Raw genomic sequence first — 115164 nt, 5'->3', positions numbered from 1 at the left:
TCTTCTCCACGTTTCCATTCTGGTCGGTGTGTTTGTGCAGCTGTGAGAGGTTGATCTCCTTGATCTCGCTGCCGTCGGTCCACTCGCTGTCGCTCTCGCTCAGAGCGGTCACATCTGTCCTGTTCGCACTGATCACGGGAGCAGCGGAGCGCACAGCAGGAGTGTGAGGGCTCGAGCGCTGCTGTGTTTTAGCAGTCTGAGTTTTGACTGAGGTGCTGTTGACCAGGACAGATTTCTTCTGTGTTTGAGGGGCTTCGTCCTAGACGTCTCCTCTTCCTCGGACGAGTCTTCATCAGAGCTGAATGGAGGGGTTCTGCAAGCGAGACATCATATTTACATGTTCAGACAACACAGGAAAAGCCACTCGATCTAAGTATAAAAATACTGATAACGAGTGATAACATAAAATCAGTGATCATTTAAGCCAAAGTGATATCATGAACAGCAAACTAAATAAATTAAAGTTAACAGGAAAAGGTATTTGCGAAGCATTTCACTTCTGTAAAAGTTAAAATTCTTTAAATGATATGCATGAGTTTCAGATGAATTTACAGGTTTCAATATTCATACTATGTTTACGACTCAGTAAAGCCCTGACATTCGGTTCTATTTATTTAATGATTCATAATGTGATCGTAGCCTATTATTCAACGCACTATGTTTGAGACATCAACCACTGGTTGATGACCATAATGTTTGTATAAACTGTAGGTAACTGGTAAAATGTACATCTAGGTCATAAAAACCGTAATATTTTCTTCTCAGCCATGTCAACAATTATCCAGTGGTTGGGTCGGGTCGCGGGAATGGGGGTGTTTCATTATTATTATTAGTGTTTTTATTATTAATAATTGCTCAAAGTATTTATTAAATTTATCTCTGTGTGTGTGTGTGTGTGTGTGTGTGTGTGTGAGAGAGAGAGAGAGAGAGAGAGAGAGAGAGAGAGAGAGAGAGAGAGAGAGATATTATGACTGGTGTTGTTTATTGTAAGTGTTTGTTGCCTTTTTGGACTTGTTGCCTTCCACCTGCACTGTCTCTTCCTCTGTCTCCTCCTCTAATGGGCCTATACCCATTTCACCACCTTCTCTGGGCCAGCATCCTCTAACATGGCCTTTTTAGGGGACTCTCCTCTCAGGGCGAATGAGAGGATGCTTAATTGCTTTTTACCTGACATCTTTGAAAGACAGATGCAATGATACAGATAAAAGTTTTAAAAACACGACTGAGATCCGACTGCTGAACGACGAAGTAAGAGGGGACTGCTATGTTCTCCGCGAGAGGCCTGCACAACACCGACTCTTCGCTCCAGCGCTACCCGCCATCAGAGGAAGCGGAGGCGGTGTTTGCGGAGGCAGAAGAGGGGTAAGCGCGGAGGAGCTAGTGTTAAAGGGATAGTTCACTTTGAAATTAATTTTTGATATGTTTTAGCTTACCTCAAGGGCATCCAAGATGTAGGTGTCTTTGTTTCCGCAGAAGTTTCAATTTTGATATTTTTAGGTCAAACCGTTCTTGTCTGTCAGTCATATAATGCAGGTCGATGGTCACTGTCTCAAAACACAAGCACAGAGTCCAAATTAAAACAATTCCCCATCGTCCAAATGAAACAATTCCCCATCATAAGTACACATTGATGGCCTAAGACACGAAACGAGCGGTTTGTGTGAGAAAACGAACAGTATTTATACCGTTGCTATCTCTTGAAAACAGCACACGTCCAAATGATCTGACGGCGCGGGCGGGTATAGATATATACATAGATTTCGCCTTGGCTACGGTTTCGTTCCAATGAACTGCAGTAGCCAAGGCGACATCTATGTATATATCTATACCCGCCCGCGCCGTCAGATCATTTGGACGTGTGCTGAAAATTGACCCGCGGAAAGCTGCTGGTCCAGACATGATACCGGGCTGCTTGCTTAGGGAGTGTGCAGTCCAACTGTCTCATGTCCTCACAGACATATTCAACATCTCCCTGAGTCAAGCTGTTGTGCCTTCATGCTACAAAACCTCAGCCATCATTCCTGTTCCAAAAAAACACACCATCAATAGTCTGAATGACTATCGGCCCGTAGCACTCACTTCCATAAACAATGAAGTGCTTTGAGAGACTAGTAAAGGACCACATCTCATCTGCCCTCCCCCATTCACTGAACCCATTTCAGTTTGCCTACCGCCCAAACCGCTCTACTGGGGATGCCATATCCACCACACTACACTTTAGCTTGGAAAACTTGGAGAACAAGAACTCTCTTGTGCGGATGCTGTTTGATGATTTCAGCTCGGCATTTAACACCATAATCCCCCAGCATCTGGTCAACAAGCTGGGCTCAGACGCACTGGGCATAAGTTCTCCTCTGTGTAACTGGATACTGGATTTTCTCACAGACAGGCCTCAGTTTGTGCGAGTAGGCAATAACACATCCACCATCATCTCACTGAGCACTGGCTCCCCGCAGGGATGTGTTCTCAGCCCTCTTCTCTTCACACTGATGACTCATGGCTGTTGTGCAAAGTCCAGCACCAATCACATCATAAAGTACGCGGACGACACGACAGTGGTGGGTCTTATCCAGGATGGAAATGAGAGGGCATATAGGGAGGTGAGACTTTTTGCAGACTGGTGCAGGACAAACAACTTAGCCCTGAACGTCGATGCTACGTCCACCTGGCTCAAGGTGAAGCAACATATTAACGGGGACGCCACACATGGAACTCAATTTAACAAATAAAGATTTAATGGAAACATAAGTCAAATTAATAATACTACAACTCAAAGAAATAAAGAATAAAAGTAAAACAATCTGGAACTGAAGAGGAAGAGCCGTCCTGAGTCCAACTCCGTCATTCCTTTTGTACTCGCTGTCTCTTGATGCAAACGCAATCACCGGTAACCCACCACACCTGTTCCTGTCGCTCACTCCAGAACACAGAACAACGCCACCTGGTGGAAAAACACTGTAGACCATAACACCTCCCCTCTTAAAACAGAGGCCCCTAAAAGGGAACTCTGCAAACACCAAAAAATAACTCCAACTTTAACACAATTATTTTTTTAAATTTTTTTTTTTAAATCGTAAGCTCACACAAATGTCACTTACCCCTTTTCTTCTCATCACTTTACCCAAACTCCATCTTTCAGTGTTCTCAGACGCCTTGAGAACACTAAACAGATCAAACAAAGGCAACGGGCAAATAACACATTTGATTTTATTCATCCACCAGAGAACGGGATAAAGCATCCGCCATAACATTATCTCGCCCTCGAATATGGTGAATGTCCAAACTATATGGCTGTAACAATATAGCCCAACGAATAAGTCTTTGGTTAGGGGTTCGTAATGATTTCAAAAAGGTGAGTGGATTGTGATCTGAAAAAACAACCACCGGCATCGAACCACCACCCACATACACATCAAAGTATTGCAATGCCCACACCAAAGCCAATGTCTCTTTTTCGATTGTGGAATAATTAGATTGATACGAATTAAACTTCTTAGAAAAGTAACTAACTGGCCTATCAACCCCATTATCGTCCTTTTGCAACAAGATTGCTCCTGCCCCTACCTGACTTGCGTCAACCTGGAGCTGAAACGCTCGATCCCATCGAGGCGCAACTAACACAGGAGCAGTACTCAGCAGAAGTTTTGCGTTTACAAACGCACCCTGACAACTTGAAGACCATTCGAACTTATTTTTAGCCTTCAACAGCTCAGTAAGCGGGGAAACTAGTCGAGAAATTTACGCAAGTCAGGTAGGGGCAGGAGCAATCTTGTTGCAAAAGGACGATAATGGGGTTGATAGGAAAACCAAGGAGACGGTGATTGACTTCAGGAGAAATCAGCCTGTGCATGCCCCGATCCACATCAATAGGACTGCTGTGGAGATCGTAAAAAACACAAAGTTCCTGGGGGTTCACGTGGCTGACAACCTGTCCTGGGATCTGCACATCTCCTCCCTCATCAAAAAGGCACACCAGCGTCTGCACTTCCTGCGGCGGCTGAAGAGGGCCCACCTCAGTCCATCCATCCTGACCACTTTCTACAGGGGCACCATCGAAAGTGTTCTGACCAGCAACATTTCTCTCTGGTTTGAGAACTGTAAAGCTTCAGAGAGAGAGGCGGTGAGGATAGCTGAGCGGACTATTGGGACTACTCTGTTGACCATTCAGGAGCTGGCCCAGCAAAGATACCTGTCAAGAGCAAAGGGCATCATCAAGGACCCCACTCACCCTGGCCACAAACTGTTTTACCACATCCCCTCTGGTAGGAGGTTCCGCAGTCTGAGAACAAGGACTGCAAGGTTCAAAAACAGCTTCTTCCCCACTGCTGTCAGACTATTGAACACAAAAACCCACTAGAACATACCAAATAATGGAAATACTACATGTACATAATTATCTGTTCTGACTGTACCCTATTCTCAACTGCACTATTTTAAATATGGATATTTATACTCCCAACTATATATATCTAGATACTTCTATTTTACCGGTTTAGATGTTGTATATTTATATTTATCACTCTACATGCTTTGCATACCTATATAAGCATATTTATTTATATTATGTAGCTAATATTTCATGTTTCTACAGTGTTTTTGATTGTTTCTGTGCTGTATTTTTAAGCTGTGAACTTTGCACGTAATTTCGGACTACAGTGCACTGTGGAATGACAATAAGGAAATCTTGAATCTTGAATCTTGAGAGAGAGATGTTTATAATGTGACAATATGTCAGTCATGGTGTGATAGCAAAAATATGACTAGGCCTAGACTACTTGTTCTGAGCAGGTGCTGTCAGTGAACAGGCTGTAAAACTGTTGGCTTCAGTTTTTGACTGAATTCCTGCCGGTTCTATAGTGAGAGCGGCGCGGCCAGATACATTTTGGGCGCCGCGGCATATTAAATATATTATAAATATTTTTTCTGCGTGAGAAATACAATGTGTGGTGGGAGTGCATGACAAAAGACCGACACTTGAGACTTGAGAGCCCTGATAGTATGATAAAATTTTTTTTTTAAATCACTGATTTTGACACCCCTATGGATTAGTGAAGCCCCTAGCATTTGCCTATTCTGCCTATGACGCAGGCCGGCCCTGCCTATGGATTAGTGGTGCCCCTAGCACTTGCCTTTTCCGCGGGCCGGCCCTGCCTTGAAGGACACACACCACCATGTAATTTTATTCCACGTTGACTTGAAACTTCTCAGCAGTTCAGGGAACTTTCTTTCCATCGCTCTTTTAACTTTTCTTCCATTCATCCGTCGCATGAAGCCGGCAGCATGAGGCAGCGAACAGTGGTGATGTATGTGGAGATCGGCTGCTTTGTGTCCTGTCTGTGTGGCTGGATGTTGATCTGTTCCACTCTGGCCATTGAGTACTGGGTCTTCTCTGAGGTCAGCTCTGTAGTTCTGACCACCGGGAATTACTATTCCAACCTCTGGATGGACTGTGTCTCAGACACCACAGGAGTATCTGACTGTAAATACTACCCTTCCATGATGGACCTGTCAGGTGAGGAATCACTGCTTACACTTTATAATAAGGTCTCACTTGTTAACTTTAGTTAACGAATTAACATGGACTAGCAATGAGCAATATATATTTACATCATTTATTAACCTTTGTTAATGGTGCTTAATAAAAATGTTAATTTTCATGTTAGTTCTCAGTGCATTAACTAATGTTAACAAATACAACTTTTTATCTTAAAAAGTATTCGTAAGCGTTGAGATTAACATTAATAAGTATTAATGAATGTTGTAGATTGTTCATTGTTAGTTTATGTTATGTTAACAAATGAAACCTTATCGTAATGTTATTGAATCACAACTGAGAAATTGTGTCAAATTGTAATAAATGGCTCATGGCTCTCAGTAAAATCTATAAAAAAAAAATCATATATACATATAGGGTGAATTCAGGTTGATTGGGACACTTTTTGCCATTAAAATGACTGGGAAAAAGTGTTAAATAAAACCTTACTTTTATTATAATTTTAATATTTTTTCAGCAAAAACATTAAGCAGCAAAACTGTTATCAGCATTGATAGTAAGAATTTCTTGAGCAGCAAATCAGCATATTAAAATGATTTCTGAAGGATCATGTGACACTGAAGACTGGAGAAATGATGCTGAAAATTCAGCTTTACCATCACAGGAATAAAAACATACATTTCAAAATATATTATTATAAAATCAGTTATTTCAAATTGTATAATATTTCATAATATTACTGTATTTTTAATCTAATAAATGCAGCCAACTTGATATATAATATTATGATATTTCTCAATCAGGAGGAGATGCTGTCATGCGTTTGGTGAATATTAATATCCTCTCTCTGTTAGTTTTCCTCCATGTGTGCAGGGCTCTGTCTGTGGTCTCTGTGATCTTTGGGTTCTGGGGAGCTGTGCTCGCCCTCATTGGGATGAAATGTACCAAAATCGGAGGCTCTGAACTCGCCAACGCCAGAGTTACATTCGCAGCAGCATTGACGTACATGGCATCCGGTATGAATGTTCCTTCATAATAATTTTTGCATAAAGCATAAATTGAGTATCATTAACTGATGTCTGTTTTGCAGGGTTCAGTGGTATGATAGTCTACTCCTGGTGGGGAGATAAAGTGCGTTCAGAATTTGTGGATCCATATTACTTAGAAGCAAAGTACGTAATTATGACATTTATATTGTACTGAAGAATTGACTTGGCTAATTGTTGCATGGGTAAAACGGTATTGTGTCATAATAATCACTAGCATTGTCTGCATGGCATGCATGCTGTGCTGTTAGTCCAATAGATAGATAGATAAGATAGATAGATAGATAGATAGATAGGCAAAAGAAAACTTTAATTCTAACGGCCAATTCACACTGCACTGACAGACGTCGACTAACGTGGACAATCACCAGATTACAGTTCGAAACTTTTCTGACATTCCACGACCCGTGGACCCCTATTCTAAGACAATAATTTGCATTGACAAAGCAGCCAGTGAAATAAGCGAAAGTGACAGTTGGCTTTTTAAATGAAGTGACTGTGTAAAACACTTTTTTAAGGGCGTATGAGTCAATTTAACATGTTATTTCAGTGCAATTAGTTATTTTAACAAATAGTTATTTTAAAAATGTGTGGCACACGACGTAGACGTAAGACAGTTTTTAGTACTTCGTTGTCGTGTAAACGTACTCTCAATTGCAAAATAGATCGCTGTGGACTATAAGCTAGTGGTAGACTTAGGGCCAATCTCATTTCTCTGTCTTACCCCTTCCCCTTCCCCTTCCCCTTCCCCTTCCCCTTCCCCTACCCCTTTGTCTGCGTCTTCCCCTTGCCCCTCGATACCGAGTGAAGGGGGCTAGGGGGAAGAACGTTTCTCTAAGAAATGAGACACCACTCGATTACCGTTTGCGTCATCTTCCCTTTCCGCTAGCTGGCTGCTACGTCAACAGAGGCGATACGCGTTGACATAAACAAACGAAGATGCCGTCGTCTCGGGTTGTGATATCGATTGCCTGGTCTCTCTTTATCTTTGCACACTTGTGTGCCATCAGTCAAAGACATTGTTTCATTGTATTTAACGGCGGCGCCGGCGACACCATAGCTAAGCAAAACATTAGCAAACGGCAAATAGCTGCTAGCTAGCGGTTAACTAGCGATTCAAAAAAAAACATTACAATTAAAACCGCTTGAACATTTTATTAAAAGTATCATAAAACACGAGTGTCATTAAACTGCTGAAAATACTTACATTTGTGCGACTCACTTCTGGGAAATTCCTACCCCTCTCTTTCAAGTGTGGTCCTCCGCAAACTTCGTTTCAAGGGCTATGTAGCCCTACGCCTTGGCCCTAGCCCTTAATCAAAATGAGAATTGGGACACCACTTTCCCTCACATGAACGAGCAAAACCGAGGGGAAGGGGTAAGAGTAAGGGGTAAGACAGAGAAATGAGACGCAGCCTCACCTAAAGGATTATTAGGAACACCTGTTCAATTTCTCATTAATGCAATTATCTAATCAACCAATCACATGGCAGTTGCTTCAATGCATTTAGGGGTGTGGTCCTGGTCAAGACAATCTCCTGAACTCCAAACTGAATGTCAGAATGGGAAAGAAAGGTGATTTAAGCAATTTTGAGCGTGGCATGGTTGTTGGTGCCAGACGGGCCGGTCTGAGTATTCCACAATCTGCTCAGTTACTGGGATTTTCACGCACAACCATTTCTAGGGTTTACAAAGAATGGTGTGAAAAGGGAGAAACATCCAGTATGCGGCAGTCCTGTGGGCGAAAATGCCTTGTTGATGCTAGAGGTCAGAGGAGAATGGGCCGACTGATTCAAGCTGATAGAAGAGCAACTTTGACTGAAATAACCACTCGTTACAACCGAGGTATGCAGCAAAGCATTTGTGAAGCCACAACACGCACAACCTTGAGGCGGATGGGCTACAACAGCTCATCTCCACTACAAATAGGAAAAAGAGGCTACAATTTGCACGAGCTCACCAAAATTGGACAGTTGAAGACTGGAAAAATGTTGCCTGGTCTGATGAGTCTCGATTTCTGTTGAGACATTCAGATGGTAGAGTCAGAATTTGGCGTAAACAGAATGAGAACATGGATCCATCATGCCTTGTTACCACTGTGCAGGCTGGTGCTGGTGGTGTAATGGTGTGGGGGATGTTTTCTTGGCACACTTTAGGCCCCTTAGTGCCAATTGGGCATCGTTTAAATGCCACGGCCTACCTGAGCATTGTTTCTGACCATGTCCATCCCTTTATGACCACCATGTACCCATCCTCTGATGGCTACTTCCAGCAGGATAATGCACCATGTCACAAAGCTCGAATCATTAGGGCCCGAGCACCGATGGTGAGAGGACCCTATTGTTTTTGCTCCGTTTATTATTATTCTTCTTCTTCTCCAAAGTGAATCGCTTTTTAGAGGGTCTAAACATGTTCGAAAACTCATGAAACTTTGCACACGCTTCAGAAGTGGTGAAAATTTACATGTGATGTGGTTTTCAAAATTGGGTGGGGCAAAATGGCTTAATTATTGCCCCTACATTTTGCCCCGGCTCTACGTTTCACGTACAGGTATGGAATTTGGTACATACATGTAATGACCCAATACCTACAAAAAAGTATCTTGGAGCATAGCCCTAAACACAACAGGAAGTCAGCTATTTTGAACTTCCTCTCAGATTTTGGGCAGTTTTTGCCATTTCCTGATGTTGTACTTTAACGAACTCCTCCTACAGTTTTGATCTGATCCTCTTCAAATTTGGTGAGTGGAATCTTAAGGCCTTTACTAAAGGCGCCGGGTGGCGGTGGCAGGGGTGCGAGAGCCCTTTTCATCGCTGCTTGCAGCTTTAATTTCAAATTGGTTTCTTGAACATGACAATGAGTTCACTGTACTAAAATGGCCCCCACAGTCACCAGATCTCAACCCAATAGAGCATCTTTGGGATGTGGTGGAACGGGAGCTTCGTGCCCTGGATGTGCATCCCACAAATCTCCATCAACTGCAAGATGCTATCCTATCAATATGGGTCAACATTTCTAAAGAATGCTTTCAGCACCTTGTTGAATCAATGCCACGTAGAATTAAGGCAGTTCTGAAGGCAAAAGGGGGTAAAACACAGTATTAGTATGGTGTTCCTAATAATCCTTTAGGTGAGTGTATGTTCAGTGAAATAGAAATGTAATTCAACATTAATACCATTTCATTTCATACATTTCATTAAAATTACTTAAAATAAATTCTTCATCAATTGATTCTTAATCTGTGGAACTCAATAAAAAATGAAAAATGTTAAAAAGGAAAGCGTTATGATATGGTCCTTTAAAATATGTGACTTTTATTTCTCAGGTATGAGCTCGGTGCCGCTCTCTTCATTGGTTGGGGAGGTTCGTGTCTGGTTATATGTGGAAGTGCAGTCATGTGCTATTTCTCTGGGAAAGAGTCATTCCCCAAAAGGTCTGACCAGTCACACAGTATACATCTACTGTACGTGGAAACAAGCTAAAAAAAGCACAATGAATATGTGGTTAAATTGGTACCTTTTTTCTTCCTCAGATTCAATAAACAACTCATAAGACCCCCAACCAAAATGACGGCACGTACCAGACGTACGTACATGCTGCCCGTCTCGTCCAGACCCACAACAGTCTTCATCCCTCCTTCACACCAATCATACAGTGAGAGAAGAGGAAGAAGAGAGAGTAGAGGGAGGAGAGGAACACAAGGAAGCCAGTCATCAAGAACCGTCAGACCCATAAGGCCTCCTATAGACTCAGCTGTGTAACATTTGCAGTGTTTGTTGACACTTTTCCAATAAGAGAACTTCTCTAATGCAAGAAATTTTAATATAACAGGAGTGCAAAGCAAAGAAGAATCTTTGAAGTGTTATAAAAAGTGAATTTAATAAATCATTTAGCATATAAACAATCAAAAAGTATGAGGCAATTATTTTAAAGTGCAATATCCCTTAGATGTTCCTCAGTATTAACTGTACTTGTACCTTTATATTTCATATAAAGTACCTTTAACACTGTCAATATCAAACTCAAGGAATGAAAGGCTGTTTTTGCACTGCTGTCCCTGAATAAACACTAAGCCTGAGCTACAACAGATATTGGGTATTACAATTATGAGGTTTATTAGCTTGTGAATGTTTTGGTATTGCTCTGCTGCATTTTCTTATATCTCATCTGAATCATCCCAGTCACTGACGGTCACTAAGCTGCTCTTGAGAGTGCTGCTGGTTCCTGCGTCTGTGAGGCCTGCAAAACACAAAGAAAGAAATCAGAATCACCGTCCGAAGACTAGCAACAGGTTTTGAGCTGAAGAGCCTCTGCTTATAAGAGAGGGGTCACGACTCACGAAACACTGGCTCAAATGTCTAACACATACTATAGAAACATATACTACGGGTGTGCTCACACTTCAAACCGACTCTGGTGCGATTGCTCTGTTAGTGCGGTTCATTTGAATAAGTGTGAACGCTGCCATCCGAACTCTAGTGAGGTTTGACTGAAATATGAACACAACACAAATCGAAGACATCTAAACTAACCAAAAACAGGACGTGATGTCACAAGATGCGACCCTAAAGAGGACAGAATGTTTAAGCACACCTGTTTTTTCTCGTCATAAGAGCTACGTTGGCCATTACAGTTCAGTACAGCAGATCTTCGTTTGTGTGTGTAATGGAGGAATTCCTGGAACTTTTTGAACTCCTTTACATGTTTTATACTGGCCAGCTTTACTGACTGCAGAAATTAATGTGAGGTTTATTAATTTGTCTATTTTTTTTGGGGGGGGGGGGGGGGTAAGTACTGAGCATAACAGAAAATATTATGGATATTTTAAAAAGATTCATTGAAGTTGGTAAGTAAATAAATTGAACAGTGACTAACATAATTCTTCAAAAGTAAAAATACTACTTTCATATTATAGCTAATTTAGCTCTTGTTTATGGTAAAATTAAGTTGTAAAAAGACTAAATTAAAGGTTAGGCAGTTAGATATGGGTCATGGACTTAGCCGAGGCTGTCTATTGGTAGTATGTAACTCTCTAATGCAGCGGTCCCCAACCTTTATTGCGCCACGGACCGGTTTAATATCAGACAATATTTTCACGGACCGGCCTTTAAGGTGTGGCGGATAAATACAACAAAATAAAATGATACGACCGGCATAAAAACGGGGGTATTTTTTAAATATAATAATAAACGTGAATCCAATGTGTAGGCCTACTCGCAACTTTATTAGCAGCGTCCTCGTAACATCGCGCCTAAAGACAATTGAGAAAGCCTGAACACAAACTAAATGCCCCCCAAAAGAAAAAAATCTCCATGTTTTCTGTGCTGATGCGTTCATGTAACATGTAACATGTAAGAGCTGCCAATAAAGCACCTAAAAGCTGTCACAACGAACCGGCAAAATGAATGATTATGAATATGTAAAATATAGCAGGAGACATTTTAACCGTTTACTAATAAACAAGTGTTTTCTGTGTCAGTGTCGGCTGGAAAGATGAAGTTGACGATGCTTACTCGCGATCTTCGCAGTAGTGAAATGCACATTTCATATGAATTACATAAGCAGAGAACAGTCTGTTTTCTTTCGTTTTGAATTGTTCTGTTTAAAAGTAGACATTTCAAGCTTTCTATATATGTCTCAGGTCTGTGAGGCAAGTAGGCTACCTTATCACTGAGTTTCAGTTCATTTAAAACACGGGCCTTTTATAAGTTCACGCGCCGGCACCTCCGTGTCGTGATTATCTATTTTCTAATATATTTACTTCTTATTTATTAAATCCAGGCAATTGGTTGATGAAACATTGATTAAAAATAAGATACAATTAATACGAAACGAAATTAAATTTAAAGACAGGGTTTGTGCTTTCTGTTTGAGGTCTCTGTGAAAGTTTTAAAGCAGTCTTTTAGTGCCGCTTTCAGAGAGCTCACGGAGAACTGTCCCGTCTGTATCATTGTTTTTTTTTTGTGTGTGAAATAAATTTCGAAATAAATGCGACTTATAGTCCAGTGCGACTTAGGCTATATATGGTTTTTCTTCTTCATGGCGCATTTTTTGACTGATGCGACTTATACTCCGGAGCGACTTATAGTCTGGAAAATACGGTAAGTTATTTATTCTTTCTGTGCGGCCCGGTACCAAATGTCCCACGGACTGGTACCGGTCCACAGCCCGGGGGTTGGGGACCCCTGCTCTAATGTACTCGCTCATGATATAAATTTTGTACATTTTGAACATAAAAAAGTTACATAGTGTAGCTTTAAGAAAAATAAATAAATAAATAAATAAATATATAATTTTTCAACTCAAAAATTAAAAAAAAGGCAACAATAGGTAACATGTTTCAATGTGGATACATAACAGAAAATATGATGCATATTTTAAAATGGTCCATTGAAGTTGGTGAGTAAATAAATTGACTGAGTAACAGTGACGTCCTCAAAGATGGCAATATCCGAAATCCTTGTCCTTGTGGGGACATTTTTTGGTCCCCATTAAGAAAACAGCTTATAAATCATACTGTGAATGCTGAAAGTTTTTTTTTTAAGTTGGTCCATATAAAAAAATGTTCACTGTAGCTTTTCGGCAAGCAATCTGAGTCTCTATGATGTAAATCATTTATAACCATGATTTCTTACTAGCAAACTCTTGAAAATATGTTTAGTTAAAGGTATAGTGGAGGATTTTCCCGAATTTTAGAAAAGAACCGCCCTCTCCAGTTTTTGAAAAAATGCACATGCGGAACACTCTACCTGCTCCCGAGAGGGAACACCTATTAAACGTGTGCACGAGAGAGCATGCAGGAGCCTAGTTCTCCTCGTGCACGCACTGTTTACAAGTTGCTGTCGGTGCGTGACTTGTGCCAGGGCTAGCATCGCTAATCATAGCTTACATTAACTTTTACTAGCAGTGATTTTAAATGGATTTCTCCAAATAGCATGCCAAACTTTACCTGTCGAGTAGAAACTTCGCGACTGAGGCATCAGTGGGAAGCCCAACCTGTGCTTTTAGCGCACGCCATCGTGTGAAATATTCTCCCAAAAACACTCTGGTCTTGTTTCTTTCTTCAGAGGCCTTTCTCTTCTTGTCATACAATTCGTAGACACTTTTTCTCTTGCGACCCTCAGACATTTTGAATAAACCCGATGAGAACGGCGAGCTTCAATGAATGGCTGAAACCGTAGCTCACCACCATAGACAGTATATAAACGGCTCACCACACATATACACCTGAAAGTGCGCATGCGCAGAAAGCGAAAACTACCTAGGGACGAGCACGTATGACGGCCTTACGTAAACATATCACCAGAATGATTGACAACTAGGAGGACCAATAGTCTTGATGATCCACCCGGAAAAAGAAAATCCTCCACTATACCTTTAAAAAGGAATTCTATGTACCTGGCTTGTGCCCTTTGCCCGTCGATGAGCCCCACACACTAGTGCTGGTGTCCAGACTCTTGACCAAGCTCTTCCTGATGATGGGCACGGGACATTAGCTGGGTTTGGGTACAGCGGGCACATCCTCTATAGAGGAGATATCCCAGTCATCATCGTCATCATCTTCATCTGTGTACTGAAAGCAACAGAGCAGAAAAACAACACTTTACAAATTTGGTATAGAGATAAAACCAGCATTTATTTAAAATAAATATCTTTCTTAACATTATAAATGTATTTCCTGTCACTTTTGACCATTTTAACGCGTCCTTGCTGAAATACTTAATATAATATATCAATATAATATAAAAATATTTAAATAAATAACCTATTCTCCATTGTTGTAGATTTCAGTGCCATGTTTATGCAACATAATATAAACATCTGTGTCTGTTTAAAGGGGAAGATCTCACCTTTAGAACTTTCTTTGCATCTTGCTTTGTATTTTTGAGAGCTGTTGGCTTTTCCAGGAATGTATTAACGCCCCCTGCTGGTTTCTTTGGGCCTCGTGTCGCCAGCTGTTTTTCAAGGCTTTTGCCAATAGCTTTGATTACCTACAGAAAACACACACAATACAAATATAAAACAAATCCAATGCAATACAACAACTGACATTAGAAGCGAGTCTTACTGTGAGTAATCTTCTCCACGTTTCCATTCTGGTCGGTGTGTTTGTGCAGCTGTGAGAGGTTGATCTCCTTGATCTCGCTGCCGTCGGTCCACTCGCTGGACCCATCTGTCCTGTTCGCACTGATCACGGGAGCAGCGGAGCGCACAGCAGGAGTGTGAGGGCTCGAGCGCTGCTGTGTTTTAGCAGTCTGAGCTTTGACTGCGGTGCTGTTGACCAGGACAGATTTCTTCTGTGTTTGAGGGGCTTCGTCCTCAGACGTCTCCTCTTCCTCGGATGAATCTTCATCAGAGCTGAATGGAGGGGTTCTGCAAGTGAGACATAATATTTACATGTTCAGACAACACAGAAAAAGCCACTCGATCTAAGTATAAAAATACTGATAAAGAGCGATAACATAAAATCAGTGATCATTTAAGCCAAAGTGATATCATGAACTGCAAACTAAATAAATTAAAGTCAACAGGAAATGGCATTTGCGAAGCATTTCACTTCTGTAATGTGATGCATGTCTGACTGAAACTTGATTTTGAGTGTTATCGTCAACTACTAATAAAACTACAAATATTAGGCTATATATTTCTGTTAAATAAAATAAGCATGAACTAAAATAAAATAAAGTATAAAAAAACTTACATTTATGCCAAGGCAACATTTTCATGAAATTCTAAAAATAAAATTTAAATAAAATTTGTAAAAACAAAATAGACATAAAAAAATAAAATAAAAAACCTAATAAAAATGACAAAAACAACAAAATTAGGCTACTATAACTTTTACAAAAAATAAAATGATAACAAAAATGTATAAATAAAACAAATTCAAAATATGAATAAATACTATATTAGTATATTAATAATACTATAATGACACTGTTGATTGTATACATTGGGGCATGTTTGGTTAAAAAAATATCAGAGTATTAAAACAATAAAAACCTTACAATAATGTGCATTATAAGACAAGGATTTTTATGATTTCTTTTATTTTACTTATTTTTTGTGTGATTTTATTTTAAATTTGAAGTAAATATCTGAAGATAAAACCCTAACACTGCCATGACCTCCTCCGTACCTGTGATGCTGCAGTGGTGTGGAGGTCTTGGGCAGGGTGCTGGTTCCCTATCAAGGCGGAACTTCGACATTACGGATGTCGTATATGGGAACTCCTCCCTACTTCACTTCTGCTGAAATATTATGGCTAACGCCAGCTAACAGCTGGCCAATGACGTAAATATGCAAATACTGACAAGCCCGCTGGCAGCAGCAGCGGGGATCGAGCTCACCGCCACCAGAGAGCCGCTGGTGAGCCCCCCCCCAGCCGAGGAGGCAGGGAACGGGAAGCAGTCAGCTTCCCTGACGCCACCTTTCGCCCCCCTCCTGAAGTCGCTGACTTTCTGTCCTTCGGGGCGAATGAGGAGGGCGATTCTATGTCCCTGTCAGCGTCGGAGAAAGACTGGGGTTCCGAGCACACCCAGTTGGAACAGGAGAGCCCAGCGGACCTCCAGGAAGAGCTCCTTAGGATCCTAACCATGGCCGTTGCCGAGCTGGATCTCTCCTGGAACGCTCCGGACGAGCCGTCCAAGAGTAAGCTCGACACGTGGTTCCTCCAATCGAGCCGCCGCCAGGCCGCATCGAAAAGAGGAACCCCGTTTTTTCCTGACGTACATGATCAGGTAGTGAAGTCTTGGGCTGCACCCCAGTCGGCGCGCACCCTCGCTTCTACTCAGGCTATGTTTGCCCCTGTGGACGATGCAGAGACCCATGGATACCTGCACATGCCCCCCGTCGAGGAAACCGTCGCCGCCCATCTCTGTCCGACCTCGACACCTGCCCTGGGCTCGGACCGCAGTCTGCCGTCCAAACCCTGTAGGTTCACGGCCCACCAGGCGGACAAGGCCTACGGGGCAGCTGGGGAGGCGGTATCCACGCTTCACGCTATGGCAATCCTCCAAGTCCTGCAAGCGAAACTACTTAAGTCTTTGGATGGCGCCGCCTCGGTAGATGCTGGCGTCATCCGAGACCTGCGCTCAGCGACGGACCTCGCGCTCATGGCCACCAAGCGCTCAGCTCAGGCTATCGGCCGCTCGATGGGGTACCTGGTGGTCCTTCACAGGCACCTCTGGCTCACCCTATTAGATGTGAAAGACGCTGATAGGAAGACGCCACTCAATGCGGCGATCACCTCGACTGGCCTATTCGGAGATGCGGTAGATAAAGTTACCGAGCGCTACTCCGAGACGCAGAAAAAAGCGAAGGCGATGAGTCACGTCATCCCTTGTGGGGCACTCTTGCGGGGCACCGCCGCCTCAGCAGCGCTCCCGCTCTTCGTCGGCCACGCGCCGCCCTCAAGCGCCGGCCAGACAGCCATCAACCCACCGCGCAGAACCGGATGGCCGCGGCGGACGAACCGGCCAGTGGCAAGGCGCCGGGAAAAGGAGGATGGCCCGGAGGAATAGCCCGCGCAGAGAGCGGAAGCCCGCGACGAACCCGGCGGCTTCAAAGCAGTCGTCCTGACGGCCCGGGCACGAGGGAGAAAGAGCACCAGGGAGGTCCCGCTCCCAAGCGTCGTGCTCTAACGCACTTAGTCCCTCAGAGTTCTGCCCTGTGCGACGCGTGTTCAAAATGTGTGAAGGTTGTTGTTTGTGTTCCAAAATGTTCAATAAAGCAAATTATCTCTTCACAAAAAGAGCCTTTTCTCCCTCTTATACCCCACACTGTGTCACTCGCCCTGCCCTCAAGCAGCGCAGAATCACGGTTCATAACTATAAAGCCACCTCGTGGGCGCGAGGTGTCTCCCCTCTCTCACAACTCTCCGGCAGCGCCGGCGACCTCTGCTCTGGTCTGCTTGGGCGAGCCCGCATTGGGTCAGTGGTCGGAGCCGGAGAAGGGATAGCATATAAACCGCCTGGAGCTAAAGGCGGTCTCCCTAGCCCTCGAAGCCTTCAAGCCTCTGTTAGTGCAACGGCATGTGCTGATTCGGACAGACAACACATCCGTGGTTTCATACATAAATCGCCAGGGAGGCGTTCATTCCAGAGCCCTTTTCAAGCAGGCGGAGACTCTCCTGCTATGGGCGGACAGGCACTTTCTCTCCGTAAGAGCAGCGCACATCCCCGGTGTTTTGAATCACGGGGCGGATATGCTGTCGAGGAACGGGATTCCTCAAGGAGAGTGGAGGCTTCACCCAGGGACGGTTCAGCTGATCTGGAACCGTTTGCCACGGAAGAGAACACACACTGTCAGGCGTTCTTCTCGCTGTCTCGCTCCCCGCTGGGCAGAGACGTGCTGTCTTCGCGCTGGCCGGAAGCCAAACTCTATGCCTTTCCTCCGGTGAAAATTCTGCCCACAGTTTTGTGCAAAATCAGGGAGGAGAGAGCGTCAGTGATCCTCGTAGCTCCCAACTGGCCGAACCAGCCGTGGTAAGCGGACATGAGGGAGCTGCTGGTGGGACAGCCTTGGGAGATTCCCCTCAGGAAGGACCTGTTGTCTCAGGCGAGCGGCACGATCTGGCATCCCAACCCTGGGTTGTGGAACCTACATGTGTGGCCGCTGCAGGGTCGCTTAGCGGGCAGGACGCGCTGCATTCGCGAGCTCTGAACACCATTGCAGAGGCGCGAGCCCCGTCTACCAGACGTTTGTATGCCTTAAAATGGGGAGTTTTCTCTAAATGGTGCCAGGATATCGACATCGACCCAGGGAGCTGTTCCGTGTCGGATATTCTGCGCTTCCTTCAGTACAGGATGGACAACGGGAGTTTGCCGTCCACTCTGAAGGTTTACTTGGCCGCTATTGCCGCGTTTCATTCCCCGGTCGATGGACAGTCTATCGGTAGACACGCGTCGGTAATCGGTTTCCTCAGGGGAGCTAGGAGATTAGGGAGTTCTCTGTCATAATCATTACTGGTGTCTACATACCTCCCGATGCAGATTCATAAAGCAGCCCTAAAAACTCTGTCTCATTCCATAAACGAGCTGCAAACTATACATCCAGAGGGAGTACTCATAGTTGCTGGGGACTTCAATCAGGCAAACATGAAAAAAGTCCTCCCTTACTTTTACCAACATGTGGACTTTGCAACGAGGGAAACCAACACACTGGATCATGTTTACACAAATATTAAGGGAGCATTCAAAGCATCACCCCGCCCCCACCTTGGCTCATCTGACCACATCTCTGTCATGCTAACTCCAGCATACAGACCCCTGCTTGTCAGAACAAAGCCCTCCTTAAAACAGGTGAGAGTTTGGCCAGAGGGAGCCATGTCAGCTCTGCAGGACTGCTTTGAATGCACTGACTGGTCTGTCTTCAGAGATGCTGCTACCAAAGGCCATACCACAGACATAGAGGAGTATGCTGATGTTGTATCAGGATACATACTCATGTGCATGGATGATGTCTGTGTCACAAAAAACATTACAGTCCGGGCGAACCAGAAACCATGGATGACGACAGAGGTCCAAGCCCTGCTCAAAGCCCGGAACTCTGCCTTCAAAGCTGGGGATGTCACTGCTCTCAGGTCTGCAAGAGCCAATCTGAACAAAGCAATCAGATTGGCAAAGAGGGCACATGGACAAAAAATCCAGGGTCACTTTAATGACCACAGAGACACCAGGAAACTGTGGCAGGGAATCCAGGCTGTCACGAACTATAGGACTGCCCCCCAGTCCTGTGAGGACAGCATGGATTTCCTCAACAACCTCAACAATTACTTTGGTAGGTTTGAAGCACAGAATACCACACCAGCGAGGAAAACCATCCCACAGGAAGGAGACCAGGTGCTCAGACTGAATCCAGCAGATGTCCACCGGGTGCTGAAGAAAATTGATCCGCGGAAAGCTGCTGGTCCAGACATGATACCGGGCTGCTTGCTTAGGGAGTGTGCAGTCCAACTGTCTCATGTCCTCACAGACATATTCAACATCTCCCTGAGTCAAGCTGTTGTGCCTTCATGCTACAAAACCTCAGCCATCATTCCTGTTCCAAAAAAACACACCATGAATAGTCTGAATGACTATCGGCCCGTAGCACTCACTTCCATAAACAATGAAGTGCTTTGAGAGACTAGTAAAGGACCACATCTCATCTGCCCTCCCCCATTCACTGAACCCATTTCAGTTTGCCTACCGCCCAAACCGCTCTACTGGGGATGCCATATCCACCACACTACACTTTAGCTTGGAAAACTTGGAGAACAAGAACTCTCTTGTGCGGATGCTGTTTGTTGATTTCAGCTCGGCATTTAACACCATAATCCCCCAGCATCTGGTCAACAAGCTGGGCTCAGACGCACTGGGCATAAGTTCTCCTCTGTGTAACTGGATACTGGATTTTCTCACAGACAGGCCTCAGTTTGTGCGAGTAGGCAATAACACATCCACCATCATCTCACTGAGCACTGGCTCCCCGCAGGGATGTGTTCTCAGCCCTCTTCTCTTCACACTGATGACTCATGGCTGTTGTGCAAAGTCCAGCACCAATCAGAGTTTTGCAGACTGGTGCAGGACAAACAACTTAGCCCTGAACGTCGAGAAAACCAAGGAGATGGTGATTGACTTCAGGAGAAATCAGCCTGTGCATGCCCCGATCCACATCAATAGGACTGCTGTGGAGATCGTAAAAAACACAAAGTTCCTGGGGGTTCACGTGGCTTACAACCTGTCCTGGGATCTGCGCATCTCCTCCCTCATCAAAAAGGCACACCAGCGTCTGCACTTCCTGCGGCGGCTGAAGAGGGCCCACCTCAGTCCATCCATCCTGACCACTTTCTACGGGAAAATATGTTTTCTTAAATATGTTTTCTGCGTGAGAAATACAATGTGTGGTGGGAGTGCATGACAAAAGACCGACACTTGAGACTTGAGAGCCCTGATAGTATGATGAATGTTTTTTTTTTAAATCACTGATTTTGACACCCCTATGGATTAGTGGTGCCCCTAGCATTTGCCTATTCTGCCTATGCCGCAGGCCTGCCCTGCCTATGGATTAGTGGTGCCCCTAGCACTTGCCTATTCTGCGGGCCGGCCCTGCCTTGAAGGACACACACCACCATGTAATTTTATTCCACGGTGACTTAAAACTTCTCAGCAGTTCAGGGAACTTTCTTTCCATCGCTCTTTTAACTTTTCTTCCATTCATCCGTCGCATGAAGCCGGCAGCATGAGGCAGCGAACAGTGGTGATGTATGTGGAGATCGGCTGCTTTGTGTCCTGTCTGTGTGGCTGGATGTTGATCTGTTCCACTCTGGCCATTGAGTACTGGGTCTTCTCTCAGGTCAGCTCTGTAGTTCTGACCACCGGGAATTACTATTCCAACCTCTGGATGGACTGTGTCTCAGACACCACAGGAGTATCTGACTGTAAATACTACCCTTCCATGATGGACCTGTCTGGTGAGGAATCACTGCTTACACTTTATAATAAGGTCTCACTTGTTAACATTAGTTAACGAATTAACATGGACTAGTGATGAGCAATATATATTTACATCATTTATTAAACTTTGTTAATGCTGCTTAATAAAAAGGTTAATTTTCATGTTAGTTCACAGTGCATTAACTAATGTTAACAAATACAACTTTTTATCTTTAAAAAGTATTCGTAAGCGTTGAGATTAACATTAATAAGTATTAATGAATGTTGTAGATATATTGTTCATTGTTAGTTTATGTTATGTTAACAAATGAAACCTTATCGTAATGTTATTGAATCACAACTGAGAAATTGTGTCAAAATGTAATAAATGGCTCATGGCTCTCAGTAAAATCTATTAAAAAAAATCATATATATATAGGGTGAATGCAGGTTGATTGGGACACTTTTTGTCATTAAAATGACTGGGAAAAAGTGTTAAATAAAACCTTACTTTTATTATAATTTTAATATTTTTTCAGCAAAAACATTAAACAGCAAAACTGTTATCAGCATTGATAGTAAGAATTTCTTGAGCAGCAAATCAGCATATTAAAATGATTTCTGAAGGATCATGTGATACTGAAGACTGGAGAAATGATGCTGAAAATTCAGCTTTACCATCACAGGAATAAAAACATACATTTCAAAATATATTATTATAAAAGCAGTTATTTCAAATTGTATAATATTTCATAATATTACTGTATTTTTAATCTAATAAATGCAGCCAAGGTGATATATAATATTATGACATTTTTTCAATCAGGAGGAGATGCTGTCATGCGTTTGGTGAATATTAATATCCTCTCTCTGTTAGTTTTCCTCCACGTGTGCAGGGCTCTGTCTGTGGTCTCTGTGATCTTTGGGTTCTGGGGAGCTGTGCTCGCCCTCATTGGGATGAAATGTACCAAAATCGGAGGCTCTGAACTCGCCAACGCCAGAGTTACATTCGCAGCAGCATTGACGTACATGGCATCCGGTATGAATGTTCCTTCATAATAATTTTTGCTTAAAGCATAAATTGAGTATCATTAATCGATGTCTCTTTTGCAGGGTTCAGTGGTATGATAGTCTACTCCTGGTGGGGAGATAAAGTGCGTTCAGAATTTGTGGATCCATATTACTTAGAAGCAAAGTACGTAATTATGACATTTATATTGTACTGAAGAATTGACTTGGCTAATTGTTGCATGGGTAAAACGGTATTGTGTCATAATAATCACTAGCATTGTCTGCATGGCATGCATGCTGTGCTGTTAGTCCAATAGATAGATAGATAGATAGATAGATAGATAGATAGATAGATAGATAGGCAAAAGAAAACTTTAATTCTAACGGCCAATTCACACTGCACTGACAGACGTCGACCAACGTGGACAATCACCAGATTACAGTACGAAACTTTTCAGACATTCCACGACCCGACAAACACTGATTAAACATACAAGCTCCAACAGACGCCAACACACACTGACAGGAGTAACACACTGATCCGACAAAACCCTGGTGCAGTGTGATTGGCTGTAAGATTCTAAGACAATAATTTGCATTGACAAAGCAGCCAGTGAAATAAGCGAAAGTGACAGTTGGCTTTTTAAATTAAGTGACTGTAAAACACTTTTTTAAGGGCGTATGAGTCAATTTAACATGTTATTTCAGTGCAATTAGTTATTTTAACAAATAGTTATTTTAAAAATGTGTGGCACACGACGTAGACATAAGTTTTTAGTTCTTCGTTGTCGTGTAAACGTACTCTCAATTGCAAAATAGATCGCTGTGGACTATAAGCTAGTGGTAGACTTACACTCACCTAAAGGATTATTAGGAACACCTGTTCAATTTCTCATTAATGCAATTATCTAATCAACCAATCACATGGCAGTTGCTTCAATGCATTTAGGGGTGTGGTCCTGGTCAAGACAATCTCCTGAACTCCAAACTGAATGTCAGAATGGGAAAGAAAGGTGATTTAAGCAATTTTGAGCGTGGTATGGTTGTTGGTGCCAGACGGGCCGGTCTGAGTATTTCACAATCTGCTCAGTTACTGGGATTTTCACGCACAACCATTTCTAGGGTTTACAAAGAATGGTGTGAAAAGGGAGAAACATCCAGTATGCAGCAGTCCTGTGGGAGAAAATGCCTTGTTGATGCTAGAGGTCAGAGGAGAATGGGCCGACTGATTCAAGCTGATAGAAGAGCAACTTTGACTGAAATAACTACTCGTTACAACCGAGGTATGCAGCAAAGCATTTGTGAAGCCACAACACGCACAACCTTGAGGCGGATGGGCTACAACAGCAGAAGACCCCACCGGGTACCACTCATCTCCACCACAAATAGGAAAAAGAGGCTACAATTTGCACGAGCTCACCAAAATTGGACAGTTGAAGACTGGAAAAATGTTGCCTGTTCTGATGAGTCTCGATTTCTGTTGAGACATTCAGATGGTAGAGTCAGAATTTGGCGTAAACAGAATGAGAACATGGATCCATCATGCCTTGTTACCACTGTGCAGGCTGGTGGTGGTGGTGTAATGGTGTGGGGGATGTTTTCTTGGCACACTTTAGGCCCCTTAGTGCCAATCGGGCATCGTTTAACCCATTTAATCCCACCGGTCACAATAGTGACCGTAAAAAAATGTTTCATTTCTAAGGCTATAAAAATGTTACTGAATGATCTATCAATGCATTTCCAGCAGATATTGAAATAATAAAGGGTCTCAATGAAATATGTGCAGTGTCGCATGTTTACTATAAATTGTCACATGACCAGAGCTGTTTACTTCCTGTTTGCGCCAAGAGAAGAGGATGGCAGCAAGAAAGCTCCCAAAGAAAAGGTTATTAAAGTATGTTAACATAAAGATAGGACATAGATTTTTGGTACACATCATGTTTAAGGTGTCTAGTATTGATATATGCATTTGCAATTACTCAACTTTATTTAATGTGGTCATAGAACTCACAAACATGTCAACGGCAACAATAGTGACCGGTGGGATAACCCATTGTATCTACATGCTAATACACATAGGCTAACTGTTCTACCTTACTTTCTGCTGCTACCTAACTTTCTACCTAATTTTACACACAAACACTATCCCGTGACCTCGAGACACTATCCCGCTATCCCGTGGCCTCGAGACACTATCCCGTGGCCTCGAGACACTATCCCGTGGCCTCGAGACACTATCCCGTGGCCTCCAGACACTATCCCGAGGCCTCCAGACACTATCCCGTGGGTCAGACACTATCCCGTGGCCTCCAGACACTATCCCGTGGCCTCGAGACACTATCCCGTGGCCTGCAGACACTATCCCGTGGCCTCCAGACACTATCCCGTGGCTTCCAGACACTATCCCGAGGCCTCCAGACACTATCCCGTGGCCCCGAGACACTATCCCGTGGCCTCGAGACACTATCCCGTGGCCTCGAGACACTATCCCGTGGCCTCGAGACACTATCCCGTGGCCTCGAGACAGTATCCCGTGGCCTCGAGATACTATCGCGTGGCCTCGAGATAGTATCTCGTGGCCTCGAGATACCATCTCGTGACCTCAGGATACCATCCCGTGGCCTCCAGACACTATCCCGTGGCCTCAAGATACTATCCCGTGGCCTCGATACACTATCCCGTGGCCTCCAGACACTATCCCGTGGCCTCCAGACACTATCCCGTGGCCTCCAGACACTATCCCGTGGCCTCGAGACACTATCCCGTGGCCTCGAGACACTATCCCGTGGCCTCGAGACACTATCTCGTGGCCTCGATACACTATCTCGTGGCCTCCAGACACTATCCCGTGGCCTCCAGACACTATCCCGTGGCCTCCAGACACTATCCCGTGGCCTCCAGACACTATCCCGTGGCCTCCAGACACTATCCCGTGGCCTCCAGACACTATCCCGAGGCCTCCAGACACTATCCCGTGGCCTCCAGACACTATCCCGTGGCCTCCAGACACTATCCCGTGGCCTCCAGACACTATCTCGTGGCCTCGAGACACTATCCCGTGGCCTCCAGACACTATCCCGTGGCCTCGAGACACTATCCCGTGGCCTCGAGATACCATCTCGTGACCTCAGGATACCATCCCGTGGCCTCCGGACACTATCCCGTGGCCTCAAGATACTATCCCGTGGCCTCGATACACTATCCCGTGGCCTCCAGACACTATCCCGTGGCCTCCAGACACTATCCCGTGGCCTCCAGACACTATCCCGTGGCCTCCAGACACTATCCCGAGGCCTCCAGACACTATCCCGTGGCCTCGATACACTATCCCGTGGCCTCCAGACACTATCCCGTGGCCTCCAGACACTATCCCGTGGCCTCCAGACACTATCCCGTGGCCTCCAGACACTATCCCGAGGCCTCCAGACACTATCCCGAGGCCTCCAGACACTATCCCGCGGGCTCCAGACACTATCCCGTGGGCTCCAGACACTATCCCGAGGCCTCCAGACACTATCCCGTGGCCTCCAGACACTATCCCGAGGCCTCCAGACACTATCCCGTGGCCTCCAGACACTATACCGTGGCCACCAGACACTATCCCGTGGCCTGCAGACAATATCCCGTGGCCTCCAGACACTATCCCGTGGCCTCCAGACACTATCCCGTGGCCTCCAGACACTATCCCGTGGCCTCCAGACACTATCCCGTGGCCTCAAGATAGTTTCTCGTTGCCTCAAGATAGTATCTCGTGGCCTCAAGGATTTTATAAGGATTTTATACACTCTTATGCACACGCACACACACAGTCACACACACAAAAACACAAAAACACACACAAAAACACACACACACACACACATACACACACACACACACACACACAAACACACACACACAAACACACACACAAACAAACACACAAACAAACGCACAGGTCAAATAGACCTATATTCAGTCTGTCCAATGGTTGATACAACACAGTATCCCACCGGTCACAATTGTGACCGATCATAAAACACACTTTTTCACATACTTTTCCATGAAAATTTAAAAAAATTATAATTGATTGTTTCAAAGGGATACTAATGACACATGATTTGGATATTTTTGTGTCTGAGAAAAATTTGGGATTAAATGGGTTAAATGCCACGGCCTACCTGAGCATTGTTTCTGACCATGTCCATCCCTTTATGACCACCATGTATACCCATCCTCTGATGGCTACTTCCAGCAGGATAATGCACCATGTCACAAAGCTCGAATCATTTCAAATTGGTTTCTTGAACATGTCAATGAGTTCACTGTACTAAAATGGCCCCCACAGTCACCAGATCTCAACCCAATAGAGCATCTTTGGGATGTGGTGGAACGGGAGCTTCGTGCCCTGGATGTGCATCCCACAAATCTCCATCAACTGCAAGATGCTATCCTATCAATATGGGCCAACATTTCTAAAGAATGCTTTCAGCACCTTGTTGAATCAATGCCACGTAGAATTAAGGCAGTTCTGAAGGCGAAAGGGGGTCAAACACAGTATTAGTATGGTGTTCCTAATAATCCTTTAGGTGAGTGTATGTTCAATGAAATAGAAATGTAATTCAACATTAATACCATTTCATTTCATACATTTAATTAAAATTACTTAAAATAAATTCTTCATCAATTGATTCTTAATCTGTGGAACTCAATAAAAAATGAAAAATGTTAAAAAGGAAAGCGTTATGATATGGTCCTTTAAAATATGTGACTTTTATTTCTCAGGTTTGAGCTCGGTGCCGCTCTCTTCATTGGTTGGGGAGGTTCGTGTCTGGTTATATGTGGAAGTGCAGTCATGTGCTATTTCTCTGGGAAAGAGTCATTCCCCAAAAGGTCTGACCTGTCACACAGTATACATCTACTGCACGTGGAAACAAGCTAAATTGGGGGGTGCAATGAATATGTGGTTAAATTGGTACCTTTTTTCTTCCTCAGATTCAATAAACAACTCATAAGACCCCCAACCAAAATGACGGCACGTACCAGACGTACGTATATGCTGCCCGTCTCGTCCAGACCCACAACAGTCTTCATCCCTCCTTCACACCAATCATACAGTGAGAGAAGAGGAAGAAGAGAGAGTAGAGGGAGGAGAGGAACACAAGGAAGCCAGTCATCAAGAACCGTCAGACCCATAAGGCCTCCTATAGACTCAGCTGTGTAACATTTACAATGTTTGTTGACACTTTTCCAATAAGAGAACTTCTCTAATGCAAGAAATTTTAATATAACAGGAGTGCAAAGCAAAGAAGAATCTTTGAAGTGTTATAAAAAGTGAATTTAATAAATCATTTAGCATATAAACAATCAAAAAGTATGAGGCAATTATTTTAAAGTGCAATATCCCTTAGATGTTCCTCAGTATTAACTGTACTTGTACCTTTATATTTCATATAAAGTACCTTTAACACTGTCAATATCAAACTCAAGGAATGAAAGGCTGTTTTTGCACTGCTGTCCCTGAATAAACACTAAGCCTGAGCTACAACAGATACTGGGTATTACAATTATGAGGTTTATTAGCTTGTGAATGTTTTGGTATTGCTCTGCTGCATTTTCTTATATCTCATCTGAATCATCCCAGTCACTGACGGTCACTAAGCTGCTCTTGAGAGTGCTGCTGGTTCCTGCGTCTGTGAGGCCTGCAAAACACAAAGAAAGAAATCAGAATCACCGTCCGAAGACTAGCAACAGGTGTTGAGCTGAAGAGCCTCTGCTTATAAGAGAGGGGTCACGACTCACGAAACACTGGCTCAAATGTCTAACATATACTATAGAAACGTATACTACGGGTGTGCTCACACTTCAAACCGACTCTGGTGCGATTGCTCTGTTAGTGCGGTTCATTTGAATAAGTGTGAACGCTGCCATCCGAACTCTAGTGAGGTTTGACTGAAATATGAACACAACACAAATCGAAGACATCTAAACTAAACAAAAACAGGACGTGATGTCACAAGATGCGACCCTAAAGAGGACAGAATGTTCAAGCACACCTGTTTTTTCTCGTCATAAGAGCTACGTTGGCCATTACAGTTCAGTACAGCAGATCTTCGTTTGTGTGTGTAATGGAGGAATTCCTGGAACTTCTTTAACTCCTTTACATGTTTTATACTGGCCAGCTTTACTGACTGCAGAAATTAATGTGAGGTTTATTAATTTGTCTATTTTTTTTTTGGGGGGGGGTACTGAGCATAACAGAAAATATTATGGATATTTTAAAAAGATTCATTGAAGTTGGTAAGTAAATAAATTGAACAGTGACTAACATAATTCTTCAAAAGTAAAAATACTACTTTCATATTATAGCTAATTCAGCTTTTTGTTTACGGTAAAATTAAGTTGTAAAAAGACTAAATTAAAGGTTAGGCAGTTAGATATGGGCCATGGACTTAGCCGAGGCTGTCTATTGATAGTATGTAACTCTCTAATGCAGCGGTCCCCAACCTTTCTTGCGCCACGGACCGGTTTAATATCAGACAATATTTTCACGGACCGGCCTTTAAGGTGTGGCGGATAAATATCACAAAATAAAATGATACAACCGGCATTAAAACTGGGGTATTTTTTAAATATAATAATAAACGTGAATCCAATGTGTAGGCCTACTCGCAACTTTATTAGCAGCGTCCTCGTAACATCGCGCCTAAAGACAACTGAGAAAGCCTGAACACAAACAAAATGTTCACAAACAGTTCACGCGCCGGCACCTCCGTGCCGTGATTATCTATTTTCTAATATATTTATAGAAAATATATTTTCTTATTTATTAAATCCAGGCAATTGATTGATGAAACATTGATTAAAAATAAGATACAATTAATACAAAACGAAATAAAATTTAAAGACAGGGTTTGTGCTTTCTGTTTGAGGTCTCTGTGAAAGTTTTAAAGCAGTCTTTTAGTGCCGCTTTCAGAGAGCTCACGGAGAACTGTCCCGTCTGTAACACTGTTTTTTTTTTATGCAAAATAAATTTCTAAATAAATGCGACTTATAGTCCAGTGCGACTTAGGCTATATTTGTTTTTTCTTCTTCATGGCGCATTTTTTGACTGATGCGACTTATACTCCGGAGTGACGTATAGTCCGGAAAATACAGTAAGTTATTTATTCTTTCTGTGCGGCCCGGTACCAAATGTCCCACGGACCGGTACCGGTCCGCAGCCCGGGGGTTGGGGACCCCTGCTCTAATGTACTCGCTCATGATATAAATTTTGTACATTTTGAACATAAAAAAGTTACATAGTGTAGCTTTAAGAAAAAAAAAGAATTTTTTATATATATATAATTTTTCAACTCAAAAAAAAAAAAAGGCAACAATAGGTAACATGTTTCAATGTGGATACATAACAGAAAATATGATGCATATTTTAAAATGGTCCATTGAAGTTGGTGAGTAAATAAATTGACTGACTAACAGTGCCGTCCTCAAAGATGGCAATAACCGAAATCCTTGTCCTTGTGGGGACATTTTTTGGTCCCCAATAAGAAAACAGCTTATAAATCATACTGTGATGTTTTTTTGAAAATGTAAAAATGCAGAAAGTTTTTTTTTTTTAGTGTGTCCATAAATATAAAAAATTTTCAGTGTAGCTTTTCGGCAAGCAATCTGAGTCTCTATGATGTAAATCAGGGGTGTCAAACTCATTTTCACTGAGGGCCACTTCAGCATTATGGCTGCCCTCAAAGGGCCGGTTGTAACTGTAAGACGTTTAAAATGTTAATATATTGTCTCTTTATTTGATTATTACTTATTTAAGTTACAAATATTGTATATGCATTTGCAGGGGTGTTTCTAGGTTTCAAAAACATCAGGGGATGAGCCCGAAACATCAGGGGCTGGGTAATAATGATTTGATACAGAGAATAATGTATATTGTATATGCAGGGGAAAACTGGCTAAAAAATTCAGCCTTGGCACTGTAGCCACACCAGCACACATTACCACACAGTCATGCGTATTCAAATGTGAGGTAGTTAGGGGGGTTCGGGGGCATGCTCCCCCGATAAAATATGGATTTCTCGGACCTACATATGTGCATTTTAAGGTGTTTAAAGGCCAAAAAAATTGATAACAATAGCTTTAAAAGCATGTTAGTGGGCAGTAGCATAAATTATTTGTCAAGATAACAGATTCTTAAAAATGAGAATGAGGATAAATGTTGCAATGAATGATCCACACTACAAAATGGAAATGCAGAATGTTTCTGCTTATTGTTGACAATACACAATCACATATTCCAAACAGGAATGGCCTTAAATGAGAAATCTTTCAAGGATTATTTTGCATAGATGTTACATTTCAATCAAAAACCAGTGCAAACTTTTTGTGTCCAGAGGCAAATGAGCAATTTATATTAGCATTAAAGATTGGTTTCAGCAACTTGTTTCTTTCCTGAGTTAATCAATGTTTTTGTCACCAAAGGATCGTGATTCGTGTAATTTTACCAGTGTTGCCCAGCACGGCTATACTATACACACCATGTTACAGCACAGTAGTGCTATTGCAAAAAGAAACAAGTCCAGAGAAATGTCATGTCGGCACGTTTTTTTCAAAGCGGACTTTGCCTTTCCGGTGAGCGTGAGCAGAGCTCGCTACACAAACACACACACACACGCGCGCGCGGAGGTTGCTTGCGGAACATTGAGCAGAACTGTGAACACGGAGCGGAGAGCACAGCGCGCACACACATAGCGGAACGCGCTTCGAAGTTCTTCGAAAGCGGATTCGCACTCAAAGTCATAAAACACACTGAGCCAGAGTCAAACCATCGTCGAACACGGAGGGGCGCGGCGGCTTTTTAGTATCTTTCGGCCAAAAACCGAAAATCAGGGTTCCCACACCTTGGTTAACTTCAAATTCAAGGACCTTTCAAGGACTTTCCAGGTCCAATACTCTCAAATTCAAGGACTTAATGTGGGGACAGATTTCAAGAGAGAGCAAGGTTATATCGTGTTACCTTTTAAGATACATTGTTACAGTTTTGCGCGCGTGAACGTCATGGCAACGTACAACACAAATTACCTTACGCGGGAAACACTTAGCGTAATGCGTAAATGCGGGTAACTAAGGTAAATCAAGCAAGCTAATATGCATGGGCCACGAAGTGTTGACGAAATAACATTAGCGGACCGGAGGGAATAATATGGAATTGCACAAAATAAATTCAAGCACTTTCAAGGACCTGTATCTATGTGTGTTTATTTTCAAAAACTTTCCAGGGCCTTGAATTCTTTTTGTCAGATTCACAAACTTTCAAGGATTTCAAGGACCCGTGGGAACCCTGGAAAATGTTATTTTCGTTATTTTGTTGCATCCCTAATTTTAAGACACCCATATGCTCTCGCGGGCCATATAAAATAATGTGGCGGGCCGGATTAGGCCCGCGGGCCTTGAGTTTGACACATGTGATGTAAATCATTTATAACTATGATTTCTTATTAGCAAACTCTTGAAAATATGTTTAGTTAAAAAGGAATTCTATGTACCTGGCTTGTGCCCTTTGCCCGTCGATGAGCCCCACACACTAGTGCTGGTGTCCAGACTCTTGTCCAAGCTCTTCCTGATGATGGGCACGGGACATTGGCTGGGTTTGGGTACAGCGGGCACATCCTCTATAGAGGAGATATCCCAGTCATCATCGTCATCATCTTCATCTGTGTACTAAAAGCAACAGAGCAGAAAAACAACACTTTACAAATTTAGTATAGAGATAAAAACAGCATTTATTTAAAATAAATATCTTTCTTAACATTATAAATGTATTTCCTGTCACTTTTGATCATTTTAATGCGTCCTTGCTGAATAAAAGTATTAATTTCTTACTGAACCCAAACTTTTGAATTGTATATCTACAATATTTCCTACAGTAAAGTGATGAGCCACATTATTTGATTGAAGTGCACAAATACTTAATATAATATCAATATAATATAAAAATATTTAAATAAATAACCTCTTCTCCATTGTTGTAGATTTCAGTGCCATGTTTATGCAACATAATATAAACATCTGTATCTGTTTAAAGGGGAAGATCTCACCTTTAGAACTTTCTTTGCATCTTGCTTTGTATTTTTGACAGCTGTTGGCTTTTCCAGGAATGTATTAACGCCCCCTGCTGGTTTCTTTGGGCCTCGTGTCGCCAGCTGTTTTTCAAGGCTTTTGCCAATAGCTTTGACATTACCTACAGAAAACACACACAATACAAATATAAAACAAATCCAATGCAATACAACAACTGACATTAGAAGCGAGTCTTACTGTGAGTAATCTTCTCCACGTTTCCATTCTGGTCGGTGTGTTTGTGCAGCTGTGAGAGGTTGATCTCCTTGATCTCGCTGCCGTCGGTCCACTCGCTGTCGCTCTCGCTCAGAGCGGTCACATCTGTCCTGTTCGCACTGATCACGGGAGCAGCGGAGCGCACAGCAGGAGTGTGAGGGCTCGAGCGCTGCTGTGTTTTAGCAGTCTGGGCTTTGACTGCGGTGCTGTTGACCAGGACAGATTTCTTCTGTGTTTGAGGGGCTTCGTCCTCAGACGTCTCCTCTTCCTCGGACGAGTCTTCATCAGAGCTGAATGGAGGGGTTCTGCAAGTGAGACATAATATTTACATGTTCAGACAACACAGAAAAAGCCACTCGATCTAAGTATAAAAATACTGATAAAGAGCGATAACATAAAATCAGTGATCATTTAAGCCAAAGTGATATCATGAACAGCAAACTAAAATTAAAGTCAACAGGAAATGGCATTTGCTAAGCATTTCACTTCTGTATGTGATGCATGTCTGATTGAAACTTAATTTTGAGTGTTACTGTCAACTACAAATATTATACATTTCTGTTAAATAAAATAAGCATGTCAATTTAAATTTATGCCAAGGCAACATTTTCATGAAATTCTAAAACTAAAATTTAAATAAAATTTGTAAAAACTAAATAGACATAAAAAAAAAAAACGGATAAAAATGACAAAAACAACAAAATTACTATAACTTTTACTAAAAATAAAATGATAACAAAAATGTATAAATAAAACAAATTCAAAATATGAATAAATACTATATCAGTATATTAATAATACTATAATGACACTGTTGATTGTATACATTGGGGAATGTTTGGTTAAAAAAAATATCATCCTCATGGATATGTTAGCAGAAAACAATTGATAGAGTATTAAAAACAAACAATAAAACCTTACAATAATGTGCATTATAAGACAAGGATTTTTATGATTTCTTTTATTTTACTTATTTTTTGTGTGATTTTATTTTAAATTTGAAGTAAATATCTGAAGATAAACCCCTAACACCGCCATGACCTGCTCCGTACCTGTGATGCTGCAGTGGTGTGGAGGTCTTGGGCAGGGTGCTGGTTCTGCTGCGTGGGACTGGTTGTGGAGTGTGATGCTGTTTGGGAGCAGGACCTGACACCACACGAGTTACTGTTGATGGAAAACTGCTGGATCTGGGTCTGGACTGCATCACTGCAAAAGAACAAGAAAAAAGCTGGAAACAAGTGATCCAAGAAACAAAACATCAACTAAAATACAAAGCTTTAATACGTGCGAATTAAACCGTGTATTTGTTCTTCCTTGTCGTTCATTCATTATTTTTTACAAAGCATTATTTTGCTTTGCTTCAGCTATGATCAAGAAACATCCACTCTTGCATTTTGGGGCGGAGCAATGAAGGGAGAGGTTGTGTTTTGTTCAACAGTGTTTCTTAGAAATCGCTTGCTGCACCTTTCGGCAGCGTGTTCACCAGAGCATTTTTGGCCAGCTGAAAACACCAGGCACTGAAAGCGCACAGCTCTGGGCACTTGAGACTGTTTTTTTCAGTTGAGACGCTATGCTTGCTTGACGCTCAGCGCCTCGTCACGTTGCTTCCGTTTTAAATACGTGCCGCTCACATTGAAAACAACTGGAAAAAATGCTTTGGTGGACACACGGCTTTAATGCCTTGTTCTCAGCCTTGAAACTGCAAAGCCAAATCCTGACCTTGTTCGTGTTGTTTGGGCTTGGCTGGCTGCTCCGTGTTTCTCTCCTTCACTCTTTGCTCTAGTTTATGGTTGATCTCTTTCTGCGCCCTCCGATACGCTGGATCCTCTTCCTGTCTCTTCTGACGATCAGTGACTATCTGGACCATGGTGCTCTTGTACACTCCTTTAGAGAGACCATTGACTCCCTGAACAACACCGGAGACATTGAGGTTATACAGTGCTATGGCTTCTCAACTGTCATAAGTAAAAAAATGTTCATGCAGTTTGACACTCAGTACCTTGATGCCTAAGTTCTGCAGTCTATCATCAAGATTCTGCTGAGCTGCCAGACGCATGTCTCTCCTCAAACCCGGGTTCTTCAACAGCTCCTGCACTTCCTGCTGCCACGACCGGCTCTCCTCGTGGCTTTCAGAGACGCTAGAGGAATCTGAAAATATAAGATGAATGATTATGGTAACATGCTGGATGGCACATCTTCTGGGATACATTTTCTGTCATTCTACAATCGCTGTGGCAGATGCTGCCACTCACTGTAAAAAACACTTTTAACTTGGAATAGCAATGCTCTATAATGCAGTTGCATAGAGACTAAATTAAAATGATGAATATATACACAATACCGTTCAAAAGTTTGTGGTCGTAAGAATTTACTTTTTTGAAAGAAGTCTCTTATGCTCAACAACGCTGCATTTATTTGATCAAAAACACAGTAAAAATAGGAATATTTTGAATTTTTATTACACTTTGAAATATATTATTTCTATTTTAATATTTTAAAATGTCATTTATTCCTGTGATGGTAAAGCTGAATTTTCAGCATCATTACTCCAGTCTTCAGTGTCACATGATCCTTCGGAAATCATTCTGATATGCTGATTTGCTGCTCATGAAATATTTCTGATTATTATCAATTTTAAAAACAATAGTTCAGCTTTTCAGTATTCTTTGTTGAATAGAAAGTTTTTAAAGAAATCATTTATTTGAAATCTTTTGAAATGTCTTTACTGTCACTTTTGATAAATTGAATGCGTCCTTGCTGAATAAAAGTATTAATTTCTTTCAAAAAAATCATATTAACCACAAACTTTTTAACAGTATTGTATATAAATGTACAATTTCATTATTTAAAAAAACAAAACATTTATCACCTGACCACTTCAGATGTTAATATTAGCTGCAAATATGAATTTTCTTTATTTATAAAACTATATATTTTTTTTAAAATATTGTTTAAAATGATTTATTCTGGCCTTACAAAAAATAATGTAAAATGCACAACCGAAAAAAAAGAAGAAAAAAAAAACTGGAAATGCCACTGCACTTGCACAATGTCTCTTTTATATTTTTAAACCCGTAAATAACAGAGAACGGCAAACATTTAAAATACGTTAATTTCCTGTGGCTCCACATTGACATTCCCTTTCTCTTGCTCTGAGCTGTCCAATAATTACATGCATGCTGTAACATCTGTGTTTACTGAGGAGACAGATCTTTAGTTTGCTGGCGACACAAGCTCAGACTGAACACGCAGACCTAAGCAACAGATCATGCAGACAGGATGCGAGCATGCCACTCAATCACTACCGCTTTACCTTTCTCCTCCTCAGACAGCTCCACTATAGGATCCAGTTTATGGCCTGAGCTGGACTGCTCTAATAGGACAGCGCAAAGAGGTCAGAGAAGAGTGCAGGGGTTACGGAAGGACTGAGGCATATTCAAATCTAAACCCCTGGCCTAAAACATCTCATTTTGCACTGATATTACCCATACTGACCCCATTAAATCACATTTTGTGGCTGTTTGTGAATACATGTACATTAGCTTTGAAGCCATCCATATGCAAGTGTCCACCAAAAAGACACATGCTGGGGATACTGCGTCCTAATTTGCATACTGTCCATCCCAACTAGTATCAAAAATTAGAATGAGTGTGTCTCAAATTGTAGTATGTTGAAATGAGTATTCCAAAGATACCCGGATGGTCTACTTTTTCCAGTTAGAATCCGAAGTGCAGATCCGTGCACACTCTGACGGCTAACGTTGCCCACAATTTATTGCACGTTGGATTAGATTAGATTAGATTATTACTACAAACACAAATAAAGTGTTAAAAAACTACAAACATGGCGGATGCGCAAGACAAACAGTTAAGTAGATAGGATTAGATAAAGGGGTTTGAGTGATTAATAATCAGTATGTAAATATATTGATTGAATGGTATTCTGCAAAAGCATTGTGAAGTTTTATAAAGATTTGTTTGGTCATTAAAGGAGAGTCTGTCTGTCATGACTGGCAGATCAACATGCTCTCTCCGAAACGGTAGGAAATTTAATTAAATTGAATGTGGAGGATGTTAACTGTGACAGATGATTGACAGGGCAGATTAAACCGTGATGGGATGTATGAAACTAAGCATCAGAGAGGTCAGTTAAAGATGCAATTATGATGAAGTAGCATGTCCCAAAACTTACCTACACTCCTGCTACACATTCAAAAGTATGTACTTTTTCTTCACAAAAACAGTACATACTTTTAGGGCATAGTAAAAGTAGGTGAACTGGGACGCAACAACAGTTAACCGTTAGCAGATATACACTACTGTTAAACATTTTGGGATCAGTGAGATTTAAAAAAAAGAAGAAGAAATTAATACTTTTATGCACAAAGGTTGCATTAAATGAATCAAATGTGACAGTAAACACATTTATGAGTAAGAGTAAAGAATAGCTCTTTCGGCATTATCCTGAACATAAACGTATGCACACGTAAACGTCACATCCTTTTGATTTTCCCGGCAAAAACGTTCCGTGTCCTTCACATAAAAATCATCCTACATGCTTGTAACAGAGAATCTAGGAAGTCGGGTCTAGTTTTTTAAAGATTTTTTAGGTTTGTTTACATATTGGCATTGGCAATAAAAAAAAAGTAATTAATACATGAAAATTCTTACATATAGCCCATTTTATGTTTAAAAAACAGCATGATGCGATGTCACTGTGACCTGGGCAACCCAGCAAGACTAAATTAAGAAAAAAAATAATAATAATAAAGCTGCATGTAGATCCTCTGCTCCAAAAGCCTGACATTACAGTGTGCAACACCACTGATAGTTGCAGTTGAGATAATGCTCATCTGGACATTGTCTAGCAATATGTCATGCAGGAACTTACCACTGACCACTACTTTAGCTTTAGTCTCTGGAGCCGGGGCAGCAACCACTGAAACAAAAAACAAAAATTAGGAAGTTAATTTAGCACTGATATATTAAAAAGTTATTTTACGTTTGTCTAAAAACATAATATTTACATACCTTCACGCTGTACTGTTATTGTTGGCGGCTTTGACGAGATCTGTTTCATCTGTAAAAAAGAAACGCATGTTATTTGCTATTATGAAAAAACAGCAACACGTTATCTGAGCGCTGTCACTTTAAATTCAAATGTTTCACTGAAAAGACAACATGCATAATGACAAGCTGACAGCATAATCAGCACGATGATAATAGCTCAAGAGTCCGGATATGTTCCCACATGCGCACTCCTTAAGCTCGAGCCTAAAGATTACACTGTGGGCCGCCGCGCTAATACAGGATATCCTGAACAATCGAGCCTCTTCCTGTGCTGAGTTACAGTACTGACCTGCTTGTTGTGGGAGGCAATGATCTGCTGCTGTTCCTGCAGCCTGTGGCTCAGCTCCTGCACCTGTCTCCGCGATTCCTCCCTGCCTTCTGACACAGCAGAGCTCAGTTTGAACAGGTCCTCCTGAAGCTGATGGACCAGAGAGAGGCATTACGCATGTGCGGACATGTGAGCTATTCCCATATTTAAAGAGCTACATGATGCCTGTGATACCTACCAGACTTTTTTCACTGTCATGGTCTTCCTTTATTTTTTGCATTTTCCCTTTCCACTTCACCTCCTGAGTAAAGAAAATATACATTTTATAACTACAGCAATATCTATTTCAAATCATCTGAATGCTGCATCTCTTACTTGTTTGTGGAGTTTTTGTTGAAGTTTTACAACTTCCTGCCAGTGTTCATTGCTGGCTGATGGACTGGGCTGTGTCAGTACCGGCTGAAGGCTTTCCTGCATATTTTTCTGCTGCAATTTGATCAATTCCTAAGGGGAGAAAAGTAAACATATTAAATGTCATGATTTCAGCACAATCACATCACATATTATCAATACTTTTTTACCTTACTTGATCAGTTTAACTGATCCTTTATAACATTGTTAATTAAAATCCAGCCAAGGTTTATGACATTATATTATATTATAATTAATGCTGTCAATCGATTGAAAAACAATTAACTAATTAATCGCACATTTTTCTGTAATTAATCGAGATTAATCGCAGCCAACATTCAAGTTTTTTAAATATTTTAATACTGTAATAATTTCACATTTAATCTACAAATTAATGTAGAAACAACATAAAGACAGTAGCCTATATTTTAAATATTTATTTAATAGCATCTTTTTATGAAAGATAAAATACTGCTAACGTCTCTATGAAATATTTTTTCTCAAAGTTTTTCTAAATTTTAGCCGTTACAGCCATTCAGCATTACAGTATAATTGAAATCTATAAATTTTAACATTTATTAGGCTTTAAAAAAATATAACATCTTTTAATTTAAGTGAACTTAAATCTTCACATAAACCATTTTAATAAATGTCACATTTACCTATGCCCTTTAATTGATCAGGGCTCAATTTTTTCTAATGACCCAGTCAGACCACTTCAGATTTTTACTTGCCCTGTAAAAATGTACAAAGTTATTGTTTTCGTTGTTTTTGACCCATGTAACCTTGTAAACAACGCTTTAAGATTTTCCGGTAGGTCTAACAGGTAGGACATATGCAGAAATTGAATACAATAAATTATAAATTAAATATAGATTCCTTATTAAAGCTACAAAAGCTTATTCAGTCAAGAGCAGTGAGTGATTTTCTCTTTTTCTTTTGCTCTTTAATTATCCTTATTGACAGACAGCAGCAGGTTTAGTAGGATGCTGTCACTTTAAGACCTGCCACAGATGACACCGGATCTGACACCCATCCCATTTTCTCAGAACTCTTTACGTTCATTTAACTCATTTAAGACTGTGCTTGTGAGGATACTCAACAAAATGGGCATTTTTATGGAAGTAAAATAATGTCAAATGTTTTTGAAATAAAAAAAGCTTGTTGAATTGCACTACTTGAAAAAAAAAGGCATGCTTGCATTTTAATGCATTGTATTTTTAGGGCTTGCATTTTTATGGGCTGAAATTCAACATGGTTGAATATTTAAGCTGTGAATATTTCAATTAAAAACATTTCAAACACATTTTCATTATTCAAAATTCAATAATCCATATTCACCTTTCATATTTCACTTCCAAAATATTCAAACTGTTTAAAAATACAACCTATAATATTCAACAGGCAATTTTCGGTCCATTTTATTTCACTTTGCAAATTCGCTTCCACAAATTCAGTGGTTCAAATTCGACAGTAAATTCAACTTTGACATCCAGGAACTGCAGGAAAAGCAGTAGATTGCCGAGCATACTCTCCATCTGCTGTTAGTCGACCTCACCAGCAGGGGGTGCAAAAGCGCGGGTTGTTGACGAAGACCAGCAACAGTTAGAACAAGCCATTCATTCATAAAATGAAAATGATTATCTGTGTCAGTATATATGCGGAAAAGATGATAAACACACAAAAGCTGTGTTTATGTTTCATTCAATAACTTCATTGTTACTTTCCCTGTGTAGCCTACATGTTATCAGCTTTCTCTATGAACGGGATTATAATCAGTTTCCCTCAATACCTCATACTCAAGGATTCCCCTTCCGTTGGGACAAAACGCTTAACGTAGCTTAATGGACTAATACAGTGATATAAAATACCAAACTCGCACTTTATTGGGGCTGTAGGCTACTATATAGGCTACAGGCAAGCAGATGGACTCAGAATATGAACTTAACGCGCAAAGTTTCATGCTGAGCGTTTCGTGATATACTGGCATAAAATCAACACTTGATCAATTAATACTAACACTTGCTCTTCTATTCTATTCTCTCTCTCTCTCTATATATATAGTATGCCTACGTGTATTGCATTAGCTTAAACTGGGAAGAGTCATAGCACTTGCATATTGTTGTCCTCCTATTGTTAGTTTAACTGTAAATCGCTTTGGATAAAAGCGTCTGCTAAATGACTAAATGTAAAATTGGCTTGACATTGGACATTCGCACATTTGGGGACCGTCTCTAAAGTTGCATAAAACATTGGCATACACGTTTCTAACTTCAATAGCAAACTTAAATTTATTTGAATAAATATTAAAAATCCAAAGGGTGCGCAGTATGCCTGACACTACATGAACACTTTACAGTCGGTTTTATGACTGTAAGTCGTTCTATTCAAATGCTATCGAAGTTAGAAACGTGTAAACACCTTAGAGACGGTCCCTAAATGTGCGAATGTCCAACGTCAAGCCAACTTTATGCCAGTCTATCACTGGGAAACGCTCAGCATTAAGCTTTGCGCATTATTCTGAGTCCATCTGCATGCATGAGATATGTTCAGCAGGGGAATCCTTAAGTATTGAGGGAAACCCTAATAGCCTGCATACAGCACATCGCCACAATATAAAGTTAAGGCAACTAAACAACCAAGAGAAATATATGTCAACCTCAAAAATTTAACATTGGATCTGTACATCCGCATCGGGGAATAACATTAATTTCGTTCACGGTAGAGAAAGACGCATGTAGGCTACACAGGAAAAGTAACCGCGAAGACACTGAATTTAACATAAAACAGCCGTCATAATAATCACAAATACACTTGCATTGCTGTAAATGAGATTTATGAATGAATGGCTTGCTCTAACTGTTGCTGGTCTTCGTCAACAACACACGTTTTTGCACCCCCTGCTGGTGAGGTCGACTAACAGCAGATGGAGAGTATGCTCGGCAATCTACTGCTTTTCCTGCAGTTCCTGGATGTCAAAGTTGAATTTACTGTCGAATTTGAACCACTGAATTTGTGGAAGCGAATTTGCAAAGCGAAATAAAGTGGACCGAAAATTGCCTGTTGAATATTATAGGTTGTATTTTTAAACAGTTTGAATATTTTGGAAGTGAAATATGAAAGGTGAATATGGATTATTGAATTTTGAATAATGAAAATGTGTTTGAAATGTTTTTAATTGAAATATTCACAGCTTAAATATTCAACCATGTTGAATTTCAGCCCATAAAAATGCAAGCCCTAAAAATACAATGCATTAAAATGCAAGCATGGTTAATGCAATGCCTATTTTTTTCAAGTAGTGCAATTCAACAGGCTTTTTTATTTCAAAAACATTTGACATTATTTTACTTCCATACATTTTGGCATAATTTTGTGTGTTTTTGTCCGTTCAACCGCTGACTGAAGCGGCTTTCTGTGCGCACGAATCACGTACACATACACAGAAGTGCGCCAGTACACCACTGCGTTCTCCTTTGTGTCTTATCACGCTTGGATGGTTTAAAAGCGTTTGCATGAATAAGAGCGTGGTCATATAATGTAATGCTAGCCAAAGGATGACTGTGTTAATTGTGTTAAATATTTTTAACACGTTAAACTGAAAAAATTAACACATTGATTTTGACAGCATTAATTATATTATATATATGGTGACCAATAAAAGCTTTGTCTGAAATAAAAACATACGGTTTCTAGGTTTCTGTTCTTTTGATGCATTGACTCCATGTCCCGTTGACAAGCTTGCTTGATTTCATCTATTTTGCTGTTCATCCGCATTTTCTCATCCTCCCTCCATATTTCCAGTTGTCGCTTAAACTCCTCCTGCCTTTGAATGAGCTCTTTCTCCTGGACAAAATAGAGAATGAAATACTTATTTTAAATATTTAAATAACAAAATATACTAATAAAAACATGGTGGTGTCTTCTCTAACCTGTTTAGCAGTGTAGTCTTTCTGCTGTGTCTCCATTTGGGACGTGACCAGGGTCAACTGCTCTTGTAGTTTGTTGATCTCATCTTGTAACTTCACAGTCTGAATTTTTTTTTGATTATCTGTTATCACTTCTGGAAAACATCAGATGCTTGAATCACCCTTGTGAAAAAGAAGTGAATTGCATTAAATGTAAACTTGAAATGTACTTCAAATTAGAGGTCTGCAATGCCGTGGATGTGCGGCACAGGACAAGTTTTGAATTGCTGAGAGGGAAGATACTGATATGTGTGCGGGAAGCAGGAGAAAGAAATGACTCGTGGGCTCCTGCAAAATATAATTATCTATGTGGCGAGCAGGACGAGGCCGAGGGCCGTGAGAGAGCGGCGCGAGTATCTCGTATCTCTCACGGAGGAGCGGAAGCATAAAAGGAGGAGCGACGACAGTGAAGGATGAGAGAGGCCAGGTCTGGATTTATGTTGTGTTTTGTTATGTGACATGTAAAGTGTCTTTACTTTCATTTTGTATTTGTTTCATTTATTGTATTAAAGTTGTTGAACGTTTGCTGGTTCCCGCCTCCTTCTTCCGACAACAACGAACTCGTTCGGGGGAACGGGGGACTCCTGCCGACTGTCGAGCCGTCCACCGAGGGCTATCCAGCGCCACCGTCAGGCATCGAGGAGAAGCTCGCCCAGCTGGTGGAGGACCAGATGGCAGTGCATTGTGGGATCCGGCGAAGGTTCAACAACTTTAATACAATAAATGAAACAAATACAAAACGAAAGTAAAGTCAGCAGCCCCTCACGGACGACTGCTGTCACATATAACAAAACACAACATAAATCCAGGCCTGTCCTCTCTCGTTCTTCACTGTCGTCGCTCCTCCTTTTATGCTTCCGTTCCTCCGTGAGAGATACGAGACCGGTGCGTCGCGCAGGTGTCACTCAGTAATCACGCCACCGGCCTCACGCCGCTCCCTCACGGCCCTCGGCCTCGTCCTGCTCGTCACAATCTAATAATAACAGCACACACAAGTCTGTCACTGGAGGTCTTAAGCGCTGTGTGTGTGGAAATTAGAAATAATAGCCTAAAGACTCCGGAACAAGACAGAATCTAACTGGACTGGGACTGAAAAATCCGCATAGACCTATTCCTTTTGCTTGAGGAAATGGGGCAAAACGTGAAAAAGTTTCGGGTGGGAGCGGGATAAAATAATAAATATTTTTAGCTGATTGCATTTTATATAAATTTAAACTGTAATACATTGTCACTGAATTGCAATTAACATGCAGTATGGTGTCCGAAAACATTAGCTTCATTTTGACATTTTTTATTCTTTTACAGTATATTAATTCTGTAATAAGTACTCTTTTTGAAAGTATGCTAAACACTGATGGTCACTCACTGATGTCAAACTCCGTAGGGTGTCTGCGCTGCGTGTGACTTTGCAGGAAAGAGGCATTCATGAAGGCTTTCTCACAATGTTGGCACTGAAAAACAAAAACAATCAGGGGCTTTATTAATTTACATGACATCAAATCTGTGAAGACCAATACTGATTACGTTTTCTCAAATGGCTTGCTTCTCCTTTTGTGCTCCATTGAGAAAAGAAAGTCATAAAGGTTTGGAAAAATTTGAGGTTGAGTAAATGATGATTTTCGGATGATCTCATTTCTTTAATGACAATCAATCTAAGCAGGTTGAAAAAAGCTAATGTGCCTGGGAGGATCATTGCTGAAGGCCGGAGTGAACACGAGCCTCACCACAGCTGTCACTCACACTCCGCTCAGGAATGATACCAAGAGACAATGTGGGCATGTTGCCATGGAAACACCGGGTGGTGCAGGGCTGATGTTGCATCTTATCGCCGCTCTACCTCTCGCTCCAATTCACTGATATGTGGAAAATCCACAACACTGCACATCACACACCACATTTAGCATCCAAAACACCCGTCTGGTACTCTCATTCAAATTTAACCACACTGCCACTGATACCCATCAAAAACACAGGCTCTGGATTAGCATTTCTTTCTGCAGCAAGAATGCCCCCGTAAAACATCCACTGTGCGACACATAATTGCATTGCTGCACTGACATAACTTCCCAAATCAACTGTGAAATGCAATTATGTTTTAAGGATCCAGGCAAACAGGGATTCACTGGTGTCAATCTGCAGCCTCAGCAGGTTTTGTATTACAGAACCAGAGGAAGAACCTCACGGAAACAGTCCCATTTCACCCCAGAGTCGAAAGAAAAAACATATTTTGCAATGAGAAAAACTGTTTTTTCAAGATTTTTTTGTTGTTCAAGATTTTCTCCAGTTGCATACTGTTGTGCGATATTAAATGTAGGCTAATTGTCATATTTGTAAGTAGCCTAGGATATATATTATGGTAGAATTCATTGAAATGGTTTGTATTTATTCTGATTTTGATTCATTTAAAAACTCTCTGGAGCAGGGGTCTCCAACCTTTTTGTGAGTGAGGGCTCCCTGAAGGAATAAAATAATCTAGAGGGCTACTTGTTTGATATAGGCTACTCATACACACACACACACACACACACACACACACACACACACTTTCAAGTTTTGAAAAATACAACAACAAACAGTAATATTGTTAAATATTATGACAATTGAATTTATAATTATATATTAGTTGTGTAACGGTTCACAAAATTCACAGTTCGGTTCAATACGATACAGTGATGACACGGTTCGGTACGTTTTCGTTACAGCAAAAAGAAAGAAATGGCAGATAAATTTCCTTGATTTTTTTATCTATTTTTTTAAAGATTTTTTTTAAATTAAAACTAACATCATAAAGTATGATCTTTTTTTTCTTTGAACAATGATGGAGCTATACTTGACCCATCTTCTGGGTGTCGTCTTAGCAGCAAATAAAACTTTTAGTTTTATAAATGGGGGGTAATCTTTGAAGGATGAACAAAATAATGTTTTGGTCATCACATTAAAAATAACATTTAAATATATGATCATATTTGAGTTTTGAAGTAGCCTACTAAAAAATATAAGTGATGTACTTGAAAGCATTTTACTATTCCTGCCAAACTTCCATGGTGACAGTTAGTGTTTTAGCCTACTAGCCTACATTAAATCCATCGTGAATGTTTCTTATTTCATGGCACAATGTTTCTCCTGGTTTCCACGGCAGCGCTGTTTGATCTAATAGAGATCTACGGGTAATAACGGAGAAATCTGAATGCTTCTCACTAGATCTCGCAGCAATGTTATTATTTCTGTGGCGAATTCAAATGCTTCTTTACTGTATCTCTGTGTAGTAACAGTGTCGCTTGATCAAGATCGGCTCGCGCTGCACTGACATTGGTCCAAACTGATAAACGGTCAGTGAAGCAGAAGCACAGATGATTAGCGCATGATTGAGTTTGCATTTGATGTTGGGCAGCGTTGTTGTGTTCGCGCCAGCGCGACTGCTTTCTAAATTTTGGTCAGCAGGAAAAATGGTTCAACGTATCGTTCGGTTTGTAATGCGTATTGCAGATTCTAAATATTTTAAATTATTGAATGATTTTAGTTATTTTCTCATTTTATGTCATTAACATGAAAAAAGAAAAGAAAAAAGAAATTGAAAGATAACAATTCAGGCTATTTTTAGAACGTGCTCGGCGGGCGACTCAGGGTCTCCATGCGGGCTACCAGGTGCCCGCGGGCACCATGTTGGAGACCACTGCTCTGGAGAGTAGTGCTGCAAGATGTTGGATACATTGAGAATCATCATTTTTTTTGTTTAAAATAGCGATCACGATTCTCCCATGATTCAGAATAGACAACTAAACAAAATAACATGTAATTTGCTAAAGGTTCTGACTAAATGTTAATTGCTGCAGTCAATTTTAATTACTTTGAATGATTTTTTTTTTAAATCGGCTTGAATGAATGATTTAATGCTCAGCGTTTTTGAACAAATCTACTGAATGAATGATTCAATGACTCACTCATAAAGACTTCACTTGTTTCATTACTGGATGAATCCGCATTTTTGAACAAAACAATTGAAAAAATTATTCAATGACACAATCATAAAGACTTCACTTGTTTCATTACTGGATGAATCAGCATTTTTGAACAAAACAATTGAATAAATTATTCAATGACACAATCATAAAGACTTCACTTGTTTCATTACTGGATGAATCAGCATTTTTTAACAATGACAATTATTAATTATTTGACGTGTAAAGTTACTTCCTAAAGGTGTTTTACTCTATTTTGATCGCTACTGTAGACATCAGTGTTTATATCCGAACTATAAACTTACTTCCTCGTATGTCTGTGATCATCTGAATGTAACAACAGAAATAATGATGCGAATACATAATGTTTGTGAAGCTGTGTCATACCTATATTATGTCATGCTCTCTCTGGGTCAGCGGCAGCGAAAATACATATTTAAATGTGATCGTAAGGTTTAATAGACATAGCCGAATCGTTGTCATTTAGGAATAAAATCACGTGGGTGTTTGAATCGAGATCGTAATATTTTAATAATTCGTTGTGCAGCTGTACTGGAGATTACACAGTATTACAGTACAGTCTCATATTACAGTAATGAGAACTTATTTTTACATTACAGTAGTGACAATTTTGGGGGGAAACGTGCTTAACTGTAATGATGATTGTCCTTATTTATATGTAAAAAAAAAATATTTTTGTTAAATTACATTTTTCCCATTTTGACATCAGTTTTATTACATTTCCCTTATTAATTCTCATAGCATAATGAAAAAAGCATCTTATTCTCAGTACTGTAATACAAAATAATTAAACATTTAATATTATACAATTATACTGTATTACAGTTACCAAATGAGAAACTCAAAAAAATGTCATTATAATATCACAATGCAAAACAATATTAACAAAAAAAAAAATAGGTCTTGTTTAATTTATGCAACATACAACTTCTAATTATCTGATTTTGAGCTACATTTTGGAAACCACTTCACTGCTCTCTGATGAAATCCCTTCATGATCCCGAAATAAACAGTAAATCATGAGCGGCACTTTCATTTCGATTCTGCTGTCAGACGCCTGTGCTTCTCCTAGCAACCACATGAAACACCAGGTGTTGCCTTGGCAACAGCTGGCCACAATCAGGAAGGGACAGTTGCATGATTACAAATGAGCAAACATCTGATATAGCCATGAGACAAAGACTGTAACATGCATCAGAGAATTTTCTAAGATGAATTGCAGCATGCAGTTTTATTTCAATGAAGAGACGAGTGGGAGGGAATGATGGGGGATGGGCGCTTTGATTTGTTTCCTCCACTTAAGGCTCTTTTATAAGTAGAGTACAAGTCATAGTCACCGGCTGACACCATCTGCTCTATTCGCCAAATCCTGAATGCTGTGTCCAAAAAACACCGCGTCTGGTGATTAGCTAATCCTGTCCCGGCCTGCTTGTCCTGATTATGGACTTAAAAGTGTTGACAACACTTAATTCAGGATAGAAACTTATTTACATACATCTGCTGGATACGAAAAGCACAAATTACACTAGTGATGGTAAAGTACTATTAACGACCCCATCAACATTTTAGTCCATGTCTGTTCTCTTTAATGCTAAATCTAAGTTAATATACTCCTAAAGTTAACAAAATGTACTTTTCGGCAGATATACACATTAAAATGTTCGATGTGGCAAAAAAAAAACCTGTTGACTCATTGTAATGCACTTTTTTCCCCAAATAAAATCAAATTCTATGAAAAAATGGATGAGCCCATCAATATGTCCCACCCCAACTTCCTGTTTCAATGGGACTTACACAACCATTCAAAAAATGTGAGGTCTGTATGATTTTTTTTGAAGTTACAGTCAAGGCATTTATAATGTTAAAAAGGATTTCTATTTCAACATTTTTAACATTAATAATAAAATGTTTTACTTGAGCAGCAGCAAATCAGCAGAATGATTTCTGAAAGATCATGTGACACTGAAGACTGGAGTAATGATGCTGAAAATGCAGCTTTATAAATTACATTTTTATATTAAAATTAAAAACAGTTTTTATAATTATAATATTTTACAATATTACCGTTTGACTTCTTTCAAAAATATTAAAATAAATAAAATAAAAACGTATGACACAGGAAAGAAAACTGTACTTTTCAAACTAATTAATGGGATCTATGACAAACTAGAGATGGGTAACAACAACTAATTGAGGGTGACTAGTTTTTCCTAGACTTCGTGCTCATATCCATATTTTTAGTTTTGCTATTTTTAGCGGCAATGCTCTAATTAGCATGCTGATTGTTTGATTGATTGTTGCTTAGACAGCTCGCTGCTGCTATAGTATTTATTATTAATATTTTTTTTTAGTTCAAGTTTGAGTAATTTTGACAAAAAGTGTTTTAATTTTAGTGCTGTCAAAACGATTAATCGCATCTTGCATAAAAGTTTGTAATTATATATACACACATTTATATTTACATACTTTTATGCTAGATGCGACTAATCGATTTGACAGCACTATTTTAATTATCGTACTTTCCGTCTAGTAATTTTTGTACTTTTAGTGTCCCATTTAGTTTTTCAAGTCCAATTTTAATTGCCATTTCAGTTTTTTTAAGTGATATTTATATTTGATTTAAGCTTCATTTCAAATGAATGAATGATTTTTAATCATTTTAGTTTACAATAACAACACTGATGGGAGTATAGCGTGCAAATTGAGATTCAGCTCCTTCACGCCATCAAACAGTGAGAAAAGCACACGTTGAATTCCCTGGGGTCAGTGAACAGTGAGACTGGGGTGGAAGCAGAGTCTGGCCCTTGGGGGGAGGCGACAGCGACAATGAAAATGCTAATACACACATTCACACTCCACCATGGGGCTGTACAGACCTTGTGGTAATTGGCACCGATCCCCGCGCTGAACATGGCTTGCTGAGAGGCAATGATCTTCTTCCTCTGCTTCAGTTCCTCCTTTAAGGTCTTGGCATCCTGGCTTTTTTTCTGCAGCTGGACGAGGAGCTGCTCTCTTTCCCGTGCCTCCGTCAGGAGTCTCTCCTCGGCCGCCTGCAGACTGACGCTCAGGCAATCCTGGGAGTGCAGCAGGTACTCCACGGTGAGCTGGGCCAACCGGAAGAGCTTGATCAGGGCCGGGTCTACGGGGCTCTGACAGCGGTGGCAGCGCTCGCCCTCCACGTTGCAGAACGTCACCGCCGTGATGTTATCCTGTAATGCGTGGAAATCCATTTCGCAGGCCACTCGGTCCACATCCACTGCATTGATCCGACGCCAATCCACATTCTCACGCCGGACCCTGAACTTGAAGGGCGGGGGAATGCTGGTGCTGGTGGCGGCTCCGGATGAAGTAAGCGGTCCGGACATGGTGGATGCGGCCGTTCTGCTCTGGCTGCCGGATGAGGGCTGACTCTGTGGAGAGCTCAGTAGAGACGGGATCCCTGCTGAGGAATGAGTTCCCGGGGGATCTGACTGGTACGGGTAGTAAACGTTGTCATAAAATGGCTGAAGGGGAAACAAAGAGCAAGGTGAAATTTATAATTCCAGGTATATTACATTTAATTCATAAACAAGCCTGTTTTTCAAGGTCACACATAAAAAAAACATTCCTGATCGATTCCACCACTGAAAGCTAACCGTTACCAGCTAACAGCAACAACACAGGTCCACATGACTAAATGAGCGTTCATTAAACGCGAGAATGAAATGATGAAATCGTTGATATATTTATTAAATTCCACCTTATTTTGCGGCTTCGTGGTGTCTGTTGTCTCCTTACCATCTTGCGGTTTTTGTGAAGTCTTGATGAATGATCAGAGCGGCGCGCGGCACAGCAGTGTCAGAGCGTCCTGAGCGTTTCTATGGAAACAAGAGCGCGCGTCCCACTTTGCACAGCACACTGCACGAGAACAGAGGAAAGAGCACGTGCATGTTAAAGGTATTTTGGGGTGTTCCTGTTTATTTGTCACTCAAGACAGATCGTTATTATTATGTATTAGTTCATAAATTCGAACATTTGAGTTTGGACAGTTTTCTTCTACGAAATGATATACTACCAAAATGAACAGATTACAGTGTTTGTTTTATTTTTAATATTCACTAGCCCAAAACAATCACACATCAGGCATTTTTTTTTGGCGTTTGACGTTTTAAAATAGCAAAATATTTATATTTATCTTGCGTTTGCACTAAATTTATATTAACCTTAAAGAAAATTAAACCTGTTTATGCATTGTGAATTATTGTATTATTTATTTACATAAGCATATAATAAAAGTCACTAAAACAAATACCACGTGCCATGTCGATACTTAAATAATGTATCTCTATTTTTCGCATTAAAACAATGTATTTTTATTCTTTGCGTTAATGGGAATTAATTCGGGGTTGTTAAATGTCATGAAAATAATGTCACGATGCAAAAAAATGTCCTTTATGGAAAATGTTAAGTGTTAAAATGATTACTCTTTTCGTTTGTTATTAAAGAGAAATGTGACGTACACATGCTCTTCTTGGTTTACCCATAAACATGTTACACAGACTGAACTCGAACGAGAGTCTCTCTCAGGATTTCACCAGCCTTCTTCTCAGATTACTGCCCCTTAAAAACATCTCAAGTTGGGACAGGCTCAGTTAAGAACAAAAGGGGGGCGGCGTGCACAAGAACGACACAGAGAGAATGGTCAAACCAGAAGAAAAAGTTTTAAGTTTTAACCCAACAAAACGAAAAGATAACATGAAGTTCGTCTTCAGCCATTTTTACAGCAAACTAAAGTATTTCGGCGACTCACTCACTCCCTCCCTCACTCACCCATCGGCCGCGGAGTAACGGGAAGGACAGATGCAATGGCTCTTACCTCTCGACTAAGAAGTTTCTGCAAAGATTCCAGTTAGAAGTGCGTCAAATCCTGCCCATCCGAAAGCTGTGAATCAAACCAAACAAACGCCACACAGTTGTGGGAAACTTTAACACACGGGCAGAAGAAGCAAGCCCGACAAAACGATTCCCCCAAAACTGTGAGGATTCAGACAGAGCGGCGTGACGTCACAGCACATTCCTGGCGCGAGCCTCATCTCATCTCTGGGGCTCGAGGAGGGGGAAGGGCGAACATGAAGGAGTCCCGCAGGGAGCATCCACAGGCCCGAGAACAGAATCAGTTATGAGCTTTATTGACAATTGGGCTTTTCTTTTATTCTTTTATACCAGACATTCAGAAATATGCTCAGGCATAATTCATCAACACCTTATCATTTAGCAAGACTATATATATAATTTTCCACCTCTTCCCTTAGTAGGCTATGTATTTTTGACTACATCATGTTCCTATATATATATAATAATAAAAAATAAAAATAAAAAAAAGAAATAAAAATTAGCAGGATTCCTACCCGGATTGATATAAAACAGAATTTAACTCATGACAGGATGGAACCTAACATGATATAAATCATTTTTGAAATTTTTAAATGTATTAATGAAACTTGTACTTTTGAAACTTTTACAATAGAGGCTACTTGTTTTCTGTAGTTTTATCAAACACAATGCTCAGAGTCATAGCACAAAAAATATTTGAGTTTAATATTTTATACATTATATTAAGATGTATACATGAAAATATACAGCATAACAGGAATGAACCGTGTGTGCTTACAATAATTTTCCACCTCTTTCCCTTAGGCTATGTATTTTGACTACATCATGTTCCTTATATATATATATATATATATATATATATATATATATATATATATATATATATATATATACACATAATAACAAGAAAAAAAAAAAAAAAAAAAAAAAAAATTAGCAGGATTCCTAACCGGATTGAAATAAAACAGAATTTAACTCATGACAGGATGGAACCTAACATGATATAAATAATTTTAGAAATTTTGAAATGTATTAATTTATGAAGCTTGAACTTTTGAAACTTTTACAATATACTTGTTTTCTGTAGTTTTATCAAACACAATGCTCATAGCACATAAAAGATTTGAGTTTAATATTTTATCCATTATATTAAGATGTACACATGAAAATATACAGCATAACAGGAATGAACCGTATGTGTTTTTGAATTTTCCACCTCTTTCCCTTAGGCTATGTATTTTGACTACATCATGTTCCTTAATAAATAATAATAATAATAAAAAATATCAATCATGCTGCTTATATACCTTGTAGCACCCTCAAGGATCAACGAACGCACGATGTAGAGTCATAAAACAGGGTTTATTCTGGTCTTGACAACCCGTGAGAACTGCTCACAAAAGAAAACAACAAAAAAAAACAAGATTTCAGAGCTTGTTCTTATCCAATGTTACAACTTTGTTGATAAGACATTAATCACAGAAAAAACATTTCAAGAACACAAACCTCGTGAGCTGACATCCCAGAGGGGGCTAAATAATCCTTTATCTTCTTCTCTATCTTCTTTCTCTCTTATTTCTTAATTTTATCTCAAATTTTCACGTTTCTTTCATTCTTAGTGGAGCTAACCGGCAGCTACAGCCTGCAGATAGCATGTGTCTCAGCAAAACGGGCTCGGGCAGAAACCCAAACATAAAACAATTGTACCTGCTATAATCTACCAGTAGATGGCGCAAAAAGAGCATGCCTGGACACAGCTCAATGGGACATTAAATGCTAATACTGTTACACTCCCACCAATCACTTGTGATTTTTAAAGAACAAATTATCAACTATGACTAATGAATAGCTTATGAATTAAAGAATATGAACTATATTTTAGGCAGAGCGAGGTTGAGAATCATCTTCCGCCTCCATCAGAACGACTGTCTTCTGAATGGGCCTTTCCAGATGAACGGGTTTGGAGGTACGTTTTCCTTCTTCGTCCAGGTTTTGATCACTCATTAACAATTTCACCTTCCTCACTATTCCATCCTTTCCAGGGTAGACTTCAGTGATCTTCGCCAATTTCCACTGGCTGCGTGGAGTTATCTCGTCCTTCAGGAGAACAACATCATCGACCTTAGCATTTCTATGCTCCTTGGTCCACTTCTGTCTACCTTGAAGGTTTAACAAATACTCTTTTTTCCACCTTGTCCAGAAAGTGTTGGCGAGGAGTTGAACACGACGCCACCTCTTACGGAGATAAAGATCTTCCTTTACAAACCTTCCTGGAGGTGGGGAGATGATTGTTGACTTCATGGTCAGTATGTGGTTTGGCGTTAAAGGTTCTGGGTTTGATGGATCACACAGTTGGTCAGTAGTCAATGGCCTGCTATTGATGACTGCCATTACCTCATACAAGAATGTCCTTAGAGAAGAGCTGTCGAGTTGTTTGCTTGATTGATCCAGGATTGACGTGAGTACACTTCTTATGGTGCGGATTTGTCTTTCCCAGACACCACCCATGTGACTTGACGCTGGGGTGTTCATGAGAAACTCGCAGTCCAGTTTTTCCAGCTTTGCTTGATCCATTTCCTTGAATGCTTCAGCAAACTCATTTCTGGTGCCGACAAAGTTCGTGCCTTGATCACATCTTATCTGCCGAACTGTACCTCTGATGGCTATGAATGCACGTAAAGAGTTGATGAGGGAATCCGTTGATAGATCATCAAGCATCTCAAGATGTACTGCTCTGGAGCACATGCAGGTGATTAACAATCCATAACGCTTTAACTCCTTGCGGCCATCCTTGATGTAAAAAGGACCGAAGCAATCCATCCCACAGTAGGTGAATGGTGGTGTAGTTTCCATCCTATCCTCCGGGAGGTCTGCCATCTTCTGCTGCTCTGTGCACCTTCTGAATTTTCTGCATTTTACACATTTATAGATGTAAGATGAAACAATCTTACTGCATCCAAGTATCCAGTATCCGTTAGCTCGCAGCTCGTTCATCGTGATTCCTCTTCCTTGATGGTATGTCTTCTCGTGATAATGTTTGACGAGTAATGTAGACACATGACTGTTTCTTGGCAGGATCACAGGATGTCTGACATTAGGATGCAAAGCAGCATGTGTTAAGCGTCCGCCTACCCGAAGAATGCCTTGGTTGTCGAGAAACGGACATAACTTGCTGACCCTGTTTTTGGTCTGCATCACCTCATGATGTTGTAAGGTTTTTATCTCCTGAGTAAACGCTGCTGCTTGGACCATCTTTATTATGGTTACCTCTGCTTCTTTTCTCTCTTGTAGGTTAACAATGTTACATGACTTCTTGTGATCCTTTGATTCTTTAACATAGCGCTTGAGTCTGGCCACAGCTTTAATCATTCTCAACCAGTCGGAAAACTTCTGAAGCCGATCTAACAGTGACCTTTGTTCTTCTGCTTGTATCGTGTGGACTTGAACTTTCCTGACCTCTGGGTCACTGTTCGATAACTCTCCCACCTTGAGTACACTACTGGTTATGACCTTCTGCCAGAGAAGATCTGGGCCCTTGAACCAGTTTGAAGCTACAAGTTGTTCTGCTGTAAGGCCTCTTGAGGCGTGGTCTGCCGGATTGTCTTTGGAAGTTACATACCACCATTGTGTTGACTCTGTACTTTGTTTGATGCGTTCGACACGGTTTGCGACAAACACGTGAAACCTTCTGGCCTCATTACTGATATAGCCAAGCACCACTTTAGAGTCAGTCCAGTACCTTTCTTCTGATATATCTATTCCCAATTCCTTTTTTAGCATGTCACCGGTGCGAACAGCAACAACGGCCGCTGACAACTCTAGACGTGGTATAGTTGTGACTTTGGATGGTGGAACTCTCGATCTTCCCATCACCAAGGTGCAGTAAACTTCACCAGATGTGTTTACTGCTCTCAGGTAGGTGCACATGCCATATCCAGATGCACTTGCATCGGAAAAATGATGCAGTTCGTAGTGTTGTGCCTTGAAGTTTGAAGGAATGTAGCATCTGGAAATCTTTACATCTGCCAGGTTTCCCAGGTCCCGCAGCCAAGACTCCCACTTAGGTCGAAGACTGTCAGGTAAGCTATCATCCCAGCTGAGCTTATCTCTGCACATTTGTTGCAAGATTTGCTTTCCTAGCAAAATGAAAGGCGACACAAACCCAAATGGATCGAACACAGAGGCGACTGTGGATAATACTCCTCTTCGGGTGAGTGGATTTTCCTTAACAACCACTCGGAACTGGAATTGGTCTGATTCCACACACCATTGTACGCCAAGTGCTCTCTCCATATGCACTTCACCAAGTGCCATATCTAGATCTTTGGCAACTACCGCACATTCTTCCTTTGGAAGCGAAGCTAGAACTTGGGTGCTGTTTGAGATGAACTTATGCAGCCGAAGGTTGCCCATCCTGCAGAGCTTGCGTGCTTCATTGACAAGCTGAATTGCTTGATCTTCAGTGTCGACACTTCCTAGTCCATCATCGACATAGAAGTTAGTTTTGATGAACTTGATGGTTTCTTCATCAAAACTTCCTTCTCCTTCAGCTGCGAGGTGTTTGAGGCCATAGTTTGCGCAACCTGGAGAGGACGCTGCGCCGAATAAGTGTACTTTCATTCGATAGACAGTGAATGGAGTTTCTAGGTCTCCGTTCTCCCACCACAAGAACCGTAGGTAATCTTGATCGCAAGCATTCACATGAAACTGGTGGAACATGCGTTCAATATCACACATGAAAGCCACTGGGCCTCTTCGGAAGCGACACAAGACTCCAAGCAGGGTGTTTGTTAGCTCTGGACCAGTCAGGAGATGGTCATTTAGTGAGGTGCCTCTGAACTTGGCGGAGGCGTCAAAGACAACACGAATCTTTCCGGGTTTTTGGGGATGATACACCCCATGGTGTGGGATGTACCAAGCTGGTCTCTTGTCGATGTCTTGCTCTGGTACTCTTTCAGCATCCCCAAGGGCTATTATCTCATCCATGAACTTCTTGTAGTCCATGTAGTACTGCTTGTTCCTCTTGAGCTTTTTTCCTAAACATTTGAGGCGATGAATAGCACATGCCTTGTTATCTGGCAGGTTAGGCCTTTCACTCTTGAATGGGAGTGGCATCTCAAAATGGCCATCCTCCTTGTGTCTAATGCCTTTCTTTATCGTTGCTAGAAATCTGAGATCTTCTTGAGAGATGTTTACATCTTCTGGGAACTTCTCAACAAAGTCAGATTCCAACATTTTCAGGACCTCTGTAGGGGAGATCATTTCCTTTATTTGAGTTCTGAAAACATAGTGAACCTTGTTGGTGATGTTTGAGGAGGTTTGAATATCCGGCACCACTTCCTTCACAATGACTTGATGACTTACTCCGAAAGGATCTCCATAATCGAGACATGGATTGCCATAACCCACAATACTCCATCCCAGATCAGTCCTTTGTGCAAACGGCTGATTTTCGTTTCCTGACACAACTTGACGAGGAACAAGTGCTTGGGGGCAGTTGTAGCCAATCAGTAGGCCAATATCACAGCTTTGTAGTGGAGCGATCTCCTCCGCAATGCATTCAAGATGAGGCCATGCCTTGGCTGTTCCAGGGGTTGGAATGTGATCTCGGTTTGCGGGTATGAAGTCCCTTGCATATGTTACTGGTAGGGAAATTGTCTTATTTGAATAAAATCCTCTTACTTGTAGACCTGAGAGCTTGCGACACGACACAACTGTGTTTCTTGATGACATGGTGGTAAGCCTTAGCTGAACTGATTTACTTTTAATATGCAGAGCTTGTGCTGTTTCTTCGAGAATAAAAGTCGTGTCGCTCTGCGTATCAAGGAGCGCGTACACAAGAACTTCATGCTCTGGCTTGCCTTCAGCTGACACCCATACTGGAACAATGGAGGATGTGTGAGTGTCATCAACATTCTGTGCGACTCTGTTAGATGTTGCTTCGCTTGTTGTTGGTGTGACGGTATCGTCTTGTAAAGTGTCTGGGTTTCTTTGTCTTGTCCTGTCACTGCTGGTTTGATTTTTTCTTGTTCTTTCTTCTCTGGTACGGTTATCATGAAGACATGTTGGATGTTTTTTATCACATGTATCACAGGTGGCTCTGCTTTCACAATCCTTGGAGTGGTGACCAGACTTTAGACAGCCAAAGCATAACTTCTTGTCTTGAACAAAATTTAGTCTCTCATGAATACTCTCACTCATAAACTTCCAGCAGTTAAGTAGGCTGTGACCCAACTTCTCACAGTACGCACAACTAATACCGACAGATCTTTCATTTAAGTTAGTTGCCAGTACCTTTGCTCCATAGCCTTTGTTCTTTGGTGTTTTTGTACTTTCAATTTCAATTGGTTTCAGAGCGAAAAGAGATGTTATAGGGTTACAGGCAATTTTGGCTTCCCGTGAGATGAAGTCCACAAATTGGCTGAAGCTCGGGAAGGTGTGGTTTTCCTCTTGCACTTCCATAACCTTTCTATTCCATCTTGAAGTGAGCCAATCTGGGAGTTTTGCAAGCATTTTTTGGTTTTCATTGCAGTCATTGAACACTTCAAGCCCCTTCATTTGTAACATGGCTGTCTTGCAGCAGCAGAGGAAGTCAGCAAATGCCTGAAGTTCCATACTGTCTTTAGAGCTTATCTTTGGCCATGCATCGAGTTTGTCTCGATAGGCTTTGGCTACGAGGAAGGGATTGCCATACCTCTCTTCGAGAACTGACCATGCTGCATAGTATGCTGATTCTGAGCCAAGCGGAAAGTAGCCTTCTATTGCCTTCTTTGCAGGCCCACTTACATACTTTCTCAGGTAATAAGTCTTCTCTTCAACTGGTATATTTTTCCTTTCGATCAGAGTTTGAAAGGAAATCTTCCAATCATTATATCTAATAGGATCGCCACTGAATATTGTTGGCTCTGGTACTGGAAGACGGCTTACACTAAGAGACTCTGCAAATGCTTTGACCAGATCTGTCGTGTTCACTTCTCGTTGAGGTGTCATAATTTGCGATGAAGAACACTGTTTGCAATGTGAGTCATTGTTTTCAGACTTGACTTCATTGTTTTTGGCAGGACTGCGGTGAAGTAGGCTGTATATCTCTTCATCTGAACATTCACTTTGTTCATACACCTGCTGTCGAGCCTTTGCTGCATTTAGCTTTTTTATTGTCTCAAGTCGCTCTACTTCTCTGCGCTTAGCTTCTAGAGCTCTCTGTCTTTGTGCTATTTCCGCTTCTTGTCTTTCGATTTCCTTCATATGAGTTTCTTGTTCAAGCAGAACTTGCAGAGCAGCTTCATTTGCTGCAACATCAGCAGCTGCATCTTGTCTTTTGGCTGAAAGCCTGCTGGAGCTTCTAGAGGAGACCCTTGAGCGAGAAGAGAGCTTAGTGTGGTGTGACTTTACACTCATCTTGTCTGAGGCTACTAACTTAGATATAGGCTCAGTCTCTTTCCAGTTTTCATCTCCTTGAACTTCAGATTTACTTGGGTTAGAGCACTTTGCTACTGCTCCGATAATTGTCTTTGTTATGGCTTCACATGTATCCATTCTCCGTCTTGTCTCATTATCTGGAGATTCAATGCGTCTCAACTCAACATAGGCAGCATTCACACCCTCAGAAGCATTTGAAACTTTGGAGACATGTTCCTGTAGCAGATCCTCTGAGTACTTATCATCTATGGCTCCTTTAGCGTCCTTAACAGCAGCTTTCCACTTCTCATAGTGTCTTCTGAAACGACATGCAGCCTTCTCTACGAGCTCCTTGTGGAGTTCTTGGCCCTTTTCCGTCAGTGTACGGACTCTTTGGCTTCTCCGTGCTCTTTGTGAGGTAGTAGAGACATCATCAGCTGTGCCTTCTGCTGCTTGTAATTCCTTGTCTGTATGAGGTTGTTCCACATCAACATCTTCATTTACTTCTGGATTAACCTCATGCTCTGCCATTGTTGGAGTTTTTATTTATTCTATTTAATTTTTATTTGTAACTTAGTCTTAAGTGCAGAATTTAATGAAGCAGCTTAAATTCGATTTGGTAATGAGTGAATAAATGTTGATCTTATTTTAGCTTACTGTTGTAACCTTAAGCACAGTTATAACTCTTTAGATATAACTTAAAGTCAAGATTTAAATAACTGTAACTACGAAACACTATTAAATATCTTTACCAAGCCAGAATATTTATCTTCTGGTGCTTACTGAAATCCACTGAATGTGCAGGTTACTTATCACAACATCAAATTTAACACTGTATGAATATCAGTCACTTAAGCAGTAGAAATCTAAACAATAGAAAATATTCCAGTCTTTTGCTTTGTTCATTAATAGAGAGAGATTAGTCTTAATTCCTTTAACAGTCCATTTTCTCTCTCTCTCTCTTGTAGAAGAATTCAAGTTAGTCCTTTAACCAGGGCAACACTTATTTTTCGGGGCACCTGGACCTTCCAGCGGTGGCTCCTTCCTTGCTGTGCATCGCCGTGGCTGATGGTGGCACCTGTTGCTCGTTGTCGGCACTGTCCATTATCTACCCGCGCTCAGCAGACGGGAGTTCTCACTGTAGCACCCTCAAGGATCAACGAACGCACGATGTAGAGTCATAAAACAGGGTTTATTCTGGTCTTGACAACCCGTGAGAACTGCTCACAAAAGAAAACAACAAAAAAAAACAAGATTTCAGAGCTTGTTCTTATCCAATGTTACAACTTTGTTGATAAGACATTAATCACAGAAAAAACATTTCAAGAACACAAACCTCGTGAGCTGACATCCCAGAGGGGGCTAAATAATCCTTTATCTTCTTCTCTATCTTCTTTCTCTCTTATTTCTTAATTTTATCTCAAATTTTCACGTTTCTTTCATTCTTAGTGGAGCTAACCGGCAGCTACAGCCTGCAGATAGCATGTGTCTCAGCAAAACGGGCTCGGGCAGAAACCCAAACATAAAACAATTGTACCTGCTATAATCTACCAGTAGATGGCGCAAAAAGAGCATGCCTGGACACAGCTCAATGGGACATTAAATGCTAATACTGTTACATACCTAGTCAAAACAGTTTAACCCTAAATCTACGTTCACATAGAGACCATTTTTATGAAACGTTGCCAATTCAACGAGCATCATCATCATAAAGTTAGTGTTTCTTAGTGAGTGACGCCATCCAGTGGTATTTATTTTACAGTGCTTGTTTGAAGAACATTTCCAAATAGGTTAGTTAGAAATGATCAATTCTATTATTTGTCATTTGATTAAGCTTCTTTAGATGTTCCTTTACAATCTCCTGGTGCTCCCTATTATCTGGTGAAGCCTGTTTATAAGCAAATTGTAGTATTAACAGTGGAATGCAGAGATATTGTGATTTACACTGGTGCGGATAGAATACTGAATGCTAGCCTAATACAAACAGTGCATGCTGTTATTTTAACTGGGGAGCAAATAGCATCTACATGTTCAATATAGCTCCAAAAGCTTTTATTCAGACCTGAATCATGAAATAATGAGACTATTGCTTGATATTAAATGCTTGGAAACATGCATTCTCAAAAAGACCATTTTAGATAGGCTACCATTAGGTAATAATAATGTACTGCAAAGCAATGTTAATTTTCTTAGTTGAAACATTTTCATTTTCACTGATACATTTTCATTCATATTCACAATCACTGTACCAATACCCATCCAATGATTGACTCATTTTTTTGTTAATAGATAATAATAGAAAATGTCTCACAAAAAGAAAAAAAGAAATAGCCTCAAGGACAAGATTTTTCTAATGTGTAATATTTATTTATTAAATCCTTTGTTTTTGCCATACCTTCCACAAATGGTGGATTTGAAAGAAACTACACTGTAAAAAAATAAGTAAAAATAAGTTATGACAACACGTTTTTACATTGCTTTAACTTTTTTTTATAAGTTATACAAGATTAAACTCATTTTTTAAAAGTCAGTTTTATGTCATTTAAGTTGAAATTACTTTCATTTCTTTCACCCTAATGACTTTCACACTTTTTTTCCCCTTTTTTTTTATTAGAATTAGAAACACTCAACAATTTCCAGATGTTTCTCCTTTTTTCTTTGGTAACACTTTACAGAAACATTCTGTACATTAGCATTTTAGTTGTTGTAATAACATGAAATAACAATGAATAATACAGCATTTAATCATTTATAATGTTGATTTCATATTACATTTTACATTTTAAGGAATATAAATTAACATCAGTTAATGTATTAGGAAAGAAGATTAATTAACAATGGGCAAAAGAATGTTAATAAATTAACATAGATGCATGTTGTAAAATTTGATACAACCTGATTTTATTACTGTTGTCGTTTCTTTAAACACTGGGTTACACAGCTGAGTCTATAGGAGGCCTTATGGGTCTGACGGTTCTTGATGACTGGCTTCCTTGTGTTCCTCTCCTCCCTCTACTCTCTCTACTTCCTCTTCTCTCACTGTATGATTGGTGTGAAGGAGGGATGAAGACTGTTGTGGGTCTGGACGAGACGGGCAGCATATACGTACGTCTGGAACGTGCCGTCATTTTGGTTGGGGGTCTTATGAGTTGTTTATTGAATCTGAGGAAGAAAAAAAGGTACCAATTTAACCACATATTCATTGTGCTTTTTTTAGCTTGTTTCCACGTGCAGTAGATGTATACTGTGTGACGGGACAGACCTTTTGGGGAATGACTCTTTCCCAGAGAAATAGCACATGACTGCACTTCCACATATAACCAGACACGAACCTCCCCAACCAATGAAGAGAGCGGCACCGAGCTCATACCTGAGAAATAAAAGTCACATATTTTAAAGGACCATATCATAACGCTTTCCTTTTTAACATTTTTCATTTTTTTATTGAGTCCCACAGATGATTAAAAATCAATCGATGAAGTATTTCAAAGTTATTTTTAATGAAATGCAGAATGCAATGAAATTGTGCAATATTGTTGAACTCAATTTGTATTTGTTCATTATTATTGTAAAGTAATGTGCTTTGAGGCATGAGGTAGTTTAACCCCTTCTCTCGATGCTGCTCGCATCAAGTTCAAGGCATTGACGCTTGTTGCAGATCTATCACAGGCTCAGCTCCCTCCTACTTTCACTTGTGGTTCCATCACAGAGAGCCACAAAATCACTTTCCAGAACATTCTCATTCACAGTTCCATGCTGGTGGAATGCTCTCCCCACCCTCATCCGGCATGCAGAATCCCTGACAACATTCAAAAGACAGCTGAAAACCCATGTCTTCCGTGAGCACTTAAAGTCCAACTGAAATCAAAATTGACCCTATTTACTTTGTTAGCGCATATTACTAGTCTTGTGGTGAAAAATTAATCCGTGCAAGTTAATACACAGAAAAAAATAGTTTGCCGTCGTAATCTTTAATCAAAGTCTGAAAAGTTACTTCCGGTCTGGAATGGCGTTCCTTCTCTGATGATGTAGGTTTGACCATAGACATAATTATTATGTCTATGGGTTTGACGGCTTGGGTTGGGAAACGCTTAAAGGGATAATTTGCCCAAAAATGATATTTAACCCATGATTTACTCACCCTCAAGCCGTTCGAGATGCATATGTCAATCTTTTTTCAGACGAACACATTTTCAGTTATTTTAGAAAATGTCTTAGATCTTTCAGTGGTTATAGTGTAAAGCTATGGGGTCCACCTCCTTCAAGTCCCAAAATGTGCATGCATCCTTCACAAAAGTAATCCATCCGGCTCCAGGGGGATAAACGAAGGCCTTCTGAGAGTAATCCGTGCGGTTTTGTCGTAAAAATATACATATTTAAAACTTTATAAACGAAAATAACTGGCTTCCGGTAGCGGTCAACGCGCGTTCACGGAGATGGATGCTGGCGTATGACGTAGGATGTAGCGTAGGAAGCGTTGTGACGTAGAACGAACGTAGAAGTTATTTTCGTTTATAAAGTTTTAAATATGTATATTTTTACGACAAAACCGCACGGATTACCCTCAGAAGGCCTTCGTTTATCCCCCTGGAGCCGGATGGATTACTTTTTTTTGAAGGATGCATGCACATTTTGGGACTTGAACGAGGTGGACCCCATAGCTTCACACTATACCACTGAAAAATCCAAGATATTTTCTAAAATAACTGAAAATGTGTTTGTCTGAAAAATGATTGATATATGCATCTCGAACGGCTTGAGGGTGAGTAAATCATGGGTTAAATATCATTTTTGGGGCGAACTATCCCTTTAACCACTCCCCTCAAACCGTTGGTCTGCTATGAGCAAGAGATGGAGAGGAGGAGCGCTAGAGTACAACCCTGCCCTCTGTTCAATATTCCTTTTCACTGGGAAATACGTCACAACACTGGAGAAAAGTAGCTTGCAACTTCCGGTTCACGCAGACTTTAACCTCATAAAAAATTCAAAAAACGTTCCTTTTCCTTTAATCCTCCCTTATCAGGCTTATGCTACTCTGACCAATGCCTGAACTTCGTATTTTGAGCACTTCTTGTGTTGCTTTTGCCTCTTCACGGTGACTCGCTTAATTTAGTCCTAAATTGTTTTTAATTTCTTAATTCTTAATTTAGTCGCTTTGGACAAAAGCTTCTGCTAAATGACTAAATGTAAATGTCTCGTGCCGCTTTTGTCTGCTCCCTGCTCCAAGTACACCTGATGAACCAATCAGAGTAAGTATCAGAGTAAGCAGCCCCGCCCCCAAATCCTTCTTTCCCACTGTGTGTGTTCATGTGTTTGGGAGGAGCCGTGGCTTTGGAGACGCTCTGAAGTGAGGGTGGGATCTAATGCCTTCGAAGCTAGCTCGCTATTGCTAGCCACTCCCAAAATTGCCTACCCTACCTTTAATCGAAATGTCAACAGTCACTGTTGCTTATTTCACTGGTTGCTTCGTCACTGCAAATTACTGTCTGTATGAACACCACTTAGATGCATGTATGTATGTATGTACAATACAGGTCAAAAGTTTGGAAACATTACAATTTTTTTATATTTTTGAAAGAAGTCTCTAATGCTTATCAAGGCTGCTTTATTTGATCAAAAACAGTAATATTATGAAATATTATTACAACTTAAAATAATAGTTTTCTATTTGAATATACTTTAAAAAATCATTTATTCCTGTGATGCAAAGCTGAATTTTCAGCATCATTACTCCAGTCTTCAGTGTCACATGTGACATCCAGTCTATCACATGATCCTTTAGAAATCATTCAAATTTTCTGATTTATTATGAGTGTTGGAAACAGTTCTGCTGCCTAATATATTTGATGAATAAAAGGTTAAAAAGAACTGCATTTATTCAAAATAAAAAAATATTTTCTAAAAATATAAATCTTCTTTCCTATCACTTTTTATCAATTTAACACATTCTTGCTGAATAAAAGTATTGATTTATATAAAAAAAAAAAGACTGACCAGTAGTGTATATTGTTGTTACAAAAGATTTCTATTTTTAAAACATTTGCTTCTTCTTTTTTTTTTTTTTTTTTTTTATTCATCAAAGTATCCTAAAAAAGTATCACAGGTTATGAAAAAATATTAAGCAGCAGAACTGTTTCCAACTTTGATAATGAATCATCATATTAGAATGATTTCTAAAGGATCATGTGATAGACTGGAGTAATGATCCTGAAAATTCAGCTTTGCATCACAGAAATAAATGATAATTTAAAGTATAATAAATTGAAAACCAATTATTTTAAATTGTAATAATATATCACAATAGTACCTTTTTTTCTGTATTTTTGATCAAATAAATGCAGGCTTGATGAGCAGAAGAAACTTCTTTCAAAAACATTAAAAATAGTAATGTTTCCAAACTTTTGACCTGTACCTGTTGTGGCTTCATTTCAATAAATTGTATTTTTGGACTCAAAAGACCAAAGATATTTGATTCCTCATTATATGACCCCTATAACACCTTTGGTATATCATGACTAATATTTTACATCAACCACTATAGTGGCAAAGTAATATGACCCATATAAATGTCATAATTACGTACTTTGCTTCTAAGTAATATGGATCCACAAATTCTGAACGCACTTTATCTCCCCACCAGGAGTAGACTATCATACCACTGAACCCTGCAAAACAGACATCGGTTAATGATACTCAATTTATGCTTTATGCAAAAATGATGATGAAGGACCATTCATACCGGATGCCATGTACGTCAATGCTGCTGCGAATGTAACTCTGGCGTTGGCGAGTTCAGAGCCTCCGATTTTGGTACATTTCATCCCAATGAGGGCGAGCACAGCTCCCCAGAACCCAAAGATCACAGAGACCACAGACAGAGCCCTGCACACATGGAGGAAAACTAACAACCACACAAAGAGAGCATATTTATATTCCTGCAATATTAATTATCCCTTTTATATCAAATCATGAAATAATGTCTCTGTTTCAGCAGATGTTTTCCTCACCAGACAGGTCCATCATGGAAGGGTAGTATTTACAGTCAGATACTCCTGTGGCGTCTGAGACACAGTCCATCCAGAGGTTGGAATAGTAATCCCCGGCGCTGAGAACGACAGAAGCACTTTCTGAGACGACCCAGTACTCAATGGCCAGAGTGGAACAGATCAACATCCAGCCACACAGACAGGACACAAAGCAGCCGATCTCCACATACATCACCACTGTTCGCTGCCTCATGCTGCCGGCTTCATGAGCAGAGAGAGAAACTGAGAGAGAGATATGTGCACTGCTGAGAGGTCAATGGAGAAATAAGATTGACGGCAGTGTGTCTCCTCCTTTTGCGTTTTACAACTGGTAAAACTACCTAGTTTTACCTCATCATCAGTTTTTCATGCCCAGAGGACATTCCCAGGCTATCAAAGATTCTTGGTATATCTAGGAAAATGGTTTCGAAGAGCTTCCAGTGCACTATGACATCATGTCTAATGATCTAGAACAAATTAAAGTGAGCTTTATACAAACCAAGCCAATATTAAATAACATCAGATTATTTCTTAGTTGGAATTAATAAGAAATGAAATGAATGATGGTTGAAAATAAAATGAAAAAAAGTATGAGTTGAAAAATGTTGTGCTAAAACTGACCATATGAAAATATATATAAGCATAATGGATGTTACACAAACGCTGGGTTCAGAAGCGATGCCAATGTGGTTTTAATATCATATGTACTGTATATTAATATTTTTTATTACCTTTTATTTTTATATTTTTGGTTTCATCTTAATTTTAGTTTTGTGGTATTTTTATGTACTTTGTGTAAAATGATTTATTTAATTTTTTTAGGATTTTTAAGCTTTGAATTTTATTTAAAGTTTTTGTACTTTTAGTATTGACTTAAACTTTACTGTTTAAGTTAATGTTTAATTTCATTTTAGCCTTATTTTTGTTATTTAATCCATGCATTTGAATAGTTTAAGTTTTAGTCAACAATAACAACACTAACTGATGCCTTTCCATCTCTGTTTACTGCTATATAAAACAAAAAGTGTCTTCTCTAAATATTTTTTGTCTGTTAATATATTTCTTGAGCCTCTTGACTTGACCCACTTTCCGTTGACGCATTCTGTTCCTGATCGTACCTGTGTGTGTTTTCATGATCTTGTGTGTACATGTTGTCTTGTTTTTATAATATAATATCTGACAGGGCATCAGCTACTGAATATGACGTGTCCTGGGAATACTGGGAGTTAAGATGTTTATCTAACACATCAATGTGTGCAGTGTTTATGTATAAACAATATTTGGCTATTTCAGTGCTACCAGCATAAAAGGATAAAAGCAATATAAATAAGGAGTCAAATTAAAAATAAAAGATGAGTCAATTTAACACTAGTCTAGATTTTGTTCGGATAAGAATCGCCTGAGGAGTGTAAACACTTCGGTGGCGGTTTCAGCAGAGCTCAGCATTTTTTTTAATGAAGGGGGGTCCAGGTTTGGCTGGTTAGCATGGCCTAGTTAGTTGTAGTAGTAGTAGTAGTACAACAACTTGTAACTACAGCATCTGGCTGAAAAAAAAACCCATCTTACAACAAGCCATGTGCTGTGCTATGTATTCTGAAGAAATAGTTTTAAATAAGAATAAAAACGTATAAATCACAAAAATATCATTATTCTATATTATGTTTTGTATGTTTATCAGTGACATCATGACTTAACATGAAATAGAAATGATTAAGTTGATAATAAAGATGAAGTAGGCCTATTTTAAAATAAACCCTTTCCATCTGGCCTACCGCATAATATTCCGCCAGGTGGCGCATTTCTGCTTCTCTTTTTAAATGTTATTCTCACCAGCCAAAGGTTTAGTGCTGCAGAAATCATGCACGTTGGTGTTTTTTTTTTTTTTTTTTTTTTTACACGTGTGCACACCTGTATTATTTAAGTCTTTTGTAATTGTTAAAAATTATAATGTAATGTACACATTCATTTAAACAAAGTGATTATTTTCCAGTGGAGGACAGTAACGAAGTATTTTTATTTTGGTAAACTTTTACTTTACTACCGTCCAGTCCCAAATGGCACACTTCATGCACTTCCAGTCTTTTGGCTGACACGTCCATGAGACCGTAGAGCAGTGGTCGGCAACACTGGCCCGCCAGCAATAATATATTTATAAAATATTATTTTGATAGCGGCTAGTTCTGAAATAGATAGAAAGAAACGGTTACTCACAATCACTTCGTCTTTGTTGATTTTGACTTCAAAATAAAAGTACCAGAACGTTTTTGCAGCAATGTTTTATTTTGAGATGAATTGAGAGCTTTTAATTTGAAAAGTTCTGAAAGACATTCAAAAGAGTCTGTGGATCGCTAGACACTTCAAAATTGCCGTCATGAAATGTCTATATTCTTTGCAAACAGCGACAACTTCGTTGCAGATAAGACACACCGGCTTTGCATACACAAAACTAGGCAGGATGAACGTAGTTGTCTTTCCATTCTTCTTTGTATGCCCTATTTTCGCTGTCAACGTTTCTCTTTAGACTCTTTGATAGCGCCATTTTCTCTCACCAGCTAGCTAAATATCACGCTGCACACCAGCACGCAAACAATTAAAAAAAGGCAGTTTAGGAGGATGCCAAGGAATAATTATAAGTGTAAAAGTAATCACACAAGAATTGAATTGCAGATGTCAAAAATTGATTTCTTACTTATTTATTTCTAATTCCGAATACGCATATCAGCTTTGTATTTCTTACTAGTAGAAATATAATTTTTATTATCAACAATTAAATTGCTACTAGTAAAAATGTAAATTTTTTATATCAGAAAATGACTGTATTCAGGCTTATAAAAAAAGCGACTGCATTCAGGCTTCAAAATTCATAAAAGTTGTGTTCATCTGTGATCATTTTCTTGATGAGCAAGTAAAACGTGCAAGTATCATAAACTTTTGTTGATCACAGAGCTTGTTTTTAGCACTAATCCAAAACCCTATGGGAAAATCCTATTGTTTATTCCTCGAGGAAACAAGTGTGATGCTGCTAACTGGTTGGCTTACAAAGTGACGTCCTACTACCTGCACCACATTTTAGGTTTCAGAAGGGTGCTCGCGAGCGATATGCGCATATGTTCGTAGAACGAACGTGACAGCGCATCCAGAGAGCAGAGCAAAACAAAACTCCACGTTCGTTCTACGTCACAACGCTTCCTACGCTACGTCCTACGTCATACGCCAGCATCCATCTCCGTGAATGCGCGTCGACCGCTACCGGAAGCCAGTTATTTTCGTTTATAAAGTTTTAAATATGTATATTTTTACGACAAAACCGCACGGATTACCCTCAGAAGGCCTTCGTTTATCCCCCTGGAGCCGGATGGATTACTTTTGTGAAGGATGCATGCACAATTTGGAACTTGAAGGAGGTGGACCCCATAGCTTTACACTATAACCACTGAAAGATCTAAGACATTTTCTAAAATAACTGAAAATGTGTTCGTCTGAAAAAAGATTGACATATGCATCTCGAACGGCTTGAGGGTGAGTAAATCATGGGTTAAATATCATTTTTGGACGAACTATCCCTTTAAGGCGTGAAAAGTAAGTTACGGTAGCCAACTCATTTTAGTAGGCTATTGAAATCTTAGGTCAGTTATTTGTGAACTATACACTGTTTTGTGTTTGTAGCCACATATTTAGGTGGGCTACACAAACGTAGTTTTCCCTCATTTATAAAACACTATGTGGTAGCCTATAGGCCTATTGTTTCACTGGTTTGCACACTTGAATATCAATAACTTAAATTGATATTTTAGTATATTAAAGTTCAATGTTTTAATAGTTTTTAATATGTTTTGGTAATAAAATAAATAGTTTGCATATTATAAGCTACATATAGGCCTACTAATGCTGGCTAAATAATAGCATAAACATGGTTAATTGATTAGTACTTTTAACTTATTAAATTGGATTAAAAATCAAGTACTTTTGAGATACTGTGATATATCTAACAAATTATTTTCTTTAACAAGCCAGGAATTGTCACTTTAAAAAAAAAAAAAAATCATGATACTTTAGTTTATTCTTGTTGCAGTTCCCCATTCAATTCTTTGTAGTATTTCACAGAGAAATGACACAATTAAAGAGAGCAGCTTCTCCTCAGAGGAAGGTGTCAGTGTCTCTGCGCTCTTGTTCATACCAGCATTCGTTTTACTTGAGAAAACATTACACTGTAAAAAGAAAAATTGCTGCCTTAAATCAACTTGGATGTTTAAGTAATTTCAACTTAAATTACATTAAACTGATTTCAATTAGTTGAATCTGATATAACTTGTTTAACTTATTTTGATGTTAAAGCAATACAAAAACATAATGTTGTCATAACTTATTGATTTTTTTTTTTTTTTTTTTTTAACTACAGTGTACTGCCTGTTAAAAAGATACATCAAAAGAGGACAGCCTTATTTGGTACTATCCTGACAAGCAAGTAATGACAGCATTTTAAATGGCTCTAATATCAATTCTGATATGAATCTCTATTCATCTGTAACGCAAGGAAGCTTTCGCTGTGGGATACTTGGATATCACATTAAAGACTGCCCCCCAAAAATGAGGTAAATGTTCTTTGACACAGTCACAGATTACAATTATTGTGAGTTTAATGGCACACATTATAATTGTCTACAATAATCAGCTCATTAAACTCTTCATTCAGAAAACATAAGAGCATTAAAAGAAGCGTGGACCTACAGATTTGTTGGTCAGGGTCACGCATGGGGCAGCAGGAGGAGGTCTACTCTTTTCCTTAATTTGTTCTCAATCTCATATTGTGGAAACCCTGGTTTTTAAATTTCACTCTGGCAGAGTTTCAGGAGCACTGTTGCTGGACCCGCTCCAGCCAGCTAAAGTGTTCCCATTAAAACCAAACAGACATCAGCGGCCAACCATCATTTCTCAAACGGCTCTTCCCGTTTTCCCTTCCTGGAATACTCAATTATCTGGCCCTTATTTAATAAAATACAGCTTTAAAATGATCAATCTCAACATGAAGCTGCCCATATTCCTCCCCAGCACTCCAACCCCTTTTACACTGACATTTACGCACCATTTACTCACAGCACACGCTGCCGCTTTGCCACATTTACGATTCATTTAGGGCCATTTCCTCCTTGAAGGCTTGAAAAACCTTTTTGAAGAATATTTGTATAGAAAAGAAACATTGTCCTTTATGTTTCAGTGTGGTGAGGTCAGTGAATAAACCAGAATAAGCAACAGATAAAGTCTGATCTTACAGTGTTCATTCTTTCATGGTTCGTCTCAGAGCTCAAGACACACTTCGTTCTCATTCCCTCCTGAAGCTGCTGAGACCCTTAACTGAAATCTGAGGTGCTTTAGTTAAGATGACAAGAAGACATGCGGAAATATAAACACACACACACACAGTTACATTCATATACAATATATTATACCTTTTTTGTGCAAAAAAAGCAGTTTGCAGTGAAGGAGCTTCATTTGGAGGAAAGAAACGCTTCAGTAACCACGTGACAGTTCATCTTTGTTCTGACAGCTACACACACACACTATATGCAACGTGTGTCTTATTAAGACTGACTTTGGTCTCGTCAAACAAGAAAAGAAGAAATATGAACAGAAGCGGTAAACACTGTCTAACTTCTGGTTTAACAGAAACCTTTTCATTTTCCTCAGTAAAGATTACTTAAACTGTTATTAAAGGCATCACTGTATAAATGGAAACTTTCATCCTTCATATCTTAGAACGAGTTATGATGCGGATGGAGTTTTTAATATCCATGTGACAACGGCAGTCGATATTTCATTAAGATGAATGTAAGCAACAGTCTAAAAATGTCCCATGACAAATCAGCGTATATGAAATAAAACAAGATGTGCAGACGGACACTGAATAACCCTCTCTGCCTCACAGCACTGATGAAAGAAATATTATCCAGATCAGTTAAGATCATATCAGTGCTGACACTCGCTCGCACGTCCTCACACACACGACACGAATGATGACTTTGAGATTTCTGTGACTTTGAGGCTGTTTTTGAGCAGCATTTCTCCGTGTATGAGTGTAGCGAGTGACCTGAGGTCGAGAAGAGAAGGTGTAGCGTTGTGTAGCGTCCACTGCTGTCAGAAATGAGAAATGTCTTTGTCCATCCCAAATGACTCAGTCCTGATAAACTATGAGTCTTACCCTCAAGTAGAGACACGGCCCAATAACATTTTATAAGACATCGGTCTCGTCTATGTAAACTGAGGGGAAATGAACAGTTTTATTACAATGATCTTCACTTAAGCTTGTGTTTCCAACTCTCTGAAGAATTAGTCTTATTTTTATCTTTTTCTGCTGGAAGCATCATGACGCATCACTTTGACATGAACAGCAAAAAGTGAAAAAACTGCATGTGGATTCTTGAGACTCTAAAGCCATCAACACAATGTCTAAAATGGCTAATTAATACCACAGCAAACATAATAAGTGCATTAGTGGTTCTGAGTGGTGTCTTTAAATGGAGTTTGATTTGCATAATAAATGAAGTCAGTTATTCCCTCGTTTCATCCAAGACAATTATCTGTTCATCTGCCTTACCTGATCAGCTGGATTTTCCTCATGTGAAACAAGATAAGAGGAACTCGGGTTCAAATTCCCTCCAGTATCAACTTGAGTGAGAGCCATGAACTCTCTGGCTGCTCTGATATGATCGGCAGTATTAGTTCATTAAACAAGAAATTACTATTGAATTACTTCCATTTTAGACACAGTAGCCTATTACAAGTTACTTTGTCTAGTTTTGTTTAGCCAATGAAAGTAGTTCCAAATGAAGCCACAACAGATTTAACCATGCACGTCTTTGAGAAACACAGTAGTGGTGCTTTGTTCCTGAATGAATCATTGTTTTTTAGCGTTGTCGGTTGGGCAAATGAAAACACAAATAGCCTTACATAACCAAATTACATTTATTTTAAACGTTGCAACAGATATTTATCATTCAGTGTAGTGCTTTCAAATGTGACAAATTTATATTAATTATTTTATATTACAATTTGAATTAAATTAATGTTTTTATATTTATATAAACACACATGTATTGTATATGTTACAGTTGTGGTCAAAATAATTGGCACCCCTGGTAAATATGACCAAAGATGGTTGTAAAAATAAATCTGCATTGTTTATCCTTTTAATCTTTCATTCAGAAAATGTGCAAAAAAATCGAACATTTCATTGAAGTAAAAGAATTGAAAGTCAGGGAAAAAATCACAATATGAAATAAATGCTTTTTTCCAAAACACGTTGGCCATAATTATTGGCACACATTTATTAAATACTTTTTGCAACCTTCTTATGCCAAGATGACAGTTTTCTCTGGGATAAAATGTGGGATGAGTTTGGAAAACGCCTGACAAGATCATTCCTCTATACAGAATCCCTCCAGATCCTTCAGATTCCCAGCTCCATGTTGGTGGTGCTTCTCTTCAGTTCAGCCCACTCATTTTCTATAGGGTTCAGGTCTGGGGACTGGGATGGTCATGGCAGAAGCTTCATTTTGTGCTTAGTGAAACATTTTTGTGTTGATTTTTATTTTGGATCGTTGGAAGATCTAACCACGGCCCATTATAAGATTTCTAGCAGAGGCCATCAGGTTTTGTTTTTTTATCTGTTGGTATTTGCTATGATATAAGATACCATGTATCTGAACAAGATGTCCAGGACCTCCAGCAAAAAAAATAGGCCCACAGCATTAAAGATCCAGCAGTAAATTGAACACTGGGCATGGGGTACTTTTTATCCCTGTTTGCACCGAACCAGTCTGGTGTGTTTGCTGCCTAAAAGCTCTTTTTGTTTTTGTTTTTATTCTATCTGATCATAGAATCCAGTCCATTTTGAAGTTCCAGTCATGTCTGACAACTGAATGTGCTGGAGTTTGTTTTTGGATGTGTAAGGAGGATTTTTCTTGAAACCCTCCCAAACAACATTGTTAGGATTGTTTGAATTTATAATTGTTTTGACTATCTGACCCCAAGACTCAACTAATCTCTGTAATTGGTGAGTCTTTGGGCACTCAAACTTCCCTCCTCGCCGTGCATTAAGAAAATATAGACACACGTACTCTTCCAGGCAGAGTCATAGCATCTTTAGTTAATTGGAACTTCTTAATTATTGCCCTGATGCCCTGAATTTTCAATGCTTTAGCTATTTTCTTACAACCACTTTCTATTTTGTGATGCTCAACAATCTTTTGCTGCACAGAACTGTATTCGTTTGTTTTGCTCATTGTGATGGATGATTAAGGGAATTTGGCCTTTCTGTCTCCTCATATTTATACTCCTGTGAAACAAGAGGTCATAGCTAGACAATTTCATATTCCTAGTCATCCTGGTGTGCTAAAAAATGTAAATATCAATGGGTATTTGATATTTTGGGATATTTGGGATCAATGGGATATCGAATATTTTGCTCATAAAGAATTCTAGGGGTGTCAATAATTGTGGCCAACATGCTTTTGGAGAAATTGTTTTATTTTATAATGCGATTCCCCCCCCCCCCCCCCCCACTTTCAATTGCTGATGTTTTCACTTTTACCTTATACAAAATATGATGTGGATAACCAAAGACTGTTGTGTCTTGTTTTATTTGATTTGATTTATTTGAGCTACATAAATATTGATTCGTTAAATCCCCTCCTGTTTATTATATTCATAAATGAATTAAAACATTTAGCAGAAATTATACTGCACCCTTTTCCCCTTTTTTAAATTAATTATGTTGTTATGTTTTATTATTTATAAAAATTTTCTTGATCTGTCTTGGATTTATAATGGTTCTATTGTGTTGAGCCTTCCATGTCAGTTTCTTGTTGAAAATTGACTATTTATGCCATTTTGCTGACATAAAAGAAAAACTTGTCAGTCGGAACGCAGCTGGTCACTTGCAGACTTGAATGAGTAAATTGTTTTGAATGAATCGGGTGAGTGAATAATGGCCCTGTCCGAAATGACACACTTGTGCACTTATGTTCTTGCAAAGGAGGCACTCACAAGCACTTAAATTGACAAATGGGACATCCTACGGTCTTGTGGACTTAACGGACACATGCACACGGCAGCCATTGTGAGGCCACAAGACCGTGGGTGTCCCATTTGTCATTTTAGGTGTTTGTGAGTGCCTCCTTTGTGGCCGATATATGTGCCCTTAATGTGCACTTTTGCGGAGCTTCAGACCTCTACCCAACAGTCAAAGCGGCATAACATCATGAAACTGTGGACTCTGAGGAAGATCGTGAGGATTCCATTTGGGACAGGGCTAATGAATGAGTGAATGTCCCCTTTAAAGAGTCATAAAGACAATTTGGCGCCACTTACTGGCGCACTAATGTAACAGACTGCACCCCTGGAATGTGCAAACAGTTCAGTGCTGTTGGACTGTATCCCAGCACTATAGGGACTGTAAAAAAGCCCATGTTCAGTTTGTGTTAATTTATTGTAAGGGCTGTGCAGCTATTATGTTGGTCATTGATTTGAATGTGAGGAGGTGTGGTTTAATCTGAGATCGCGTGAGAGCGGATCATTTTTTCCATTCGGATCCTGAGGGAAAGCTGAGGTCCTGCAATCTTACCTGTAAAGCACTAAAATAAGATAATTAAAATATCTTTCTGCATTATTAAACTTCGCGCTGAAGTTTCCATAATGACAATTCTTGAATGTGCGTCACTGAAGATTGTGAGTTACATTTGAATAATATATTTCATTATATTATTATTGTGTCACTTATTCATTGTTTAGCTTGATGTACGGCTGCCACATTATATTTTATGTTATATGAGAGTGCGGTTACCTGATTGTGTGAGATATTATGTTAATAGTGATAAGCCATTATAGTTGTAATGTCTCAGCATTTCTGCCATGTTAATTGCACATCTATACAGTTTTCTGTTACTGATTATGTTATTTGTTTATAGTAGAACCACGTTTGAGAGTCATACATCGAGTAATACACATCCTAGATTTATATACACCTGCATTTATTATCGCGGAGAATTCATCATGCATCAGGGGGCCTGAGACTGCAGCTCAACAGCCAACTTCACATCGCTATTCGGACATCTGAACATCTTAAAGGGTTAGTTCACCCAAAAATGAAAATTCTGTCAGTAATTACTCACCCTCATGTTGTTCCAACCCCGTAAGACCTTCGTTCATCTTCGGAACACAAATTAAGATATTTTTGATTAAATCTGAGCGCTGGCTCACTCCTCCATAGGCTTCTAAGGGACTGAAACTTGCTGGCCCAGAAAATGTATTAAAGACATCGTTAATATAGTCCAAGTGACTCCAGTGGCTCAATCTTAAGTTTATAAAGCGACGAGGATACTTTTTGTGCGCAAAAACAAACAAAAATAACGACTTTATTCCACTATTCATTTCCTTCTATCTGGGCCTCGAGTTGGTTCATGTAGTGTTTTTGCGCAGCGCGTCTGTGTTGTACGTCACCACGCATCACACACATGACCAGCGTCGGCCAATAGTGAGCCTACGTGGTGACGTGCAACACAGACGCGCTGCGCTTAAAGGGATAGTTCACTTTGAAATTAATTTTTGATATGTTTTAGCTTACCTCAAGGGCATCCAAGATGTAGGTGTCTTCGTTTCCGCAGTAGTTTCAATTTTGATATTTTTAGGTCAAACCGTTCTTGTCTGTCAGTCATATAATGCAGGTCTATGGTCACTGTCTCAAAACACAAGCACAGAGTCCAAATTAAAACAATTCCCCATCGTCCAAATGAAACAATTCCCCATCATAAGTACACATTGATGGCCTAAGACACGAAACGAGCGGTTTGTGTGAGAAAACGAACAGTATTTATATCGTTGTTATCTCTTGAAAACAGCACACGTCCAAATGATCTGACGGCGCGGGCGGGTATAGATGTATACACTAGATGTCGCCTTCGCTACTGCAGTTCATTGGAACGAAACCGTAGCCAAGGCGACATCTATGTATATATCTATACCAGCCCGCGCCGTCAGATCATTTGGACGTGTGCTGTTTTCAAGAGATAACAACGATATAAATACTGTTCGTTTTCTCACACAAACCGCTCGTTTCGTGTCTTAGGCCATCAATGTGTACTTATGATGGGGAATTGTTTAATTTGGACGTGGGGAATTGTTTTAATTTGGACTCTGTGCTTGTGTTTTGAGACAGTGACCATCGACCTGCATTATATGACTGACAGACAAGAACGGTTTGACCTAAAAATATCAAAATTGAAACTACTGCGGAAACAAAGACACCTACATCTTGGATGCCCTTGAGGTAAGCTAAAACATATCAAAAATTAATTTCAAAGTGAACTATCCCTTTAAACACTACGTGAACCAACTCGAGGCCCAGAGAGAAGGAAATGAATAGTGGAATAAAGTCGTTATTTTTGTTGTTTTTTTGTGCACAAAAAGTATTCTCGTCGCTTTATAAACTTAAGATTGAGCCACTGGAGTCACTTGGACTATATTAACGATCTCTTTAATAACTTTTCTGGGCCAGCAAGTTTCAGTCCCTTAGAAGCCTATGGAGGAGTGAGCCAGCGCTCAGATTTAATCAAAATTATCTTAATTTGTCTTCCGAAGATGAACGAAGGTCTTACAGGGTTGGAACAACATGAGGGTGAGTAATTACTGACAGAATTTTCATTTTTGGGTGAACTAACCCTTTAAAGATCTGTAAAGACTAACACGGACTGCTGCAATCATTGTTTTCACTGCCTAATCACAAGACCAGCTAACATCTGTATCCTTGAAATTCAAATCTGTTGAAATAACTCATTGTTTATTTTGTTTATTATTTTGCGCAGGCCTACGCTCTTCATATGTACATTTTCTTTGCATTTGTGTAATCCTTTGATGGTGAATATGTACACAGTGTATTTATTCAACATTTCTAAGAGTAAAATAGTACAATTTAGTAACTGAGCATTTGCAGGCTTTGACGTACGCTTGTCTGCTGAAGTTACCGAGGCAAGGCTGACATAACAAGCTTTTTCTTTCTCAAAGAGACAGTCCAGAACGCTCTGCCTCCTGAATGTTGTGTGCCTGTGCTCATTGAAAAGGTTTTCCTTTGAAGAACTCCCTTAGGAAAGGAAACCCCCAATGTGTTTTTCACCGATAATGATTTATAGGGATTCATTCTCAACCTTCTGGCTGCTCACCTTGCCTGCTGAGATCTATAATCCTCTAAAACTCCTGTAAACTCTAAATTCCTCAAATAAACGTTCATAAAACAAAATAATGACTCATAGCAGAGTTTTGACAATCTACTTCTTATTCAATGGAGCACAGGCATGATGATACAGCCTTGACATGCTGTTAGACTTGAGTTTTTTTAATGATGCTTTAGTGGCGCTGCAAGCCGCAGAGGAGTTTCTGTGACATAAATGGGCTGACAGAATTTTTTTTATATATATATAACAAATACTTACTGGAGGACAGGATTATTCAGCTGGAGCAAAATCACTCTGAAAGGCATCAAATAAATTTTTAGAAGGGATAAAATTTGCATTTGTGGACCTAAAGTGAATTTTTGAAGAAATTTATACTGACTCTCTTGTGTAATATGCCAGTGGACTGAAATATATATTTCAAGTGACAAAGAAATTAATTCCAAACACGGCTCACGGAGTATCCTTTAACAAATGTAATATTTTTAAAAGGCATTTTGTGATGACTTATTCTACATTTACTAATGTATTAAAGTTGTATCTGTTAACATTAGTTAATGCATTGAACTGACATGAACAAACTGTATTTTAATAACTAACATTAACAAATGTTAATAAACACTGTAAAAAATGTATTGCTCATATAGTTAGATCATGTTAGCTAATGTTTACCAATGAGACCTTGTAAAGTGTCCTCTCTTTTTTTTTGTTATTTTGCACTGATAAACTTACTGGAATGTGTAATCTGCAGGCACTATGAGATTCTCATGATGTTGTGTGATAATTTATGTCTTCAGAAACTCCTCATGCTCACAAGCTTCCAACAAGCCTAAAGAAAAAAATCTTTTGCAGGCAATCCCATAACAACCCGTTTTCCTTAGATCCAAAGGGGAGGGTACAAATGCCATCAGAGTTATTAAGATAGACTCGAAAGGATAGAGAGTGCACTTACGACACACACACTCTGCACTCCAGCAATCTTACTGCATCAAATATAGCATAAACATGTGTAAGGCATGTCATTTGTTAAAGACTGGCTTATGGTGTGTGGCTTCCCCTATCAGTCCAGAGCTATGAAGTGTGCAGCCAAGCTTATAGCTAGATGTGGTTGCAAAACTGCAGATACCTTACAAACTGAAGTGCAATACTGAAGCCCATGATGATGGATAGACTAGGTACAGAACTATATCTCTTTTTATTGCACATTCTTGTTGCCCTCTCTCTCTCTCTATATATATATATATACACACACACACACACATACAATCCATTTGTAATCCTTTCTTGTTTAAAAAGTTTTGAGTATATGTGTTCAGGTTAACTGCCTGCTAAACCACATAATGCCTACTGTACCGCAAATTAAGGCCTCTGAATGGTCAAAACTTTGTAAAAAAAAAAAAAAAAACTGTTGTACAATATACATGCCTTCTGTTGTCTGATTTATGCATGTTAGCAAGTAAAAGGCCTTTTAGTATAATTCTAAAAAATGTAAACATAAGGAAACCTTTTGTTAGTAATATTTTACAATGAAAACTTACTACACTGAAAAAAAACAAAAAAAAAGATTACTTGAAAATTCATGTTAAAATGTGGCTTAGGGACATTTATTTGTACATCTCTCATCATCATTGGATCGCATTGCATAATGTGTTTTGACCCCAAAAATAAAAACTACAGACCACTACAACTGCACCAAATTGCATATTTTTCACATTTAGTTTTTTATCCTAATCGGTATATGAGCTCCATATTCTGCTACATCATACTTTGTGAGTCATACAAGCCTGATGTGTCAAATATTATACATAATATATAAGTATATATTATATAAGTCATTTTTCTGACTATTATTTTATTTGTCATTCTAATAAAAATTAAGGTGTGCGTTTTTTTGTAGACATGGTTTTGTACTGCTGCAGTAGTAATTCGTTTAAAATCAGTTTAAATTGTATTTGTTGTATATAGTTTTACGTTGTCTCATTTGCAAATGCCCACTGCAGGATGGCATCCTAGTAACGCCACTGTTGATTATGATCAGGCCAGGCTGCCCAGCAGGGAGGGCACAGAACTCTTGCCCGTCTGAGATCCGGCTCAATGCCACCGCAGTTCAGCATGCTGGGTGAGAGAGCTTTAATGCCATGCCAAGTCCTCCAGAGGGGATGGAGTTGGCACGCAACCAGGCCAGCGGTGGCGGAAAGCTAAGTTCTGCGAGACTGGAGGGTGGCACAGAATCCTGAGAGAGAACAGAGCAAAGCCAGGGACAGAACCATGCGACAGGGGCCTGGTGCCAAGATCCGACTCAGAATTAGCCTGTATGGTTTAATTCAACCAAATGATCTCAGCCGAATATTTTTAGAATTATGTTATAACTGGATTTTTGGGATAATTTTTTGGTATCTGGTTATTTTGTCCAAACAATTCCCCTGAAAACAATTTTAAAATGCCCCTATTAAGCTATTTTAAAGATCTCTTATTTTGTTTTGAAGGTCTCCTACAAATGGCTTACATGCATCCAAGGTCAAAAAACACTTTAATCTTCTCATAATATACGTGTGTTACATGCCTGGACTCTGCCCAGCTCGCATGTATGCGCTGTGAATCGAATTTAATACTTCATATAGCATGCAACAAACAGTAGTATGTCCGAATACATATTGGAAAAAGAGTAAGCGAAAAGTCCCCAGATGACCTACTACTTCCGGTGAGATTCTGAAGTTGGCATTTGATGGACACTTTGTTACGAGAACTGACAAAGGACTGCACAAAACAGAGAGGAAATATGCATAAATATGATAAACAGGTGAACGTATTCAGTACCCAATCTTCCTCATTACCTTGCTCCTCCGTCCTCCAGCCTGTGACCCGGAAACCGATCGAGCTCAGCCATCTTGAAGGACATCTCAATTCTCTAATTGCACTGTGAGGAGGCGAGGAATGAGGAGTGAGGAAGCTTCCAGAGGAGCTGTGAGTGAGGATGCACGTTTTTATTGTCATAAAGCCTGACGCACGTATAAATTCTCCTTCCCCTTCACTTATGTCACAATAAATGTAATTTATGCTTTACCTTTGCAGTTTAAATAAACTATATATCACACATATTTCAACAGGGCATCTTGCTTTATTATTATTATTTATGAAGTTCTTAAATAATCAAACTTTAACAACATAAGGGCAGATCCTTTGAGCGCAGCTGATGCAGTGATCAAGAATAGTCCAATATACAAATAAGCTTTCCTTCGATTCCTCTGTACTCATTTTCTTTCCGTACAGTTTTCTTTCCGTAATTTTCTTTCCGTAAGTTTCACGTACAGACAACAATCCCTGTTCACACGGATCTTAGAATAAAAAAAGACCAAAAAAAAACTATTATACATGCCAGGACAGTAGTTGGCACTTTGTTGTTATGGTTGTCAAGTACTCACGCATGCCTATAGACTGAAGGATGCATTCGATTGATTAAAAGTGACAGTATGGACTTCTACATTACGTATGGTAACCCTCGTTCCCCAAGGAGGGAATGGAGACGTAAGTCCCCTCGCCACAGTTGCTGAGCTTCCACTGTACGGCCGAGTCACAGGTCCGGCTCCTCAGCGGAAAAACAAGGATGCTGGTGCAATTATCGCATGCCAATGTGCATTGGCTCGTTTAGTTTCACTCGAAGTAGATAGGCTCGCAAGCGATCCCCATTCGTCAGTCTAGACTTACATCTCCGTTCCCTCCTCGGGGAACGAGAGTTACCATACACAACCGAGATGTTTTACCGTATCAATTTGAGCATGAGTCCTCATCCTTTGGAAGTGCATACAAAGTGGATTTGCTTTCGCAGTGCAGAAAACAGCATCTTCTTGACATGTCGACAACACGAACCAAACTCTTCCAACTATAGTGTCTTTTATGGCGGGTCAAAGTAGAAGTTGTTCATTGGCAGCCAATGAAGACCATAGGCTGCATTATGCAAATGTATTACAAACCTACGTATGTTCGAGCAGGAAGTCAGACTGGAATTTGAACTGCAGTTTAGAATCGGCTCTTTCTTTTGGGAGACAATAACTCCATTTATTGTGCAGTTTGATCTTTGAAACTTTGCAGACCTTTTACATACACAAACAGATATATTACATGAAACTACATGACAGGTAATATCCAAAAAAAGTATGATAGGGGCACTTTAAAAGACCCTAAAAGTCTAGTCAACAGTTTAGAGCTCTGTTAAATTTGAAAAATAAATAAATATATAAAAACACAGGTTACAGCTTATTGGATCAGCAGCTCAAATCTTAAGTCAGCACTGCTCTTTGTCAAGCTCACACACAGCTATCAATCATTATATTAGACCTGTCTCTGTCACCCAAAGCAAAATGCTTCTCCAAGAGACCTTGGTTCAACCAACCATGTTGTTCAAATTGTGCGCAGCATGTATTTATTGTATTTTTTATTTTATTTTTTTATCTTGTTTACCCACTTCAGCATAAAAATGCACCATTGTGCAGAGCCATTCATTGTAGTGATGCTAGACCAAAGCATGTGGGGAACATGTGGTTATGAAAAATATTTCAAATAAACAATAAAATATAATTCCAATGATTTTTGCACATAACAAAGCAAGCAAGAGCTTGTGATAGAATTCTTCCAAAATGTTTTTGTTTGCGAAGGTTATTAAAGCTGTTTGTTCACTGAAACAACTGTTGAAATATTTTTGAAGTGGGTTTAAAAAGTCCAAGTAAGACATTTTAAGACAATTGAGATTTGGAGTTTATAGGAGTTGTTTATTATTAGTATATATATACTATAGTATGCTGTTACAGAAAATTTATATTTCAAATAAATGCTGTTCTTTTGATTTGCACAAAAATATTAAGCAGCACAACTGTTTTCAACATTGATAATAATAAGAAATGTTTCTTGAGCATCAGCATATTAGATTGATTTCTGAAGGATCATGTGACACGGAAGACTGGCGTAATGATGCCGAAAATTCAGCTTGCCATCAAAGGAATAAATTACATTTAAAATATATTAAAATAAATAATTTATTTTAAATTGAAAAAAATATTTCACAAGATTACTGTTTTTATTATATTTTTGATCAAATAGTGAGCCTTGGTGAACGTAAGATAATAAAAATCGTATTGACTCCAAACTTTTGGACGGTATAGTCTATCAGAATCAAGTATTCTAGAGAGCTGTGTGATAAAATACAGTAACTTTTAGTGGCGTTCGATAAGGCATAACTATACTGTTGCTCATACTAAGCTGTGCTAAGGACATGAATGTTGTGAAATTGTGATTGTTGTGGAGGAATATTTTGAGAAGGAATTGGAAGATATTCATGCAGTCCACCTAAGACAGCACTTCAGATCCATTGAATGTTTTGCAGAATCTCAAGCCCCGCTCTCTCAGGGCTGTATATCTGCAATGGTGAGAGACGCTGACTCAGTGATCTTTGGTGAACCATTTCTCAACCCGCTTGGCTGACGGCACCATAAAAATCACAGCAGAAGCAGAGAGCATCATGGCGCATTAGCAGAACGGGCAAACGGCCTGCGATGAGACACACATAGAGTAAAACCGGCGGCAGCGCTCCATCACTCCTCCTCAGCAACAGTGCATGATCCTTCTCAAGCTGTCAGAGAATGGGAGAGAAGCCCAGAAATTCAAAAAATTACCCACATACCTGTTGCGTTTTTGGATTCTCTCAAAATCTCTGGCACCTCTTAAAGAAACAGTACACTCAAAAATGTAAATTGTGTTATTTAGGGTGTTTACACGGCAACAATGTCCTAAAAACGGAACCGTTTTTCCTTCGCGTTTCTGAAAGTTTCACGTACAGACGACAACAATCCCTGTTCACACAGATCTTAGAATAAAAAAAGACAAAAAAAAAACCTGTATTATACATGCCAGGACAGTAGTTGGCACTTTGTTGTTATGGTTGTCAAGTAGGCTACTCACGCATGCCTATAGACTGAAGTATGGACTTCTACATTGTTACAGAAATGTTCTATTTGAAATAAATGCTGTTCTTTTGAACTTTCTATTCATCAAATAATCCTAAAAAATGATGGTTTCCACAAAAAATATTAAGCATCATAACTGTTTTCAACATTGATAATAAGAAATTATTCTTGAGCACCAAAACAGCATATCAGAATGATTTCTGAAGGATAATGTGACACTGAAGAAAATTCAGCTTTGCCATCACATAAATAGCATTTCAAAATATAGGCTATTCAAATTCAAAATTTAATTTTAAATAATATTTCACAATATTGCTGTTTTTATTGTCTTTTTGATTAAATAAATGCATAAATGCAGTACAAGTAAGAGTAAATTACAATATAATATTGTTGGATGATTTTTGGCCCTTCAAAAGTTTGTGCACCTCTGGTTAAAACCATAAAGAGGTCTGACTAAACCTGTGACGAATGATTTAATTTGAACTTTCTGAGAATACACAAACCCCTCTTGACTTATGTAACTTCATACGAGTAATGAGTAGGAGTGCACTCCAAAAAAAAAAAAAAAAAACCCCAGCAAGGTTATGAACCTTAAAAGCACCAAAGGCACTGGAGTGTTAAGTGCTCCACTTTTGCAATAAGTCAGTAAACCCCCTTTGAGCAACCTCTCTTTTTCAATCACTTTCTCTGAGGCCCCCTGGGAAGTCTAATAGTCGGCATTATCAAATCACATAATCAAACAAACAAGGGAAACATCACGATTATGTATACTGGACCCTCTCTAATGCCCTTTTCCCTCTGTAGTTTCTCTTTCTTTCTGTCTCTGTGCAGGCAGAACAAGAACACTGATTACTTCTCTCAGCTGGAGGGATGCAGGACTAAAGCTCATTGCTGCTGCATTAATCAAAGTTCTGTATGGATTTCTCTCAAAACCGCAGGCCTACACGTTTGCAGGGTGATGCTTTGGGCGAGTGCGTATACTGTGAGCATATTGGCAGTGTTGATGGTTCTTGCTCTATTATGATCTCGCATATCCTTTCTCACTGTATTATTCGCCAGTAAGAAATTGTAGCCTATGCAAATCTGTGGCTTTTTTAGGTAAAAAAGATAATTGCGACTTTTTATCTCACAATTCTTCATTTTTTGTTCTCGCAGTTGAGTTTAGAATACGCAGGTCAGACTTTTTTTTCTCAGAATTGTGTGATAGAAACGTACAATTGTGAGTTATTAAGTCAGAATTGCGTGATCGCAATTCAGAGAAAAAAGGTTTTTCTTTTTTACCTCAGAACTGGACTTTATGACTTACAATTGAAAGTTTATATGTTGCAATTCTGACTTTTTTTTCTACACAATTGTGACTTTATATCTCGTAATTATGACTTTATAAATTGCGAGTTAATATCACACAATTCTGAGAAAAGAAGTCAGAATTGCAAGATGTAAACCTGCAAATGCGAGAAAAAATATTAAAATTGTGAGATAAAAAGTCACAATTACCTTTTTTATTTTTCCATTTCATTAATATTTTGAATGAGTTTTTATTGTTATATTTTCCATTTGCATTTTAGTAAAAGTTTTGGTAATTTTGTAGTGTGTTCTTTTAAAAAAATGTTTATAGTTTATAGACAAGTTATCACATCTGGTGTAATAGATCGTTTACAAGACAGTTTTCAACTAAAAATGAAAAAATTTTGATGCGTTTGGCCGTTCATTTACACGACAACTGCGTTTTAGGGGCCTGAAAATGCAAGTTTTTGAAAACAATACCATTATCGGGATCACAAAAATGGGAATTTGTGAACATGCTGACATCATGCACATGCGTATTACGTGTTCAGTCTAGGTGTATACATTTCTTTACAAAGTGACATTGAATACACAGAATACACCGGTTTTAGTCATTTTTTTGTGGATCTGTGTGAACAGGGATCATTTTAAAAATGTTGTTGTGTGTACGTGAAAGATACAAAGGAAAACCTTTTCCATTTTTAGTACATCGTTGTCGTATAAAGCCCAAAAGTCCATGAAAACGAAACAGACACCAAACTAAACTTTACACAGTTTTAGTTATTTCAATGCAGAAATGAAATGTTGAATTGTTGAAATGTTCAACTATAGCTGAAATAAAATAAGATTATGTTTTTTAGATATATTTTATTTTATTTATTTCCTTAAAAAACGGTGACTCTTGGCAGCTAACCATTAATAGCCACCAAACTGTGTCATGTGTCTTCAAAAAACAGAATAATTTTCCCTATCTTGTTGTCAAGGCTCCTGTGGTGCTTGATGACTAATGTATGTAAATGCACTCAACAGAAAAATTAATTACAGACTCTGTGTTCATGAGATGTCTACCTTTCCAAAGATAGTCGCTTCCTTGAATCTACAGACAGAGTCATACCCTACTTGTCAAAGCTGGATGCATCTCTAATTATCCAGGGAGAAATTATCTGCGCTCGTCTCTTACACAAGATGATTATTATTAAAGTGTATTGGAATATAATTTTTTGCATACCCTCCACTTTTTCACAAATTAAATGTCGCAAACAGAATCTGTGATCCAGTTCATTCTGATCATTCACTCAGCCTTATCAAAGGTTGCATTTTAGCTTTTGTTATGAAGGGGAGTGGGGATGATTTTGAGGTGGAGTTATTATAAAGTTATTATTGATGTTATTATGTTAAGTCTGTCGGGAGAAAAACAACCCATGTTCTTCCATTTAAATGGTTTGAGGAACAAGAATGTTTTTCCACCCACACAGACTCTACACAACGAGAAACCTGAAGATATACACAGACAGCCAATTATAGCAAGTTCAACCAAAGCCTAATGATTGTCTTATTATCTCTGACAGTTAGATCTTTCAAATGATTATCTACACTACTCAGTTCAATTATAGATCGTCTTGATAAGTACAATATATTGATTTAATGGCATGAGAAATAATCTTCCTCTATTATTTTGAGCTGTCCGTGGTGCTGAAATGCTCCCAGGTTGGCATTTGTTTTTTGTTGATGTTGTTGTTAATCATTTTCGAAAAGAAATATGTTGTGAATGTAAAGATGATTGCATCATTAGGCAAATCAAGGCCAAAAATCATAAACTGACAATCTTTTTAGTTTTCAAAGTGCATCTTGTCCTTTTAATGTTAATTAGCCTTCCAATATTTAAAGCTTAGAAATGTCCATTAACAACCAACTATCATTCCCTCCAGGATAATGATGTACTCTATTCAAAATACAATCATATAATATATTATTATGATGACAGTGGATTTAAAGTGCCCCATTATCCTATTTTAAAGGTTCCTAATTTTGTTTTGAAGGACTGTATTTCTCAGAGTGAAAATGGTTTAATCAAGAATCCTGTTGCTCTGAACCCCTCCTTTCCAAAGCCTAATCTGCTCTGATTGGTCGGATGGCCCAATCTGTTGTGATTGGTCTTTCCCTTACAGTGTGTTGGAAAAGAAATGCCCATTCCCATATCTGAATTTTAGCTTTGGAGGCTTCCTCAGCACTTGATACACAGTGATACGAACAGTAACAATGGTGATGGTTATACCGTATCAATTGAAACCCGAGTCCTCATCCTTTGGGAAGTTCATGCAAAGTGGATTTGCTTTCGCAGCGCAGAAAACAGCGTCTTCTCGACATGTCGACAACACGAACCAAACTCTCAAAGCCTAAGCTGAAACTACAGTGTTTGAGGGTCAAAGTAGATGTCGTTCGCAACTTCACAGGCAGCTAATGAAGTGACATTATGCAAATTTGTTACATTGTTAAGTAGGTATGTAACAGGAAGTTAGACTGGAATTACTGACGACTCGTTTCGGCAGTTCAGAATCGATTATTTCTTTTAAGAGACAATAACTTTATTTGTTGTGCACTTGATCATTGAAACTTTGCAGACCATTTACATTCACAAACATTGCTATAATACACTGCATGAAAGGTAATATTCGAAAAAGCATAATAGAGGGACTTTAAATGAAGCAGGTGAGGTATCATCTTGCATTATTGATATCAAGTATTATGAGCTTCTAAGTTGTTATTTGCACATATCTTGGTTACTATACTTTGACATCCAGTGCTTATGGATTGCAGTTGGTCACTTTTATGCCTGAATGTTGTTTGTAATACTGTTTTTTTTTACTTTGTTTATTAACTTTTCGCCTTTATTTGGTAGATCAGTGGAGAAGCAAACAGGGAGAACAGAAGAGGGACATGACCCAGACCGAGCGCGACCACAGGCTCCACAAGCTCCAACAGTGCTTCATATGTCAGGAGCAAGGCATTACCTTCTGCACCACAGCTCATACTATGAGCTTATTTAGAGTAAGGGAGACCAGGGAGTATTGTAACAGGTTTAGTAGTATTTCCCTGCACTTTTCAATTAGGATCCAAATGTCACAAAACCTGACATTATACTTTAATGGAAAGCTTAGAGTGTCTCGTAGTCAAAAATGAAGAAATGCCAAGCACTGAAAGCCCTATTCTGGCAAAACCCTGGGTTTTTTTTTTTTCAGGCAATACTGGTAAAGTAGGACACAAAGCTGGAAACTTTTTTTTTAAGGCTTGTACTTATATTAGTAAATATAGTTTGAGTGTTTATTGCGAATATATGCTTGCATAAATGTTGAAATATTCACTTGTCAAATCAACTTAAAGAGGTGGTATAATGCCCTTTCACAAGATGTAAAATAAGTCTTTGATGTCCCCAGAGTGTGCATGTGAGGTTTTAGCTCAAAATACCCCACAGATATTTTTATATAGCATGTTAAAATTGTCACTTTTTGAGGGTGAGCCAAAACGCACCGTTTTTGTGTCTGTCCCTTTAAATGCAAATGAGCTGCTGCTCCCAGCACAGAGGGCGGAGCTACAACAGCTTGTGTCCTGAAAATTTCTAAAACTTTTAGCCTTTTATGTTCAAACTAGAGACAGACATAGATGGAGAGACTCAAGAAGTGACAACATGACAACATTTTTGAATGGTTTCTGAAATGTATGAAGCTGATGAGGAGTTAACTATCTTCTAGTCATTGATTAGCATATTCTGTCATGATAATCCAAAAATCGCGTTCCCTCAAACAGCAACATTACACACTAACTAACATAAGAAAAGTGAAATCATATCAACCACCCCTTTAAATGAAAAAATAAGTAGGCTACCCTTAAAATATTCATTATTATGAAACATTTCTTATAGCCCCCTTCACTTCTCCCTTCTCTGATTAAAAAACATCTTGCTCATTGTCTTAATCATCCTTTATTTTATAACATTAAATTATATTTTACTTTATGGCATTACATTAAGGTTTTACCTCAGATCTTTGTCATTTACCTTACCAGTGCCTTCCCCGCCAGTGGTTGTGAATTGAGCACTGCCACATCCGATGTGACATTATCAACATAGGAAAGCAACTTATTTGCTTCCAAAAGCTCTATTTAGTAGGCCTAATTACTTTTACCATTTAAGGAAATGGATATAATGGATATAATGGGAATGAAGCCTAACTCTCCCACTTTACTAGGGCTGTCAATTTTGATTCATCGTGATTAATCACATCTAACATAAAAGTTTGTTTATATAATATATCTGTATGTGTAGCCTATGTATACATTCACATATATTATATAAACTTTTTTTGTGTTAGATTTTTCGCGATGAATCGAATTGACACCTCTACACTTTACCCATATTTCTACATTTGCCAAATTTTAGTTGCTTTTGAATGAAAGATCAGTCAGATATACCCAATATGAGGCTCTCATCCAATGAACCCGCACTGACTCTCTCTCTCTCTCTCTCTATGAGCAAGTTGCAACAGGAACTCAACTTCTTAAAGCTCATCTCAGAGGAACCCGCATCACAAAGCAGTGCAATAATTCAGCGCTGACCTCAGAGCGACGGAACGGATATCTGGATGTGTTTTGCGATGAGTCCGGATCTAATCTGCCCGGCCAAGCCTTACGTTATAATCTATGGGACGAGGACGGACACAATTGACGTCAAACATTAAGAAAATCGGCACTGCAAATGGGTTTTCAAAGTCCTGCACTATTTGTTATATCAGGTATAGTTTATGAAGCTGTAATTTCCCAGTTTAGTACAATGAGGAAACGCAAGGCTTGTTTTTCCTTTCTGTCTACAATTTTTACGGTCCAACTGACCTTTATGTAACTATGATCTAACTAAAGGCGCTGTGTTCTTGTTCTGTGCCGGATCAGACTTTGCCTGCGAGCATCACCCGTATAAAGCACCTGAAGGACTCATTCAGCGGCTACAGCATCACCAATGGCGTGATCCTCCAGTTCATTGTCACTGCAATGGATGATAAATCCAACAAACTCCTTTTAGTTCCTGTTTTGACCGTTTTATTTGTCATGATCGGCTATCAGTACATCTGTCCAGCGGGGAGCACGTCCTGTCGGTTTGGGAATGGAGAGAGTTTTCCCTTCTCCAAATATCCCAGAGAGCCTCCGGATCCGGACGAGGACGGTTCGTTTAGATTCCAGTCCAAATTCAACTTCACGCGCGAAGACCTCGAACGCCACGTGGATTTCGACATCAAGGGAAACGACGTGATCGTGTTCCTCCACATCCAAAAGACCGGAGGAACGACGTTCGGGAGACACCTGGTGCGGAACATCCACCTGGAACGCCCGTGCGACTGCCGCTCCGGCCAGAAGAAATGCACTTGCCACCGTCCCGGGAAAGCGGAGTCGTGGCTCTTCTCGCGCTTCTCCACGGGCTGGAGTTGCGGTTTGCACGCGGACTGGACCGAGCTCACGACCTGTGTTCCTGCTGTAATGAATAAAAAGCAAAAGAAAGATGCGCCATTGAACAGGCGGTAAGTAGCGAACAATAAAAGCGAACAAATGAAATAAAAGTTCATTTGGTGACACTTTAAAATAACTTTAAGCACCAGTAAAACATCAGAAGTTCAGGAGCGGTGTGTAACACTTGTTTTAACATCTTTAACTCTTATGCATTCAAACTTTTATAAAACACATATATCGGCCACCATATCGGTATTGACTGATATATGTTCATTTTTAATGTTATTGTTATGGGCCTGATAAGACAATCTGGCCGATATATTAAAGCTGATAATGGATTATTTCATTCATTTGAGACACTTTAGATGTGCACTGTTCGCCATGATGTTTTTGAATTTGAAATATGATTGGAATCACTTCAAAAAGGAAAATAAAGTCAAGTGTGACATGCAGAGCAAGTCAGTCATATGCTACAATTTGGATTTAGATTTGTCAGCCAATATATCGGTTATGTTATCGACTTTCAAATATAAAGAATTATCGGTTATCAGCCAAAATGTTCTTATCGGTGCAACATTTGTCTGCTACAAATTGAAATATTATAATAAGGACAAACAACGCTAGTGTTACAACTTTCCCCACTACTGGAGTGAGTTATAACACCAATGTAAAACAAAGATTTGTAACATTTTGTACATGGATTTATTGGGGTAATCAAATTTAGTTGTTTAAAATTTAGCCTACCGGAAATCCTTTTCTATGCTCACTTCAATCAAGGGTTAATGTCATATAGTGATTTACCCCTTTAACTCATTTCTAACTGGTTAAACTGATGGTGTTACAATTCGCCTTCATGTTACAAAACTCAAATTTGAATATAGGCCCGTAGTTGAATAACATTTGCAGCTGCATATGTAAAAATGTAAGTTGTTATAAAGTAGTGTTATATATGCATAGTGTGGAAGCTAAGTGTTGGTGACAGAGAATATATCTTATTTTTTTGTCAATGCTTTGCAATATTTTTGCTAGTGTCATGAGTTTGGATTCTTCATAGTCTAAAAATGATCCACATCTGTGAATATCAGCTCCCTGCAGTGCATGGGCCATTCTGAGTCGTACAGTTTTGAATATGTGTGCGACTGAGTGTGAGACAGCTGTAAATGTGTTGCACAACTGCTTATGTCAAACTAAACTAAAAGGGAATGAAATGTCTAATGTATGTTTTGTACATTAATAAGATTTAAAGGGACAGTTCACCCCAAAATGAAAATTCTGTTACCATGTACTTAGAGAACAATGAAATTCAGTGTGGTGGTCCAATGTAATTTGGAAAATTTCTTCTTTTGTTTTCCACAGGCAAGAATGCCAAATTATGAATTTGGGTGAACTTGTATCACAGTGAGACAGATTGGTCTTGATGGGCAGGGCCGCTAAACATTTAGGTTGCCTGACCTATTACATGCTAATAAATCCAGTGGGCTGTGGGATACACACCTATTTTTATGTGTTTTGCAGCCACATGAATATTCCTTCTCATTACCCCACTCGTCTCAGTTGGCCTTGCAGAGCTTCCTCAAGCATGTTTATGATCGTCTTCTAAAGGGTCTCTTTACCACAGAACATAAATCGATACTCTCAGCTGAGCAAGTCAAAGGTGTTGATCGACTGCACAGGGCTTGTACACTCTTTCATTATAATGTTATTATGGGCAAGAACAGCCAAAGTACTGCATTATCAGGGTGATCTGTGGCACCCTGTTAAGATCTTGTTTTGAGTTGATTAAATCATTTTTCATTAGTTGCTTCGGCTAAAAAAAAGTGCTTAGAAATGTTGTAATGCAAAGGGCAGAAGGCAGTGGAACACTATGTATTGCACCGCAGCTTCTCACTTTTCTGCATGCAACAATGGATGTGGTTTCAATTACACGATCGTGTTACGTTGAGAGGTCTACGGCAGACAATAGTGAAAAAAAATCCCATCTGCTTCCACGATTCAGAATATTAATCCCCTCCCCACACATGCACACACACACACACAGAATCTCTCATCTTCTAAATCCTCCGTTCGTTCGCGATGCCTCGTCAAGCAGGCACTCCAGCATTCAAGCGGATAAAGGCAAAACGAGATGTGATAGACCAAGAGAGATAGCTCTGAGATCCAACTTAAGGCATCTTTTTATTGGGTACTTTGTGAAGACAAGTGCTTCTGAAATACACTTCCCCTATAATTATGTATTATTGTGTTGGCATTTGAGATACTGTGTTGTAAGTAAAGATGCAGGACTGCTGAAAGCATGTTCATGCGTGCATTCACTGGAGAAGTCAGGACCTGTGAGGTGCAGGTTTCTGTGTGTGTGAGATTGGCCCTTGTGTGTGTATATGAAAAAGACAGCATAAGGCATCAGGCATGTTTGGAAATGGAGCACTACAGGCATTACATTAGCAATGCATGAAGGAGTGCAGCATGTCCTATATACTTTATAGAGACTGCTTGGTATTCTCACAATAGAATCATGTTGTGTTGGTGTCTCCCATTAATATAGCTGCTTCTGTGATATTTAGAAGTCTTGCTGCATTGTCAATTTGTGTTATTTCCTTCTTTAATATCCCTAAGGAACCAGTGGGAAAACCACAATGGGCTGACACTTTGACAAGAATGCAACAAAGAAAGGAACCTTAAAGCATTAGTTAAATAAGGGTATGTTTACATGAAAACGATGTACTAAAAAGTTTTTCCTTTGCGCTTTTTGCGAATAGACGACAACATTGTTAAAACAATCCCCGTTCACATGGATCTGCGAAAACGACTAAAAACGCTGTATAATGCATGCCAGGCCAGTAGATGGCAATGTCACTTTGTAAAGAAACACTACAAATGACCAAAATTTACCAAATTTTGTATCCCGTTTTCAAAAGTGAGCATTTTCAGGCTCCCAAAACACTGTTGTTGTGTAACTAAACGACCAAAATGCATAACAAGTTTTCCGTTTGTAGTTGAAAATGGTGTCGTGTTAACGATTCTGCCACCATTTATACATCCTCATGTCATTCCTTCTTCATGTCAGAAACCCGCTATGGAACACAAAGATGTTTTGAAAAATGTTCATACCGATTTAAGTCAGTGGAGTCATTTTTATTAAATGGGCAGAACATCAGCTGTTTAATTATTAGTCAATTATAACAGAATTTCAATATTGACAACTCTCGGAATAGTCTTGGCATGTTAACTCTTTCCCCGCTAGCATTTTATTTTTAAGTTGCCAGCCAGCATAACAGTGAAAATAATCAAAGAATAAGAAAGCTTCTGCTTTTAAACAAACAAACAAAGAAATATTCTAGCTCATTCATTTTTTTTTTATTAAGAATTGAATGTGGGTAAGTTTCATCAAAAAAACATTTCAAACAAAAAGCTGAGAAACTGAAAACCGTGTTTTGTCAAAGACTTAATCTGGGTCAGATTTAGAATAAAGATCAAAAAATGAATTCTTGTAGAACAAGTCCATCAACACCCCCAAAGCTTGCACAGTCGTGTTCGATATATCATTCGGTAACGTTAGGCGGTTTTGATTTTATGCCGTTAAATGTGTGCTGATCAGGTTTGCTTACTTGTGCATAAACAACTTGTGTCTGCTCCTTCTGGTTTATGCAGATCTTCTTCTTCGCTTGTTTGTGGATCCAGAGATGCTGTACTATTTCAGAAGACCCGTAACAGCGCCCTCTTGGGGTGAGGGGGCGTCGCCAGACTATCCTGCCAAGTGCATAGGCTTTCTAGCATTAATATTAGGCAACATTTTAGTTAAGGACAGTCTGTTTCACATAGTCACATAATATTTTGATTGGCACATTTGATGCACAAACTTCCCGCGCCACGAAGAATGCAGCTCTACTGAGTAGGCTAAAGGTATGATGATTTTATTTTATTTTTTTCATGTTTAGAGGGTGTGGTAGATTTTTCTCTAAACCTAACTATCTGGGTCTCGTCTACAAATCGACGTCCCCATTCAATAATAGTCACCTACCTAACTTGTTCCCCTAAACTAGCTTACTTCCTAAACTAGCTTCCTGCGCAGGAATAAATCGACAAACAGACTTAAGCAGATGTCCTTTAAATGCTTTAATCACGGCCAGGAGATCTTCCCGAGCAGTTCTCAGGGAATCTCTCCAAAGAAGCAAGGCTGGAGGATATCAGACAAATTCCATTGAGAATCCCACCCGAAAACACGGATACAACAGTTTTTATAGAATCGAGAAAACAAATAAGACTAGGATGTCACCTTCAATATGATTGATTCAATTGGTTCAAAATCCCCAACCATTTTCCCTCTGTCACTGGCACAAGCAAACTCTGTTTTTGTGATTACTTATTACAAGGTTTGAGAACTAGTCATCTGTCTAGTTTCACTTCCCTAATTGTTATTTACACACACACACACACACACACACACACACACACACACACTCAAAGTCACAAGTTTTCCCCAAAGAGTTTGGAAACATTTAATAGCATATGAATGTTGTTCCTGCAAGAAAAACAAATGTTAGGTGATTAATTAAAGTTAAAGTAATTAAAATCCATCACAAGGGCTAGTTAGCTGATTATTTCACTGAGTTGTTATTGTTTGTCACTGGTTACAGTTAAGCCTGTTCTAACTTACCATGAAAGGATGCATCTCTTAAACGGGTCGCAATAAGTGTGTGTTACGTGTTATGAAACGTGTTTATTTCATGGATATTGATGAGTCGAATTTTGAATATGTAATATTATTCAGTGCTCTGCCATCTGTATTTGCTCAATAGCTTTCAGTTTAATAGTTGTAGTATGTCAATGGAAGGGAAAAAGTTAATGGATATGACAATGCTAATGTGTTTGGTCTCGGTGGACTATATCCGCTACACATGCTGCTACTGATAATAGATACGCAGTCAGACACACTGCTGTGAGCATGTAAGATACGCTGCTGCTGTATGAATAGACATACATAAATCCCTTAGCAAATCTAGGCAAGTGGAGCTGGGGGAGGTGGAGGGTTTCAGAGGAAGAGTGAAAACCGAACCAGACTATTTAAATGTTGAGCAAGCAATCTCATTGGCTGCTGAATCAGCAGAGGCACAGTTTCATGACTGAACTAAATGTATACCACCATCTCTTTCTCTACTCCCTTCCTTCCATTTGAGCTAAATCCATTCAACTATCAAACTTGTGTTTAAGCCCCTGTTGTCGTCAGACACTAATCAGAGTCAGCCATCGCTTCCAGCAAGGTATTCTTGAGATGTTTGTAATCTTCGGATTCCTTCAGAAAGATTAGTGCAAGCGAGAGCGGCAATCTCATCATCTGAGTGAGAGATTACCATCCAGATTTATGCAAAGTCTCTGTCTTGCTAGCAGTTGTGTGTCCTCCCGCTGCTGTGGGGATCGCTGCCATCAGCTCCCGTGGTTCTATTCTTATTTCTTAATGTGTTTTTTTTAATGTTGTGCACTTTCATCTCTTGAGGATTCAGAGAAAGAGAGGTTTATAATGAAAATTAGGCCGAGATGATACCCATCACTGGCACCAGCACTCCAGAACTGTTTTCAATATGCAAGCATGTCGATTTGTAATACTTAACAAATTTTTCCAGTTTTATTCAGCAACATTTATTTCAATCAGTTCTCAGTAACGTTTCCTTTAAGTATCAAACTTTGTCTCTGATGTTTCTTTCAACATAATGAGATATAAACTACCGTTCAAATAATTCAGGGTGTCAAAGTCTCTTATGCTCACCAAGGCTGCAATTATTGAATCAAAAATACAGTAAAAACAGTAATATTGTGAAATATTATTACAATTTAAAATATCAGTTTTCTATTTGAAAATATTTTGTAATTTATTCCTGTGATGCAAAGCTTAATTTTAAGCATCATTACTCCAATCTTCAGTGTCACATGATCCTTCAGAAATCATTCTGATATGCTGATTTGCTGCTCAAGAAATATATATTTGATGATACATCTTGATAAAAAAAAAAAAAAAAATACTTTGAAAGTATCAATCAATAGAAAGAAATATAAATCTTTTGTAACATTGCAAATGTCTTTACAGTCACTTTTTTCAATCAATTTAATGTGTCTTTGCTGGACATAAGTATTCATTTCTTTATAAAAAAAAATTATTCACCCCAACATTTTTAACAGAAAACAAATAGCATTCGTTGATGTATTTTACGAATGTAGAGCTACAGTATGCCATGTTGTCCAGGTAACTTGGTCTTGAGAAGATATGGCTGGTCTAGGTAATGAGACTTAGTACATTTACATTCATTTTTTGACTGCGCATATTTTCTTGGCACATCTGAGCATATTTTGAGCTATTGTTGAAATCTCTCTAGCAGGAATAATTCGCATATTGCAGAGATCTTACTTTGATTCAGCTATCCTCATAATCATTCACAAAATGACATGGGAAAAAAGAGTCTGTTAATTATGCAAAATGAAATATATTTATGATATATATTTTATTTCAATGACTGGACACAAATGTCATCAGGCCAGTCTGAACAATTGTCCTTCTATCACTTGTGACAATAAAATAATATTGGACCGGTGGCACAGCGTACCTTTAAACACTTCGAGACGGCTCATATATTGTAAAGTTTGAAACACAATGTGATGTGGCCACCAATCAACTTAAGAGCCAATGCAGAGAGATATGCAGAGAGTGCAGTACATACATAGAGCTTGATGCCAGAGGTGTGTTGAATCTGGTCCAAGAGCCTTTGGGGTTTGGTGCTGCAGCTCTTAAATGCTATCTAGTTTCAGAGTCCTTGGATATGCAAAGTCAGGAGCAAATATATGCATGAACACACTGCTCTCACACACTCACACACACAACGCCTCTCTCACTCCCTTTGTTAAATTCTCCTTTTACTCCATTTCCAGTCTTGCATCCCCTGGGGTTTCCATCGTTTTCCAAGAATAGACTGCACTCAGGTCTGGGATCAGCAATGAGGCACAGTGTACGGGCTGCAGTGAAACTGATATGTGTGTGCTACCTAGTCTCAGAGCCTAGGTCTCTCTCACTTTCTCTCTCTCTCTCACTTACACACACATCTGGCTAGTTTTGCTTAAAGTTGTGGCCTCTTTTCCAGAATTTCCACAAAAAAAAACAAACACATGCCACTCTTTCCAAGAAGGAAAAAATAATAGCTTTATTAATCAGTATTTTGTCTTGTTTTACAGTCAACAAAATATCTAAACATCCTTAAAACAAGATACAATAACCTAAGAAGCACAGTAATGCTAGTTTTCACAAAAAGTTATCTTAAATTCAGTTTATGTACCTTCTCATTGATGAAGTGTTTTCTGGTTTTCAGTTTTTAAATTCAGATTTATGATTTAAAGCTGCAGTCCGTAACTTTTTTGGGTTAAAAATGATCCAAAATACATTTTTGAGCAAGTACATAACCAGCCAGTGTTCAAAACTATCTGCTTGCCTTAGCTCGATTCAGAATGGTAAGCTTGTAATAATGTTTTTAGTTCCAGTGGTACTGGTGGATTTCCATGGTAAATTCAAGCATGTCTTTGCATCATTACGTCACATTGATGTACCTACGCTAGTAGGCTATGGGCCCTATTTTAACGATCTGAAACGCAAGTGTCAAAGCGCAAAGCGCAAGTAACTTTGTGGGCGGGTCTCGGCGCTGTTGCTATTTTCCCGGCGGGATAAATGACTCTTGCGCCGGGCGCAAATCTAAAAGGGGTTGGTCTGAAGTAGCTTCATTATTCATAGGTGTGGTTTGGGCGTAACGTGAAATAAACCAATCAGAGCATCATCTCACATTCCCTTTAAGAGCAGACGCACTTTTTCCTTGGCGTATTGCTATTATAACGGCGGATTTGCCAGGCGCACACCAAGAGCGGTTCACAGCCGAGGAGACCAACGCTCTCGTCACGGCCGTAAAAGAGAGAGAAGTGACATTGGGGATGGGAGAAACACACCCAAATTAGCTTCGGTTAAACAAGCATATAATAATGTGGGTAAATGTGTAAGCTAGATGTATGCTTTTATAATAAATTATTATATTTATTATAAATTGTCTATCTATCTATCTATCTATCTATCTATCTATCTATCTATCTATCTATGAAAACTGCTGCTTCTGTGTAGATTAGAGAATCACAGTGTATGAGCGTTGTGCACTCTATACATTATGGTCAAGCATGCGCCCTTAAAATAGCATAATGAACAATGCGCAACGCGCCACTGACTTTAGACTAGGTTTTTTCTGGCCAGTGGCGCAATTGTTTTATGGAACAGTAAAATAGCACCAGGGAACGTTTGCGCTGGAACACGCCTCCTTTTTTGCGCTGAACCGCCCAGGGAGCGCAAGTTCATTCCCTAGTTTAGCGACGTGCTTCTGTGGAGGGAAAAGCGCGCTTTGCGCGGGTGCAAAATAGGAATGAAACATGCGTCGGTGTACAAAGTCAATTGCGCTGGGTGCAAGATAGGGCCCTATGAGTGTGAGGATGTTGGTGGTGGAGATTTATAGCCTTTTCTCACAGCATTTGATATAATTAAACTTATCAATTTGATGGCGGATCCAGAAAGGTTCAAACGACAATCACCAGTGACAACTGGAGATTCACCCTTTGCAAAATGCGAAAACAAGGATAATATCGGAAGGGCATTAAATGTAGTCACGCAATGCTGATGTTGTTAACTTTAACAATTTGAGAACAGAGTATAATTTGCACGGTTTGACGTGATATGATAAGCGAAGCGATCGTTAGATTTAATCAGCGTGATTTACTGCAATGCTTTTTTTCCCTTAGTTGGTCAGAACAAAAGTGAATGTTACTTACTTGTTCAGATGACATTTTCCGGTGAAAATTCTTATGTTGGTCATACTCCCAAAAAGTAGAATCTGTGATTCCGAATGCCAGTATCCACACCGGCGCGGCGACTGACAGCCGCACATTCTCCTAAAAACATTGGATTCATCCGCGCTGTGCCATGCCGAGGCACAACCCACGTAAAGTTGATAATTCCACGAGTAACTGCAATTGCAGATTTTGAACAGAGAGGGCGACAAAGAGGAAAAACTGCGGACTGCAGCTTTAAGTACTAAGATTTAAATTGATCTAGGCCAAAATTATTTTCATTTTAGTGAATCCCTATGATATAGCATCATTTAAAGCATTCACTCTCTGCTCATTGTGTGCATATGAACATTATTATTTGCTGTCTATAACAGTAGTTTCTCGTGTTAGTGCCAGATGGAGCAGGAATCTCTGAGTGAGTGTTTGGCTCAGGCTTGTTTTTCTAATAGTATCACAGATCAAATTGGGCAGCAGAGAGAGTGTCAGCATCTTTGTGCAGTTTTTATAGTTGAGTGTCAGTCGGGAATCCAGTGCCAACCAGTTGGCATCAGCCATGAGAAATCACTTCCTTTGCAGGCCTATTTATCAGAGAGATAGAAAGACACGGTTTTATACGTGTGTAGGTGGATAGGAGACAGACAGGGAGAGCGAGGGAGGGAGGGAGACAAGAGAAACTGATTGTGTGAGAATATATGTTTTGTAGCTTGCCGCAGTTGTATGTTGTACATGTTCCTGTCCAAAGAACATCCTTCATCGGTTGCTTACTAAAGGGATCATATCATAAGAAATCAAAATCCTGCACTGGGCTGTTTCAACCCATGTTTGGGACAAATATGGACAAACCCAACTATAGGGTTTAAAAATGTAAAGTCCCCCTGTAGTCAATCATTTTATCCCTCAAAACTCATCGTTGATCACCAAAATGACATATATAAGTGTTTTTTCCTTGAAAATGTTTTCTTCTAAAAAAATTCTTCATGCCTTAAAATAGCTTGAATGTAACTCTACATCCTTGCCTTATTTAGTATACGCGGTTCTATGAATATGCAAATTATCCCCGCCTCCACTCACTCACAGCAGCTCAGAGATCCACTTGTTGACGATCACACATTGATGTGATTGGTTACAAGGTAGTTTGTGACGTCAGAAACCCCAGTGGGTTTTTTTTCCACTGCAGGTTTAAAGAGAAAATACTCAGTGGTGTTGACTTATGAATTTGCATATGGTTTGTCTTAAACTATATTAAAAACACCACATAGGCATATAAACAACATAAAAAATTAGATTTTCATCACAGGGGGACTTTAAAGGGGTCATCGGATGCTAAATTCACTTTTATATGGTGTTTGCATATAAATGTTAGCCTGGCAAGCCAGACCCACATCAAGATGTTGGGTTTGGGAACTCACCATTGGCAGGGCTCAATCCGAGGGGCGGGATAAACGGTTGCCTTTCAAATTCCCTCTGCACGCAATAGGATAGCGCTCCAACCAGAGCGTTTTCCCACCAGCGGAGCTAGTTGAGATTAAACTTTTGCCGTATCCAGTCGGCAAAACTACGAACACATCTTCCTTTTTTAAGAATGACTTAAGTGCCGTTGTTTGTTGCCGTTAATGTGTCTTGTGTGACACCCCCCATGGAAGAGAGGGGTGGGGTGAGCAGTTGCTCATTATCATTTAAAGCAACACTAAGGAACATTTTTTACCTTAAAATAATGTTTCCAAAATCGTATCAGTGGTTCATCAAGTCGTAACAGGGTGAAAGGCACTTCTGGATTCGCTTTGCAGCCCTATATCTGATGTAACCACACTATGCAAGTTTGCCAAACCGGGTCGCGTATCTGTAGTTCGAATGAGACATAAAAAAACTACAAATTTGACTTGCTTTACGTCAAGCGTTACAATAGTCATTATTTAGTTTTTCTTCGTTTCTGATGTTGCAATACATCATACTTTCATGAAATCATGCAACACACTCAACCTTGTCCGTGGACATCGTTCATTCCAAAGCTGGTGCTGGATAAACAGCGAGCGTGTGTGCGACAGTATTCACCTTATTTTTGAACGCGGAAGTAAATATGGGTCCAGTATCCGGTTTTTGTGCGGCACTTCCGTTTCCTCGCTTCCCTGGGCTAACTAACGATATCAATCGCAAAGGATTATGCAGAATTGACAGAAAAATGTTACACATAACGTAGCAGATGAATACAACAAATAACTAAAGCCCCGCCTCACCCAGTTCGGGTACCGGACCTGGTTGAAAACACTCATGTATCTAGCTGGCAGAGTGCTAAAACTTCGCACTTCGCCGGCGCCTTCAGCACCGCCCTAAACACGGTGGAGCCAGCGCTGGACTAATATATATAAGGAGGTATTTTGTGATGTTAAATGTATTAATAATGCCATCAGAATGCAACCAAAGCACAGGATAGCAATAAGTAGATGGATATAAATAATTGTAAATCAGACAAAATAAACGCCATGATCATGCCATTATGACTAGATTATTCTACTGTATACAGGGGTTACTATAATGATTTTGTTTCTCCTCAGAGTTTTTATTGAAACTTTTAGCCCAGCCACTTTTCTGGTTTCGGGTGGTCTTCTGTAGGTCTTGTGTTCACGAAATGAAAAGAACAAACATGTACGGTCGTTTCGGTGGTTTCTTCAAATGTAAAGCTTTTAACCACAGGCGAAGGGATTCCTCAGGCCGGCGACACACTGGCTGCGTGGCGTGTCCATTTTTATTTTGGCTCACATGTTAACAGGTTAGAGCTTGCACACTGCCTGCGTGACGCGCGTCTCAGGCTTGTGCCGCGCGGAAAACTCGTGCATGCTAGAAATAGAATCGACGCCTATTTTTCACGCGACACGCAAGCGTTTTGGAAGCGTTTCCAGGCAAAATAGAATAGGAAAATATATTTGTATGTCATTGTGAGATGAATACATATTAATAAATGACATTTTGATGTTTGAAAGTTTAGGTTTTGACAAATGCAGATATAAATGCAATTATAAAAAAATATTCTGTAGCCTATTTTGCCATCAATACTGCCGACGTTGTCTTTGCTGCTATATATTTATGTTTAACATATAGGCCTTCCACAACTCTCTCCCCATATGTCGAATATATCACCAATGCAATGAGGCTTATCATAATGTCACCTAGCAGCAGAAGCGCCGCGTCAGACAAGTTTCTGGTGTGCAAAGACATAGAAAACACCACGCAGCCAGTGTGTCGCCAGTTGTAGGGCGTCTGATGATTAAATCACTCATGCTCCAAGTAAATCTTTCTTTTGTAGCAGTTATATGACAACCTCTAACTGCACAAACAATCCCGGTCTTCCTCGAAGCCATAACGATGAGTTAGTTGTTATGAATATTTGTTTGATAAATGCTACGGTGAAAAGTGAGTTAGCTCGCCAGTGACCGGAAGTGCCTTACCGGAAGTCTCGCACAAAATACCGTCAACTGGCTGCGTCCGTATTTCCGTTAAAAATAAGGTGGATAGGCTGCGGGCGGCGAAATTATTTACGACAGCGGTAATGCACAATTCCGCTTCCAACCTGCAGGGCGACCGAAGAGGAAAAGTTCCTTAGTGTTGCTTTAAAGAGACATGCACCGAAACGGGTCGCTGTGAACAGAGCTGTTTTTGAGGAGGTAAAAAGGGTGTTGTTTCACACAACCATTGAGGAATTTTAATTTGAAGACCCTAAAGAATCATACCAACTTGTGGAAAATGGGCATCCGATGACCCCTTTAAACCAACGGTTGGGTTTGTCCATATTTGACCCAAACATGGGTTGAAACAACCCTGCATTTTTTAGAGTGTGTGTGTATTCAGAAAAACGGGCATGATGTACTATGACAACACACTCTAATTTTCAGAACTCAAAACTTCCTCTACAGTCCAGAAGTAACCTGCAGAAAACAACTTTTTCTGAACTTCTGCAACTTGGTGGTGTTACAGATAATAACACTGTGGGATAATAAGAAGCAGGATAGATACTATTATTCCTCAACTTCTCCAGAATTAATATGGGAAAGTTCACCAAACTTTGGGCCAAATTGACTAAACAGGGACAATTATCGTGAGAGCGCAATTCCAAAAAAGCGCAGTTGGAAGTGGAAAGTTCTGTGCGTGATCTACTGACGACAGTGGGGAGAACAGTGGGGAGAACAAGTATTTGTTACACTGCCGATTTTGCAGGTTTTCCTGCTTACAAAGCATGTAGAGGTCTGTAATTTTTATCATAGGTACACTTCAACTGTGAGAGACGGAAAAATAAAAAATCCAGAAAATCACATTGTATGATTTTTAAATAATTAATTTGCATTTTGCATAAGTATTTGATCACCTACCAACCAGTAAGAATTCCGCTCTCACAGACCTGTTAGTTTTTCTTTAAGAAGCCCTCCTGTTCTCCACTCATTACCTGTATTAACTGCACTTGTTTGAACTGACACCTGTCCACACACTCAATCAAACAGACTCCAACCTCTCCACAATGGCCAAGACCAGAGAGCTGTGTAAGGACATCAGGGATAAAATTGTAGACCTTGCCCAGCGACAGCCCCGAAACCTGAAGGATCTGGAGAAGGTCTGTATGGAAGTGGGCCAAAATCCCTGCTGCAGTGTGTGGAAACCTGGTCAAGATCTACAGGAAACGTATGATCTCTGTAATTGCAAACAAAGGTTTCTGTACCAAATATTAAGTTCTTCTTTTCTGATGTATCAAATACTTATGTCATGCAATAAAATGCAAATGAATTACTTAAAAATCATACAATGTGATTTTCTGGATTTTTGTTTTAGATTCCGTCACTCACAGTTGAAGAGTACCTATGATAAAAATTACAGACTTCTACATGCTTTGTAAGATAACAAAATCGGCAGTGTATCAAATAGCCTACTTGTTCTCCCCACTGTATATACTTTTTCATATACTTTTGTCCAAGGATTGATCAAAAGTTTTGTTGTCCAAATGAACTAGACAGTTGAATGATTGATACTTTTAATCACTGTCCCTTCCTTTTTTATATATTTGTACCTGAATAAGTTCATATTTAAGTACTCTTGTGTTGGCCCTTGTGTTTTGATTGTGACAGCTCCCTAGTGAGCGAATGCTGAAGTCCTGCAGCGATAACCGTTTCAAAACACAAGTAAATAAATAAGCAAGACATTATTAAACCAAACAAAGTCATGAAAGCATGAAGTGTCAAACGTCGGAGTGGAAATTTAAATTCGAGCACAGACTGTTTACTTTGGGGCCCTGGTGGCATTGAACATGAGCATTTCATCGGTCACAGTGTGACAAGCACTTCAGTACAGCTCTCAGAGTCTCATGACGATACCTGAGCCAGAATAATTCATCCAGACAGTTACTTACTTCTCTAAACATCAGTGCAAACTTCAACCATGATCTGCACAATGTATAGGACGGATCAAAGGCTAGCATTTTCCTTAAAAGTCATCATGAAATCAAAATTGACAATTATTATTTTTAATGGAAAATTGCAGTATTTATTATAAATGATTTACCCATGCACATCATTCTTTTTTTTTAAATCATGTGCCCTCCTCGTAATCTTTAATGGAAATGAACTTCCCTTCCCTCTTGCAACAACATCTCATCTCATCTCTTCTCTGATGACGTGTTTACTGGCGTGAGGGCGGGCAACCTGTCACTCAAATGAGATCCACCAATGGCAAACAACTACCATCCAATCAATAGAGTGCATTAGTGCCCGCCCACTTTTTCGGCGGCGCTGGTTCCGGAAGTATTTTTTTCCATAAATTTTTCCCATAGGGATTTTAAAATAGTCTTTGTTAAAGAGTTATGAGCCCTGAACAAAGCCGATCAGCTACAAGGTGAATCACAACACTACAAACTTTGATTTGAAGCAAAAAAGTTTTTGAGAATCGGACAAGAAGACAAAGGTACAAGACTGTGTACTAAACGGTTTTAGTGAGGGAAAGATGTACAATCTCATGAAGCATTGCGAACAGCATAATCAAATTAAAAGCCATGTACAAATATAATTTTTTTTATTTACAAATATTGATTATATGTATTGTAAAAACAATACATTTTAAATTTATTGCAAAATATGCATATTTATACAAACATTTCAGTGTTTTGTGAGTGTACTGTTCATGGGAGTGGGCGGAGCTAAACAGCTATTTTGGAGCGTGCTGCTTTTTTTGGACTCTCTGATTGGTGTAATTTTCTGTACAGCATCATGGGTAGTGTAGTTTTTCACCAGGAATTCCCCTGTTAAACTCGATTATTTAAAAATAAGCTGAAATAATGCCGGCTGACGGCTTCAACAGAAGCGAATGCCATGGATTAACAACCTCGTATCTCACACTAGGTCTGTCTATAAAGGTTTAGAAGTTATCGTTCGAAATCAATTTCCTTATGGAGAAAATGAATGGAGTTTTTACTTCCGGAACCCGACTGTTGCACTCAGTCCCGAATGTTCCCCATGGACAAAATTTACATTTACATTTTGTTCTAGTTCTAGAAGCCGTTTCACTTGAATATATTTCACAATAGGGAAGAAAAGACTATCGCAACTTACGTTTCATGCCGACTTTCAAATCAGACATTTATTGTTTTAGGTTATTTTTTATCATTTTGCTTGGGCTTTGCCCCATTCTTGAATTTCTTTGTTTTTTTTTAACCGGTTAGCTGTTATACCTCTGTGGTCAAAATGCTGACACATGCATATATTTTCCAAACACACAGGGACGCACATTACTTTGAGCTATAGCGAAGAGTAGACGGTGTGCTTTTCCATGCGGATCACAGCGGCACGTCTTGTCTGCAGCTCATACGTAAACTGATCAAAGCAAACCTCCTATCAAAGCCTTTTGTTGCACAAATGAGCTAAATGAGTGAACAAGTGTTCCCCTTATCTGCCCTTTATCTTCTTATTTTAGCATGTGTTGGAACACATTTTTCTTTTGCAGTGTCTTATGTTCCCTCATTAGCTGCTCATTATCAAAATGTGTTTCACACATATAGTAGGAGGAATGATAGCAATCTTTCCTAATTTAACCTGTATCTGTGGCGAACACATTGTTATCATATGATTAGGGGACACTTTATGACACATAGTTGCTTGTTAACAAACAGCAAATCACAAAACTAAAGCGGACAGATGGACCGTAAACAAGAAAGATAGCGGTCCATATCACTGTGTTATTGAGTCACTCTAAAGAAATGGTGCTAATTGCTCATAAAATTTCTGGAAAATTATTATTTTTTCCTTTTAGACGGGATACTGTTGAAATTTCAGGCCCAAAGTACTGGAGCTGTAATTGTCATCGACATTATATTTTTGCCAGTGCTGTTACGATTAAAATGCTTTGGGTTTGAATGAGGATCAATGCAAACATGTCTAATAAACTTTAACTATTAAATGAAGGTCTCTGCATAACAGGGTTGAACAGAAAGTGCAGGGTCATAGACCAAGATACATTTCTGTCAGTCCATTCAGAACATATTATTTGCATTTCAGAAATATTATAAATGAGATTTAATTCTATTTTTATTTCAGTATAAGCCAAATGTGTTTGAAAGACATCTCTTATGCTCACCAAGACTGCATTTCTTTGAAACATAGTAAAAACAGTAATATTGTGAAATATTAAAATAACTTTTTTCTATTTGAATATATTTAAAAATGTAATGTATTCCTGTGATGGTAAAGCTGAATTTTCTCTTCAGTGTCACATGATCCTTCAAAAATCATTCTAATATGCAGTTTTGCTGCTTAATATTATGTGGAAACTTTGATAAAAGTTTTAAATCTTACTGACCCTAAAGTTGAATGGTAGTGTAACTTTGTAATTGGACATGCAAATTTGATGGTTTTTTTTCATCAGAATATACTTCAATAATAAAATTAACGTTTTATTATATAATGTATTTTGCTTTACACACTAAACTGATTGTCAGCTGTCAAACACTGTTGATTATATCAGTAATCAGTCATGAGGACTCAAATGTCACCTGTTAGGGGGTAACAGTTTAGGACCCAAGGACCAGATGTTTGAAAGAAGACCCGGAGTCAGAATTATAATAAATTGAAGAAAAGTTTTACTGAAGTTTGCAGTTTCATCAGCAGAAGTCAGCTTCAAGACTCACATCAAGATAATGCGTTCTTTCTCTCAAGGAGAATACGGCTGGAAAGTGGAAACTGGAAAGTAAGGCTTTAACAAAGAAATGGTCCCTTAAACTATTGGCTTCAACGACCCCTATATGTTTTAACACGTTGAAGACCTTTCTCAAACACATAACAAGTCCATATTTCATTTCTGGAAGCTGGGCTGAATTAGCAAGCACTGTTACTGCATTCAGATATCAAATCCAGATTAAAAAATATGAAAAGAACATTTCAGTAATCACACTGGTAACTTCTATAAGAAAGTAAAATCTCCAGAGAAGTCACTCAACTCATTTGATATTTAGATGGAAAAATATTGATTAATACGTTGATTATAATCACTCATTACATATGCATTGAAGCAGCAGTGGATTCCAATCCATCCCCTTCAACCGTTTCCTGAGAATCCCTCAATCAGCTTTTCAGGAGTATCAGATCAGTGTGAATGTGGAATTATTCACCTAAAGCAGTCAGTGTAGCCTGTGATCTCGCAGCAAATTACAAATCTGTTGTTGCCTTGGAGGTTGAAGATTTGAAGTGTTGTTGGGACTGCAGGCTTGATTTCTTTTAGCCCTGATCCCTGGCAGTTGTATCGACATTTGGCCTCTTTTAGATTAGTTTTAAACTGCTACTCAAGAAACAACTAGTAGGAAAGTCAGAGATAAAGTGGCAGAGCTGTAATGCTGACATGGTGTCTGTCTGTGTCAGTTCTCTCTGGAGTTTGCTAGTTGTGAGGTACAGTAATTGCGACTTTTTATCTCGCAATTCTAACTTTTTTTTTCTCACATTTGCAAGTTTATATATCACAATTCTGACTTTATAACTTGCAATTGTGAGTTTATATCTCTTAATTCTGAGAAGAGGAAAAACTGAATTGTTTTGTCTCAAGATGCACACCACAACAGTAGTTTTTTTCTAAGGCACATTTATTAAATCTACTTACACTCACCTAAAGGATTATTAGGAACACCATACTAATACTGTGTTTGACCCCCTTTCGCCTTCAGAACTGCCTTAATTCTACGTGGCATTGATTCAACAAGGTGCTGAAAACATTCTTTAGAAATGTTGTCCCATATTGATAGGATTGCATCTTGCAGTTGATGGAGATTTGTGGGATGCACATCCAGGGCACGAAGCTCCCGTTCCACCACATCCCAAAGATGCTCTATTGGGTTGAGATCTGGTGACTGTGGGGGCCATTTTAGTACAGTGAACTCATTGTCATGTTCAAGAAACCAATTTGAAATGATTCGAGCTTTGTGACATGGTGCATTATCCTGCTGGAAGTAGCCATCAGAGGATGGGTACATGCTGGTCATAAAGGGATGGACATGGTCAGAAACAATGCTCAGGTAGGCCGTGGCATTTAAACGATGCCCAATTGGCACTAAGGGGCCTAAAGTGTGCCAAGAAAACATCCCCCACACCATTACACCACCACCACCAGCCTGCACAGTGGTAACAAGGCATGATGGATCCATGTTCTCATTCTGTTTACGCCAAATTCTGACTCTACCATCTGAATGTCTCAACAGAAATCGAGACTCATCAGACCAGGCAACATTTTTCCAGTCTTCAACTGTCCAATTTTGGTGAGCTCGTGAAAATTGTAGCCTCTTTTTCCTATTTGTAGTGGAGATGAGTGGTACCCGGTGGGGTCTTCTGCTGTTGTAGCCCATCCGCCTCAAGGTTGTGCGTGTTGTGGCTTCACAAATGCTTTGCTGCATACCTCGGTTGTAACGAGTGGTTATTTCAATCAAAGTTGCTCTTCTATCAGCTTGAATCAGTCGGCCCATTCTCCTCTGACCTCTAGCATCAACAAGGCATTTTCGCCCACAGGACTGCCGCATACTGGATGTTTTTCCCTTTTCACACCATTCTTTGTAAACCCTAGAAATGGTTGTGCGTGAAAATCCCAGTAACTGAGCAGATTGTGAAATACTCAGACCGGCCCGTCTGGCACCAACAACCATGCCACGCTCAAAATTGCTTAAATCACCTTTCTTTCCCATTCTGACATTCAGTTTGGAGTTCAGGAGATTGTCTTGACCAGGACCACATCCCTAAATGCATTGAAGCAACTGCCATGTGATTGGTTGATTAGATAATTGCATTAATGATAAATTGAACAGGTGTTCCTAATAATCCTTTAGGTGAGTGTATGTCCTAATTGAACTAAGGTCTAATCCTAGCTTAAACTAAGCCCTCTCTGTGAAACCAGGCCTATAAATCACAATTGCAAACTTGTATCTTGCTATTTTGAAGTCAGACCTGTGAGATAAAAGTCACAATTATTTTTTATTTTATTTTTTCTTCTGTGGTGGAAACAATCTTCTATAGCTTTTAGTCTAATCATCTTGAAATTGTTTTCACCAGGTTTTTTTCAGGTACTCTTGAAAAATGTACTCTACTCAAAATAATGAATGAATGAGACTACAGTTAGTTATGTATTAGAAATAAACACAGAATTTGGTTTTGAGTGGCTTGTTAGAACATTGCAGTCTGTTAAGGCGGACACACACTAAAACATTTTTAAAATCTTATCAGATTTTCTAAATATGAGAGACCACAAACATGACGATAAAAAATCATTAAAAAATCATAGATTTAACATTTTTGTTCCTATAGTGGGTGGTGTGCCACACTTATGTGACAATGAAAGCACACCACACACTAACAGATTGGCAGACGACGGGCAAGAAGACATGTCGATAATAGTGTTTGGACTGCTTATAATAGAAAAATCACAGGAAAACTTCAGGTTTGGATGAAGTCATGGAGACTTCCGTCTCCCGTCAGCTCGCTTTCTGATTTGGTATCGTTTGGTTCCTCGCCATGATCTACAGATCGTGTGCGTTCGTCCTCGGGGTTCCCCCCACACAACAGGATTTCTAATCGTAAATACAGCATGTTTGATATTTATGATTTGAGATCGATGTGGGCCCGATGTTCTTCCGAGCAGATTCAATAACTCACACACATCCCACCACAGGAAAATCTGATACGATAATCTATAGAATCATCAAGATAATCGTGACTTTATAGGATTGTCGGAAGGGGAGAATTGGGACCAAAATCGGCCTGATTATCTTAGTGTGCGAGTGCCTTTAGTTGCTAAAGGTTGGAGAAACAGTACTTAAAGAGATAATTTTCCCAATGTATTTCTGAACTTATATGCTGAAGAATGTTCTTCCATCTCTTTTCCTTACAATGACGGGTATTAGTGATGTCTGTCAAGCTCCACAAAGGACCATAAACATTTGGAATGACATGAGGTTGAGTAAATAATGGCAATGATATGGTAAAATGTAAGGTTTACAGTGTGCCTGTAAAGTGTATAATGCCGTGTGCTATCAAGTCAGCATGGCTCTAATTGGCTGCTAAGCAACTCTTGTTGGTGAATAGGTGACAGGCTGCCATCAAGTTTGATTTACTATGCTGCAATTAACAATCACTATCTTGTCCTCCATGCAGTTTTGTGGAAAATGAATGTGGTTAGATGTGTAGTGGAAATTGTTCTTGAGTTTGTTGGGTTTTCATAATGAAAATCACTATGCATGTTTTGATATATGATGGCTTTGTCAAGGGATGCTGCCGACTGCAACTGCAATTACACGAGAACCAATTATTAACAGGATGATGACATGGAGAATGGATCTCGAGATGGAGGCGGGAATCAACACCAGTTGCTTGATGAATACACTTTGATACACATAGGCCTGGTTTCACAGAGTGTCATATTATGCCAGAATTAGGCCTTAGTTCAATTAGGACATTTAAGTAGCTTTTATAAACGTGCCTTAGAAAAAAAAAATTACTGATGTGCATCTTGAGACAAAACAATGGCAGTGACATATTTTAAGATATGTCAGTGCAAGTTACTTTCAGTTGAAACAGCTCAAACTTGCATTTTAGTCTGGGACTAGCTTAAAGGGGTCATATAATGCCATTTTTGTACAAGCTAATATGATTCTTTAGGGTATAAATTAAAAGTCTGTAATATACTTTAATTAAAAATTCTCATTAGTATTGTAAGAAAACAAAAACGGCTCTGGTTTCAGCACGCCGTTTAAGTGCATGTGTCTTTAAATGATAATGAGCTTTGCCCACCCCGCCCCTCTGTTCTGTGCGTACACCGTTTGAACACAATAACACAATAACCATAACGCGTTGTTCATTATAAACGTGGGATTATGAATTATTTTGAGAACGTCGTACATAGAAAACATGCCGTAATGTACCTTGAGTGTAAACAGCCGCATTCATTCAGGAGCAGCTTCTTAGCAAAACCAGCTTTATAACATTACTGACCCTCGTTTGTAAAGCAGTCTGGTGTGTGAAATGATTCACGCACACATGAAAGCATTGACGTTGATCGTGGAGAATATTCCCTTCGAAAACAAACTCAGCCACTGCGTCTTCAGCGGTTCGGATTTAGGAACATCAAAATGACTGCTGTGTTCCTTATTACACCCAAGAACAGAACACCACAATCGCTTAGATGCCATTCTGCTCATAGACAGTGCTCCAGCGTATCAACAATGACCGAGCCGGACTATGATTGACAGCTCGCTCACGAGCGAGGGCGGGTCTGTGTTGAAACGCTGCTGTCAGTCAACAATCGTGGGAGGGGCTTGATTTGAGATGGGGGAAAACATATAAGAAGATTAAAAAAAAAAAACACTGGATGGATTTTTATCATTTTGGTTGTGTACAGGCACTGCCAACACACATTTCAGTACAATCAACTTGTAAAAGTGCATGTACCATTATATGACCCCTTTAAGCCTTGTCTGTGAAACCGGAGATTGATTTGTATTAATAAATAGTAACAAAATCATACGCAATTGTCATGATAGCACTTCAGAAAGAGGTCCTCTATTAGCTGGCAGTGTTGTGCATAGGGTGGCCATTTCCATAACACCAAAAAGGAGGACACTTTGCAGCATTTAGTGAGGCAAGAATAATTACATAGGACTCTGGTGTACTTGCAACTACAGTACAATTTTGTCCATCAAATCGATGGTATCATAATACAGTGATTCTGAAATAGCCAACTCTATTCTTTGCCAGACAATTTGATCTACAATATATCTTGATGTAGACCTATGTGTAACAGAAGAGGCAAAAAAGTGTTTGTTCACAGTATTTGCATTTATTCAAGACATTGTGATGTCTGTTTCAAAAACTGACCACTGAGATGAACCTGTCTTGCAAAGTGCACAGTGCCTGAAAACATAACATTTCTGGACTTCTGGAAATAACAGAAATACATAAACAAATAATGAATGCGAAAAATAAATAAATACACATTTCAGTTCTTAACAAAGTTCACCCTCTGCAGCAGCTCAGGCGACAACAGCTCCTCCAAATTCGTGCTCTTTTGTCCATTCCGGATTAAATGAAGTCTGACGTTTCGGCATGTTAACGTTATGATATGATGTATGGACTCCACGTTGTGGAGGCTTGTTTACGTGTTTAACCAATGATATATCAGATATTGATTTGACACTGCTTTCAGCCAATCATTTGTTTGACCAGAGATCTTACGGCATTAGACGCTATGCTGCTGCGTCCCAATAAAGATTCTAGAGTTTTTGGGGTTTTGCAGGCGTATTCAGCGAAACTCCAAAAAGGAGGACAAATGAGTGTCCGGCTTGAGGTTGCGCCGGACGCCGGACAGGGGGCTTAAAATCCGGACTGTCCGGCCAAAATCCGGACATATGGCCTCCCTAGTTGTGCACTATTCTGAACAGAGAATGCCTCCTGAATTTGCATTGAGCAGCTAACAAATTGTGTGCAGAATTTGAATTTGAAATTGAACTGAATTGTGTTCCCCAAAGAACCTTTCAGTGTAACAGTTCTTAAAATAAAATACAATTTCTTAGTGCAAAGAACATTTTAATAATCTAAAGAACCCTTTTCCACTATAAAGAACCTTTTGTGCAATGGAACGGTTTAACCCATGGATGTTAAAGTTTCTAATAAAGAAACTTTATTTTTAAGAGTGTGTGTATAGATAGATAGATAGAATTATGATAATGTAGTATATTAACATCAGTTAGAATTTAGTATTTCACACTAATCTGCTCCAGTGGTAAAATGCTGTAATGCATAATCATCACTAGAGGTTATTAAACATTCAGGGCCCTATCTTGCACCCAGCGCAATTGACTTTGTACACCGACGCATGTATCATTCCTATTTTGCACCCGCGCAAAGCGGACTTTTCCCTTCACAGACGCACGTCGTTTAACTAAGAAATACACTTGCGCTCCCCGGGGGCGGTTCAGCGAAAAGAGGAGGCGTGTTCCGGCGCAAACGTTCCTTCGTGCTATTTTACAGGTTTAGAAAACAATTCCGCCACTGACCGAAAAAAAAAACAGTTTAAAGTCAGTGGCGCGTTGCGCATGTTATTCATATGCTATTTTAAGGGCGCATGCTTGGCCTTAATCAATGTAGCGTGTGCACAACGCGCATACACTTTGATTCTCTCATCTATACACAGACGCAGCAGTTATTTTTGCAAATCATACATTATTACGATAGATAGATAGATAGATAGATAGATAGATAGATAGATAGATAGATAGATAGATAGATAGATAGACATTTTATTATAAAAGCATACATCTAGCTTACACATTTACCCAAATTATCATACGCCTGTTTAACCGAAGTTAATTTGGGTGTGTTTCTCCATCCCCAACGTCCCTGACGAGAACGTCGGTCTCCTCGGCCTTGAACCGCTCCTGTCGGGCGCCTGGCAAATCCGCCGTTATAATAGGAATTCGCTTTAGAACAAGCGCGCCCGCTCTTAAAGGGAATGTGAGATGTCGCTCTGATTGGTTTATTTCACGTTACGCCCAAACCACACCTATGAGTAATGAAGCTACTTCAGACCAACCCATTTTAGATTTGTGCCAGGCGCAAGAGTCATTTATCCCGCCGGTATAATAGCAACAGCGCCCAAGACCCGCCCACAAAGTTACTTGCGCTTTGCGCTTTGACACTTGCGTTTCAGATCGTTAAAATAGGGCCCTCAACGTTTTATGTTAAAGTTCCCCTGTGGTGAAAATCAAGGTTTTAATATTGTTAAATATGTCTGTGTGGTGTTTTTAATGTGCTTTTAGACCAAACCAAATTCATAAGTCAACACCATTGTGGAGCATTTTCTCCTTAAAACTGCAGTGAACCAAAGACAGACTCAAAAACGCTCTTTGAAATCGCTGGTGTTTCTGACGTCACAAACTACCTTGTAACCAATCACGTCAGCATGTGATCGTCAACGAAGTGGATCTGAGCTGGTGTGAGTGGGTGGAGGCGGGGCTAATTAGCATATTCATAGAACCGCGTATACTAAATGAGGCAAGGGTGTAGAGTTACATTCAAACTATTTTAAGGCAAGTGGGGTTTTTTTCTCAAGGGAAACCGTTTAAATATATAATTTTTGTGATCAAAGATGAGTTTTAAGGGATACAATTACTGACTACAGGGGGACTTTAAGTGAATCCAGGATGACAAGAGTTGTCTATAGCTTTGATTTTTACCCTTTTATATATTTTCTCCATCTACATCCAGTCTCATTTGATGCAAGAGCCTGAAGCAGTGGCGATAACGGCAGCGAGCGGCCGATGACTCAGCACATCGAGACAGAAACGCCTGTGAGGCGTTCATGCTTTGCTGTCTGTATGGAAATGGCAAGCTGTTCCTGCCACAGCCTCTGCAATTGATGATATGACTAGAGCTGCCGCATGCCTGATGACTGCAAAATCTGCCATCTGCTTTCCTTAAGTGAAAATGCTATTGAAAGTAATGCGCACTTTCCGATTATGCTGCGGTAGAGGAAATACAGAAAACAGCACAGTTCTTGAGCCTGTCGTAGAGAGTATCACACAA

At 39.5% G+C, this 115164-nt stretch overlaps 6 protein-coding genes and 1 long non-coding RNA gene across 12 annotated transcripts in view; 3 read left to right on the top strand and 4 right to left on the bottom strand.

Moving 5' to 3' along the window:
- LOC311300837 overlaps positions 1–159 on the bottom strand; it is a 935-nt gene extending 776 nt beyond the window's left edge. Inside the window, exon 1 of the long non-coding RNA XR_014629383.1 lies at positions 1–159. This exon is cut by the window's left edge and continues 9 nt beyond it. This is a non-coding gene — a long non-coding RNA (uncharacterized lncRNA).
- Positions 160–5161: 5002 nt separating this feature from the next.
- Positions 5162–10623, top strand: LOC311301330 (claudin-10-like). The gene is made up of 5 exons (XM_084426340.1): positions 5162–5512; positions 6349–6510; positions 6585–6666; positions 9866–9973; positions 10073–10623. The coding sequence occupies exons 1-5, from the start codon at positions 5281–5283 to the stop codon at positions 10299–10301; spliced, it is 813 nt and encodes a 270-aa protein (XP_084282466.1). The 5' UTR covers positions 5162–5280; the 3' UTR covers positions 10302–10623.
- LOC311301333 (cilium assembly protein DZIP1-like) lies at positions 10349–27067 on the bottom strand. Of its 3 annotated transcripts, none has more exons than XM_084426343.1 (5): positions 26991–27067; positions 14609–14913; positions 14391–14531; positions 13939–14113; positions 10349–10779 (listed from the first exon to the last, which is right to left on the bottom strand). In XM_084426343.1, exons 2-4 carry the CDS (start codon positions 14711–14713, stop codon positions 14033–14035), a joined length of 327 nt encoding a protein of 108 aa, XP_084282469.1. In that variant the 5' UTR covers positions 14714–14913; positions 26991–27067; the 3' UTR covers positions 10349–10779; positions 13939–14032. The 3 variants fall into 3 exon arrangements, with proteins under 3 accessions (XP_084282469.1, XP_084282470.1, XP_084282471.1); XM_084426344.1 differs by lacking the exon at positions 26991–27067 and adding an exon at positions 15680–15723; XM_084426345.1 differs by lacking the exon at positions 26991–27067 and having other exon boundaries at positions 14609–15754.
- Positions 20764–27241, top strand: LOC311301331 (claudin-10-like; the record flags this gene model as incomplete). The annotated part of the gene is made up of 5 exons (XM_084426341.1): positions 20764–20995; positions 21835–21996; positions 22071–22152; positions 26733–26840; positions 26943–27241. 5 exons carry the CDS (start codon positions 20764–20766, stop codon positions 27169–27171), a joined length of 813 nt encoding a protein of 270 aa, XP_084282467.1. The 3' UTR covers positions 27172–27241.
- Positions 27242–27267: 26 nt separating this feature from the next.
- On the bottom strand, positions 27268–51029 carry dzip1 (DAZ interacting zinc finger protein 1). 3 transcript variants are annotated; one of them, XM_084426337.1, is made up of 19 exons: positions 50838–51029; positions 49760–49879; positions 48859–49485; positions 43369–43453; positions 41967–42097; positions 41722–41880; positions 37999–38127; positions 37862–37924; positions 37645–37773; positions 37317–37365; positions 37177–37224; positions 35599–35658; positions 34285–34433; positions 34005–34191; positions 33338–33491; positions 32268–32590; positions 32048–32190; positions 31496–31670; positions 27268–27649 (listed from the first exon to the last, which is right to left on the bottom strand). In XM_084426337.1, exons 2-19 carry the CDS (start codon positions 49760–49762, stop codon positions 27567–27569), a joined length of 2697 nt encoding a protein of 898 aa, XP_084282463.1. In that variant the 5' UTR covers positions 49763–49879; positions 50838–51029; the 3' UTR covers positions 27268–27566. The 3 variants fall into 3 exon arrangements, with proteins under 3 accessions (XP_084282463.1, XP_084282465.1, XP_084282464.1); XM_084426339.1 differs by having other exon boundaries at positions 49722–49879; positions 50838–51023; XM_084426338.1 differs by lacking the exon at positions 35599–35658.
- Positions 51030–61109: 10080 nt separating this feature from the next.
- LOC311301593 (claudin-10-like) lies at positions 61110–65491 on the bottom strand (the record flags this gene model as incomplete). The annotated part of the gene is made up of 5 exons (XM_084426847.1): positions 61110–61414; positions 61515–61622; positions 64836–64917; positions 64992–65153; positions 65260–65491. The coding sequence occupies 5 exons, from the start codon at positions 65489–65491 to the stop codon at positions 61186–61188; spliced, it is 813 nt and encodes a 270-aa protein (XP_084282973.1). The 3' UTR covers positions 61110–61185.
- Positions 65492–89126: 23635 nt separating this feature from the next.
- hs6st3a (heparan sulfate 6-O-sulfotransferase 3a) overlaps positions 89127–115164 on the top strand; it is a 45826-nt gene continuing 19788 nt past the window's right edge. The window contains exons 1-2 of one of the 2 annotated variants that reach the window (XM_084426435.1): positions 89127–89526; positions 89681–90303. In XM_084426435.1, coding sequence (XP_084282561.1) covers positions 89780–90303 — 524 coding nt within the window. In that variant the 5' untranslated portion in view covers positions 89127–89526; positions 89681–89779. Of the gene's footprint in view, positions 90304–115164 lie in introns of both variants that reach the window. The other variant, XM_084426434.1, reaches the window with a different exon arrangement.

This window comes from Rutilus rutilus (genome assembly GCF_951802725.1).
Source record: "Rutilus rutilus genome assembly, chromosome: 12".
NCBI lineage: Eukaryota > Metazoa > Chordata > Actinopteri > Cypriniformes > Leuciscidae > Rutilus > Rutilus rutilus.
This window is presented reverse-complemented; position numbering and strand designations above follow the sequence as displayed.

Excerpts from the sequence above, each read along its gene's own strand:
- dzip1 (XM_084426337.1), bottom strand. Across the intron at positions 37,925-37,998 it reads AACAAAAACTCCACAAACAA|GAGGTGAAGTGGAAAGGGAA; the intron begins GTAAGAGATGCA and ends TTCTTTACTCAG. Across the intron at positions 35,659-37,176 it reads AGCTAAAGTAGTGGTCAGTG|AGCAGTCCAGCTCAGGCCAT; the intron begins GTAAGTTCCTGC and ends CTGTCCTATTAG.
- LOC311301333 (XM_084426343.1), bottom strand. The coding sequence starts at position 14,713 with ATGGGTCCAGCGAGTGGACCGACGGCAGCGAGATCAAGGAGATCAACC. Across the intron at positions 14,532-14,608 it reads CGTGGAGAAGATTACTCACA|GTAATCAAAGCTATTGGCAA; the intron begins GTAAGACTCGCT and ends TGTTTTCTGTAG. Across the intron at positions 14,114-14,390 it reads ATGCAAAGAAAGTTCTAAAG|TACACAGATGAAGATGATGA; the intron begins GTGAGATCTTCC and ends TGTTGCTTTCAG.
- LOC311301330 (XM_084426340.1), top strand. The coding sequence starts at position 5,281 with ATGAGGCAGCGAACAGTGGTGATGTATGTGGAGATCGGCTGCTTTGTG. Across the intron at positions 6,511-6,584 it reads ATTGACGTACATGGCATCCG|GGTTCAGTGGTATGATAGTC; the intron begins GTATGAATGTTC and ends TCTGTTTTGCAG. Across the intron at positions 6,667-9,865 it reads CCATATTACTTAGAAGCAAA|GTATGAGCTCGGTGCCGCTC; the intron begins GTACGTAATTAT and ends TTTATTTCTCAG.